Consider the following 144,179-nt stretch of genomic DNA (forward strand, 5'->3'; position numbering starts at 1 on the left):
CCTCCCAGTGAGGGGGCTCTTTCCCTGTAATTAAGAGTGTCAGGCAGGCATCTGTTCATCCCTATTGGCACAAACTGATCTGTTTTAACAAGTGGAGTTGTTCATAGCAATAATAACATGTGGCTGAAAACATGAGAGGACAGTATAGCACTTCCAGGTTCCATTAGCAGCATCACTAGCTGGTCATAGTAAGCAAAAGCCCTCATCTCACTTCTTATCTCTTGCCTCTTTTTTTTTTTTTTTTTTTTTTTTTTTGGTGCTTGGAACTGAACCCAAGGCTTCGTGCATGCTAAGCAAACTCTATCAGAACTACAGCCCCAGCCCCTTGCCTCTGCCTTATACTGAATAAATCATTGGACCTTCCCCAGAGTGCTCTGCAGCATGAATGCTAGGTTTGCACCTTTCTTGCTCTGTTTTGCTGGGATGTATTTGTTTAATAGTATGTGTTCTAACAATGGCAGATGGCCTCTTTATATTTAGAACTGCAAGGCCTCTTTGGTAGTTTAGGAACTGATTTTAGGCCCACACAATGACAGGAAATGGATTTCCTCCTGAAGACAGATATCATTACAGCCTATCACAAAGCTTCCTTTTCTGGACGTTCACAAAGGATGAGCCCTATTGGACACACATGGATGACTCAATGCTGGAGGGACCTGAGCCTTTGCAAAGAACTTGCTTTAACAACCTGGAATTAACTAAACGTTAGTCTTAAACTCTAAATTCTGACCATTGATATGATATTCAGGTGGCAAAAGAATGTGAACATTTTTAGAATTTTATTTCTCAAAGCTAATATTAAAAACAATCTCTCCAATTAAAATTTTATCATATCCTTGCTATTATCTTTCTTTTTATAACTTTTTGAAATCATTTTAGAATCACAGAAAATAGTACAGAAAATTCCCAGGCGGGGTGCTCTCAGTGATAACATTCCATATAACATTCATACAATGATCAAAACCAGGAAATTGATGTTGGCACAATACTAAGCTACAGATGTTATTTGAATTGCACTGGTTTTTATAGGCACTCATTTTTTTGTGTGTGTGGTGGTTGTGTATTTCTACAAAATTCTGTCATGTGTATAGATTTGTATAACCTCATCAGATTATTTCATTTTCAAATAAAGGAAATAATTTGTACTTAGTAACATTTTATAGTATGTAGAAAAGCATTGAAAATAGTAAAATATTATAGAATAACAGTAGAAATCAATCCATGTTTCCAACTCAAGACTTAATAAATGTCAATGTTGTGACACACATGCTTCAGAAATAGACAATTAAAATTTTCAATTTACAGCTATTGCCTAGCATGTACAAGACCCTGGGTTCAATCCCCAGCACCCCCTCCCCCAAAATATATAGCTAAAACCTTAGTTAATCTACTTTCCTTTCCCTCTTCCTTTTAAGCCAAGATAATTTCTTTACAAAGAAAAATTAAGCAAACAAACAAAACTCAACCTGTGATGATTCCTTAACAAAAAAGTTAAGTAGTTACTATAACCGCTATTCAGCTGTTTTTTTACGTATCAATATTTAAGTTACCTGGTAAGAAAAAATTATCAGTTTTTAAATGCATTATATATTTATCTTGCATAATATATAAATTATAGTATTTTAATTGCATATATATATATATATATATTTACATTTGTATCAATATATTGATACATTATACCTGGCACCTATATTATACATTTATTTTAAAATGCATAATATATATTTAAATAGATAATAAATAAATCCTTTAGTTTTTAAATGCATAATGTATTTTTAAATTAAATATATAAAAACTAAAGGATTTATTGAAAAATAAGGATTGCATTGGTCTTGTTCACCATAGTGCAGGAGGCATGGTAGATACTCTGTAAAGTTGGATTGGATTAACACATGAAAAGGCAAACATTTTCTGATTTGTAAATCTATATTACAGTGCAGCCTGAAGAAATGTAAGAAGCCATTTATACATATTCATTTTCACTTTTTTGACTTTTTCTGTAGATTGACCACTTTACTGAATGTTATAGAGACCATGGAATGGGAGTTTACAACAAATCTATGAATCAAAACTATCCTAAAAGCCAAGGATAAATTTTCCACTGAAATAAACCTCAGAATAAATCTGTCATCAAGCTGGAACTCACACTTCTGTCTTGGAGAAGCGTTGAAGGCAAATGAAGACCAGCAATGAAACACTACTTCAAAATAGTTCAAATCCTTTCCTTACAGTTCTCAAAAACTTGAATGGGTATCACAGACACAGGCCACAGAATTGCAAATAGAGATTCCTCCTTTTGCCTCTGTTCCCTCATTCTTACCACTGCCCCAGAACACATGCCCTCTCTTCCTCTTTGTTCCTGTGCTGGACTGACCGTCCCAAACCCACTCTTAGCAAGAAGGAGTTCTTTCTATTTTGAAGGAAGGAGGCTGGGAAATTGGGATAGGCCATTTCAAGGGCTCTATTTAGAAGACTGAGAGAAACAGCTGAGAAGAGTTGCATGCTAGTTTTTTAAAATAACAGCTTTTTTGGTTATATGTCACACACTATAAAATTCACCCTTTGAAGGTATACAAGTAAGAGGTTTTTGGTTTTTTAAGTATATTCTCTGACATGTGAACCATCACAACTATCTAATTTCAGGATATTTTCATCATACCCCAAAAAACTTCTGTACATTTCCCTTCTTTCCCTCCACTTCTTGCTCATAGCCACCACTAATTTGCTTTCTGTCTCATGGACTTACCTATTTTGGACATTTCATATGAATAAAATCATATAATATGTGGCATTTGGGAAAGGCTTCTTTCTCTTCCATTAGGGCTTTAAGTTCATTTGTGTTGTAGCATGCATCATTCCTTCATTTCTTTTTATGACAGAGTAATCTTACTTTGTATAGATATATCACATTTTGTTTCATCAATTGATGGACACTTGGGCTTTTTTTCTAATTTTTGGCTATTATGAATAATGCTGCTATGAATATCTTACACAGTTCTTTGTGTGGACACATAATTCCATTTCTCTTGGGCATATACCTGGCAGTGGAAATGCTGGACCATATGGTAATTTTTAACATTCTGAAGAACCATGACTCTTTTTTGTGTCTTTGCCTATAGAATGAAAGCCCAGTCCAATCTTCTGTAACCTATTAATACATTATGCCTGGCATCTAAAAATCCTCATTAAAACAAGAAAGATAAAAAAATTTTTAATTAGATGATTAGACATCATCTTGAACATTGTTCCAGGGGCTGTGCAAGGATTTCTTCAGCATCACACACATTTACTTCTGCATTGTGAGATTTAAGAGAGAAGCACTGCATGGTTTTAGTAAGATAAAGATCAATGCTGGGGCTGGGGCTGTAGCTCAGTGGTAAAGCGCTTGCCTGACATGTGTAAGGCACTGGGTTTGATCCTTAGCACAACATAAAAATAAATAAGATAAAGGCATTCTGTCCATCTATAACTACAAAAAAATACTTAAAAAAAAGATCAATGCTGTGTTGAAACTCACTATTACATAGTGTAGTTAGGGAGCCTGATATTTTGATTCAACTATCATTAAGCTTACTACATTTCAGAACAAACCATATTCTTACCTTGGTAATAAAGAAAAATGGAGGGAAGCAGGTAAGGGCAGAATTCCTCCAGATGAGAGCAGAAAGCACAGAAAGCACTTGGGCCTTTGGAAAAAAGCTTCAGGAAAAAATATTCCACTCTCCTCATATAGCAATCCTGCGAGAGGATCTCTCTGGACTCCGTCAGGGAGAACACTCCATCATACACCAAGCAGAGGAGCACCTGGTCTAGTCTGAATTCCTTTAGGATCTGCTCTTTGTATCTCACTAGTATTTCTGAGAGCCACTGTTTTCTCTTCTCCTTTTCTTTTTGTGTCCTTGTCTCACAATAATAAAACCAAGACTTAGCTCCTATCTCAAACATTTTGGCCTGTGTGGAGCTGGGGAAGTGTTTCCCTCCTGGCCCTTGCCACTATTTGGACTCTGCAGCCACACTGCCACCTGGAAGCAAAGTCACGCTGCCACCTGGAATTATTAGAGATCTGCAGGGAGAAAGAAGGCATCCGATTAAACCCAGGGAGAAATGCAGTGCTGACCGTCTTGGCTCAAGAGGATTGTGCTATATTAATTAACCCCCTGCAGTAGTAAACTTTGAAAGCTAAGCAAGAAACAAAGCTTAGCTAACTGCTGTTCAATTTCAATTCCTCCTTTCATCCCCAAATAATCATTTCTCTAGCACCCCATGATTATTTTCATCATTATGAATATACCATGCTCATAATCTATATTAAATGGCCACATCATAAGGTAGGAAGCTTATCAGGAACTATGCTGCTCATCTCTGCTCCCCACAACTGCTGTTTGGGGTTAGTAAAGTTACAGACAGCAAAAGAAAATTATCGCATTGTACTAGTGTCTTTTATTAAATCACCTACTGCATGTTATTTCTCAACTTAGCCCATTGAAAGGAAGGAGGAAAGGAAGGAAGGAAGGAAGGAAGGGAGGGAGGGAGGGAGGGAGGGAGGGAAAGACAGGGAAGGAAGGAAAGAAAGAAAGGGGTAAGTTTGAAAACTTCTAAATGATGACTTGGTTAAATATACAATTGCATAAATGATCCCTCTCCTCTGATCCAAGTCTGGTGTCCACTTAATGAAACCAGATTAGAAGAAGGGATTCCTGCTGACTCAGGGGAGTGCTGCCACAAACAATGGCTCACTGCAGATTGCATGGCTGTAATACGATTGCTCCAAGACAGCCTTCATGTGTATACTTGCCTGGATCTGCTCAGACACTGGAGTCACCTCAGGACCTCCCCTGGCCAGGTCTGCAGGTGTACTGTTCTATTCTCAGGTGCACTCTCTGCCCTGTTCCTCTGTACCTGCTGATGCAAGTGAGTCATGGCAGCAGGGTCCTTCCCCATTCATATCTTGTATGTCTTCTCTCTAAAAGTCACTAAGTGCACATATCAAGGAGTTGTTTAAAGGAACTCAAATGTTTTGATGTTTTTTTTCCAGTTAGGAAATTGGTGGGAAAAAAACAATCTGTGGTTATCATAATATTCCTGCCATGTTGGTTAATAGAAGAAAGTAGAGCTTTTTCTATAGCATCTGTCTGGAAGATTTACTTTTCAAGAAATCAAAATTCCCTGGAGTGCTCTGATAGTAGCACAAGAAAAATTTTCCTGGCTTTTCTTCCAGCCCTGTAAGTGACCTGAGAAAATAACCCAATATCTCTGTACTTCATTGCATTAACCATGTGGTTCTGATGCTTTAATGTTTTAGAGCCTTGCTGACTAGGAAAAGACTGCCCCTTCTAGAGTTAGCCAACAGCAAAGGATTTTCTGGAGAGCTGGTTTTTCATATGCAAACCAACCAACCCAGAACTGACACCACAACCACCTCTTTTCAGAGGGTCTGTGTGTAGCAGCAGGAGTATATGGGAATATCTGTACTTTCTGTTCAGGTTTGCTGTGAAGATAAAACAGCTCTAAAAAATAAAATCTACTTTTGGGGCTGAGGTTGTGGCTCAGTGGTAGGGTGCTTGCCTAGCACATGTGAGGTACTGAGTTTGATTCTCAGCACCATATAAAAAAATAAATAAATAAAGGTATTGTGTACATCTACAATTAAAACAAAAACTATTTTTAATTTTTTTTAAAAAATAAAAAATTCTACCTTTAAAGAAAAGAATAAAATGGTCTAGGAGACTACAAAATAGCAGTACTTTTCTTAGAAGTGTTGATAAGGGACTCACTATTCCCCTGACCTAATTATCTTGGGACTAGGGACACACCTACTTCCCCAGAGCCCATTGAGATGATCCAACTAGTCAGTCCTAAACTGCTTGCCCTACTTCACCTGTTCCTTCCCAGGAAAACCACAACACAGGCTCTTGCGCAAATTCTTCGCCTTCTGGCTCTGCCTCCTGACTGACCAGGTACTCCCTTTTCTTGGTAACTGAGTAATGAACTATCTTCCCAATGGCCATTGTCTGTTGATCTGTTGGCCCCACCACCCCTGAATAATAATAAAACCTGCCTTTACAAACACCCATCAAAAGTGCAAACCTCAGGCTGGGCTGTGACACTACTGTGATGCACTCTGAGCTTCTTTTTTTTTTAATTTTTTTTTTATTTTATTGTTGGTTGTTCAAAACATTACATAGTTCTTAATATACCATATTTCACAGATTGATTCAAGTGGGTTATGAACTCCCATTTTTACCCCGTATACAGATTGCTGTGTCACATCAGTTACATTTCCATTGATTTACAAATTGCCTTTCTAGTGACTGATGTATTCTGCTGTCTATCCCATTCTCCACTGTCCCCTCACCCCTCCCCTCCCCTCCCCTCCCCTTCTCTCTCTCCATCCCCTCTACTATAAATCGTTTCTTCCACTTATATAATTTTTCTCCTACTCCTCCTTTCCTCTTATATGTAATTGTGTATAACCCTGAGGCTCACCTTCCAATTCCATGCAATTTCCCTTAACTCTCACTTTCCCTCCCGCCTATCATCCCTGTTTAATGTAGAATAACACTCTGAGCTTCTTGAAGAACCAGGACATAGGCCATCAGAATCTTCCCTAAGTGGGTTCCTTACTGACACTTCTGAGAGAAATACTGCCATCTTGTGGTATTTTGTAATCTCTTAGAATATTTTTATTTTTATTTTATTTTTTACAGGCCATTTATAAACATCTATTTAACCAGGGATTTTTACAATTAAGTATTTTTTATTAATACCATCTGAGTTTAATACAGGCTACATCACTGGGATTCAATTTTGCATGAGTTAAAAAGGGTAAGATACAGTTTCTGTTATCTTAACAAAGTGACAATTCATGATTAAACTAGCTTTGGATAAAATAAATGTAACTCTCAAAGTGCTCTATAGTATCACTTTCATCACAACAAAGGACAACAGGAGGTTCTAAGAACTCCTTTGAGAGAAAGTTAGCACACTGTTTAGGCATTAACAGACATTACTCAATTCTAGTTAAGTAAAATCAATTTCTGTATTAAGATACATATTCCCAAATACACATGGTTAGCACTTTAACAAAACAATACTGAGTATTTCTCAGTTATCTGCCTTTCAGTTGTGGCAGCAGGGACACCAAATGGTGGTGATGTCCATAGACAGACTTTATTGGAAGAACTATATCACTCTCCTTTCTTAGAGTCCACAATATAGAAATTTTATATGGACTCCTGAAGACCATTTCAAGGCCAGGACCAGGTAATCGCACCTAGGAGTATCCCACTGAAATAAACGAAACATCAGAGTAATCAAAGACGTATAAAAACAATGAAAATTGTAAGAAATACTGAATTCGAGTTATCTTCATGAGGCTCATAAATGGTGTTAAAAGTTTCCAACCAATTATGTTGCTTTTAAGTGCCCCAAATTATCAATAAGAATCAAGCAAACACTGTCTATAGTATTTGTTAATTGTTTGTTTACCAATAAAAACTCTCCCTTAGCCCATGTATTCATGTTTTATAGTTCAGGAGCACAAACTTCTAAGGACCTCAATCCAAAGAAATTCTTTATATTCCAAAATCACTTTGCAACTCTGAAAGATACCAGCCCTCCTCATCTCCTCAAAATATTTCATGGAATAATAATTTCTGTGGAAATCTGCATATGCCTCCTTTCTTGGTTCAGCCACACCAAACTTATCAAGAGCTGCAACCCCCAGGGCAACCATGAATGTTCCTACAATATGAAACCGCAGCTGTTAGGCCAGAAGACCCCTCATCTGAGGTTTCATCAAAGCGCCGGAAGCCACAGCAGTTACTGTCCTCCACACCAATGTCCTTCCTGGTAGATGCAGAAATGGACCTCTTAGAACAATTTTAAGTTTTTTTTTAAGAGCTACTTTAGATTCCAAGCCAAGTTAAGCTGAAAGAATACAGACACTCTGAGAGTGCAGAGGCTTCCTATATCCCCCTGCTCCTGTGCATGGTACAGCATCCTCTACTGTCAACACCCTGCACCAGAGTGGCAGATTTGTGCAACGGATGACCTTACATTGTACACCATTATTAACCAAAGCCCATGGTTAATGTTAGGTTTCACTTTTGGTGAGTTATACATTCTATGCCTTTGTAAGGATACATAATGATATAAAGAATAATTTCACTGTCATAAAAATCTTCTGTTCTCTGCCTACTCATTCCCCTTTCCCCCCAATTTTGGCAAAGACTGATCTTTTTATTTTCTCCCTGTATTCATAATTTTATGAGAGGCCATTATAACTCCAAAGTTTTCTTTGGTTTTCTACTTTGTACTAGATGGGAGGTATGGAATTATGGTGGAATAATAGAGTCAATCCCCACCCCCCCACTCCAGCTAAGAGGTAGGGACAGAAAAAATACAAGCAGACAAATGGATAAAATAATTACAATATAACTGAAAGAGATGCTGAGAGAGAAGAGAGGCAAGGCTACTTTACAGGGAGCACAGAGATGACACATAAGCTAAAACCCCAGGATGAAGTTGGATAGTAAGAGTGATAGAAGATTTAAAAAGCAGAGACTTGGAATGTGTAAAATCTCAGAGCCAGGAAGGAGTAGGATTATCTGAGGATCTGAGAGCTCCAGGGACTAGTTCTTTGTAAAGGTCTCTGTATAATGCTAGAGAGGCCATGGGGAGTTCAGTTTTGCTGGCCTGATAGGTCCTGATAAGAAATTGGGATTTTACTCCATTTGCTGTAGAAAGTTTTTAAAGGCTTTACCGAGAGGAGTAACATTATCTCATCATGTTCTAAGAAGCTTACATTGAGGTTAATGTTTTACCCTTTGCTTTATCATTTATCCTCTCTTCTTCTACAATTTTTTTCCATATGGATATAAGTTACATACAACTTGACTAAATACTTTAGCTTGCTTTTATGAAAAATGGAGACACTCTGTTTTTTTAATACTTATCAATATCATGAATTTATATCAACACAATATTTTTATCTAATATACCATCCATTTTCCATTTTAGTTTGTTGGTCTAACTATGCTCTTTATAAAAGCATTTTGCCCCCTTCAGGATCCAATCTGGGGTCAAGTATTGCATTTAATTATCATAATTATTCAGTTGTTTTTTTTTACTCTGGAACATTTCTAGAGATCATATTTTATGATGTCAATGTTTTTGAAAAACATTTTCTCCCCTTCACTATTTAAACAATATGTACCTTATTTTGTGTTTGTGTGACATTTCTCTGGGATTAAATAGGGGTTATGTATTCTAGGAATGAATTCTGTATAATGGATTATGCCTTCTTTGCAATGTTACATCTGGAGACTCATGAAGCCTACCTGTTCCTTATAGATGATGTTAATTTTGATCTCTTGATCAAGGCATTGCCTGATTTCTTCATTGTGTGATTAATTTTTGATTTTTCTCTTGCACCTAATAAAGAGTCTGCAGGGAGATGTTTTAAAACCATGCAAATATCCTGCCACTTTTCAAAACTGGCCTTTAGGTTGAGCATGACTGTTGCCTGATTTAATCTTTACTCTGAAGTTGGCAAACTGATGATTTTCTAATGCTCTAATTCTACATTTATCTCTGCATTTCCAATTTTGTTCTGGGCATCAGTCTATAGTCTATAAGCTGAGCTTCTTGCTTCTTTCCTGTTTTTCTTTTATTTTCTATTTTCTGTCTTCTAGTTTCTTCTGATTTATGAATTCCCATATTTTTGGTGGTTTATGATTCATTGTCATACTAATTATTTTTGGTTTACAAGTAGTACCAGTTTGGCCAGTGGGAACATCTTCAAGGTCATTCCTGCGTTCTTGTGACATGTTCAGACCATTTTTGTGGGGAGCCCTTCCCTAATTTCCAGCAAGACAAGCTGTTCCAGGTTTATCTTGAATCTGTATCCCAGTCCTGGAGTGACCTTTCTCCCAGGAGCCCTGGTTCTTTTAATGGGTAAAGATCAAGACCTCAATGCTATGTGTCATCATTGCTACTGGGTATCTTTTCTTGACTCCTCTGGCATTAAAATTTAGTAAATATATTCACATGTATACAACGTGCGTGCATATACTTGCATTTGTGTGTGTGTGTGTGTGTATACAGAAGCATACTCACAAACATTTTATAAATCATAGGTTTACACAAATCCATCTCAGTCCAAACTATCCCCATAGGATTGTTTCTTTTCTACTCTCATTCCATATTTGCATCTTTCTTATGCAATGAGAATCATAGATCCCAGTATTGACACATTTCACTCACTCAATCTTAGAGCATATAAAAACTAGCTTCAGAATTTTTTTTCCAACATCACTACAATACAAAAACCTTCTGAAAAGAGTTCAGCATTTGTTTACAATCCATCTAAGATTGTGGATTATAATTAATCATTTTTTTCTCTATCTCCATCACCTTTAGTTTGGTTATAATGGTCATTTGAATTAAAATCAAGTTTGTTTAAGTTTGCTGTCTACTTAAACTTACTCTCTTTTCATGTCTATTGGTTTAGTTTTTGAATATGCAGAATATTTATATACCTTCAAAAGTCAAAGCTATACAAAAGGATACACCCAGAGAAATCCCTCAGAGGTCCTCACAGCTCATTTCCCCTCTCCTGACCCTTTGTAGGTAGCTATTATTGCTTGTTATTCTATTTCTTTTTGCAATGCAGTAGATAAATGCATTTCCCTTCCCTTAGTCCCTCAGAGATGAACATAATTGCTTTCTAATTTATTCTTCTATTCATTTTTGTAATGATAAGTAGATATTCACGTGCTTTCTTCTCTTTCTTACATAACATGTAACATACTATATATGTTCTTATCACTGCACAGTATTCCCTGGAAACCATCCCATATCAGTTTGTAGTGATCTTCCTAATTCTTTTTGACAACTGCAGAATGCTCCATTGTGTTTGCACCACAGGTAACTGAACCAGTATCCTATGCAGTATTTTATAATTACAGATAAACCTCCATTGAATTTTTGTGATATGTATTTTTATTCTTAGCAAGGTATCTTTGGAATAAATTTCTAAAAGTGGGATTGCTGCGTTGAAGGAAAAAGCTCTTCATAATGACCCTTCATATGGGTGGATTCAACCAACCTTGGACTGAAAATATCTAAAAAGAGTTGCATCTGTACTAAACATATACAGACTTTTTTTCTTGTCATTATTCCCTAAACAATATAATGTGATGACTATTTACATAGAATTTATGTTGTATTAGAAATGATGGGTAGATTGTATGCAAATACTATACCATTCTGTATAAGAGCTTAAGCATCCATGGGCTATCTGTGGTGGAAGGAGGTCCTGGAACACAAACCACCATGGATATTGAAGGACAACTGTATGTAGTTTCATTAGGGTGTTGCTATTGGTTTATCTTGATGTCCTTGTCCTAGATTGTTTATTGAAAATTTATTTTCATTCTCTTGTTTTTATCAATATAGGTGTTAGTTACAAATTTTTCTCTAGTCTACATATTCCATAGAATTGTAATCTTTTCATTATTATCATCTTAACTAAATTCTGTACTTTCTCTGTTTTTCCTTTCAACAGAGTTCTTTAATAGATGGTTTTTAAATTTCCACATGGAAGTTATGGAACCTCCTTCTGGGAGCTTCTTGGAATTCCAGTTAACTTAATCAGATTAGCTCAACTAACTCATTCCCTAGCTTCTTTTCCCAAACTGCTTCTGCTCCTAGAGTGACCTTTGTGTACCTTTCCACCTTTCTTATTTCACCCAATCTTTATTTTCTGAAGCATTGCTCTTTTTCTTAACTACACCAGTCCAAGCTAACTCTCTCATTTCAGAATTCTTATGGCATTTATCACCTATATCAAATCATCTGACATGTTCAATTACATTTTACTAAGGTATAAAGACATCATACACTCAGACTTCAGATTGTTTGGGAGATTGAATCCAAACTGTCATGCAGTAACTGTGTGACCTTGGTCAAATGACATAGTCTCTCTGTGCGTCAATTTTTCCAGCTACAAATGGATATGATAATAGTACTTCTTGAGGTGAGGATCTAAGAAGTTATTATCTACAAAGATCTTAGAATAGTGCCAAAATTCTGAGCTTTAAGAATAACAGTAGGGGCTAGGGTTGTGTCTTAGTGCAGAGCACTCACCTAGCACGGGCAAGGTCCTGGATTTGATTCTCAGCATCACATAAAAATAAATAACTGAATAAAAAATAAAGGTATTGTGTCCAACTACAACTAAAAAAAAATTAAAAAGAGAATAATAAAAATCAATTCATGGGGTTGTGGCTCAGCAGTGGAGTGCTCGCCTCCCACGTGCAAGGCCCTGGGTTCGATCCTCAGCACCACATAAAAATAAATAAATAAAATAAAGTTAAAAAAAATCAATTCATGTTCCTGCCATAGCAAGTTTCATGCTCATGGTTGTAAGGTATACAAAGGGTATGTGGCATTTCCCTAGGCTGGAGGAGCTAGCAATTTCATGCTGGTCAGATTTAAATTTTTGTAGAGATCTTCTATGTGCTCTCCTGGGGTGGCCTTTGCCCCTTACACATCCCTGGCATGAAGGTTAAGGTCGATTCTTATTGGCTACTTTGCAGAATCGGTTTCGAGATGCAAAGGATGGTGACTGCAAGAATTCCAGAGAAAAGAAAACCAGGGAAAAATCCATTGAAATGGGATATGTTGGCCTTGCCAAAGTATTGGAGGATTTGGTCAAGTGACCATAGCCTCTCTGTCTCAATTTCTCCAGCTATAAACAGAATCGTTTCAACATAAAAACCGGGATTACAGGTAGCACCTGGACATGACTCTGAAGGTTAGGGGAGTCCATTCAGTGGCCTCATCGCCACTGTCCAGGCCCAAGCGATAGGGCCCAACCCTGTAGGACCTCGACACTCGGCCCCGCCCCTCACCGCCCCGCCCCTCTCACCGCCCCGCCCCCGGCGGTGTGTCCGGCCTTGGCCCCGCCTCTCGACCCGCCTACGCGGCGTGCGGAGCTGCAGCCCCGCCCCGTGGCTTGCCCAGGACTGAGTCTCCCTGTTGCTCTCGCCGCAACCGCTAACTCCCCGCGGGGCGTGGGTCCTTGAAGGAGCCGGCGCCATGGCTGCTGAGGCCCTGGCGGCTGAGGCCGTGGCTTCGCGCCTGGAGAGGCAGGAGGAGGACATCCGCTGGCTGTGGACCGAGGTCCAGCGCCTGAGGGACGAGCAGCTGAACGCGCCCGATCGGTGCCAGGCGGAGGGGCCGTGCCTCACGCGGGAGGTGGCGCAGCTCCGGGCGGAGAACCGCGACCTGCGCCACAGGCTGTATCGCCTGCGGCTGTGCCTGGCGGAGGAATTGAGCCATCAGGCCAAGCTAGAGAGTGCGGCGCGGGCGGCGGCCGCGCACGGGGAGGCCGAGCGCGCGGCTGCGGGCGCGCAGGTAACAGGGAGGCCCGGACTCCGGGGGGCGGATTGTGGGCTGGCACTGCGGCGCCGCCTCCCCGGACCCGCGACCCGCGACCCGCGACCCGCGACAGTGCCCACTTAGCGGTCTTCAAATCTGGAAGCGCAGGTGCAGGCCGAGGGGTTGGGGGTGTGCTGCAGGGAGGGTGTGTCCACCATGGCGCGCTACCCAGCCGGCCCAGCTCCCTGAAGGGGTGCCCCCAGTCGGGGTGCCTGGGCCTAGCTCGTGGTCACGCAGCGTGTGCTCCTCCCGGGTGCCCTACCCAGTCCTCCTGCAGCGGCTCCAGAACCGCTAGATTTCCAGCAATCACCAAATTGACCCAATGGTTTAATTTCTCAGCTATTCTATTAAAGAGCCTGCCACACATATTTTCCTAATAGCTGAAATAGCATTTTCATTTGTATGAAAAAGGGCCATGGTGCTTAACATTCGTTATTCTTTCTTTGGGCATAAAGATCAAAACAGTTCTGTTCCCTCCGGTAGCAGGTGGTTTTGATTTTTTATTTTCTTGTTTTGGGAATCTATCTTGAGAGAATTGTATACTTAACATTGAATACAGTATTTTGGTATTTTAGCTCATAAAAGGACACATCATCTTCATGTAAAACAATAAACTTTGTTAGTTCTGAAGGCTTTCTCAAACTGTGAGATGTTCTTCCCGTTCTTTGCACCGTTCATGAAGATTTTGGGTACTCACAAGTTTAGCGGGAAATGTTGAAGAAAATATATTAAATGTGCTTATAGCAAGAAGAGCAGACTCAAGAAGGACTGAACTCTGGAAAATAACTTGCCCGTTATAGGTTGTAGGTAGTGGTTGGGAGAGCCCAGCTCTGAACCTTTAAGCATGGGCATTTGCAGTCCCCCTTCTTCCTCAGGTTTCAATGTGTTGTTCTTACTTGTCATTGGCATGAGTAGTTTGTAACTTATCTTTCAGCCTCCTTCTAGTCAAAGCCAAGAAAAGGACATTCAAAAGGAGAAATTGAAGGAACATGGACCTGACAGTGAGGTAACATTGCTATGGAAATAATATAAAATACCACTTGTAATTTAAAATATGTATAGGCAGATTTTTTATAAGAACATAATTATTAGTTAAATTATTATTTGAGATGTATTTAAGACTGTTGAGCCTTAGCTATGAGATGTTAAGGCACACTATATTTAAACGGCACTTAGTCTAAGTTGGAATAGTAGAGCTCTTACTTTGTATTGAGGAAATCAGCTATTCTGCTTTTTAAATATAAATCATTAAAACAACCAGACAATATTCATTGAGCATTAACAATTGATAGATGTAAAGGAGGAATACCTGGCCTCAAAGAGAATAATCTGGTTCACAAGTTGAGATAAACAGAGGAGAACCAACTAGAGAATGAAATGAGATGGTACATTTGTCCCCTCTGTATCCATGGGTTCTGCATTCACAAATTCAACAAACTGTGGATTGAAAATGTTTAGAAAAAAATTGTGTCTGTATTAAATATGTACAGACTTAATGGTCATTATTTCCTAATGTACAACCACTATTTATATGGTATTTATATTGATATGTGTATTTTAAGTAATCTGGAAAGGATTTAAGTATATAGGAGAATGTGTGTAGGTTATAATCAAATATATGTTATTTAAGAGACTTGAACATCCTCAGATTTTGGAATCCATAGGGCTCCTGGAATCAAATCCTAATGAATACTGAGGGATGGCTGTATATTAATGAGTGGTGTATTGTATGCCACTTCAAACATGTGCTGTGAATAGTGAAAAGGGAGAGGCTGGAAGGTGTAGGAGTTAAAGGTGGCTGGCTTAGAACTGGACTGTAGAGCTAAGGAATTCCATAAGTGGAAAGGAGTCTTCTGAAGGGGGAAGTAGAGAGACAAGAGAGTACATATGTATGCTGAGAAGGCAGTGTGGGGTGTGGAAATGATTTAGAGCTGAGCATCTAGCAATACCTGGACTGTGTTTGTTAATGTCTTTTTATTCTAATAATTTTCAGGTGAAACAACCAAATTTTATAAAAGAAAGGCTGGAACTTTTTGAAACCTTGAAGAAAGAACATCAGCTTTTGCATGCTATGTGTGAAACAAAGGAGAATGCAAGCAATGTGATAGCAGTAAGACTGGCTGATGGGAAAACAGTGGAAGGGGAAATTTGGAAAACAACACCATATCATGTGGCTGCTGAGATTAGGTAAAAAAAAATACATATCATATACCTAATATATAGAGAAATATAGATAGAAAAATAGTGTGGAGAAGATATTCAGTAGTAAGCAATTGTACCAGAGCCTGGTAGAATGTTTTTCTAGAGACTGCTAAAATATTTGTTTTCTTCATTCAGTTGAATAAATTAAATGTAATGAATTTTTTCCTATTGGCTTCTAAAAAGGTTACTTGATTAAGTTTATGAATATCAGAACACAATCTGTTCTTTTATAAAAGACCCAAATTTTAAAGTTATAAAAATATATAGTAGAGAAAAAAAATTTGTACTCCTTAACAGGCCACATCACACTGACTTTATTCATTACTCAAATGATTTCTCTGAATTTTTTATAGGTCCTTTAATTTTAGATTGAAGATGTACGTGTTAGAGCTGTTATTAGTCCTGGAATAGTTCTTGGTCTTTCTAGAAATTAGATACATTACTGAAGTTATACTGTTTTGGTTGATGTTAATTTCTAGCATTAAATACAATTATATGGAAACTATAACCCCAAATTTCCATGTTAGTACAATTTTATTATTCAAAAAACAAATCATACCAGGTGCAGTGGTGCATGCCTATAATCCCAGCGGTTCAGGAGGCTGAGCTAGGGGACTGTGAATTCAAAGCCAACCTTGGCAACTTAGCATGGCCCTAAGCAACTTAGCGAGACCCTGTCTTAAAATAAAATATATTTTTAAAAAAGGCTGGGGATGAAGTTCAGTGGTTAAGCGCCCTATGTTTAATCCCTAGTACCAAAACAAACAGTTTCAGCAGTTGAAATCCTCAGATTTCTTTTGAAAGCTATCTATGGCTAAGGTATTTCTGTTTCATCCTTTATCATGTACCTAAAGGCCCTTCTAACCCAATTCCATGTTTTCCAGGAGAGATGATGTGCTAGAGAAAAATGGATTTGAGGCAAAAATAATATATTTTCTCATGGGGAGTCAGGTTTCCCGTTAATGTGTTTCAGCAATTATCAAGTGTGGTGCCCAGACCAACAGAATTGTCATTATCAGGGAACTTGTTAGAACAGCAAATTTTCCAACCCCCTCTCAACCTCTTGATTCAGTCAGCTGTCTTATTTTTATGAGCCTCCAGTAGCTTCTGATGCAAGCTAAAGTTTAAGAACCACTGAATTAGGCTAAACTGTTGCAGCAGAGACCCCTAAAGACAGTGGCTTAAGTAAAGTGTTGGACTTTCTCATGTAACAGTCTGCAAATGACCAGGCAGATCTGGTGGACATCTCTGGCCCATGAAATCATTTATGCACCCAGGTTCCTTCTATCTTGGTGATATGCTGGGTCCTATCTGTGGGCCTGTGTACAAACAAGAAATGGGAGAGTGAAGAACAGTGATGCTTTGGAGTCAATTTCCCATAGTAGCATATTTCAGTTTCCACTTACATCCCATTAGCTCACATTTAGTCATATGACCACACCTAGCTATAATATAGAATGAAAATTAGTGCTGGCTAGCACGTGTCCCACTGAAATTCTTTTACCTTGGAAGAAAAAAAAAATGGTTTATAGGACAACAGGCAGTCTTTCCCAATCAATCCCTCCAACATCTAGATATCTGTGTGTGGTCTTCTTTCAACATCTGGCACTCACCCCTTTCCTAGGTGAGACGACAACTTCAGGCCCTGTAGCTCAAAGCTCACAATTTCTACATAATGTGCAGAATACCCACCCCGTCAGGCTGGCTACTGCATCCTAACAACAAATAATAACAGACAAATCTTCTTATACCATATGCATACAATAAACAAGAAAACCACAATTAAAATGTCTGTTTGGACAAAAAGGAGAAATACAGGAGGCATTGCTTTACAGAATTCTTCTGATTCTGCTCACAATTGTTATGCCCACAGTTAGTGCTGGACTCAGCCCATCTGGTCACCTTTTGGGCTGTGGAAGAAGCTTCCTCATCTACAAACCTGTGGGCCCTGATTTTGTTCTTTGGGAAGTTCACAGTTTTCTCTTTGCCCTTGTTTCCCACATCTGAATTGTGGGGAAGTTTGTCCCCTTGGGGTTGTCTAGTTTGCACAGCCTAGTTCTTACAGGTGCACTTTTGGGGCCTGAGAGTCCCTTTTAAGACCAGTCACTAGCATTTGTAACAGGGCTTGTAGCTGGGTTGGTAATAGAATTCCCTCAAACAGTTAACTGTAGTAAGCTTCGGGTCTGTTTGCTGCTAATCAGTTGACATGAAGAACATCTCATTTAAAGACTCCTTCTAGACAAGAAATTCCTTACCTTCAGTTTCTTGACTTTTGTACTTGGCTCATCCCTTTTTCCCTTAGTTGAATGGACTGAGCCTATGGAAACAACAGGCTTGTGGGAGGGCAGCAACCTTACTCTCTAATTCTTACAGTTCCACTGGTCCCTATTGTCTGTCTATATGGGGCCTTTGAGAAGGGCTGTCAGTTCCCCTTCTTCCTGCTGTTTGGGACAGAAGATTATCTTTCAATATTGTACAGCCCCATATTTTCTGGACTCTTAATCAATTTGAATTTTAGGTCAGAGAAGAGAACCTTCCTTGGTGAAGCCCTGTCCATTCCATCTGACATGCGAGTTTCTCATTCTAGTACTATCTTGGTAAAAGCAGCAGGAATTATCCAGTACCCTTTTATACCTATTTCCTCACATACTGTTGTAACACATGGTTTGCCTGCAAGTTCTTATCAAATATTTTGTAATGCCATATAAAGGTTGTTGGTTTTCCAATATCCTTTTATCCATTTCCTTGTAACCTACTGCCCCTCTGCCAAGCCAGTGCCACATGTTTTTTTTTTTAATTACTTGCAAGCCCTTATTTCTGTATTAGCTAAACCATAGGCTAAACTACTACAAGACATCAGAAAGAACTCAGTGGCTTAAATATAATCGAAGTCTCTTTTTCATAAGGCAGTCTGGAGGTGAGTGGTCCATGTTGGCAGGTCAGCACTTCTCCACAAAGTCATTTGGAGACCTAACTTACTTCCATCTGATTTCCATGGTCCAGAAGTAACAGCAGCCCGTGTGTTCCAGTCCACCGGAAGCAGAAAGGGTGGAGAAGTGCCCTCTTCTGTCTTAAGGCTGAGATGCAGAAGTGGTACATGTCAGTTCTGCTTGTATTCATTGGCCCTAGTCATGGTCTCATGGCTACATTTAGCTGCAAGGAAAGCTGGAAAAAGTGTACAATAATGGGACCAATGGATTTGAGGAAATTTTTTTAGTCTATCACAACTAGCAATATGAAAATAAAATTCTATTTCATTAGTAACAATATCTAACATTCATTACGTTAACATAAGTAATCTTTTAATTCTCAGTATAAATGTATGAGGAAGGCACCATAATTCCTATTTTATAGATGAGAACACTGAGACTTAGAGAAGCTGAGTAAATTGTCCAGAGTTTAAATCCAGGTTGGCCTCATGCCAGAGTGTGGGCTCCCAGCCACAAATGCAGTACTGCTGCCCAAGGTAATCTCAGAAATGCCAATTAAAACATGACATTGTAGAGAGGATATAATTTCATAGTATCTAACATTATGAAAGTAGAGACAAGGTACCAACTCTGATGGTAGGAAAATTTGGCAGTATATTCCAATATAAATCATTAAAAATGTGTTTCCCTTGACATAGTAATTTTACTTGGAGCACTTTTCCTGAGAAAATGCTTGGGTACTAAGATGTGTGTTCAGGAATTTTCATTGCAACTGACAAAACAATAGTAACAAAAAACCAAAACCCACAAAAAATTAACTAAAATGTTAGCTAATCTTAGTTTTTCTGCAACTGTTAATAGCATATTTTAGAAGTCTGTCTACTGTTATGGACAATGCTGTGATTTATTTTTAATCTTAAGAAGTAGGTTACAAAATAACATACATAATGATAATTTTAACTATTTTATATTGGTGTATATATGGAAAAGCATGGAAGGATAAAATCGAATAAAATATTAACTGGAATTTCTGGGTGGTGGGATTATATATATATTTTTTTCCTTTGTGCTGTTCTGTGCTTCCCAGGTTTCTTTTCCTAACTTTTTGTCAATATTCCAAACAGTAAGTGTTACTGAAAAGAGAAAGATCAATACCTTAGTAGAAAAAAGGCAGAGAAAATGGACAGTTCATCACAATTAAAATTAATCATCAAAGAAATCAAAACTTTCAACATCACATTGACAGATTTAAATTTTTTTCCAGGGTGCAAGGAAATACACTCAGATGACGTTTATCAGAAATCTGTTATGCCCGTTAACCTAGCATCCTCTTCTGTGAACTTATTCACAAAAGATTCAAAGATGCATGTGTATGGATGTCTATGTGGTGTGCTCTGTAAGAGCAAAACTGCAGGTGGCCTCAATGTTCAGATTTGGAGGTTTTGTTAATAAATATAATACTTCTAGGCTGCTTTGGAAGTCTAATGTGTGGCAGTGAAAAAGTGGGGTATAAAATTAGGGCTGCAACTGTTTTTATTTTTAAGAAGTGGAGAAGGGGCAGATACAGGAGAAAAACTAGCCAGTCATGTACCAAATGTTATAAGAGTTATTCCTGGGTGGCAATATGTACGGGGGTTTTAATTTTATTTTTTGTTTCCTAAGTTTTAAAAATAGTGAACATATATGACTTTTATACATAAAATAATTGTTATAAAGAGGTAGCTGTCCTGGTAGTTTACATTTGTAATTTCTATCCACTTTCCAAAAAAATTGAAATTATTTTAATCTTTTCTTCTAATAACTCATTATAGCATGTAATAAGGTTAATTCCCAAGTGCTTTTCTCTTACTAGTCAAGAACTGGCCGAAAACACAGTAGTTGCCAAGGTAAATGGTGAATTATGGGACCTGGACCGCCCATTAGAAGGAGATTCCTCTCTAGAGCTGCTGATGTTTGATAATGAGGAAGCTCAAGCTGTAAGTATTTTAACAACCATCCAAACAATCTTTGGGCATTTATGTTGTAAACTGCATTGGGGAAGAGACCAGGTATTCAAGTAAAGAATGATGAATATTTTGGCCTTTTAAGATTTAAAATTATAATATGGTGTTTAATAGATACTTAATAAATATTTGTATATATACAAATAGATATCACTTTTTTAAGGAGCCCATATTTACCATTTCTTAAAATAGTTGTTTTCCTAAGTTAGAATATTTTAGCTGTTAAATAATGTGTATTTGAAATGAATTTTAGGCTTGGGAGTGTAATTCAGTGGTAGAGTAGTTGTCTAGCATATATGAGGTCTTGAGTTGAGTCACCAGCATCAGAATATATGCAAAAACAAAAAGATCATGCCATTGTGATTGGCTGAAAATGAATTCTATTAAATTTACAAATTCATATATAGGGCTGGGGATATAGCTCAGTTGGTGGAGTGATTCCTTGCATGCATAAGGCTCTGGGTTCAATCCCCAGCACCACCAAAAGGGAAAAAAGTGCCAATTAAAAATTCATATATATTATAATTTAATATATGTGAGGAGTTTGGAAAAAATTATCAAAACTCAGGGGCTGGGATTATAGCTCAGTGGTAGAGTACTTGCTGAGCACGTGCATGGCACTGGGTTTGATCCTCAGCACCACATAAAAATAAATAAATAAAACAAAGGTATACACACACACACACACACACACACACACACACACACACATCTCCTCAGATATCCTCTGTTTGTTACTATAGTTTTCTATAAAATAAATACCAAATTTTTATGTAGGGTCTCTGATATACTTTAACTTTTGCAATCTCTTTTCAAGTATTTCATTATCTCCATTTAAAACCCAACCTATGGCTAACTTAGGTTATATTAATTGTTATGCCTAAACTAAATTTCTTAATCTGAACTATGAGAACTGTATTATAAATATATTTCTGCTTAAAATATGCAAACTATAACCAGTGAATAGTTAAATAGTACATTATTAAGGAAACCATTTTTTAAAAGTGATTCAGAAAGTACAAGTTTATGAACTGTCAACTATCATTTCTCTATCGCTAGACACTGTCTGTGTGGTGTCTCCATTTAGACACTGTACAAGAATCTTTTATTCAGTGCATTCACTGTGAAATTCTTGATTCTAACCCCAAGGTTTATTTTTTCCTTGTTTGCCCATCTCAGTGTACTACTGTACTACATACTCAGTTTTCTAAATCCAGAACCTTGGAGGTTATGTGTAATTATTTTCCTTGCTCACCTTTAGTCTTCAGCTTATGGGAAAGCCCAGTAGATTATACTGGAATCTGTCCATTCTCTCCATCTCCATTGCCACCACCTGGGAGTCTGTACTCATCCTGTTATACCACCATCCAAGAAATTGCCTACTTGATGTTTCTTCCCTTGAAATCCATTCCCATACAGCTATAAAACTATGTTTTAAAATGTTTATTGCCTATTTCTCTCCTAGTAGGCTGTATCTGTATGAGGGCAATGGCTAAATCTCTTTCTTTCACACTCATCTTCCCAACACTGAACACAATAAATATCAACAAATATCTCAGTGTGGACAGTGCCCCAAAGAGGAGATTTGGGCTTGGCACTCAGCCTGCTGTCCAGTAGCAACCACAAGAGGGTTGCTTAGCCCCAAAGGCTGGTCTCTGGGTCTGTTCGCAGAACATGTACCAACCTTTTGCTGAGGTCAGGATTATACGTAATTACTCAGTCAACTCTGTCAGCTCTGATTTATTTTATCAAACATCTTTCTAATTGAAATTTACTTTTCTGTTTAATAAAGGGAAGAAGGTACAGACAGAAGACTCAATTATCTTGCACCTTTGGCACTTATATTTTTATCTATTTATTTTTTTTTAGTTGTAGGTGGATACAATACCTTTATTTTATTTACTTATATGTGGTGCTGAGGATTGAACCCAGGGCCTCACACATGGTAGGTGAGTGCTCTACTGCTGAGCTACATCCCTAGCCGTGGCACCTATATTTATTTGGTGACTTGGTTTTAGTTTACCAGTAAACTATTTATTGATAAACTAATTCTTGATCCATAAACTAAGCTAATTTAGTTAATTTTAGTTAACTCATAAACAAATTCCTTGGGAATTTGAAACTAAATCAACTTGCTGAACTTTTAGGACTGATAACCAACCCCCTTTGGATTATGGTAAATTAACCCACATTTACACTGCTCACAGGTCTCGGGGAATCAGCAGGCATTTCTGGCAAGACCTTTTTCTTCCTGAGCTGTCCTTTAGACTTCCACAGACACAGGCTATTCAGCATGTAAAGATTGCTGTGGAGATACAGAATCTTGTTAACTTTAGTGATGTCCCAAACAGCCACTTGAGTTGTCTGCATCCAGCTCTAGAGAGGCTGCCTTGAAGAAAAAGGAAGGGAACTAGTACCTGGCACTCAACAGCTTTCTTATTCTGGGCCTCTTGAATTTCCATGTGGCCACTGTGCTGGATGATCCTAGTGCAAGGTCTCCTTCCCCACAGTTCTGTGCACAGAAGGAAATGATGTAGTAGTTGCATCGTAGCTGCAGTGCTCAGCAGAGTAGCTTTACACAACACCTGAGCACATGGCTCTTGTGGAATGCCAAGGAGGGTGCAGAAAATAGTCCTTGTAAGTGGACATTGAGGATTCTCTTTTTACATGTCTTGGCATTTATCCCCTTCAAATTTATCCACTTGCTTACTCATGCTGCTCTACCACTTATGTCCCATGATATAATTCAGATAGCTAATAGCTTCTCTGTACACAGGTATACTGGCACTCCAGTGCTCATATTCTTGGGGAGGCCATGGAAATTTACTATGGAGGCCACTTGTGCTACGGCCCACCCATCGAAAATGGATTTTATTATGACATGTTCATTGGAGACAGGTAACACTGCACAATACTCACATGTGTTTATATTTCGTTGTTTTATAATGGTTGCGTATTAGCTTAGTCATATATATTGCACCGTGTGGTGATAAATTGGTTAACCACTTGTGAAAATTATTTTTTAATGAGGTTAGATTCAAGGGTAACTTCTCATGTTTTCTCTCTTTTCCCCAGAACGACATGATAAGGACATCTAATCTGGGGCTTGCTAGAGTATGCTACTAATTAAGACAAAAATCAAATCACAAACTTAATTCCTAGAAAGCAGTTAATCAGTTCTCCATGGTAAGGGTGCTTCAGCCAGTCATCTCTCACATTTGAATGACAGATAGGAATGGCTCACACAGACCTCACATTCCATAGGTCTGTGCTTGAAATCATTAGCAACTGGCCCTGTCCTTGTCCACCTCCTGCTCTGTATTCCTCAGAGTTCTTAAGGGTACCAACAGCTGACAAAACTGAAACCTTGGATCCTTTCAGTTTCCCCCTACTCCTTACCACCACCTTACTATTGAGCGACTCAATCTAGTTGTGCCAGTTTTATCTCCTAAATAGTTTTTCTGTCCTCTCTTCTTGTTTCTTTCTCTACTTTGGGTGAGTACAGTACGTTTCAACTTTGTCTGTCACCCCCACACTGCTTACTGACCTCCGTAACTGAGCACATAGCAATCTGTAGCTTCTGTTTATAAACTTTGTCTTGTCTGAACAATTTTTACTCACAAGTATGAACTGTGTTTATCTACAATACCTCTCATCCCAAATGTGTGGGTTTTCTCCACACCAACAACTGATTTGCCAACTTCAGGACAGCAGCTGAGTGTTCAGCAATTCAGTGGAATCCTGACCCTACCCAGAGTTAGGCAAAACCCCAGGTTAAGGCTCAGTCTCACAAGGCTTCCCCCACTCGAGACACCAATTCCAAGTCCACACTGCCCATAATTTTGACTCACTGGCTATAAATTGAGTTTCCATGTCCCGCTCCTTGGGTTCACCAGTTTGCTAGAATGGCTCACATAACTGAGGATGGTACTTAAGTCTACTGGTTTATTGTAAAGGTTACTATACAGAATGTAGGTGAACAGCCAGTTAAAAGATGCACAGGGACAGTATGTAGCAAGGGGTGCTCTTTCACCTCCTAGCACCTTTTTGTGTTTGTCAGCTGGAAGCTCCTCTCCCCTTCCTGGAGGTTGGGAGTTAGGGCTAAAAGTTCCAACCCTCTATGCCCTGGTCTCCCTGGCATCAGCCCCATCTGAAGCTGCCTGGGGCCCTCAGTCATCTCATTCATACACAGAAGACACTCTTCTCACTCCAGAGATTCTGTTATATCACATCCATTGTCATCTCTTGTCACCAGCACTACAAGCTCATTTGTTCAACACGGTTTTTCTGACTGCCTGCTGTATGCTTGTGCTTGGTGCTGGTGATTCAGAAGTGAACCAGTCTGTCTGTCCTTGTAGAGCTGACAGTCAGGCTGGGAGAATACAGACATACACAGCCATTTACCATCAAGTGGTGATGAATATATGAAGAAAAAACAGGTATAAGGAGATGTGTGCCATGTAGGCAGGAAGTCAGGTCAGGGTAGAGTGTCACTGAAGCAGAGGCCAGAATGGAGAGAGGAAACAAGCCCAAGGAAACTTGGCAGGGCAGGCATTTGTGGACATCTGGGGGAAAACATTCCAGGCCTCTATGGGCATATAATGTGACTTGTTTGAGGAATGGCAAGGACGCTAGTAGGGTAGGAGGGAAGTGAATCCCCACCAGGAGCCAATGGAAGGAGGTCAGTCCTTGCATAGTGATAGTGCTTGGGACTGTACTTCACACACGTCTTCCTCCCAGGTTAGATCCCACTGCCACTGAGGGCAGGAATGTGGTGAGCCCTTAATACAACTCTTTAGAACAAAAATATAAAAGCATGGAGTCTGAGGAAGATGACACAGGAGCAGGACTCAAAGGAGCTCACCATCTGGCTGGGGAGTCTTCTAACAGACTGTTCTCATGTCAGGTCAAAGAAAAGCTGAAGGTAGTAGATTGCAGCATCAATTGATGCCTCAGCTTCCTTCTTAGAAATAAAGGTGTATCTGCTCTGTGGATGAATGTCTGACTCAAGTCCTGGTACAACAGATCACCAACTGAATTCAGAATGTGTATCAAATATTGATAAAAGCTCCAGGGCAGCAGAGAGGGGGAATTACTCGGGGTCTGAAAGATCTGTACTGATTCTTGGGAACTCTCCTTTTTAGAGCAGTGTCCAGCACTGAGTTGTCAGCCTTGGAGGACATATGTAAAACCATCATAAAAGAAAAGCAGCCTTTTGAAAGATTGGAAGTCAGCAAGGAAACGCTTCTGGACATGTTTAAGGTAACTTGGGGAAACTCAGAATAAAAATCTTTTACTAGGAATATTAACAGAAATTAACATAGGCTAGCATTTTCTCTCCCACCCCAAATACCTGGCTGAACTCACCAGATTTTTCCGCAGTCTGGGAACCTGTTATGAGGTTGTTCTGATCATTTGCTCTGCCTCTTTCCTCCTCATCTGTTTCCTAAAAAATTTCAGGCATACATAGGTAGGTAAAGGGCAGGTAAATACTCTTCATATGTGTGTTTGTAAAACTGATTAATTCTGAGTATCATTAATGCCTGATTACTGGGAATACTTATTCTATCTAATGGAATGAAGTGTCATCTGCTTTTAGAATTGAAAATAAATTGTTATCTGCTTCAAAAAAGAATTGACTATAAAGCCAATTAAGGGTATTAAACTAGGGCTGGGGTTCTGGATCAGCGGTAGAGTGCTCGCCTCGAATGTGTGAGACCCTGGATTCGATCCTCAGCACCACATAAAAATAAATAAGGGAAATAAAGGTATTGTGTCCAACTACAACTAAAAAATAAATATTAAAAAAGATTATTAAATTAAAGAAAAATTGACTACCAAATTCAACCGTGTTTGTAATCTCATACAAAATTGTGTTTTTTTCTTTTTGGGGGCAGTTTTTTGTTAACTTTCTTTTTAATCCTAGGTCTGGGGGTGGTACCAAGTTGTTGCCTAGCATAGGCCCTGAGTTCTATTCCTAGCACTACAAAAAGGAAAAAAAAAAAAGGTTGTAGCCTGTGTAAAACTTTTGAATAGTCTTTTTATATTTTTTTGACCAATTTACTTAAATATAATCCTTAATTTTATTTTTAAATCATATATATCAGAGAAAGTATATGTTTTGAAAGTATAGTATTATTATAGGCTTGCATTAGAAATGGATTTGCTTTTTTAAATTTGCATTTAATTTTTTTTGCATGGCAAAATATATAAAATGTAAAATTTACCATTTTAACCATTTTTCAGTATATAGTTCTTCAAGCACATTTACATTGTGTAAACATCACCACCATCCATCCACAGAGCTCTTTTCATTTTCTGAGACTCTCTACCTGTTGAACTCTAACTTTCCTCCCTGGGCCCCTGCAGGCACCATTCTACTTTCTGTCCCTGAGTTTATCTTTCTCTAGGAGCCTCATTTCTGGGGAAGCATGTCTCTGTCCTTTGGTGACTGGCTTGTTTCACTCAACATAACATCCTCAAGGTTGTCTGTGATGTAGCAGATGTCAGAATATTTTTCTTTTTTTGAGGTTGAATAGGTCCTTTTGTATGCGTATAGTAAATTTGTGGATTCTTAGGTTGCTTCTGCTTTTTGACTGTTTTTGTGAATAAAGCTGCTGTGAACATGGGTGTGCAAATTTCAGTGGGAGACACTGATTTCACCACTTTGGGGCATATACCCACAAATGGAATTGCTGGACCATATGGAAGTTCTGTTTTTAAGTATTTTGAGAACCTGTCATACCATTTTCCACAGGAGTACTGAGCCGTTTACAATGTACAGTGTTCCCGTTTTTCCATATTCTTGCCAACAATTGTTATTTTCTGTTGTGTGTGTGTGATATTGTTGTTGTTTATAAGAGCCTGTCTAATGGCTGTGAAGTGGTATTTCTTTGTGATTTTGATTTGCATTTCTCTAATGACAGTAATGTTGAACATCTTTTAATGTGTATCTTCTTTGGAGAACAAGTTCTTTGCCCATTGTTTTTTTTTTTTTTTTTTTTTATTGTCATCAAATTCTTTTTTTTTTTTTTTGAAGTTTCTAAATTTTTTTTTATTGGTTGTTCACAACATTACAAAGCTCTTGACATATCATATTTCATACATTAGATTGAAGTGGGTTATGAACCCCCAATTTTACCCCAAATGCAGATTGCAGAATCACGTCGGTTACACATCCACAATTTTACATAATGCCCTATTAGTAATTGTTGTATTCTGCTACCTTTCCTATCCCCTAGTATCCCCCTTCCCCTCCCCTCCCATCTTTTCTCTCTACCCCATCTACTGTAATTCATTTCTCTCCTTGTTTATTTTCCCATTCCCCTCACAACCTCTTATATGTAATTTTGTATAGCAATGAGGGTCTCCCTTCATTTCCATGCAATTTCCCTTTTCTCTCCCTTTCCCTCCCATCTCATGTCTCTGTTTAATGTTAATCTTTTCTTCCTGCTTTTCCTCCCTGCTCTGTTCATAGTTGCTCTCATTATATCAAAGAAGACATTTGGTATTTGTTTTTTAGGGATTGGCTAGCTTCACTAAGCATAATCTGCTCTAGTGCCATCCATTTCCCTGCAAATTCTATGATTTTGTCATTTTTTATTGCTGCATAGTACTCCATTGTGTATAGATGCCACATTTTTTTATCCATTCATCTATTGAAGGGCATCTGGGTTGGTTCCACAGTCTAGCTATTGTGAATTGTGCTGCTATGAACATCGATGTGGCAGTATCCCTGTAGCATGCTCTTTTAAGGTCTTCAGGGAATAGTCCGAGAAGGGCAATAGCAGGGTCAAATGGTGGTTCCATTCCCATCTTTCCCAGGAATCTCCAAACTGCTTTCCAAATTGGCCGCACCAATTTGCAGTCCCACCAGCAATGTACAAGTGTACCCTTTTCTCCACATCCTCGCCAGCACTTGTTGTTGTTTGACTTCATAGTGGCTGCCAATCTTACTGGAGTGAGATGGTATCTTAGTGTGGTTTTGATTTGCATTTCTCTGACTGCTAGAGATGGTGAGCATTTTTTCATGTACTTGTTGATTGATTGTATATCCTCCTCTGAGAAGTGTCTGTTCAGGTCCTTGGCCCATTTGTTGATTGGGTTATTTGTTATCTTATTGTCAAATTTTTTGAGTTCTTTGTATACTCTGGATATTAGGGCTCTATCTGAAGTGTGAGGAGTAAAGATTTGTTCCCAGGATGTAGGATCCCTATTTACCTCTCTTATTGTTTCTCTTGCTGAGAAAAAACTTTTTAGTTTAAGTCCCATTTGTTGATTCTTGTTATTAACCCTTGTGCTATGGGTGTCCTATTAAGGAATTTGGAGCCCGACCCCACAATATGTAGATCGGAGCCAACTTTTTCTTCTATCAGACGCAGAGTCTCTGATTTGATATCAAGCTCCTTGATCCATTTTGAGTTAACTTTTGTGCATGGCGAGAGAAAGGGATTCAGTTTCATTTTGTTGCATATGGATTTCCAGTTTTCCCAACACCATTTGTTGAAGATGCTATCCTTCCTCCATTGCATGCTTTTAGCCCCTTTATCAAATATAAGATAGTTGTAACTTTGTGGATTAGTCTCTGTGTCCTCTATTCTATACCATTGGTCCACCTGCCTGTTTTGGTACCAGTCCCATGCTGTTTTTGTCACTATTGCTCTGTAATATAGTTTGAAATCTGGTATTGTTATACCGCCTGATTCACACTTCCTGTTTAGAATTGCTTTTGCTATTCTGCGTCTTTTATTTTTCCATATGAATTTCATGATTGCTTTATCTATTTCTACAAGAAATGCCTTTGGGATTTTGATTGGCATTGCATTAAACCTATAGAGAACTTTTGGTAATATCGCCATTTTGATGATGTTAGTTCTGCCTATCCATGAACAGGGTACATTTTTCCATCTTCTAAGATCTTCTTCTACTTCTCTCTTTAGGGTTCTGTAGTTTTCATTGTATAAATCTTTCACCTCTTTTGTTAGGTTGATTCCCAAGTATTTTATTTTTTTTTGAGGATATTGTGAATGGAGTGTTTTTCCTCATTTCTGTTTCAGAAGTTTTGTCGCTGATATACAGAAATGCCTTTGATTTATGCGTGTTGATTTTATATCCTGCCACTTTGCTGAATTCATTTATTAGTTCTAGTAGTTTCTTTGTAGACCCTTTTGGGTCTGCTAGGTATAGAATCATGTCATCTGCAAATAGTGACAATTTAAGTTCTTCTTTTCCTATTTTTATGCCTTTAATTTCTTTCATCTGTCTAATTGCTCTGGCCAGTGTTTCGAGAACTATATTGAATAGAAGTGGTGATAGAGGGCATCCCTGTCTTGTTCCAGATTTTAGAGGGAATGCCTTTAACTTTTGTCCATTCAGAATGATGCTAGCCTGAGGCTTAGCATAGATAGCTTTTACAATGTCAAGGTAAGTTCCTGTTATCCCTAGTTTTTCTAATGTTTTGAACATAAAGGGATGCTGTACTTTGTCGAATGCTTTCTCTGCGTCTATCGAGATGATCATATGGTTCTTATCTTTAGGTCTATTGATGTGGTGAATAACATTTATTGATTTCCGTATATTGAACCATCCTTGCATCCCAGGGATGAATCCTACTTGATCATGGTGCACAATTTTTTTGATGTGTTTTTGTATTCGATTCGCCAAAATTTTATTGAGGATTTTTGCATCTAGGTTCATTAGAGATATTGGTCTGTAGTTTTCTTTCTTTGAAGTGTCTTTGTCTGGTTTCGGAATCAGGGTGATGTTGGCCTCATAGAATGAATTTGGAAGAGCTCCCTCTTTTTCTATTTCCTGAAATAACTTGAAAAGTATTGGTGTTAATTCTTCTTTAAAGGTTTTGTAAAACTCCACTGTATACCCATCCGGTCCTGGGCTTTTCTTGGTTGGTAGTCTTTTGATGGCTTCTTCAATTTCATCCATTGATATTGGTCTGTTCAAATTGTGTGTATCCTCCTGACTCAATCTGGGCAAATCATATGACTTAAGAAATTTATCGATGTCTTCACTATCTTCTATTTTATTGGAATATAGGTTTTCAAAATAATTTCTAATTGTCTTCTATATTTCTGTAGCATCTGTTGTGATATTGCCTTTTTCATCCCGTATGTTAGTAATTTGAGTTCTCTCTCTTCTTCTCTTCATTGGCATGGCTAAAGGTCTGTGGATCTTATTTATTTTTTCGAAGAACCAACTTTTAGTTTTGTTAATTTTTTCAATAGTTTCTTTTGTTTTAATTTCATTGATTTCCGCTCTGATTTTAATTATTTCTTGCCTTCTGCTACATTTGCTGTTGTTTTGCTCTTCCTTTTCTAGGGCTTTGAGATGAAGTGTGAGCTCATTTATTTGTTGGTTTTTTTCTTTTTTTGAGGAATGACCACCAGGCGATGAATTTTCCTCTTAAAACTGCTTTCATTGTGTCCCATAGATTCCGATATGTTGTGTCTGTATTTTCATTTATCTCTAAGAATTTTTTGATTTCCTCCTTTATGTCTTCTGTAACCCATTGATCATTCAGTAGCATATTGTTCATTTTCCATGTGATGTAGGATTTTTCCTTCCTTCTTTTATCATTGATTTCCAGTTTCATTCCATTATGATCAGATAAAATGCAAGGTATTATCTCTACCCCTTTATATTTACTGAGGGTTGCCCTATGGCATAATATATGGTCTATTTTTGAGAAGGATATATGTGCTGCTGAGAAAAAAGTATAGCCATTTGATGATGGTTGATATATACTATATATGTCAGTTAAGTCTAGGTTATTGATTGTGATATTGAGTTATATAGTTTCTTTATTCAACTTTTGTTTGGAGGATCTGTCCAGTGGTGAGAGAGGTGTGTTGAAGTCATCCATAATTATTGTGTTGTGGTCTATTTGATTCTTGAACTTGAGGAGAATTTGTTTTATGAATGTCGCAGCACCATTATTTGGTACATAAATATTGATAATTGTTATGTCTTGTTGGTGAATGGTTCCTTTTACTTCCATCCATGCTTGATTATTTATCCTTTTTTAAAAAAATTTAGTTTGTTTCTCCATGATTATCTTTCCCCTCGCCCTCTGTCTTTACCGAGGCACTTCCTACTGATGGTTTTGGTTATTGTTTTTCATTTCTTTCTCATGTAGTGTTTTGCTCAAAATGCTTTGCAATGCTGGTTTTCTGGCTGCAAATTCTTTTAACTTTTGTTTATCATGAAAGATTTTTATTTTATTGTCATACCTGAAGCTTAATTTTGCTGGATACAGAATTCTTGGTTGGCATCCATTGTCTTTCAGTGTTTGAAATACATTGTTCCATGACCTTCTTGCTTTCAGCGTCTGTTATGAAAAATCCGTTGTTAACCTTATTGGTTTAAGCCCTGAATGTAATCTGTCTCCTTTCTCTTGTAGCTTTTAATATTTTCTCTTTGTTCTGTTTATTGGATATCTTCATAACAATGTGTCTTGGCATTGGTCTACTGTGATTTTGTGTGCTCGGTGTCCTGTATGCATCTTCAATTTGTATATCTGTTTCCTTTTTTATTTCTGGAAAGTTTTCTGTAATTATTTCATTCAGCAGGTTACTCATTCCCTTGGTTTGAATCTCTGTACCTTCTTCTATCCCGATGACTCGTAAGTTTGGTTTTTTTATGTCATCCCATAACTCTTGGATGTTTTTCTCGTGATTTTTTACCAGCCTTTCTGAGTTGGCTAGACTCTTTTCAAGATGATATTTTTGTCTTCATTATCTGACGTTCTGGCTTCTACTTGCTCCACTCTGTTAGTGATACTCTCAATTGAGTTTTTAATTTGGTTTATCGTTTCCTTCATTTCTAGAATTATTGTTTGATTATTTTTTATAATCTCTATCTCCTGATAAAGGTGCTTAACTTCTTCTTTTATCTGTTTATGTAATTCATTCTCAATGTGTTCTTTCGCTGCTTGAATTTGCTGTCTTGTATCCTCTTTAAGGTTCCATTCCATCTGTCTAAGGTGTTCCTTGAGTTCTTTATATGACCATTTTTCTGATGACTCTAGGTCCTCCTGAATATTTAGGCTGTCCTGCATTTTTTGTACTCCTTTTCTTCCTTGCTTTTTGAAGCTGCTCATGTTACTTCTTGTTCTGTTTGACTGCTGAGTTACTGTTTACTACTATAAATTTATTAGATGCTTGGGAGGAAAGGTATTAGAAGGGAAGGGAAGAAGTCACTAAAGAGAATGAGAGTAAGCAGGTAGAATTCAAGGAAGGGGGAATAAGATAATTGAAAAGAAATGAAAAGACAAAAGAAGAAGAAAAAATAGGAAATAAAAAAAGAAAAAAAATTTCAAAAAAAATAAAAAAAATTAAAATTAAAATTAGAAGAAAAAATATTTTAAAAAAATTGTAAAAAAAAAATTTAAAAAAACAACAAGAAAGAAAAATGAAAATGAAAGAAAAACCCAAATAAAAAAAAGAGAAAAGAAAAAAAGAAAAAAAAACTAATAAATGCAGTCTTAGAGTTTGATTAACTTCTCTTCCAGTAGGTGGCGCTGTGCCCACCAGGCCATGTTTCTCCTGTCAATACGCGGGAACCAATCACTGTGCAGCAGCTCCTCCCAGACTGGGCGAGTCTCCAATCCTGAGTGCCTAGGGCCTCCTCTTGTGTCTAGTCACTTCCCACTTTTCCTCTAGCCAGGCCCCTCTCACCACAATACTGGCTACACGCCAGGTCTGCTGCTCCCAGGAGCCCTGTTTTCATTAACGACTGGGCACACTCTTCCAGTTTGCCATTCCCTCAGACCCTAAGTTTGTAGAGCTTGGGGCTGAGAATCCTCAGCGAATTTTACTTGCCCTCCGGTAGCCACTCCCCCGGTAGCTGGTGCAAGAGACCTCAGCTGTCAGCACTGGTGGGAGCGGTAGTTCTGCGCCGCGGGTCCCGCGCCACCTCTGATTCCCTGGGGCTGGCTGTCGTGCTCACGGGAGAGCTGGGAGGGGCCCTTATGGGAGAGCTGGGAGGGACCCTTAAGGTTTCCCCGATGTGTGGAGAGGGAAGGCTAGGGAATTACACACCTGTAGCCGCAGGTTTCAATGAAGTTATCTCCTCCGCCGCCGCAGTCTGATGACGTCAGTTCTCTGCCATGGTGGTGTCTCTTGCAAATGGCGACAGTTCGTTTCCCTTTGCCGGGCGACCAGTGCAACGCGTGGGTCCTTACTGTCTCTCCCAAGCCCTGTTTCAAACCTGTGACCACTACCTATGAAGGCCTATGAAGGCTGGGTAGGCATTTACCTCCATAGGATGAGAAGAGCTGACCAGTTGTTTCAGCCGGATGGATTCGTGCTGAGTCACAACTGTTTGTTTGCGGGAAGCAGGCGAACGGGAGCTTGAATTCAGCCGATCCGGGCTCAGAGTGTGTTCTGAGAGGCCCAGACTATTCTCCCCAGATCCACGTCAGCTCAGCATTGCCTAGTGATCCTGAGCAAACAGATTTAGGTTGTTTACGACTCCCTATGCCTGCACAGCTGAAGAGGTCAGAGACTTGATCTCTCTGCGCCCGCCGCCATGTTGGAATCCCTTCTGCCCATTGTTTTTTTATTTATTTATTTTTTTATAATTGTAGGTGAACAGAATGCCTTTATTTGTTTATTTTTATGTGGTGCTAAGGATCAAACCCAGTGCGTCACACATGCTAGGCAAACACTCTGCCACTGAGCTATAGCCTCAGCCCTCTTTGCCCATTTTTGAATGAGCTTGTTGGTTTGTTGTTGTTGTTGTTGGTTGTGGTGGTGGTTTTAAGACAAATTTGTTATGCTGCCCAGACTGGCCTCGAACTTCTAGGCTCAAGTGATCTTCTTGCCTCAGCCTCCTGAGCAGCTGAGACTATAGCACACCTCAGTCTTGTTTTTAGTTCCTTATGTATTATGAATATCACTCCCTTAACAGATACAGGATGTGCAGATATTTTCTTCTATTCTGTGGGTTGCCTTTTTCTTGGAGCTACTCAGGATCTAAATATATCAATGTTTGTGAAGGAAAATTATTTGGTTTGAACATGCAGGTATTAAACAGTTAAATCTTATAAATCTGGTCAGTTTGTTGTTCTTCTGACAACTCCTGTAAGAAGTTACTTAGTATAAGTACCTGGTGCTGTGATAATGGTGATAAAAGCAGAAAAAAAGGAAGAGGAAAAAATTACATTTTTTTAATGTAATGACATCATTGCTTACCATAAATTTTGTTTTTGTTTTTATACAAGTCATAATATAGCTGCATCCTCAATTTATTTATTCTATGTCGTTAAAACTGGATCTTCAAGAACAGTGTTGGCTAGTAGAAATATAATGGAATCTTCAAATCTGAGCCACATGTGTAAAGTGGAATCTCAGATTTTGTGGCAGCTATATTTTATAACTAAAACAAAGGTGAAATTAACTTCCAATACAATTTTATTTAACAGTATATTAAAAATATTGTTTCAGCTGGGTATGGTGGTACATGCTTGTAATCTCAGCAATTTGGGAGATTAAGGCAGGAAGATCACAAGTTCAGTTCCAACCTTGTCAGTTTAGTGAGAGCCTTTTTCAAAATTTTAAAATTTAAAGAAAAGGGCTGGGGATATAGCTCAGTGGTAGAACACCCTTGAGTTCAATTCCTAATACTATAAGGGAAAAAAAACATTTCAACATATAGTCAATATAAAAAATAATTAATGAACTATTTTACATTCTCCCCACCCCTACTATACCTCTGAGGTCCTGTGTGTTTTTCACTTACAGCACATATCATTTCACACTGGTCATATGTTAAGTGTCCATTAACCATGTGGGCACAGGCTTCCACCCTGGAAGTCTATGTATCTGCCATGATCTCTCTGTGTCCTTAGTGTCTCAGCACCTCAAAAGTAGTAGACGCTTTTTCGGTGTTACTTGAATTGATGCTTTTTTTTTTCTCTCATTTAACATTTTTTATGTAACAACGTGTAAATATGTTTTTCTTTGTAGTACAATAAATTTAAATGCCGAATTCTGAAGGAGAAGGTTGACACTCCAACTACCACAGTTTACAGGTTTGTGTGCATAAATTTCAAACACTGCTCAGTAGTAAACTTGAAGGTGTTAGCAGTAGAAGCAGAGTTTGTTTTCTGGGAAGTGTAAACTTGCACAGCTGATGTACTACTACAGTAAGGAACCCTCAAATTTTATTACCAAGGGTAAATTCTTATTTTATCCTTTGTACTTATCAGGATAGTAACTGAAACCAATTTTCATTTTTTGAATGTCAGCTGTAATAGGACCTTTCTCTTTAAGGGTAGGACTATGTCAGCCTGGTCCCTTACAGTTTTAGGAACTATTGGGAAAAGAGCTGTTTCCTCCTTCTGCATTCTTAGTAACATGGTAATGGGAGCCATCCAGACCATCTTCTCACATTGTGCCCCCTGTTGTCCAGAGTTCAGGTGTATTAGCCTTCCTTTGTGAGCAGGGTATTCACAATGGGACTAAAAGGGAACTTTGGGAAGTGACCAAGTCAGGGCTAAGAACTTAGTGTCAGTCCCAGGATCCCTCAGTTCTCATAGTTTAACAGGAGTCTCTTGAGCCCTTTATAATTTATCTGTCTTTCAAAGCTGCCCCATGGGTAGTTGCTGTTCCCCATTTTTGTGTGTTCCTGCTGTTTTGGTGCTGCTGGGATCATCATGGTCCCATCTTAGAAGACCTAGTACCTAGGTAATTACAATCACAAATCTCCTCCACCAGAGCATTATTTCCACAGTCAAGTACTTATCATTCTCTAAATCAGTTGTAGGATAAAATAAATCATATTCCTTTTGTGCAAAGCCATGCATAGAGCATCTCTTAAATTATAACATGCACTCCTTGCAATTGATGTAGTATGGGATACAATAAAAGCAGTCCTTAGCAGGAAGAGTAAAGCAGGTGGCATCACTATATCAGACCTTAAACTATACTACAGAGCAATAGTAACAAAAACAGCATGGTACTGGCACCAAAACAGACTGGTAGACCAATGGTACAGAATAGAGGACACAGAGACTAACCTAACCTACAAAATTACAATTATCTTATATTAGACAAAGGTGCCAAAAACATGCATTGGAGAAAAGATAACCTCTTCAACAAATGGTGCTGGGAAAACTGGAAATCCATATGCAACAAAATGAAATTAAACCCCTATCTCTCACCCTGCACAAAACTCAACTCAAAGTGGATCAAGGACCTAGAAATTAAACCAGAGACTATGCGTCTAATAGAAGAAAAAGTAGGCCCTAATCTCTATCATGTGGGATTAGGCCCCATATTCCTTAATAAGACTCCTATAGCACAAGAATTAAAACCAAGAATCAATAAATGGGATGGAATCAAACTAAAAAGTTTCTTCTCAGCAAAAGAAATAATCTGTGAGGTGAACAGAAAGCCTACATCCTGGGAGCAAATTTTACCCCTCACAATCAGATAGAGCACTAATCTGTAGGGTATATAAAGAACTCAAAAAGCTAAGCACCAAAAAAAACCAAATAACCCAATCAATAAACGTGTTTACCTTATTTTTGCCACTCTTCAATTACCTATAAGATTTTATTATTTATTATCTATCATTCAAATAAATATTAACACTAATATTTATTAGTGTTATTATTATTAATCATTCTTAACTTTAAGAATAAATGAAGATACAGAAAAGACAGGCTAAATTTTTAAATTCTGGCTTCTAATAATTGACAAGTTGCATTTTTTAGAACCTATTTAGATTTACATGGACACTTCTTGTGATTATTTAAAGATCAGGGTATCAAAAACTTTTGTGCTAATTTGGTATTCCTTCCTTTCCTCTGAACATGATTTTTTACAACTTCCACTTTAGAGGACAGTACTCAAAGTCTTGTTTTTAAAAAAATATATATTTTCATTTTTACAGCTTCATTCTATTTGTAAGACTATAAGTCACTTTTTGTCATTGTGATTTTTAATCTTTTAACCACTGGACTTTAAAATTGATTGGGATAGTTAAGACATTACTTTCTTTACTAAATTTTCTTCAGACTGGTTGATGTTAAGTGATTTTCCCTCTGACCTGTGACATTTATATTTTAATTCTGTTAATATTGCTGTACTTGAACAAAAGTGTTTACTTAAGATTTGTGAATCCTTGTTCATTATATGTTCAAGGGAATTCCTAGCTACAGCCCCTAGTGTCTGAATAATGATGTCATCTCTGACCCTAACTTTTGCCTGAAGTCTGCACTGTAAATCAGTGTTGTCATTTAATAAACCCAGAAATAATTAGGCATTTCATCATAAAACCAGAGAGCCTAAAAGAAATAAAGATCTTGACGTTTATTTTTTCTTTTGTTTGTTCTTTGTTTTTTGTTTTCTTTACTTTTATTTTCTTATCACATTTATGTTTTCATTTTTTGAGAAAAAGGAAAAAGAAGTTTTATTGCTTTGTTAGCAAAGGAGAAACACAGGGGACTTCTGTCCCAGAGGCTGTGATTCTGCCCATCAGCAGGAACAAGGAGGCTTTTCAAGAGGTGATTCAAAGGCTACATTCCATGTTGGTGTTATAATTCACTTGTTAATTTGGGAGATGGTCATTTGTGAGATCTTCTGGTGCCATTCCCAAAGCCTGGATTACTTCTTTCCTATGGTGGATGTGTTTTCAAGAACGGGTAAATCTGCCTAAAATAGGGAAGAAAGGTAATCCTGTTTCCCCTGAGATTAGGGAAGAGGAAAGATTAGAGAGGTGCAGGGAGAGAGGAAAAGAAAGAAACATGTGCATTTAAAAAATAATTTATAGTAGCAGAGCAGCATGGGCTAATTCAAAGCATAAAGTGGAACCATTGTTACACTTCCCCACTATCAATTTCTATATTCCATTTCTATGGAAAAATGGGCGATGACATGTCCCAAGGTGCTTCCTGCTGAGAGAGGATGAAGTTGGGGAAAGTAACCCAAAGTCCTTGTTCTCTATCAATTGGGACATAGACTGTTAAGGGTATTCAGTATCACACTAGTCCAGAGGTCCACAGTGGCAGATGGCAGGTGACTGGACAAGGCATACATAGGGCAGGAATTATGCTAAGACAATAATAAACTAGACAACAAAGCATTACTTTTTTGTACACAATTAGCATGAAAGCAATCAGTATTTCAGCTAGTCTCTGAAAACCAGGAAGACAGTAATTCATAATCATATAAGTGAAAAACAGATCGAGTTTATCCATGTAGAAACAGTTAGGAAACTTTGTAAGTCAATGAGATCAGGCTCAAATTAAGTCAGGGCAAACTTGCGACTCTAGTCCTTTGTGGTCATTTTTATTAGGCACTCCCTACAAGAACCCTTCCTTTATACCATCCAGCCTTACTTACTTTTGGTAGGGCTGACACAGGATACATCTTAAGTTACATTAAAAAAATATTGTTTTTCTTTTTAAATGTTCATGTAGGAATGTGCTTTGGCTATATTGTCCTGCCAGGTATTTAAGATCTAGTTGGTCAAAACCGACCTTGTTCCTATCTACTTCTAAGAGTCAGCTGAAATTCTTCAGAGTCACTCTTGGGCACGTGTGCAAAGCATCTTGGCTCTTTTAACTTTCCTCTACCACTGGTGCCATTGGCCAGGATGGGTCAGAGTCTTGCTTACCATATGTGGCTTCTTCTTTTTATAAAAAATTTTTATTTGTTTTAATTAGTTACACATGACAGTACAGTGACCATCAGGGATGTTTCCATCTCTAATAACCCTCCTCTTTTCAGAATGTATACTGGTTGGCTTCCTATTCTCTAAGGTCCTCTCAATCTCCCTGATTGGCAGATTGGGTGACTCAACAGAGTTTCAGGGCCCAGAGAGGGGTCCCATCATTCTTTGGGTCCTGGCTGACCTTAGAGGACAAGGACTAAAATATTGGCTACTATTTCCTTGGTCCTTTTACTTCCTTGACTTTGGTCTCCAAGTTTTCGATTTTAAACATCCAGCAGGCCAGTTTCACCAGTCTTAAAGTGGGAATAAATGTTATAACTTAAACATCTATAATTTTACAGTTACTCTTTTCATTTAATTGGGGTCAGTATTAGTTCTGTGAGTCACCATTGCATTCTATCGATCCTATAGGTAATGGCTTATTATGTCAGTTTAACTCAGGTTGTTTTATTGGAAGAATTACCTCTGCAAAACACTAACACAATAGTTCTATAGTTTACAAGGAAAACAACATGAAATTAGCAGAGAAAAAACATATTCCTTTTGTGTAATAGCTATGAACCAAGTAAAATGATTTTTAATCTTAAACTCTTACTTAGTTATATATTATATCCCCTGTTTATTTTGAGATCACAGTAATCTTTACAACAAAATTTTATCTTTTGAACATAACTCTAAATGAGCTCAAGTCTAGCCTATTTTGGAGCCATTCTAACATGGAGTTGGGTGGGAAGCAGAGCCTTATCTCAGGTAAGGGGTGGGGAGGTTTCTTGACAAATAACATGATACAATAATACATCTAAAACATGAATCAAAAAAGGCTAAGGGAGCTTTTAAATTTTTATGGGAAAAGTGGCAAAATGCTTTCATGTTTTACAACATTACTTTTAAATAGATTAGGCTTTCCTTATTACCTTCCAAAAATACATTTAAATTTCTATTCCAGAGTGAAAGTCACTCAAAATTGTATATATAACTTATTGACAACAGGTTACTTTATCCAGCTATAAAACATCAAATGACATGAATAAATACTAATCAAATTTGTTATTTCTATACAAACCCAAGACCATTGCTACAGATAATTTTACTTTGGAGAAGACCAACTTGGTAAAGTGTTCTCCCCTAAGATTTACATTTAACCAAGTTTAACTTTTAAAGTACAATTTAGAATAGAATCCAGAGTATATGGTAACAATGGTCCCAGGTCTTCCTGGATTAGCAGGACTAGCAACAATCAAAGGAAAGCCTTAAATCTCTTGTACATTTAGGAAACAGTGTTAATGATCAGAAAGGACTTAGTCAAAGCAAACAGATATAAGACAGGTCTTCAAATGACAGTGTGGCCCTTCTATATCAGATACCATGTATAAAAGAGAGGACTTACTGGTTATCTTGCTGATAAACTTACATAAACTTTCATTTTAAAAACTTTTATATAACACTTACACAAGTCTTAAACAGATATAGTTCTCAGATGCATATATATATATATATATATATATATATATATATATATATATACCAAGTCACATGTATTTAGGGTTTAACATTTATTTTTAAAGTAAAATATTAAGTTAATGTGTAAATAAATTTCAGATCATTTCAGTCCTGAAGATTAGTGTAGAGTAGGAAAATGTCTGATTTTATGTTAAAGGGAGATATTTGAGAGCTTTGGGTTGTGACAGTTGACAGTGGCATCTTTGGCTGGGTGAGCTGGTACACACTTATAATACCAGTAATTTTCAATGCAGAGGCAGAGAACTGGAAATTCAAAGTCAGCTTTAGCAATTGAGTAGACTCTCTCTCAGAATAGAATAGAATAGGCTAGGGATGTAGCTCAGTGGTAAAGTGCCCCTGGGTTTTCTCCCTAGGATGGGAATTGGAAGGAAGGAAGGAAGGAAGGAAGGGAGGGAAGAAGGAAGGAAGGAAGGAAGGAACGAACGAACATCTCTTGCACTTTCTTTCAGAAGTATTCTGTGGCTTTTATATTTGAGCAAAGTGTAGAGGTATGTCTCAGTGGTCTAACACTTGCCTTTCATTTACAAGGCCCTAGATTCTGTCCTTGGTATCACAGAAAAAAATAGATAAGAAAGAAGAAGGGAAGAAAACCACTGAATTTGAGCAAAAGAGGGCATACTGGGATCTGAGACTGGATGAGTTAGCTCTTTCCCTAAACCTAAATCAAAAATTGCTCTGAAACTTATAAGTAAGTAAAATCTTTCACTCAAGAAGATATAACTGGGGCTGGGGTTATAGCTTGCCTCACAAATGTGAGGCACTGGGTTCGATCTTTAGCACCACATAAAAATAAATAAGTTAAATAAAGATACTTTGTCCATCTACAACTAAAAATATTTTTTTAAAAGAAAAGCTAGAACTGTCTGGGTGCAGTGGTGTGCACCTGTAATCCCAGTGGCTTGGGAGGCTGAGTCAGGAGGATTGCAAGTTCAAAGCGAGTTAAAAGCCATCCTCAGCAAAAGTGAGGTACTAAGCAACCCTGAGACCCTGTCTCTAAATAAATAAAATACAAAATAGGGAAAATCCCATCATCATTCCTTATAAAAATAGAAAAAGCAATAATGAAATTCATTTGGAAAAATAAGAGATCCAGAATAGCCAAAGAATCCTTAGCAAGAAGAGTGAAGCAGGAGGCATCATAATACCAGACTTTAAACTATATTACAAAGCTATAGTAACAAAAACAGCATGATAATGGCACCAAAATAGACATGTAGACCAATGGTACAGGATAGATAGAAGAAACAGAGAAAAACCTATATAAATACAGTTATCTCATACTAGACAAAGGCACCAAAAACACATATTGGAGAAAAGAAGCCTCTTAAACAAATGGTGCTGGGAGAACTAGAATTCTATATGCAGCAAATGAAAATAAACCCCTATCTTTCACCATGCACAGACTCAACTCAAAGTGGATCAAGGACCTAGGAATTATTCCAGAGACCCTATGCCTAATAGAGGAAAAAGTAGACCCAAATCTTCATCATGTCTGATTAGGCCCCGACTTCCTTAGCAAGACTTCTGAAGTGCAAGAAATAAAATCAAAGAATTAATAAATGTGGTGGACTCGAACTAAAAGCTTCTTCTCAGCAAAAGAAACAAACAATGAGGTGAAAATAGAGCCTACGTTTGGGAACAAATTTTTGCCACATGCATGTCAGATAGAGCACTAATCTCTAGGATATATAAAGAACTCGAAAAACTTAACACCCCCCCCCCCCAAAAAAAAACAACCCAATCAGTAAATGGGCTAAGGAGCTGAACAGACACTTCTCAGAAGAAGATATACATTCAATCAACAAATATATGAAAAAAATGTTCAACATCTCTAGTAATAAAAGAAATGCAATCACAGCTACTCTAAGATTTCATCTCAAGCCAGTCAGAATGGAAGTTATTAAGAATACAGACAATAATAAATGTTGGTGAGGATGTGGGGAAAATGGCACACTCATACATTGTTGGTGGGACTGCAAATTGGTACAACCAATCTGGAAAGCTGTATGGAGATTCCTTAGAAAACTTGGAATGGAACCACCATTTGACCCAGCTTTCCTACTCTCGGGTCTACACCCAAAGGACTTAAAATCAGCATATTACAGTGACACAGCCACATCAATGTTTATAGCTCAATTCACAATAGCTAAACTGTGGAAGCAACCTAGATGCCCTTCAATAGATGAATGGATAAAGAAACTGTAGTATAAATACACAATGGAATATTACTCAGCATTAAAAGAGAATAAAATTATGGCATTTGCAGGTAAATGGATGGAGTTGGAGAATATCACGCTAAGTAAAGTAAGCCAATCCCCCAAAATCAAAGGCTGAATGTTCTCTCTGATAAGTGGATGCTGATCCATAATGGTGGGGAAGGCATGGGAAAAATGAAATAAGTGTGATTGGGCAAAGGGGAGAGGGGAGAAGAGAGGGGATGGGGGCAGGAAAGATGGTGGAATAAAATGGACATTATTACCCTAGGTACATGTATGACTGCACGTATGGTGCAACGCTACATCATGTACAACCAGAGAAATGAAAAGCTGTGCTGAAATTGTGTACAATGACTCAAACTGCATTCTGCTGTCATGTATACCTAATTAAAATTAATTAATTAATTAACAAAAAATAAAATAAATAAATACAAAATAGAGCTGGGGATACGGCTCAGTGGTTGAGTGCCCCTGAGTTCAATCCCTGGTACCAAAAAGAAAAAAAAAACAAAAGAGACAGAGAGAAAGAAAGAAAGAAGGAAGGAAGGAAGGAAGGGAGGAAGGAAGGAAGGAAGGAAAAGAAAAAGCTATAACTGTCTGAGCATGTCCTAAATGTTTCATTATAGGTGTGGTCCACTAATTGATCTTTGTAAAGGCCCCCATGTAAGACACACTGGAAAAATTAAAACCATAAAAATTTTCAAGGTAAGGATTGATTATTTTAATTTATAAACACAGCAAACTTAAGTTGAACTAGATAATAGATTTCACTCATATCTTTTCTAGCCTGAACATCACAATATTTTAAATATTTCATTCTTATTTGCCTAATATATTTTAGAATTTTGATAATTAGACCACTACATATAGCTTATTTATAATTTAACTTTATGTAAAGTATTCTAATGCATTTTTTAATATTATATTTTAAAATACTGTTAGAGTTGCAACACTAACTCCACAAGTTTCACAGTTGTGGATTTAATCAACTGCAGAATGAAAATATTTGGGAAAAAAATTGCTTCTATACTGAGCATGTACAGATTTTTTTTGTCATTATTTCCTAAATAATACAATCTAACAACAATTTGCATAGAATTTGCTTTGCTTCAAAGTATGCAGGAAGATGATTTAAAGTATACACATAGCTTTTATGCCAATTGTAAGCCAATTTTATTAGGGACTTGAGCATCCTTGGATTTCAGTATCCATGGGAGGTCCTGGAACCCCCTGCAGATACTGAGGGACAAACTGCACTGTGGTTTTCTTGAATCACCCAAAGTGAATAAGAATATTTGTCTGCATGTGAGAATAACATGCTGTAGGAAAAAGGAGAACCAGGGAATGTGATGGTGTGATATGGAATCAGAGGTGTGGGACTGACTCTGCAGTCCCAACCTTTCTGGGTCTTGTTTTCCTCACAGGTGAAATACAGGACTGCATGATAGCATTACCTTTTAAAGCTCTTAATCCCTGCGCTACATCAGTGAGGCCAAGATGCCCTTCCCTGGACCTCCTGTCTCTTCTGCTCCCCTCTTGGTGATTGCAGTTGCTGTTCAACTTTCCCACCATCCAGCTTCCTGTCACTTTGATTCCTAGAATCCAGAGCAGACTCTTTATGTCATTTACTGATTAGTGCTATCATTTGGGCTGGGATAGTTTAATTAGAATCAATTTCAGATTCTTCCCAATATTACAAAAAAAAATCTATAAGCATTGTGGATGTTATGGTGGAAAATTATGTACTATGTTAGAGTGATTTTATTTGTAACCAAATGTTTGATGTGTTTACCAAAATCTTATTTGGTGTTTATTTGGTGTTTAGAATTCCTCAACATACTGGGAGGGAAATCCTGAAATGGAAACGTTGCAGAGGATCTATGGGATATCCTTTCCTGATAACAAAATGATGAAAACCTGGGAAAAGTTCCAAGAGGAAGCCAAGAATCGTGATCATAGGAAAATTGGGAAGGTATGCCCCCCATCCTCATCAGTACTAAGACACAAATATTCCTTTGTTGCCTTGAGTTTACATCTCATAAAACTAAATTTAAAAAATTATATTTCGCTGTCCTATTTTCTGCCTTCTGTTTTGCTGGCATTCATTGCCTGCTGTTGAGTTTTTTCATATTAATACCCCAAATACCTTCTAACCTCTTTCCTCCCTGTATCTTTTATTAGATTTTAAAAATTATACTGTTCTCTTATTTTTATCATGAAATTATTTTTTAAAATTGTGTACACTCCATAGACTGCATTGTATTTAGGAGTCAAGGGCGGGTGTAGAAAGAAGGATGAGATTTGAAAGCAGGTAGACCTGGATTGTTAATCTCAGTCCTGCTACTTATTAGCTTTGTTGTGATGGGCAAGGTATTCACTTATGAAGGTCCCTGCCTGTCCTTGTCTGGGGTAACCTTGCAGGTTGATGTGAGGACAGATGCAGGGGTAGCTGAAAGCCATGAGAAAGAATGACCATCATCACTTGAAGCATACCACCTCTGGTGGAATGTTCTGGTCTTTTTTAAAGCCATGTTTTTCCATGTAAGATACGTGTTTAAGTGTAACCAAGTAAAAAATTATCATTAAGTGAGAAAGATGACAGAAAAGCCAAATTAAAGACTAAGTAATCATAAGAACGAATTGTCATTTTACATGTGGTATTATGGATGGTTAGGGATAAGTACTGAGAGTCTTTGGAATGCCTATTATTAGAATATGGGAAGATAACTGAGTATGATTTATTGTTAGCATATCATGTGTGTGTGATGAATATTATTTGACAAAAGATGAAATTTGAAATGCAATTATTATTTTAATCTAGGAACAGGAACTTTTCTTTTTTCACGATCTGAGTCCTGGAAGCTGTTTTTTCCTTCCCCGAGGAGCCTTCATTTATAATACACTTATGGATTTCATACGAGTAAGTTTAAATTTTTAAAATGTTTTATTCTTGTTCAACTACATTTTACATTGTACTATTTTCTCTCTTATTTAATTTACATTTTACTATTTTCTCTTATATTTAAATTATTTCCATTAATTTTATTTCAGTAATATTTATAAAATTTTTTTAACTTAAAAGAGGAATAATAGATTGTGTCTTCTAATAAAAATATGTAGCTGATTTTTGTTTTCTCTAAATGCTGTTTGATTTCATGGAATGTTGATCATATAAATCTGTAGAACTTTAAGATAAAGATTAGACCAGGTATGGATTTCCCTGTGAAAGAAGGAAGGGGAAAGTATTCCTCTCTGGCACAAAATGCTAAAGTGGAAAGCATTGCTTCTCAAAAGGTGGCCTCTGTTGGCCACTGGTGGTTTGACAGCCTTAGAGGAAAGGGTAAAAAAAAAAAATCTGTAAAATACCTACCTTATAATAACACAAGTTCATAGATTGGAAAGTCGTTAGTATTTGCATAATTAGGACTGTAGTGATTTTGTTCAGAGGTGATTCATGTGGTCTACTAGGATTATCCTTTCATTTTCACATGACTTATTTATCTTATGATGATACACTGCATAACAATGTTTGGATCAGTGACAGACTATGTGATGATGATTGTGTAAGATTATATTGCCCATAATATAATGGACAGTTATGGTGCAATAAGATTGTATTGTAGCTATCTTAGTTTGTTTCAGTGTCCTCTGTGATTTCCTTACAAAGAAATAGCATTTCTCAGACTGTAACCCTGTCATTAAATAACACAATTGTACCTAAAATTTTTAATTAATTCATTTCTTTTTTTATCTGGTTTGCTTTAGTATATTGAACATCTTTCTAAAATAAACTATGAGAAAGCCATTCTAATTCAATGGAAGAGATGCTGAAAGATTCAAGATTAACATCCATTATTAGCAATGTAAAATGAGGGGAAAGATCCGTGAATTGGGCTCGTAGAATTCTGCCTCCATGGGAGATGGAAGGGTCAAGCTGAAAGCCATCAATGGGAAAGATGAAGAAAGATGGGCTCTCAGGGCAGGGGTTTCTGGCTAGAAGCTGTTCCTTGCTCACTGGGTCAATTTTTTCTCCCAGCCCCCTCAGGCTGATTTCTAGGCTAAGATGGTGGAGATGGTGTTTGCTGTAGTCGAGAAAGAAAGTGGCGGGCTGAACCCAGGGGTAGTGCTGAAAAGCTTCCTGAGTCACGCTTGGCTCAGGCTTCTCCAGGGAAGTTGGACAGAGGGAAAGGAGGTGCTGGCACCAAGCGAGGGCTTGGTGCAGGGCTCTGGAAAGTTCGGAGGAACTGGAGGTCCAGGTGGCAGGACACACCTGGATAGCAATGAGAGAGAGTCTGCAATGCTCATATAGCAGTCCAAACCCTATCTTGCAAAAGCAGATGGAGTCCGACAAAGACTTGCCCTAACCTGTCTCCCATGTGGGACTGACCTAGCCCTATTAAGCCCTTGGTGGGCAGCGTGGGAGAGTGGGGATCAGGGTAGCCCCGTGTTGGACAGGACACTATGGGAGACAGACCCCATGTGGTTTCTGGCTCATCTCCATCCCTCAAAGCTTTTGGACATGCACACAGCTGGAGGAGATGTCACTGGCGGAGAACTATGGAAAGCTCCCTCTAGTGAGACTGGGCAGGGGTGGCAGGGTGGGGGTGGGGACTTAAGAAAGCAGCTGAGGAATGGAGGGATCGGGATTTCCAGAGACTTCAGAGATGATGCCTGGTCTGATAGGAACCGTGATTCAGTGCTCCGACTTGGGGCTAATTTGCCGAATGAGGTAGTTCCATCCTGACCTCTCTGGACAGGGTTGGTCAGGGAAGACAGAAAACAGGCCTTCCCAAGACCCACGGGGATGAAAAGTGGCCAAGAAAAGCCAGATTTGGGCTCCCAGAATGCAATGAGAAAAATAGAGAGAGGGCCGTAAAGGATTCTAGGTGCAGGCTGAGCTGACGGCGCCTTCTATCCATGATTCTGATCCTGACATTGGCTTGGAGGCAGAGACAGCCCTTCCCTGATCTTCCAAAGCCCCAGAGATAAAGGGACCAGCTGGAGGATGGGCTTTGGGGCATCCAAGGGCACAAGTATGTGACGGCCACCCCTATGGAACTCAGCAGGAACCACAAAGTTCCAGCCTCAGTTTGTTCTCAGAGCAACAAGCACGGCACAGGGTTTGGGGGGGCTTCAGTCTTGGAGACAAGGGTGGGGTTGCAGGTCTGTCTTCTTGGCCTGGGAATATTTGGGATTCCCCAGCTGAGCCATCCAGATCACCCTTCTGGAATTGCCAGCTCTCTCCTCTCTCCTCAGTGGACAGGAGAGTGGGTGGGAGGGCAGCTTCAACGAGCGGGAGCCACCACCCCCTCTCCACGGGACCCCCAGCCCCTCTCCTGGGCAGGACCCTTGGGGCTGCACAGGCGTGTCTAGATCTCATGTCCACGGGGCGAATGTTGCCCGTTTTGTGCTCTCTGACCCACAGCTCTCTGTCTTTGGCCGGGTCCACTTTTCGAAGCAGTTGGTCCACAGGCTCGACTGTGCTTTGGTTGAACATATCTGTCTCATGTGGCAGCTGTGTGTACTGACACAGATGTTGCCGGATCATCTCCACCCTCTCCACCTCCAGCCGCTCCAGCTCCAAAGTGGTGGTCACCATCTCTTCAAACCACTTGGACTGCGCCTGGTTGTAGAGGTCCACACAACGCATGAGGTCATCACCAGCCTGTGTGGACTTTCTCCGTGCCTTCTTGATGTCCTCCTCTGTCTTGTTGCTCAGCTTGATCTCCAGCTGCTGGGTCTTCATCTCCGGGTCTCTCTGCCGCTCTATGAGGGCTTTCTGGGCTTCTCCACCGATGCTTAGCGGCTGGCGAGCTGCTTGCGGAGGTCAGCGATATGGTGGTCACACTTTTTCATGTCTTTCTTGAAGTTCTCACGAAAGTTCATTAGGGGCTTCTCTACCTCGCTGTGAAGCTTGGCGGAGAACTTGAGATGAACCTCTGCTTCATCTGCCAGACTCTTCTTCACCTGGGCCCAGGCTTCTCCCAAGGAACCTTTCTCCTGTGCAGCCAAGGAGTTCTGAGAGAGCTTAGCCAGGTTCTTTGCATATTCTTCTTCAATCTTTATCCTCTCTCGGACGAATTCAGACATTTCTTTCTGCATTTGTTTGCCCTTCAGTTGCTTTTAGATCAGCAGTTCGAACCCAGCCACCATGCCATTGTCTTAGGGATCCTTCTTATCAGCCCAGAAGTAGTCACAGTAGCTCCACTCGGTTGGCTTTAACAGTTGCTGTTCAGGCACGGTGTCTGGGTGAGGGAATGTCACGCAATTTATCATCTTCTCTGTGGGGTCAACTTTATTTTCAAGATTAAATATTTTGTCTTCATTGCCTGAGGTTCTATCTTCCAAATGGTCTTGTCTGTGGGTGATACTTTCCATTGAACTTTTAAGTTGGTTTAGTGCTTCCTTCACTTCAATGATTTCTTTTTTATTTCTTTTCAGGTCCTCTAATATATCTTTATAGAAGTGATCTTTCATCTCCTGAAGCAATTCTGTTATTTTACTGCAAAACTCCTGTGCCTTCTCTCTTATATAATTCTTTAAGTCATAGAACATTTTTACTAAATACATCCTGAACTCCTTCTCTGACATTTTTTTGATGGATTCTCTTATGGGAGCAGCTTGGTTTGTTTGGAGCACTTTATTCCCTTGTTTTTTCATTTTGTTTGTGTGTCTTCCCATCTAGCCGTGTGGTTCTGAGGCAGGATAGTTTCTACTCTGTGGATTTGAAGTGTCCCTGAAGATTTCCAGAAACTCGCAGATCCAGGCTCTGGTTTCTGCACTTCCCACTGGATTGCTAGGCTCAGGCCGATGCAGACCTAGCTGCAAACTCACAGATCCAGGCTGTGGTTTCTGCAGGCTCTGCCACACTGTAGGACCCAGAAGACTCACCGACCGAGGGCGATGGATGAACTCTGGGAGAGAGAGGAAATTAATTCATTTCTATGTGCCTATCACTAATTTACCCCAAGACAGTCTCTTAAAAATGACAAAACCTCTTGCAGCATATTCTGTATGCCTCAGGTAGTTGCTCAGGAGTGTATGTTTGTTTTTCTGCAGATTTGGGCCTCTCCAGAATTAACTTGATGCTAAGATTCTTTTTGTTTTTAAACTTTCTAAACAGATTTTTTAATTTGTTTTAATTAGTTACACATGACAGCACAATGATCTTGACATATCAAACATTTGAATCAGATGGGATGTAATTTCTCATTTTTCTGAGTGTACAGGTTGCAGAATCACATTGGTCATGCAGTCACATATGTACCCACAGCAATAATAATGTCTGTTTTATTCTGATGTCCTTCCATTCCCCACTTCCCCTCCCCTCCCCTCCCATCACTTCTCTCTACCCAATCTAATGTGACCCACTTCTTCTTTTGTTTTTTCCCTCACATCATCATACCTGTATTCTGTATAACGAAGGGGGTCTCCTTCCCTCTTCCATGCAATTCCCATTCTCCCTCCTTTTCCCTCCCACCTCTGTTCCCTATCTAGAGGTAATTTTCTTCTCATGCTCTTCCTCCCTACCCCATTTTGAGTCACCTCATATTTTGAGTCACCTTATATCAGAGAAGACATTCAGCATTTGTTTTTTTGGGATCAGCTAACTTCACTTAGCATAATCTGCTCTAATGCCACCCATTTCCCTGCAAATGCCATGATCTTATTATTTTTTAGTGCTGAGTAATATTCCATTGTGTATAAATGCCACATTTTTTTATCCATTCATCCATTGAAGGGCATATAGGTTGGCTCCACAGTCTAGCTATTGTGAATTGTGCTGCTATAAACATTGGTGTGGCTGTGTCCCTGTAGCATACCATTTTTAGGTCTTTTGAGTATAGTCTGAGAAGAGGAATAGCTGGGTCAAATGGTGGTTCCATTCCCAGTTTTCCAAGGAATCTCCACACTGCTTTCCAAATTGGCTGCACCAAATTTGCAGTCCCACCAGCAATGTATGAGTGTACCTTTTTCCCCACATTCTCGCCAACACTTGTTATTTGACTTCATAATGGCTGCCATTCTTACTGGAGTGAGATGGTATCTTAGAGTAGTTTTAATTTGCATTTCTCTGATTGCTAGTAATGGTGAGCATTTTTTCATCTATTTGTTGATTGATTGTATGTCCTATTCTGAAAAGTGTCTGTTCATGTCCTTGGCCCATTTGTTGATTGGGTTATTTGTTTTTTTGTTGTTTAACTTTTTGAGTTCTTTGTATATCCTAGAGATTAGAGCTCTATCTGATGTGGGAGGGGTAAAAATATGTTCCCAGGCTGTAGGCTCCCTATTCACTTCACATATTATTTCTCTTGCTGAGAAAAAAAACTTTTTAGTTTGAATTCATCCCATTTGTTGATTCTTGGTTTTAATTCTTGTGCTATAGGCAACTTATTAAGGAACTTGGGGCCTAACCACACGTGATGGAGATTAGGGCCTACTTTTTCTTCTATTAGATGCAGAGTCTCTGGTTTAATTCCTAGATCCTCGATCCATTTTGAGTTAACTTTTGTGCATGGTGAGAGATAGGGATTCAGTTTCATTTTGTTGCATATGGATTTCCAGTTCTCCCAGCACCATTTGTTGAAGATGGTATCCTTTCTCCATTGCATGCTTTTAGAAACTTTGTCTAATATAAGGTAGTTGTAATTTTGTGGGTTGGTCTCTGTGTCCTCTATTCTGTACCATTGGTCTACCAGCCTGTTTTGGTGTCAATACCATGCTGTTTTTGTTACTATTGCTCTGTAGTATAGTTTAAGATCTGGTATAGCTATACCACCTATTTCACTCTTCCTGCTTAGAATTGCTTTAGCTATTCTGGGTCTCTTATTTTTCCAGATGAATTTCATAATTGCTTTTTCTATTTCTGTGAGGAATGCCATTGGGATTTTGATTGGAATCACATTGAATCTGTAGAGTGCTTTTGGTAATGTGGCCATTTTAATAATATTAATTCTGCCTATCCATGAGCATGGTATATCTTTACATCTTCTAAGGTCTTCTTCTATTTCTCTCTTTAGGGTTCTATAGTTTTCATTGTATAGATCTTTCACCTCTTTTTGTTGATTCCCAAGTATTTTATTTTTTTTTTTGAGGATATTGTGAATGGGGTAGTTGTCCTCATTTCCATTTCAGAGGATTTGTCACTGATATACAGGAATGCCTTTGATTTATGGGTGTTGATTTTATATCCTGCCACTTTGCTGAATTCATTTACTAGTTCTAGAAGTTTCTTGGTAGAACTTTTTGGATCTGCTAGGTATAGGATATATCATCAGCAAATAATGCTAGTTTAAATTCTTTTTTTTCCTATATTTATGCCTTTAATTTCTTTCATCTGTCTAATTGCTCTGGCTAGTATTTCAAGAACTATGTTGAATAGAAGTGGTGAGAGAGGGCATCCCTGTCTTGTTCCAGATTTTAGAGGGAATGCCTTCAATTTTTCTCCATTTAGAATGATGCTGGCCTGAGGCTTAGCATAGATAGCTTTTACAATGTCGAGGTAAGTTCCTGTTATCCCTAGTTTTTCTAGTGTTTTAAACATAAAGGGATGCTGTATTCTGTTGAATGCTTTTTCTGCGTCTATTGAGATGATCATATGGTTCTTATCTTTAAGTCTATTGATGTGGTGAATTACATTTATTGATTTCTGTATGTTGAACCAGCCTTACATCCCGGGGATGAAACCCACTTGATCATGGTGTATGATCTTTTTGATATGTTTTTGTATCTGATTTGCCAGAATATTATCGAGGATTTTTGCATCTATAGTCATTAGAAATATTGGTCTGAAATTTTCTTTCTTCAAAGTCTTTGTCTGGTTTTGGAATCAGGGTGATATTGGCCTTGTAGAATGAATTTGGAAGTACTCCCTCTTTTTCTATTTCCTGAAATAGTTTGAAGAGTATTGGTATTAGTTCTTCTTTAAAGGTCTTGTAAAACTCTGTAGTATATCTGTCCGGTCCTGGGCTTTTCTTGGATGGTAATCTTTTGATTGCTTCTTCTATTTCTTCACATGATATTGGTCTGTTTAAGTTGTGTATATCTTCCTGACTCAATCTGGGCATATCATATGACTTAAGGAATTTATCGATGCCTTCACTATCTTTGATTTTATTGGAGTATAAGGTTTCAAAATAATTTCTAATTATCTTTTGTATTTCTGTAGTGTGTGTTGTAATATTGCCTTTTTCATCTCGTATGCTAGTGATTTGGGTTCTCTCTCTTCTTCTCTTCATTAGCATGGCTAAGGGTCTGTCAATCTTATTTATTTTTTCAAAGAATCAACTTTTAGTTTTTTCAATTTTTTCTTTTATTTCAATTTCATTGATTTCAGCTCTGATTTTGGTTATTTCTTGCCTTCTACTGCATTTGCTGTTGTTTTGCTCTTCTTTTTCTAGGATTTTGAGATGTAGTGTGAGATCATTTATTTGTTGGTTCTTTCTTTTTTTGAGGAATGAACTCCATGCAATGAATTTTCCTCTTACTACTGCTTTCATAGTGTCGCCATAGATTTTGATATATTGTGTCTGTGTTTTCATTTATCTCTAAGAATTTTTAAATTTCCTCCTTGATGTCTTCTGTAACCCATTGTTCATTCAGTAGCATATTGTTCATTCTCCAAGTGATGTAGGAATTTTTCTTCCTTATTTTATCATTGATTTTCAATTTCATTCCATTATGATTGGATAAAATTCATAGTAATATCTCTAATCCTTTATATTTGCTAAGAGTTGCCCTATGGCATAATATATTGTCTATTTTTGAGAAGGGTCCATGAGCTGCTGAGAAAAAAGTGTATCCATTTGATTTTGGTTGATATATTCTATATATGTCAATTAAGTCTAAGTTATTAATTGTGTTATTGAGATCTATAATTTCTTTATTCAACTTTTGTTTGGAAGATCTGTCCAGTGGTGAGAGAGGTGTGTTAAAGTCACCCATAATTATTGTGTTGTGGTCTGTTTGTCTCTTGAACTTGAGAAGAGTTTGCTTGATGAACATAGTTGTACCATAGTTTGGGGCATATATATTAAAGATTATTATGTCTTGTTGGTGAATGGTTCCCTTTAGCAGTATGTAGTGTTCTTCTTTATCCCTTTTGATTAACTTTGGCTTGAAGTCTATTTTATTTGATATGAGAATGGACACCCCTGCTTGCTTCTGAGGTCCATGTGAGTGGTATGATTTATCCCAACTTTCACCCTCCGTCTGTGTATGTCTTTTCCTATCATATGAATCTCCGTAGGCAGCATATTAATGGATCTTTTTTTAAAATCCAGTCTACTAGCCTATGTCTTTTGATTGGTGAGTTTAAGCCTTTAACATTTAGGGTTACTATTGAGATATGGTTTGTACTTCCAGCCATGTTTTTTTTATTTTTGTTATTTAACTTGATTTGTTTTTCCTCTTTGATTAGTTTTTCTCCTTACTGTACTACTTCCCACTGTTGATTTTCATTGTTGTTTTTCATTTCCTCTTCATGTAATGTTTTGCCCAAGATGCTTTGGAGAGCCAGTTTTCTAGCTGCGAATTCTTTTAACTTTTGTTTATCATGGAAGGTTTTTATTTCATTGTCAAACCTGAAGCTTAATTTTGCTGGATACAAGATTCTTGGTTGGAACCCATTATCTTTCAGTGTTTGAAATACATTGTTCCAGGATCTTCTAGCTTTCAGTGTCTGTGATGAAAAATCAGCTGTTAACCTAATTGGTTTACCCCTAAATGTAATCTGCCTCCTTTCTCTTGTAGCTTTTAAAATTCTCTCCTTGTTCTGTATGTTGGACATTTTCATTATAGTGTGTCTTGGCATGGGTCTCTTGTGGTTTTGTACATTCGATATCCTGTAGGCTTCTAGGATTTGGATTTCCATTTCATTCTTCATGTCTGGAAAGTTTTCTAAAATTATTTCATTGAACAGATTGCTCATTCCTTTGGTTTGGACCTCTATTCCTTCCTCTATCCCAATAACTCTTAAATTTGGTCTTTTATGGTATCCCAGATTTCTTGGGTGTTCTGCTCGTGGTTTCTTGTCAGCTTTTCTGAGTTGTTTAGGCCCTTTTCGAGATGATATATTTTATCTTCGTTGTCTAATGTTCTGACTTTTAATTGGTCTACTCTACTGATGATACTCTAATTTGAGTTTTGAATTTGGTTTATAATTTCCTTCATTTCTAGGATTTCTGCTTTCTTTCTTTCTTTTTTGTATAACCTCTATCTCCCTGTAGAGTTGATCTTCTGCTTCTTGGATTTGTTTATGCAATTCATTGTCAAAGTTAACTTTCATTGTCTGCATTTGCTGTCCAATGTCTTCCTTAAGACTCCAGATCATCTGAACCATGTATATCCTGAAATATGACATTTCTTCTGCTGCAGATGTTACCTCTTCTAATGTTGACTTGTCCTGCATTGTTTATGGTCCTTTCTTTCCTTGTCTTTTCATATTACTCACATTTCTTTCCAGCTCTGTGTGACTGTTGTGTTAATATTTTTACCCCTATATCTTTATATTGCTCTTATATAGTTCCAAAATCCCTCTTTTGTAGATAAAAACAATGTTAACAGTTCCCAATATCAATAATACATCATCTGTGAGCAAGTTTTCATTATTAATACATTTATAGTTAGACTCTATGTCTACAGATGTTGGCTTCCATTATTATTTAGAATATAGTCATTAGTTTCATAAAAGGCATACTGTTTCTGGTGGCATATAGAGAACTGAGGGTCAGGCATAGGACATAATGTTAAGGGGGAGAGGAGTGAGGGTATGGGATTACTCTAACTTAGCAACTTTAGAGGTGAACTCTAATGAATAGACAGGGGTAATTTACAGAAGAATGTATAACTTCAAACTCTTTATCTGTATTTAGAAAATTACCCTATATATGAATAGTAAAAGATAGGAGGTTGAAAGTGGGATAGAGGGAGGAAGAAAAAGAAGAAGAAAAGAGAAACAATGAAAGAAAGAAAGAGAGGGAGAAAGAAAATTAGAAAAAATAAAGGGGGGGTGGGAGGTGGGGCCTATGCAATTCCTCTATATTATATTATTCTGGTGATTCAGTTCTTAAAGTCTAATTTCATGCAAAGTTCTTTGATTCACATATGTTGAGGTTGTGAGGATCAGAGGGGGAAGGGTAGAGATTTGATGAGAAGAGTGAGAAAAGAAAAGAAAGAAAAAAAAAAAGTCTCAGAACTCTGTTTTCTTTTCTTCCAGTAGGTGGAGTTGTCTATTCCTATTCTTGAGTCTCTGAGTTCAGGGTAGTGGAGGTAGCCATTGTGAGAGGGCTTGAGCTTCTAACTGGAGCCTCCCTACTCTTAGTCTCTGAGTTGGAGACGAGGTGCCTGTACAGTTGGTGTTCCTCGTTGATAGCTACATCCCCCAAAAACTTGTGAGAAAATTTTTAAGTTATCACATCTGGGGTGGGGGAGTTGGAAACCGGGTACCTGATCAGCCACAGAACCGTGCTGGTAGCCACGCCCACCGATAGATGGAGAGAAAGGTTTTCCAAGATGGATTCCCTCTGTTACCTACATAGGGTGTTTGGTGAGGTGGGGTTGCTGGGGTAACCTTGTGCTGTGTCCAGAGCTCGGTCTGGTGACCCGCAAGCAAAGCTTCTGTTCTGTGCCACCTTCTGTTTGTGCCAGCGAGTGCCGCACAAGGGCTGGGGCTTCAGTCTGCACCGCGCCAAGCTGATGCTAAGATTCTTATGAATGATATCTTAGCACCTCTTTTTAATCATCATCCTGTCTACTTCCCTCACATCTCTCCTATTCTCAATCCCTTTCCTGATCCTTGTCTTTTTTCTTCATTATCCATAACTCTCATTTGAAGGAGCCTTTCAAATTCAGTAACTTCCTGAGGAGAGGGCTCATGAAACGTGCTTGTTATTTGCTTCACTCATCTTGTTTTCCTTCCTTAGCTGTTGTGTTGTGCCCCTGAAGTCTGAGGCTGACCTCTGTGGACTCAGCATCACCCAAGCACTATACCTTCCAGCAGGGACTGGCCATTGCAAGGGAGGAGTAGGAGAATAGAGGGCAGGGAAATGAGACGTTTAAAGTATCACTGAAGATTATTAGATATTTTGGTGGGTGGTGATGACCAGTCACAGCTGCTGCTTTGGATGTGCTGTCTTTGCTGGAAAACCAACATAGTTGCTGGCATGTGGAACTCTCAAGATAGGAGTAGAATAAATGGAAAGTCTTAGCGGTGGCCTTAAAGGGTTCTCTTACCTTTTATAGATGCAAGACAGACATGGCTGATAATTCTGTGTGGGTTGCAGAATTGTGAAAGCATTTAAATACACAGCAAGTCTAAGGTAAGGGCACTGGTTGAGGAGGTCCCCGAGGCTTGGAATGAGAATTTTTAGCAGACACAGGCTGAGCACTCTGAATTCCCAGATATACTTATGTGAAAGACTTGGTTTTCCCATGTATAAAGAAACTTCCAGGCACCTCATCTGTCTTTTTTTTTCCTCTTGGTCTTGCTTCTTCCCACATTTAGTAATTCTTAAATTATAGGCCAGATATTATATATAAATAACTATAGAGAATGATGTTATCTCCTGTTGGAGCATTCACCCTCTGCCAGGATTTAAGAGTGATCACTCAGACCAATCAGAGAGATTGAACTGGCTTAGGACTGGGTTTCTATTTTAGTAAGAATTAGTCTGCTTCTGTTTCTTTCCTGTTTCCAGGACATAGTCCTCTGGATTTCCAGTTGACAGGCTGGTGTTTCTGTGTCTCTTTAACCCCAAAAGACTAGAGGAGAGTTAATTCTGCTATTCTAATGTGTTCTGTAACTGAATAACAGATTATTTCAATTCTCATCTGATTGCTACATCACTCTTTTCCAGTAATATGCCATCTGAATCAGATCTGAGTGTAGATGAGATTTCTCAGGAACAGTTGAGGCTCATCAGATGCAGTTCCTTGGGCTCCGGTCACCAAGTACTTTCCTCTCCATTTCGACTTGTGAACTACAGATACAGGTTATCTGCTGGTCACCTTTCCCTCCCTTTCTCTCCTGCATTAAAAAATGATAGAGGAAAAGGATGCAGTAGATAGTTTCATTCAAAGAGTGGTAAGGAGGGTGGGGAGGAGGCACATAGTAGTCACCAGTCTAGAAATTCTGATACCTACTAATGATCCTTCCTCCCACCTGAAGTTATTCCTATGCTGGCTTCTGTTACCATAGATCAACTTTACCAGGCCTTAACTTCATTTAAATGGAATCATGCAGTATTTGTTCTTGTGTTTCTGACATTTCTTTTGTTCAGCTTAATATCGGAGATTCATTCAAGTTGTCATAGTTGTAATCTTTTTTGTGTTTTTTTTAGATATTCCATTTTATAAATGTAATATACACAATGATTCATTTTCAGGTGTACATTTAGGTTGTTTCCAGTTTGTAGCTATTAGACATGAAGCTGTCATTAACATTCTTGTCTTTTGGTACACATAAGTTCTCACTTCTGTCAAATAAAAATTATACAGCAATTGTTTTGGACTAAGCTCTTGTACCAGGCCCCCACAGACCATACTAAAGAATCAAAAGGAGCCACTGAGCTGAAGTTCTAAGCTGAAACTATTCTGTTTATCTCACTTTCAGAGAAATCAGGATTATAGAGATAACATCAAAATTTCCAAAAAAGGCCAGTTTTAATTGGCATAATAATGAAATTTCCCTGTGCTTTAATATTTAAGAGAAGTAACCTGAAATAACTGAATGTTAACTTGTGAGTTAATTTCTATTCTGTCTCCCTGAACCCTCCTTACAAGGGAAATAACTTTGAAATGACCCGTTTTTGTTTTGTTTTTGCTTTTTTCAGTCTTTCTCTGTCCATAAAACCAACTTCCTTTGCTTTGGTCTTCAGAGCTCTTATTCTTTCATGGACTCAAGTATTGATTTGGTTTTAGAATAGAAAATAAAGCCAATTAAGATAATTAAACTAAAAAGTTTACATTTAATTGAGTATTTAAGAGTGTGAATTCAGAATCATATGGCAAATTTATGTTAACATTTGTAAGAAACTGCCAAACTCTTTTCCAAGGTGACTATTTTTTACATTCCTGCCATCAGTATATGAGGTTCCTTTTGTGAAACTTTCCACAGACACATCTTTTGAGTTTCCCAGAATCCACTTGACTCATTGCATGGTCTAGGAGTCATGGAGTGGAGAGGAAAGTGGCTCCTCTTGGAGAATGTCTGCTTCCTCTCCCCATGACCCTGGACTTAGTAGATTTCTTTGCAGATAATGTGAAGTCTCAGTGTATTTACCTGTGCAGAGAGGGTCCTGACCCAGGCACTCAGAGGGTTTAACTGAAGAAGGTGTAGTGAAGGAGATACTTACAAAGGTATGTGCCCAGTTAAGGTGACTTATAAGGGATGGACAGTAGAGCACCCTGGGGTCAAAACCAGCAGGAATCCCTCACCCTCTATCTCTAGTCCTGAAGAGGAGAGGAGAAGCAATAGTGGTACCAGAAATCAGAGAAAGCTGGACTCCATGGAGGAGAAGCCATGCAAAGGAAGCTGTAACCATAGAACATAGCCAGAACCAAAATCAACCCAAGGCAAGAAAACACTGGGGAAAGGGAATAAGAACCTGACCTCTCTCTTCTTCTGCCTTCAGAATTCTTTCAGAGCTTCTCATTGGTCAAATCTAGTTGGAAGTCAGAAGGCAAATATTAGTCAGAATTATCCAGAAGCCAAATATATTAGGATTCTCTAGAGAAATAGAACCAGAAGGATATAAAGAGAGGAAGAGACTTATTGTGAGGAACTGGCTAACATGATCACGGAAGCTGAGAAATCCCATTCTCTGCCACCTGCAAACTGGTGGTGTGATTCCAGTCTGAGTCTGAAGGCTCCTGAGTCAGGAGGCTGATGGTGTAAATTTGAGTCCAAGGGTCAGAGAGTCCACAGGCAGGCAGGAAGCAAAAACAGCAAAAGCCTCCTTCCTCCACAGTTTTGTTCTGTTAAGGTGCTTAACAGATTGAATGATGCCCATCCACATTTGGGAGGGTGATTTTAATAAGTCCACCAAATCAGAAGCTACTATAATCCAGGAAAACTCTCAGAAGCTGGGCAGAGTGGCACATGCCTGCAATCCCAGTGGCTCGGAAGGCTGAGACAGGAGGATTGTGAGTTCAAAGCCAGCCTCAGCAATGGTGAGGCATTAAGTAACTCAGTGAGACCCTGTCTCTAAATAAAATACAAAATATAGGGCTGGGGATGTGGCTCAGTGATCAAGTGCTCCTGAATTCAATCCCCAGTAGCAAACAAACAAACAAATAAAACTCTTGGAGAAATGCCCAGAAGCAGTTTTCAATCTGGGAGCACCAGGGTTCAGTCAAGCCAACACAGAATTAACAACCATCATAGCTGGAATGTCTGAGTCAGCCTGGGCAAGACAGACAGTGGCAAGTTGAGAATAACCAGCATGGGTATCTCTTGTGCCTCCCTGTACCCATTTTTGTGCCCTGTTTGAGTGAAAATATTTGTGTCTTTAGACAAAGTCCCATCAGCCATTGTATCATCATCATCATGTTGGCTTTGTCAGTTCTGTTTCACCCCAAATCTAAATTGTGTGTCTAGCCATCATTAGCGCTCTTCAGGTAAAAAAGCAAAGACAAGACATAATTAAATGCTACCACTGCAGCCTTAGCCTCTGTAGGTGGACATGGGCCTGAGATGAGAAATCAGAGCTTCCTCCTTCTGCCACCCCATCCATGTTCTCCATGTCCCACCGGCACTTCAGATGGCTAGTTTTAGTGGTAGGTATGTTAGTTTCCTAGAGTTTTAAACAAACAGTTTTAAATAACAGAAATTCATAGTCTCACTATTTAAGAGGCCAGAAGTGTAAAATCCAGATGTCCTCAGGGCCATGTTTCCTCCAAAACCTCTAGAGGATCCTTCTGTGCCTCTTCCTCACTGCATGAGGGTTGCCAGCCATCTGTAGTGTTCCTTGGCTTGTAGAAGCTGTCACTCCAGTCCTCCAGTTTCTTGTGGCCTTCTCCTGTTCTGTTTTCACATGTCTTCCCTCTGTGCATGACTGTCTCTGGTCCAAATTTCCCCTTTTTATAGGGATGCTAGACATATTGGATGAGGAGTCGTGCTAGGGACCTCATTTTGATTTGATTACCTCTGTAAAGACACTGTTCCCACATCCTGAAGTGCTGGGAGTTAGGACTTCATAATGTCTTTTGGGGCAGGATGCAATTCAAGCCATAATAGTGGATAGCCTAAATCTTCTCATATGATCTAAGTTCTTAGTAATTCTGTCTTTATAAAAGAGTTCCCCACTATTATTGTTGAATGTAGGAATAATTAAGGGTTTTGACTGAATCCCAGACACAGCTCTCCTTACTCCACTGTTTGATAGCAGCACAATCATCCCAATAGTCAGGATCGGTCATCTTCACAGAGTAGTAAGTAATTCTCTGCCTGTTAGTTCCTTAGCAGAGGGAACCCAGAATGAGCAAGGGACAGCCTAAACCCCCAACAGAAGTATGTCAAAGTTTACTGGTGCAAGCTTTCTCCTCTTGGTCACCAAGACACACATTATTTGAGAGATACCAAAGCTCCAGGGATGAAGAAAAGATCCTAAAAGTTTCCCAGAGACATAGGACTGGGTATCAGAATGTAATTAAAATTCTCAACAGAAAACTAAAAATCAGAAGACAAGCACTGTTGGTCAGTTTTTTGTCACTGTGGCCAGATTACCTGACAAGAACAACTTAGGAGGGAAAGTTTGCTTTGGCTCAGTCTCAGGGGTCTTTGTTCATAGATGGCTGACTCCATTGCTTTAGCCCTAAGCTGAGGCAGAACATCATGGTGGAAGAAAGCAGCTCAGTTTATAGGATCCAGAAAGCAGAGAGAAGGCAGGGGCGAAGAGGCCACAGGGAAGATGCATTCATCCAGGTACAACCCCAAGAACCGTCTCCTTCAGCCATACTAAGCTGGTCAGTCCATCCAAACCAGGATGGACTGATTAGATCACAGCTCTCTTAATCTAATCATTTCACCTCCAAACATTCCTTCATTAACACAGGAGCTTTTGGGGAACACCTCACATTCAAAGCCTTAAAACTGTGAAGCCAAGATATCTATATCCATCTGGACCAAGTTTGCTCCTGGGATTCTCCCACTGCCAGCCTAGTCACAGCTTTCCCAGGTCTTTTGAGGCAATTGTTACTTGTTTCCTACTTTCTAGTTTCTAAAGTAACCCAGCACTCATCTTCAATTCTCCTTTTCTGTCTTTGTAAATTAACACTTATATAAAAACTCTCTTTATAATTATTTTAATGGGGTTTTGGGAAGAAGCTGTTCATGTGGAATTGTTTTAGCTTTTGTAATGAGAACTTGCTTGAAAACTATTTTCTTTTTTTGAAATGACACTGATATAGGAGCTATTTAGGGGTTTCCAAGTGGCTAGGTATAAATAAAGCTTCAGTACCTTCAGTAACCCAAAACTATCACTGCGTTGTTTATAATTTTAAAATGTCTTTTTACAAATTTTAAATTCTGTTAACTTGCCAAAAGTATGGTGGTCAACACGTGTGCCAAATGTCCATTTGATTTACAAATGATTAGAATGTAATAAAAACAAAGATCATCACATTGATATCTTGACAAAGGCCGGGGAAAGAAAAGGTATCAATAAAATAAAAACTTTACTTGACAAACTCTCTTCTTCTGTTACCATGATTTAATGAAGGAAGCTGTTAATAGGGAGAGAAGTCAGCTTCTGACTTAGTGGATATTAGGTACTTAACATGTCAAAATTGAGAAATTAAAATTCTCAAATTCATTTCTGTCTAAAACTTAAATGGATCAAAACTGTAACATGACACTAAACATTCAGATTTATTAAACTGTATAATTTTTCCTACCTCTTAAGTTATAGGGGGAAAAAAGCCCCTGCTGTTTATCTAGAATGCAGAAGGGCTTTGAAGTTTTTAGTTATAGAAAGTTTCTATGGATATTGAATTTTAATTACTAATTTACAAAGAATTATAACATTTATATTATACACTATTTTGTACATAAGATAAATATGCTAGTGAAAATTTTACTGTGCATATGTAAATCTTTTTTTTTTTTTCATGATATAGAAAACACCACATCTAAAACTGAGCACATGTGAATCATGATCCTTAGTTTAAAAAGTTTGCTCATAGTGTTGTATGGCATGGAATTGTGATCTCTCCTAGCAGATTTTAACGTTAAACACTCTTATCTTAAAGGAGGAGTATCACAAACGAACCTTCACGGAAGTGCTCTCTCCCAACATGTACAACAGTAAACTCTGGGAAGCCTCGGGCCACTGGCAGCATTACAGTGAGAACATGTTCACCTTTGATATTGAAAAGGACACGTTTGCTCTCAAACCCATGAATTGTCCAGGGCACTGGTAAGTATTAAAAGTGGAGAAGATATGGCATAAGAGTGCACAGCACACTTCATCATAATTAGCTGTTACTATTATTTTGCTTTTTAGATTTAAATGGTTACTTTAATCTGAAGAATGATGGTTACTAATCATCTTTATCTAGTTATTTTTATTCTGGATAATGAAAGTATGTTTGATATTCAGCAGGCATGGAATGTTAACTGGAAACCATTTAGTTTTTGTGCTTCTCAGAGAACAGTATCAATTTTAAAAATTATATTTGTCCTCTTAATAGTAATATATTTCATATATACATATTTGCAAATAGTTCTATGTACTGTTTGGGTTATTTTAACAAAAACATTGAGGTCATAATAAATGGTTTTTTGAATTTCATTGATTGTAAGGTACTTTTTCCCTCCATATATCAACTTCTCTGAATTTGGGATGCATCTTATAATTGGTGGCATCTTAATATTTTGTCACAAAGTAAATCGTAGGTCACTCTATTTCCTAATAGTACCTAAAATAAAGGTATATCTTATACCCAATGTTGTTTTTGATTCTATGAGAGAATTATCATAAAGTAGGTTTATAAATTCAACCTTGAAGACAAGCAGATTTTACAGCTAGAAGTGAATAGACATAATTCTACACACACACACACACACACACACACACACACACAACTATTATGGTTTTGTCTTACCAACCTACATAGTTTCTAATAAATTAACCTTAGAAGCTAACTATTTAAACCAATATCAGAACATTAAAGAAAGCTCCTTGCCCCTTTTTAGTAAAGATTAAAAGAAATTTAACTTGAAGATGACAGCATGTTAAAATATATATAACTTTAATGTTATGAAAACTGGTATGTTAATAGTCTTCAGTCTCTCTTTTTAAACAGAATGTGAGTCTAAGCTAGTGTCCCATGCTCTCTAAAACATTTATATTAACACCTTCTTAACTTTGCCACCAGGTATTATTTAAACCTGTAGCCTGCAATTTTAATTCCAATTACAAATAAGGCTAAGTGATTATAGAGAAGGTATTTTGCATCTTCAGGCTTCAGAATAAGGAAGCCTGTAGCAATGGAATAAGGTATTCAGGAGTGCTTTCTGCAGAAGAGAATTCAACAGAGAACACTAGTTTGATGCTTCCTGAGCTTGGTGCTAGAAATGCAAAGGTGATTTATATAGTCCATTTCCTCATGGAGCTCACATGCATAGGGGGCAGGAACATATCTGTAGGCAATCACTTATTTAAAAAGACCAGTGCCATAACAGTTATATGTTTGAAGTGTTCTTGGAGCCTGAGAAGAGATGGACCAGTCCTATTTGGAGAAGTGTCCAGAGGGCTTCACTTAAGAAGTAGCCTTGGAAATGAATTATAAATGGCAAGTGGAGATTTACTGGGTGGATGAAGTCAGAATTTCTGTAAGACATAATGAGATTCTTTCTAGAATGCTGCAGTGATGTAAACTTAAGATTCAAAAATTCCTAGAAGAGGGCTAGAGGCTTAGCTCAGTGGTAGAGAGTGTGTTTAGCACATAGGAGGCCTTTCGTTAGATCCCCAGAACCTAAATAAATAAATAATCCATAGAAAAGCATTATAAAAGTATTTTTGGTTGTAGACAGGTACAATACCTTTATTTCATTTATTTATTTTTATATGGTACTGAGGGTCAAACCCAGTGCCAGGTAAATACTCTACTACTGAGTCACAAACCCAGCCTAGAAGAGCATTTTTAATATAGTGATCTAAGAACCAGAATAAGGAGTTTACAAATATTGAGGCTTAATTGTAATTTCTTAATATTCAGATAATAATTATTGTCTATGCTATGTAAAAACCGTGTTTCATGTATCTTTTCTAGTCTGATGTTTGCTCATCGTCCACGATCTTGGAGGGAAATGCCAATTAGATTTGCTGATTTTGGAGTTCTTCATAGAAATGAACTGTCAGGGACTTTAAGTGGCTTAACCCGGGTCAGGCGCTTCCAGCAGGATGATGCTCATATCTTCTGCACGGTGGAGCAGGTAAACAGTGACACAAGGTGAAGCATGACTATCAGGAATTCACATCTCCTACTGTTTCAGATTTGCTGTGAAATGAGATGTTTCATTTAGTCTGCAAGGACTCAACTCATTCAGTTCTGACATCCTGTCATTATCTAATTTACATCAATAGGTCAATAATTTCCTGACATGAGATTTATTATTTTTGTCCTTTGGCTTCCTTTACTTATTTTATTATCTCAAGTTCTACTAAGTGGACTATTTTAAAGATTTGCTGGAATTCAGGATGTTTTGTTTTTTAATATCGCCTAGAAATTCTTATCGAGTTTACATTTTTAGTTCAAATTAAAATTGTTGACAGAGAGTCACTGTCCAACACTTCAGGTCTAATTACTTATTTGACCTGACTGGCATTTATAGAACGTTAGCAGAATATACATTCTTTGAAGGTATACATGGAATATTCCCAAGATATTCTGGGCCATAAAACAAGTCTCAATAAATTTAAAGGAATTTAATTAAAACAATGTTCCATTGAACACAGTGGAATTACAGTAGAAATCAATAACAGAAAGCTATTTGTAAAACTTCTAAATATTTGGAAAGTAAATATCACACTTCAGAATAACTCATATATCAAGAAAAAAATCGAGAGAAATCAGAAAATATTATACACTGAATGAAAATGAGAACAACATCACAAATTAAAATGGTTTACACAGGGACATTTATAGCATTGTATACCTATATTATAAAAGGTTTCAAATCAGTCACCTCATTTTCTACTTAAGAAACCAGAAAAAGAAGAGCAAAATACACCTAATGGAAACCAAAGAAAGAAAGAAAATAATAAAGAACAGAGCAAGAAATTATTATGATGTGGATCTTAAATGCCCTCGAGAAACTCACATGTTGAAGGCTTAGCTCCCAGTTGATGGTGTATTGAAATCTGGTGGAATCTTTAGGAGGTAGAGCCTAGCTGGAGGAAGTCAGGTCATTAGGTGCATGCCCTTGTAGGAGAAAAGGGAATACTGGGACCCTGGCATCTCTCTTTCTTTCTTCCCTGCCCCTGGCTCTCCTTCCTGGCTGCTATGATGTGAGAAGCTTTGCTCTACCATGTGCTCCCTGCCATGATAGTCTGCCCCACCACAGGCCCAAAACAATGGAGCCAACTAACCTGTTTCCTTTTAAGATAATTATCTCAGGTATTTTATCATAGCAACAGAAAGCTAACACAGAAATTGCTGAAGGAACAGTCACTGGAATAGAAAAAAGAAAAATAATAGAGAATATTACTAAAAAGCAAAAGCTAATTTTTTTGAGAGGATAATGAAATTGATAAACTTTTAGTCAAATGTAGGGAAAAAAAGATAAGACACAAAATTTAAAAATTAGGAATGAGAAGTACCATCACTATGGATTTTGTACGTTAAAGGAATAGGGCACATTGTGAACAACTTTGTATCAACAAATTTGACAACCTAGATGAAATGGACATATGTTTGAAAAACATGCCAAGCTTCACTCAAGAAGAAATAAATGAGTGGCTCTTTGACCATTATGGAAATTAAATCAATAGTTTAAAACTTCTCAGAAAGAAAATTCCAGTCCTAGGTGGCTTCATTCGTTAATTCTACCAAAAAGTAAAGAAGATATAATACCCATTCTAGACAGATTCTGCTAGGAAATTGAAAATGCTTACCATCTCATTCTATGAGGTACCATTGCCCTGATGTACAACAAAGCAGAGCCAGTTAAAGAAAACTGTAGACCAATGTCATGAACATAATGTCAGAATTTCTAAATATGATTTTAGCACATTAAATCCAGTAATATTTTAAAGGACAATTTATCTTGACCAGGGAATGGAAGATTGATTTAACAATAGAAAATAAGCCACTGTTACTTAGTTTGTAATTAACAAAGTAAAATTCAACATTCATTTCTCATAAAAATGCTTAAGAAACTAGGAATGGAAGGGAACTTCCTCAGCCTGATAAAAGGCATCTGTGAAAAATTTATAGCTAATGTCATACTTAAAAGGTTTTTTTTTAAGTTTAAATGCTTTACCCCTAAGGTTAGGAACAAGATAAAAATGTCATCTCTCATTAGTTTTATTATTGATTATTAAACTGGACAATTTCTGTAAAGAAAAAAGGCAAAACAGAGAAATAAATATCCAGATTAGAAAGAAAGAATTGAAATTCTTTACTTGCAGATGACATGACCGTGTATGTCATGGATGACATCTACGAAAAACTTACTGTATTTACAAAAGAATTATGAGAACTAAGTTTTTAAAAATTGTAGTATGGAATATCAATATATAAAAATCAATTTTGTTTCTATATACTAGCAGTGAACTATTGGAAATTGAAAATAAAGAATAATAATTTATAATATCATCAAAAATATGATAAAATGTGGGGAAAATATTGCAAATATGTTGCTATGAACTTAGTTTTTCACCCCAAAATTCATATCTGAAGCCCTACCCCATCTCACCCCTGACATAGGATGGCATTTGGATATGGAGTTTGGGACATCAGTTAGGTTTATATGAGAGAACAAGGGTGGGGCTTTCATGATATGATAAATACTGCTATATGAAGAGATACAGGAGATCTTGCTGCCTCTCTCTCTATCCTCTCTGCCATGTGAGGACACAATAAGAAGGCAGCTGTCTGCAAGACAGGAAGAAAGCCCTCACCAGTAAACTGAATCTACCATCTCCTTGATCTTGGTTTTTAGCCTCCAGAATTGTGACAAATAAACTTCTGTTGTTTAAGCCATACAAACTATGGTTTGTTGTGGCAGTCCAAGCTGACTAGGATAAAAGCAGGTAAAGTTTCTACACTCACTTGAGTTGGTAAAATCATAGCATCAGTAGATTGTGATAGTTAAATAATACCTAGAGAAACCACTAAAGAAAACTATACATAGCCAGGTGGTGCACACCTGTAATCCCAGTGACTTGGGAGGCTGAGGTAGGAGGATCATAGGTTCAAGGCCAGCCTCAGCATATTAGTGAGACTTTCAGCAGTTTAGCAAAACCCTGTCTCAAAAAAGAACTGGGGATGTAGCTCATGCATTCAATCCCTAGTGCGAAAGAAAGGAGGGAAGGAGGGATAGAATTACCAGGATGAATCATAGCCTAAGCCATACAACAAACCTCGACAAATTTGAAATAATTGGAATCATAAAAGGTTTTTTCTAGCTACAGTGAAATTAAAGTAGAAATAAATAGAACAATAATGGGAAAATCTATAAGACCTATTGATCACTCTCCCTAAATATAGCATTACTTTCTGAATGGTTGCATTCATTCTTGAATTCTCAGCATTCAGCATAATGCTTAGTACAGGGGCAATTACTTTTTGTATTAGGATTCTTCAGAGAAAGGGAACCAATAGAATATATAGAGATATACAGAAGGGTATTTATTATGGCAATCAACTCACATGATTACAGAGGCCAGGAAGGCCCTATTACATACCATCTGTAAATGGGAGAACCAGGAAAACTGGTGGGTGATTCCTAGTTACCAATATGAGAACTGTGAATAGAGGTGTAACTGGTGTAATTCCCATAGTCCAAGGGCCAAAGAACCAGAAGTTCCTATGTTTGAGGATAGTAAAGGATGGATGTCCCAGTTTAAGAAGAGAGGGAGGTGGGCATAAGGGTAGGAAAGTCGGTGGAATGTGATGGTCATCATTACCCTAAGTACATGTAAGAAGACATGAAGGATGTGACTCTACTTTGTATACAACCAGAGATATGAAAAATTCTGCTCTATATGTGTAATATGAATTGTAATTTATTCTGTTGCCATATATAACAAATTAAAATTTTAAAAAATTAAAAATTAAAAAAAAAGAAAGGGGCGGGGAGAGAATTTAATTTGCCTTCTCTCTACCCTTTTGTTCTCTTGGGGCTCTCAACAGATTGTGTAGACATACATACTGTGAGGACAAATCTTTACCCAGAGTCTACTGATTCAAATACTAACCACTTCCAGATACACCCTTACAAACATAAGAAATAATGTTTTTCTAGCTACTCCTTATCCCAGTCAAGTTGACACATAAAACTAAAGGATAAATACCTCTTAAACCAATCCCCTGCATTCTGACTGCTCTTTCTGGGTTCAAGGCACTATCGTATCATTCCTGAACAACTTCACCAGCTTCCTGACTGACTTCTCTAGCCTTTCCAGTCAGTTTCCATACAGCAAAAGAACAGTTTGTTTCAGATTAGTCCCCTCAACCTTTCACTGGCTCCCCATTGTTGTCAGGGTAACACATCCAGACATGACCCTGGCTTTGTAGGTACTTTATTTTCTCTGGTCCCTGCATACTTCTAGCCTCATCATATACCACCCATCCCTGTCTGCTCTCCCTTGCATCGTATGAAGCTCCCTGACTGTCTGCTCCTCTGACCTTGACCTTCACCCTCAGTGTTTCCTCTGCTTGGACTGGGAACCCACTGGCCACACCCTACCTCTCTACAGAGAACTCTTGCCCAGCCTCTGGCCATAGTGTGGCCCTGACTTCCTCTGGGCAGCCCTCTTTACCTCCTGTTCTGGGTGTACCACTGCCTTTTCACAATGTGGTGCCCTTGTCTGCATCCTGCATATGCCTGACCCACAAATGAAGATGCAAGTCAGGAATGGATAGGCAACCAAAATAGTGTCATATGTACTCTATTAAAATCAGGCTTTATCTGATATGAAGAATTTTTTTAAATGTCCTAAATAAATTTAATTTGGTGTTCTATTTGAATATTTCATTTGCTCTGATTTCAGATTGAAGAAGAAATAAAGGGGTGTTTGCAGTTTTTACAATCAGTTTACTCAACATTTGGCTTCTCCTTTCAATTAAACCTGGCCACAAGGCCAGAAAACTACCTTGGAGAAATTGAGATGTGGGATGAAGCTGAAAAGGTAAGGAGAAAGGAAAAGCTCCCCTTTCATTTTTGTAGGTATGAAAAGCACTCAAGAAACTGCACTTCTCTAGAAATTTTAAAACGAGATGTCATGGGATCAACACGCAGGTTGTAGAATGTGTTTGTCCAGTTGCCTTCATGATGAAAACATTTGTTTAACACTTAAAAGTTTATGTCAGGTTTTCATTTGTACCCTTTTTTGGTGCCAGTCACAAATAACTGGCATACATTTTTTTAAGAAATCCTTCTATTTGCAGTATGTCTTGTTTTGTGTAGTTGATTTTAAAGCACTGCCTGTGGAGTTACCTTAGTCTGACTCAGAGTCTCAGAGATGTGGCCTCTGCCTGAGATGCATGCACATGGTGCTTGAGTCAGTCCCAGCCTGTAGAGCCCACTCTATGCCTGAACACACCCAGACTTAGACATCACATCTCAGCTTTGAAAAGCCAAGGTTAGGGTCAGCGCATGACGGGACACTCCCAGACCTCAGGAAGGACATCTCTGTCTCTCTCAAGACCATATTCTGACTGAAGTCCTGGGAGCATGCCACGACTTCATAACTCTAGCCACAGGCCCTGTGCACCACCTCTGCCTTGGTCTCCTCCAAAAGCACCTCACTCCCAGATGTCAGGCCTCATTCTTGGGCACCAGTATTTTGGGGTGATAACAAGAGTTTGGCTGTTATTTTGACAGCGTTCTGGTCAAGATCTTAGGAATGCTCAGTTTCTTCCTAGGAAAGCTGCATTCACAGGAATGCCAGGAGACTCAAAGTTCCCCTTTACTACAGACACCCACTCATCTTTAGTGTGGGACATCTTCATCACAAACTGTGAAGAGAGTGTGGAGAGGTAGTGGCTTAGGCTGAAGACCAAAGTGGAGCTTCATGCCCACACACTGCTGTAAATCATGGGATGCCCCCATCCCCAGACACATGCAGAAGTGGAGGAGAAGCTAAAGAGAAGTAGCAAGGCCTACCGTTCAGTTCTCTCACCCACCCACACAGCATGAAAGAGGAAGCCTTTTCATTTGTGGAGGAGCATCCATCTATAAGGTGAAACAGATCCTGGACTTTCACCAGGATGCAGAAGCTATCAGAAGGAACTTTCATTGGAAGGAGGACCCAAGCATCCTTTCTCTAAACTCTGGAATTCACTGGAATAGTTTAGTAAATTATCTCTTTTTCCCCCCAACTAAAATGTACATATGTGGGGGCTGGGGTTGTGGATCAGCGGCAGAGCGCTCATCTAGCACGTGCGAGGCCCTGGGTTTGATCCTCAGTACCACATAAAAATAAATAAAGGTATTGTGTCCAAGTACATCTTAAAAAATAAATATTTAAAAAAATGTATGCATGTATGTTGATAGAAGTGTCATCTTAATCATCTTTCTATAATCCCTATTGAATATAAAAGATGCTCAATAAATATATATTGAGCTAATGTAAAATATAAGATATATTGAATTCATTTTTATGAGGTATATGAAAAAAAAGAAAATATGCAATAAAATAGAAGTTTAAAATGTTTTCTTCTTTAAAAATAAAATAGCAACTGCAGAATAGCTTGATGGAATTTGGAAAACCATGGAAAATGAACCCAGGAGATGGAGCATTTTATGGCCCTAAAGTAAGTGGATCGTATGCATTAAAAAAAAGTAAAATTTAAAAGAAAAATTTCAACTGTCACTAAGCAAACATTGTTTAATTTATAGATTGATATAAAAATCAAGGATGCTATTGGCAGATACCACCAATGTGCTACAATTCAGCTGGACTTCCAACTGCCTATTAGATTTAATCTTACATATGTTAGGTGAGTGATTGAATATGACTAAATAAAGTAGTACTAATATCCTATTTGTCATTTGAGATGAATATACAAAAATAAACATTAGTGTATATCTAGTATATGCCAAATATTCAATATGTATTTGTTATAAACTATTTGGGGATTTTCTTAGTTCATTTTGTGTGGCTACAACAAAACTGGGTACTTTATAAAGAAAAGAGGTTTATTCAACTCATTATTCTGATATCTGGAAAGCCCAAACAGCATGGAACCAGCATCTGGCAAGGGCCCTCCTGACTACATCACAATGTGGCAGAGAAACGGAAAGGGAAATGGCTGCATATAGAAAGGGGCAAGTGTGTGGGGTAGCCTTATAACAACCTGCTCTCCTGAGAACTAACTTAGTCCTCTGAGAACTACATTAATCCTTTCTGAGGCTAATGACCCTATAACCTGATCTCCTCCCACTAGGCCTGACTTGTTAAAGATCCACCACATCAGTGGTAGAATGCTTGCTTAGCATGCACAAGGTCCTGAATTCCATCCCTGGACCAAGCTTCCAGCACATGACCTTTGGAGAACACATATACATCCAAACCAGAAGAGGGGTCAACTTTAATTTTCTGAGGACATGGTCTGGTAGGGGAAGAAAGATAAGTAAGCATAGGATTAGAGATCTGAACAAAGTACCATGAAAACATGGTCCAGGTGGTTAACTGTCCCTGAGGCATAGGGGGAAGACTTCACAAAGAGCTGGAGTGACGTGAGGATGAGATAGTTGCCAGAGAAAGCAGGGGAAAAGGCAAATTTTTCAAACCAATAACTTCTTGTTATTTCTTGACATACAGTGAAACTGTGTGTGTGTGTGTGTGTGTGTGTGTGTGTATAGATGCATGTGTACAGTTTGGCCAGTCTTAATGCACATATAGAGTGGTTTGACTTCACAGTTATGACTATATTATTCCAATAAATTTATTTGTGCTGACTATTTGCAGTCAAACTTCCTCCTGCCCCTAATCCTTGGCAACAATTAATATGTTCTCTGTCACTATAATTTTGCCTTTTCCAGGATGTCATATAAAAGGAATCATGCTATATTAACCTTAAGAGACTGTCTGTCTTCTTTCACATAGCATAATGCCTTATAGATTCATGGGTGTTTTTGCATGTTTGAATAGTTTGTTCCTGTTTACTGCTGACCAGCATACCATCACTGTATGGATGCAGCACAATTTGCTTGTTTAGTCATTCACTTAAAGGCATTGATTTGTTTGCATTTTGGGGGGATTATGAATAGAGCTGCTTCAGACATTAGTGGATAGATTTTTATGTGAATGAAAGTTTTATTTCTTTAGAGTAAATATGATAAGTGTATGTTAACTTTGTAAGAAATTGCTGAACTGTTTTCTGTAGTAACTTTATCATTTGATATTCTTGCCAGGAATGCATGTGAGTTATATATGTTTCAATTCCTTGAGAACACTTGGTATTGTCCGGGTTTGTTTATTTGTTTGTTTGTTTTTATGGTGCTAGGGACTGAGGGTCTTCCATGCTAGGCAAGCACTCTGCCTCTCAGTTATATCCCTACCCCTGTTTAAGATTCTCCTTAACAAATGCATAATAGTATTTCATTATGTTTTGATTTTGTATTTCTTCAGTTCTAACAAAATTAACATTTTTTATGTGCTTATTTCCCATTTATATGCTTTTTGGCTAAGGACCTGTTCGTGTCTTATCCTCATTTTAAAATTGGGGTTTTTGTTGTTTTATTACCTTTGAATTTTGAGAATTTATATCTTTAAATATTTTAGGTATAAATGTTTTGATCGTTATTTACAAATATTTTCCCTCCAAATTTGTAGCTTGCTTTTTTATTTTTACAGTATCTTTTCATTCATATTGAGTTTTCAGTTTGAATGAAGTTTAATTTATATTTTTTTTTCTTTTATGGATTGTGAGTTTTGGCATCATGTCTATGAACTCTTTGTCTAAGCACACAGGTCATGAAGATTTTCTCCTATGTTTTATCTCTAGTTTTAAGTTTCACATTTAGATCTAAGATATCTCTTGCATTTGTGTGTGCGTGTGTGTGAGTGTGTGAATGAGATGTAGAGTATAGATTAGGGTTCCTTGCATCTAGATTGTTTAGCATCATTAAAAAGAACATTTTTTGTCATTGATTTGCTTTTGCAAAGATCAGTTGGACATACTCTATTATCATGTATATCTAAAAAGACAAATTTTTTAAAATTAAAAATCAAAATCAGTTGGACAGCTGGGCACACACCTAAAATCCCAGCAATTTGGGAGGCTGAGGCTGGAGGATTCCATGTTCAAGGCCAGCTTTGGCAACTTAGTGAGATCTTGTCTCAAACTAAAATAGAAGGGGCTGGGGATATAGCTCAGTGGTAAAGTGCCCTGGGTTCAAACCCCTACGTTCCCCACCCCCACACAGAGACATATTTATGAGGATCTGTTTCTAGATCTTCAATCTGTTCTGCTGACCCACTGATTATACCTTTGTTAACACCATGTAGGTTTTTTAAAAAAATATTAATTTTTTTAGTTGGACACAATACCTTTATTCTATTCATTTATTTTTATGTGGTACTGAGGATCGAACCCAAGGCCCTGCGCATGCTAGGTGAGCGCTCTACTATGAGCCACAATCCCAGCCCCACCATGTAGCTTTATAGTAAAAAACTTACAATCAATAATGTGAATCCTTTATTTTCTTTTTCAGAATTATTTTGCTTTTAATAATTCTATTTAAAATCCTGGGAGGAATTTTGATTGGAATTGCATTTAGTTTGGGTCAGATGGACATCTGAACTCTGTTGCGATCCATGACCTTTTTATTTCTTTCCTCATCTTTTCCAGATTTTAGCATAGAAGTCCTTTGCAAATCTTCATAGATGTAGATATCAAATATCCAAGTATTTCACTTCTAAGGGATGATTCTAAGTGGTATTATAGTTTTAATTTTTATATACATGTGTTCATTGCTCATATGGGGGAAATGCAGCAGATTTTTGTAAGTTGACCATGTATGCTGAGACTTTGCTGAACTCACACTAATTCTAGGATATTAGAATTTTGTATTTTTGTAGAATTCTCAGGATTCTACATGATTGTGGACAATAATTCCAGGTATAAACAGGGACAGTTAATTTCTGTTTCTGATTTGTAATCCTTTTGTTGTCTTCTCTTGCCTGATTGCACTAGCTAAAACTAGTATTGCTTTGAGTAAGAGGATGAGAGTGGACACCATTGCCTTGTTTCTAGTCTTAGAAGGAGAGTATACAGTGTTTTATTCTTAATCATACTGTTAATGTGTAGGCTTTTTGTAGATACTTATCAAGTTAAAGAAGTTCCTTTGTATTTCTAATTTTTCAAGATTTTTTTTATCATGAATATGTGTTGAATTATTAGATTTGTTAAATTGTTTTTCTGTATAAATTCATATAGTCACGTGATTTTCCTTCTTTAGTCTATAATTATGGTAGATTTTGTTTATTCAGTATGTTGAACTAGCACTGCACTGCTGGGATAAAATCCACTTGGTCATTGTTTATGTATTAGTGGATTTGATCTTCTAATGGCTTGTTGAGAATGTTTGAATGTACGTTCATATAGGATATTTAATTTTCTTTGTCATACTGTCTTTGTACAAGTATCTGTGCATTCTGGCCTCATAAAATAAATTGGGAAGGTTATTCCATTTTGTTCTATTTTCTGGAAAAGCTTATGTAGAATTGATGTTATTTCTTTTTCAGATATTTGGTTAAATTAGCCATTGAAACTATTGCTATAGGTTTCCTTTTGGGAAAGAAGGAAAATTATTGACATGTTTAAAATTTAATAATTTTTGATAGAATATTTTCCTTTTAAGATGCTTAGAATAAATGAACAACCACTCCTCATACAAGGAGGACGTGGAGGAGAAACAAATCAGCCAGCCAGCCATTCAAGGTGTATGTGGACAGTGGAGAGAGGGAGAGCAGAAGTAGAGGCAGCAGCAGTCTGTGAACAGGTCAGAGATGACAATGGATGGAACCAGGTGATAGAGGTGAACAAAGAGGGTGTGTTTGGGGTGTGCTCTAGAGGAAGAACCAATGTGATTTATTCAGGCTTAGGAAGGAGAGAAAAGCATGGAGGTCATCACCATGATGGAATAGGGATTTATCCTATATTAGCAAGGGAGGTTTAACATGAGACTCAGCCTTGCAGGAAGGTGTCAAGTAAAACTTAGCATTCGTTCCTGTGTCATGGGCAGAAAGAAATTCCCTTCTTATAATAGGAACATTTATCAGAAAACAATAGTAACCCCTCAATATAGTTGAGAAGAAGGTGATTATGCCTACCATTTGTACCATTACTCAGAATTATTCTGAAAGTACAAATATTCAAAAAAAAAGGAGAGACTAAGTTGTTATTATTTGTAGATGTTAAAATGTTTAGAAATTGGCCAGGGATGCAGCTCAGCGGTATAGCACTTGCCTACAATTTGTGAGGCCCTGTGTTCAACCCCTACAACTGCCAAAAACAACCCAAAATTCTTGAAATCTGACAGAATCAAATGGAGAAAAATTGGAACTAATAATACAGTAAGTTATTATTAGTAAGCAGTAAGCACAAAGTACAAATTTCAATTTGCTTTCATATCCATTTAGTAATAACCTGCCTCAAAATGTAATGTAAAAAATATTTCAGAAACAACAAAATGCAAATTATCTAAGAATAAACTTAATTAGAAATAGAAATACATAATATTTACAAAGTATACACTATGACATTTTATCAAAAGTCAGTAAAGAATTGTTTAAATGAAGATTCACACAACATTCTTAGAATCAACATTGTAAAGATAATATCTTCTAGTTTATCTATGAATCTAATATGATTCTGTGAAAATCCATTGAGATTATTTGTGGGGAAGCTCGATATTCATTCTAATGTTTATTTGATAAAAGCAGAGTTGGTGTCACTGACTGCCTTAAGTCTACACTTGATGAATCATGGGACAGAAATTTCTGGTTACCAGGGTTTTATGAAGGAGCTATGCTGCTTTTCTTTCATTTCCTATAGAAAACAACATAATATATCATTCAGGAATATCTCATGCTGGTTTAAGTTTGTGAGATAAATGATTTCTACATATGTCTGCATAAGGCTGGATTGAAGCCATTCACTCACCCCATTCATTCATTCACTCAAAACTTTCTGAGGGATCTAGACAGGGAGTTTTGTTTGACGTTGATCTAAAGGTAATTTCCCTTAGCAGAAATTATTGATGGAGATGTTATCCAATATTACTTCATTTGAAGTAAAGCTAATTAATTAGTCTCTGTTTTTGTTTGGTTTGTGTATGTTTTAGTAGTACCTAGCTGGTACAATTATAGATAAAATTTTCTCATAAGAACCTATTATATTTGTTACAGTGAAGTAAAATTTATCTTTCTGAGAAATGTGCACATAGATCTCAGGGTGGTTACTTCATTTTGATTAAGAGTCATACTTTGTTTTTCTATTTTTTTTCTAAAGGGGAGTAGATCATTAAATGTAAGACATGTGTCATAAAGGTTTTAGGTCTATGAAAGGAATTTGACCAGTGGACTTCTAGAATAAATATTAAAAACAATTTGAAAAATTAGGTTTACTATGTGGGCACAATAGTGGCAGGAATGGGGTACATAGGATCAGATAAAACTGCCTGTGAATTTAAGAAAGAGAATATGGTAATTGATTGCATTACTCTCTGTACTTTTGTATGTGTTAAGTGTTGTCTAATAAAATTTGTTAAAAATAAATGAAACAAAGACAAAGCAATCTTTTGTTTTGAGGAAATAAAACAGCCACTGAAGATATAGTCAATGGAAAGATACCCAGAAACACTAATCTAAATCTATAGACAAAATTAAATATAAGGTAAGAATATAATAAAGTTATTACCTAATTTTAGAAAAATACTCAAATGTATAATTTTCATTTTTTAGTAAGGATGGGGATGATAAGAAGAGACCTGTGATCATTCACCGAGCAGTGTTGGGATCAGTGGAAAGAATGATAGCCATTCTTGCAGAAAACTATGGGGGGAAATGGTAAGTGACATGAAAGAGAAAAGCTAGATGTCTCTTATTTTTAAAAATCATGGCTAACAACATTAAATTGGTAGGAAAAATGGCAGCTCCCGCTTTTGTAATTAGCAGGTATGCAAAGAATAAATAAGAATTATTGTTCCTTTTGCCAGATCAGAAAACAGAAACAAAGAAAGCAAAAACAGAGTGACATAAAAATGCACTATTTTCCCTTTGGGGAACTCAGTCCTATTAAAGAGTTATCTTTTCACCTGTGTTAAGCCTGTCAAAGATCCAGTTACTGTCTGGAAAACACGTGTTCAGTTTCCCAGGGTACTGTCTCTTATCACACTGCCGTCTCTTGTTCAGCTTGTATTGCTTACCTTTGGATGTTCCTTGTGACCATTGTCTGGGAAGAAAACATGGAAACCTGATCCATAAATAGCTGAATAATACACTGGTATAAACCCAGAGAGAATGGCCACAGCATCACAGTCCAATCAAGGGATGACTTCGGAAAAGGAAAATGCTCTCCAATGCAGAATGTAGAATGGTACATCTTATGGTCCCCTCTGCCTGGAAGGAAAACTGGCCAGAGGTCTGAAGTTTTACATTGATGTAGGGCTCTGGGTACTGCTTTGGCCACAAGACCAGAGATATATAAATAATTAGATTGGAAAAATAAATGCCAGATAGATTTGGGGAAGAGGACTTATGGATGATTCCTCAGAATGGGCTATGAAAGTGGTATTGCCCACTGTAAGGTCCTCACTGTTGAAGAGAGTTTCAGCATTCTATACAAGAGGGCCCATTCAGTTATCATCAACTTCTTTTTGTCCCTCATAATTATTCATACCAAGAATAAAGTGGCCACTAGGTGATATGCATGAGCATATCATGGACAATAACATGGACATTCCCTCACCAAGTTCTATATTACTACATATCTTCTGGGGACACAATTTACCATTGGTAATGATATATCCTGATCCCACAGTATGGTACCATAACCCAGGGGGAGCAGCCAGCTGTCTTGTGGCAGTTTGATTACATTGGATCCCTTTCAGCATGTGCCAGTGCCAGAAAAGATAGCAAAGTTCACTTTCTTTTCATAGAAGACAGTTACTCTGAATTTTGCTTTGCTTTTCTTTCCTACCATGCTTTCTGCCAGCAGCTCTGTGAAGTAATTTATAGCCAAGAAGTAAGGCCTGAGCCAGTATTGTTGAATTCACTATCACTGCTCTCAGAAGTAGCCAGCTACACCTGGAGTTACAGCCCACATCCCGTGAAGTTGCATTCTACAACCTGTGAAAATGCGGCACACCAGCCATTTTTGGTTCCCATTCCATGTTTAAGAAACTGACTATTTGCTCATGTAGTTTGATTCTGCCTTCAGTATCTACAGCCCCCACCACTATTATTTCGAGGCATAATACCTGTAGCTTCCACTGTGGATACTGGGCACTGGATGCCAATGCTAGAGTCATTGTCACAGGTTCCTCAAAAGCCCTGTGACGGGCTATAGCCATAGCTCAGTGGTAGAGTGCTCGCCTAGCATGTATGAAGCACTGGGTTTAATTCTCAGCACCACATATAAATAAATAAAGGTCCATCAACAACTAAAAAAAATATATAATATATATATGAATATTACCTACTGGCCACTCTACTCATGATATGAGTAATTATATAATTATATATATGTATATATATATTATAGTCAGGGTGCTGTGTTTGTATATCTTCCACAAACTAGTTCCCACACATGCATTCTAGTGTTCATGTCAAGAGAGGGCAGGGAAGAAAATTTCTGAGCAGGAATCATAAGGTAGGAAATTTCCCCGAGTGTCTTCCAAAGGTACTGGGCAATTAGAGAGTCTGTGTATATCTGAGATATTTAATTTATGACCTTGGAGAAATATACTGTAGTGTCATGGAGCTTTTAAGCTATTAAAATTATACAGAAGCCAAAAATATAGGCAAGAATATAGATACTAAGTATGAGTTAATATGTATATATCTCTTTTATACCCAGTATTCTGTATTTTATCATATGTAATTATGTTTACAATATATATTATTTCATTTTTGCAATTTAAGAAAAATACATAAATACATACATTCATAAAGTACCATCTGGGAATAGTCCCAATTGTATTCCCTTCTACCTTCAAAATAATTTTGATGGTACCATACCGTAGGATCAGTATTTATCACTACTGAAGGCAAATTGTATCCCCAGAGGCCATGTAGTGATTTGGAACTTGGTGAAGGAATGTCCATGTTATTAATTTAAAATCCAGTTGAAATGATGGTGTCTTACATTAAAATGGTAGTGTGAAAGTGGCAAAACAAACAAACAAAAAAACCAACTAAAGATAACTAGTGGAATTAGGAGATGAAGTAGGAGACAGGAGGTGGTGCCAGTGTATGGTATGGGCTGTCCTCCTCACAGGGACCAAGATTTCTGACACCAGCTGACCTGTGAGGGAAATGTCTCCAAAAACTAAAAGTAAAAACGGTTAAAATGTGGCTCTCTGGAGAAAGTAAGACTGGGGACAGACTGAGGCCAGAGCACGTTATACACTCTTTTTCATCAAATGTTTAATTATGTCCATCATATGTTATTTTATTTCTACAGTTTATGAATGCAAGAACTGCCTGGGAATAATCCCCATTGCATACCCTTCCACCTACAAATTATGATGAAGAAATAGGCAAATGTCCACATCAAACATTGCTTTTACCTACCCCTCCATGTTTTTAAAAAAATATTACAGGGGCTGGGGATGTGGCTCAAGCGGTAGCGCGCTCGCCTGGCATGCGTGCGGCCCGGGTTCAATCCTCAGCACCACATACCAACAAAGATGTTGTGTCCACCGAGAACTAAAAAATAAATATTAAAAATTCTCTCTCTCTCTCTCTCTCTCTCTCTCTCTCTCTCTCTCTCTCTCTCCTCACTCTCTCTTTAAAAAAAAATATTACATTTTGACACAATCATTACAGAGAGCATAGTCTTTTCCCAGTTTCCACCCACCCCCATGGCAACACTTGCCAAATTTAAGTATCACAACCTAGGAAATAAGCATTGATATGATCTACCAACCTCATTTAGATTTCACCACTTTCACTTGTACTCATCTAAGAGAGTGTGTGTTTCTGTACACACACACACACACACGTGAGTGCTTAGTTCTATAAGGTTTTTATCACAGTGTCTGGATGGAATAACTGCTGCCAGTCAAGACTCACTTATAAGGACCCTCCTATTCTTATTATTCCCACCAATGCTCTATCTCACTCCTGTCCACCAATTTGGAAACCATGAATCTGTTCTGCATTTCCATAATGCTGTCAGTTTAAGATTGTCAAGTACGCGGAATCATATAGTATGCAACCTCTTCAGATCAGCTTTTTTTTTTTTAAGAGAGAGTGAGAGAGGAGAGAGAGAGAGAGAGAGAGAGAGAATTTTTTTAATATTTATTTTTTAGTTCTCAGCGGACACAACATCCTTGTTGGTATGTGGTGCCGAGGATCGAACCCGGGCCGCAAGCATGCCAGGCGAGCGTGCTACCACTTGAGCCACATCCCCAGCCCTGGATCAGCTTTTTTTAACTCAGTGGAATTCCTTTGAGATCCATCAGTGTTATGTCAAGTACCAACACTTGGTTCACTTTTACTTAATGATGTTCCATGGTGTGGAAGCACCACAATTTGACCATTCTCCTGCTGAAGGATATTTGGGGTATTTATGGCTTTTGGCTATTACAAATAAAGCGGCTATGTATGTTAGTGTGCAGGATTTATGTGAACATAAGTCTTCATATATTTAGGATAAATGCCCAGAAGCACAAGTATGTGATTAACCTTCCATCTGTGTTCCAACCCATTCTTCCTTCTCTTTTCCTATCAAAATTCCAGGTTTCTCCTTTTGTCTACTCTACTTCCTTTTAACTCTTAATGTGGTTTGGTTTGCTTCTATACCATTCCACTGAAATTGCTCTCTTGTAAAGCCATACTTTAAAAAAAAATCTTTGGTTATTTTTTAATCACAGAATAAGTGGTCATTTTGAAATGATTTTGAAAATGTATACTTTTCAGGCCTTTCTGGCTATCTCCTCGTCAGGTGATGGTCATCCCTGTGGGTTCAACTTGTGAAGAATATGCAGTTCAGGTAAAATTAGAGACATTTGAAGTACCTAATACTTTGCCATGTATTCTGTGTAGGTCATTGGCTTGAAGTGTCATTCCTGCTTTAAAATACTGTATAACTAACACATTAATTTAATAAGTTTTCAGTTATTGGAAGTAACACGGGTCATATCCATGTAGTTGAATCACAGTGTTTTTGAGAAACTAGTATTTCAAAACATAATTAAATTATTCTTTTCCATATGGCTCTATTAGAGAAGAATACCTTATTATCTGTTACTGCATAACAATTTCCCTAACACTGAGCAACTTAAAACAGCAAGTATTTATTATCTCAGCATCCTTGAGGTAGGAATCTGGGAGCAGCATGGCTAGTGCATTCTGGTGTGGTGTCTGATGAGGCTGCAGTCAGGCTGTCACAGGGCTACAGTCCTCCAGGCTTACTCATATAGACTTCAGCTCCTTACCATATTGACTTCTTCCAAGGCTGCCTGAATGTTCTCACAACATGGCAGCTTGAGTGATCTGGGGAGTGAGAGATGCAGTTCTTTATAACCCAGCCTCAGAAGTGTACTACCACCACTTCTGCCCTCCTCTGTGGGTAACAGACTGACTCTGATACAGGGTAGAGGGCTACACAGGGGTATGAATATCAGATGGGAATAATGAGGGCTGTCCTAGTGTCAGTCTGTCTACCAAAAATAATGTAATAATGAAAGTATTCCTTGTTCTTCCAGGTATCCAATGAATTTTTTGAAGAAGGATTTATGGCCGATGTTGATTTAGATGACAGTTGTACACTGAATAAGAAAATAAGAAATGCACAGTTGGCTCAATATAATTTTATTTTGGGTAACTTAAATTTGTTTATATTTTTTCAGTTTGTTTATATTTTTGCTTTAATTTTTTTAAAAAGGCAAAATAAGGACTATGGCATAACTACTTGATTATGACAGTTTGACTGTTTAATATCTATGTACAAAGAAGAGTCCTGGATTAGCTGTTGCTAGGTCCTCTGTTATTTGCTGGATGAAGACTTATAAAGTTCCACATGAATCCTGTTGTGTAGTATTATTAACAATAGTGAACATCTCAAATGAAAATGAAAGAAATTTGAAAATAACCTCTTCAGTAGAATTATTATCCTTATGTTTCAGCCATGTGACAGAACTGAAATATTTTCCCTTGCTTTGCTGGTTTATTAGAAATCATGGGAATTAAACAAATGAATGAGAAAGATTCCAAATTTTCAAAAGAAAAGAATTAAGGTGAAAAAAATACCTTGAGGAACATGAGTAATTGGATACAGAATCTAAAATTTTGGTTGTAAACCTGTATAATCAAGAGAAACTGATATTGACATGCCTGCAGGCATGGTATTGCTCTCTCTCATAAGCTGAAAGAATAGTAGAAAACACAATCAATATGCATAAAGTTGTCCTATCGACAGTTGTTTATTGATAATGTTTGACCCTGTGGTAGGTATTGTGTTGTTTAATCAGTCTCACTGTGGTGACAGAATCTCAAATTAGGTTAGACAAAGATTTATCAGAAGGGTACCCATGTCATGAAAAGTAGACCTAAATAGCCAAACCATTAGAAAAGTAACCAGGAGCCTCAGCCCTTACAAGGATTATCTCTCCCCATTTCTGTTTCCTGTTTTTGCACCAGTCATTTATGCTTCACTTGAGTATATAGTTTGTTGAAATTATCAGTGGATCAGTTTGTTCCTTTTGTGTGGCAAGAAACATGGCTGCAGATTCCTGCTGTCATCTCACAATATGGATTACTACTGAGAACAAGCTTTTTGCCCACATCCCAGAAAATTCTGGTTGGCCAGCATGGGTCTGTGTGCATCTTTTGACTTATCAAGTACCACCAGGTAGAGTCAGGGGATCTGTAAGATTTCCTGCTCTAAATCATGCCCCATGGCCACAATACTGTATTCTCAAGTGAGCAATAAAGAGATGTGATTAGAAGTCATTCCTTACCTCAAGACACTCAGCTAAAGCATGAACTTAATGACCATTAGATAGATAATTAGTGACTAATACTGAAGAAAAATTCAGTTAGACTCATAATACCACTGTTGACTTAATGGTTGATTTATTTCCCTTCCTTTCTACAGTGGTTGGAGAAAAAGAAAAGATAAATAATGCTGTAAATGTTCGAACAAGAGACAACAAAATTCATGGAGAGATTTCAGTAACTTCTGCCATTAATAAATTGAAGAATCTCAAGAAATCACGTACACTAAATGCTGAGGAAGACTTTTAAAGTGCTTTCCTTGTGCTTGCTTCTATGTAATCTATTTTGACCTTTGCAAATGCATTTTTCCTAACTAATTAACATGTTAGAACTTCTAAGAACTTTGGACCCACTGATGGATCCACTCATGGGATCAGTTGAAATGGGTCACAGTGAATAATTAGCATATATGTATAAAGTTAATTCATTAATGTGTTCTGAAGATGATAAGAAGAGAAGCTTGGGAAATTTCCAAGCAATCAATGACTTCAGAGACCTCAATGGTGAGATATTATTCATTGAAAGATGGAAACACTAGAAAATGAGATATATGAAGTTATTGCTAAGACTTGTGATTTTCAGCAGATAGGCTTCTAGGGATAGAGCTCAGTTGCAGAGCACTTGCTTAGAATTCAAAAGGACCTGGGTTCTATCCCCAGCACTAAGAAAAAAGGGGGGAAAAAGATGGGTTCCATTAAAAGTCCACAAAGCCTTTTTGACTTTGAGGGGAAATCTTATTTTCTTATGTCACAGGTATTTTTATGGCTGTTTTTAAGTTAACATTGAAACTTTATCTCATTTAAATGGAATCATTACTTAATTTGTTTTAACCGGCAACAATAAGTAAAGCAGATATTAATAAATATTGAATTACTGATAAAGGACTCATAAAATCAAAGAAATTCAGTGTTGTGGAATCTGTTATTTGCATTGTAGTTTAAGAGTTGCAGTTTTAATGCTTCTAATTAAAAATTGAGCTTTGTTCCTCTTTAGAAATAATGAATTCCCCAATAAAATGCATCACACAGTGTTTCCTTGTTTCGGCTTTGGGCTTATACCAGTAAGATGCTCACCTAGAGTTAAATTGCTTTTTTGTTGGGAATGACATTTTATTGATTTATAGACTCAAAATGATTTGTGATTTTTACTTCCTGAGGAATGTGAACTGTGAAATAGTTGGTAAACAAAGTGTCATATGTCAGGTCTGTGTAGTAGTAATATGTGTACCTTGTGATAAAAATTTTAAAGCATGTGCCAGGTGTTATTCTGTGTTCTTTTTTCTTCTTTCACTCATCAAAAGTGCAAGTGAAAGAGTGGGTGTAATACAGGGTGACAGTAATACAGCCCTGGAGAAGAGGCTACTCCACTGCTGGTTGCTCCCAAAATATTCAAATTGGTAGGAAAACAGGTTTTTTATTTAAAGCCAGCTTTGAAGGAAGTTAGAAGAAAATTTTATTTCACAATTCCATCTTGGGAGGCTCTGAGGACAAAGACAGCTTTTTAAAAAGAGAAGAGGCAGGCAAAGTGAGACAAAAATTAGGAAATACCCATATGCAGATTTAGTTAGCCTACGTTAGAGGGCAGGACAACGAACAATTTGGCCATGTGGGCTTCCTTGGTGTCTCTTAGACTAGGGGAGGTCAGCTCCTCAGCCTTTACTCTCTTAGCATGAGGAAGCTGCTCTCAGTTTTAGAGGGGCCAGAACTCGGCCTGTTTGATGGGCGGTCCGAAGACCCCAAAGTGAACGATCTTGTGGCGGGTAAAGAGGGGTGGAATAGAGAGGCACCTCAAGACGTCTGCTGTGCTGGGAACAAACATAGGTGGGTAAAGCGTTCGCTTCCTTACCCTAGGCTGGTCGCCTTCGGGGAGAGGCTGTGCTCGGACCCTCCTTTCGCGTGAAAAATCCCACATCGGGCTTTTTCCCAGTCGTACGGGAATTTTTCTCTAAATACGACGTATCCTTAAGGAGTTGGCTAGTAAGGCAGGGCAGTTATGAAATGTGGTCCCTGCACCTTCGCACAGTACCTAGCACACAGTAGCAACGTTTATCTCTAAGCGTAGGCATCCAACTACCTGAATATAGTGCCTAACTCCCCAAATTTCCGCTTCTACCTTCAGTCACTTCTGGGTGAATTTCGGTACTACGGCGATCCTTTCCCAGGCTACAGCAGTGGAAAGAGAAGGAGGCGGGGCACGCGTCTAGTCAGTGTGAGGGACGCTAGGGGATCGAGCATTTTCACCGGGTCAGGCGATTGCACTCCTCCAGGTGACCCTCCGCAGGTGCGGCGGCCGCGCAGAATAGCGCGGGACCACAGCTTCAGAGCGCCTGCGCCCCGGAATCCTTAGGCCGCGCCCGGACACGCCCCCATTAGGCGCGCGCTGGGAACCCCGCCCCCCGGCCCGGAAGTGCGCGTGCGCCGGCAAGATGGCAGCTGCGGCGGGACCGCTCCTGCGCCTCCGCCGCTTGTGTCGCGTGCTGCTCTTCCTCTCGCAGTTCTACATTCTATCTGGTGGTGGTGAGTTAAAGGTCGGGGGTCGCACCAGGGCGGGCTGGGAGTTTAGAGGGTCCCAGGAGCTGCTAGAAGCGTTGGGGCCGGGACCACAGAGGCTGCGTGCTGGGCGGCGGGCGGCGGGTAGCTGCAGTCTGGCGTGCCCTGGAGCCTGTGCTCAGCTACCTCGCTACCGAACCCTCCAGCTGAGAGGGAACTCTCCGTGGCTCCGCCGGGGAAACAGAAACTGAACTTGAAACCGCCTTTGTTAACCTGCAGACTCGAAACGGTGTAGACCCTATTGGTGATGCGCCCTTTCAGTTTTCTGTCTTCGGGAAGTTAGACCCTGAGGTTTTCAAGAGCAGTTATTGGCTTGGTGTAGTACTTGCGTGTTAACCACACAAACCAAGGTTTTCATATCCCGGGATAACGTGTTTCTCTAATTGTAGGATCCTTAAATTTAGAGCATTCGCAGCCGCTGGCTCAGGCAATAAAGGATGCGGGCCCAACACGTACATTCACAGTAGTTCCCAGGGCAGCAGGTACTAGACGTTTTCTATTCTAGTAAATGTGCCCTTTTATATATAGTAGTTTCTTTCTGTTTTTGATACAGTTTCTTTTAGTATACGAAGACACTTAATTTTTGACTGTGTATTGTGTCTTAGGTTATGTGAATTACGGGCAGATACACAGCCATTTTCAGTAGACAGTTTTGGTATTTGAATACCTTTTGACATTCCTACCTCATCTCTTTTCCAACCTCACGCTTCTCATTTCAGTCTTATTTGTGTTATTTTTCCACTTCCTCCATCCAAGTAACCTTTAACCAGTGCTTCTTTCCCTTCAGAAAATTCCTTCTATTTCTAGCACCCAGTTCCTGCTGGTGATTAAAAGGTCCCCCAATGGTGTATGAATTGGAAGCGGATGAGAGGAATTAATGGAGACATGAAGTCTTGAGTCTTATGGTGCTTTTGGGAACTTGAGGAAATTACCCATCTTGGGCCTTTGTTTCCTCTCCATTCAGGCTGTGAAGTTAGCCCAACTGCCTGAAAGCAGTTGTGGTTCTAAAGTGTCCAGACTCCAGCCATGTAGAAATAGGAACAATAGAAAAGAAAATTGTATTTTGTAGATTGACTGCTTAATACAGTGGTGTTTGGTAAATGGAAAGTAGTTTCATTCCTTTAGAGTTCCATTATACCAATGACTCAAAACTGGAAGAGGTATTTTAGGATTCTTATTTGAATGTGAAAGTTGATTGAATGTGATTTAAGATGCATTTTTTTTTTGAGAAAACGCAAGAATTCTTGGCTCTTTAACACATTTTTGAAAACCCCTCTTCTCATTAATACTAGTGACTTTTATGTTCTATTGACTGTTAAAAATGTGTTGCCCCATTGTTTGGATTGGGAAAAAAAGTTGCAGCTTGCTGAAAAAATTATTAAAATATGGAATTAATTTGAACCTTGTTATAAAAATATAAATATTATATTAGTAAATATGGCTTATTGAAATATCAGTGTGGAATAATGACAAAGTGTTTTCTAGAGTTGGTACACCAAAGGTGTCAGTGGCTTCATTTCCTATTCAGTAAATTTGAATGAAAAGAATTTTGGATTGGAAATGGAGAGATTTGAATTCTGGCTTCATTTGTACCATAGATTTCCTGAGATTTTTCCATAACTCCTACCTTGTCTAAGATTTAGTTTTTCATCTTGTAAATGGTAGATTTTTTGAGCTCCTAACTTGCACCTGACATTTTCTCTACATTATTTGTACATGAGCATCTTCAATTTTCATGGCCACTTGGGAGGCAGGACTGAAATACTTTTTACCAGTATGCTGCCCACCTGGTCATACAGCTGGTTGGTGGCAGAACCATACTTTAATTGTAGGTGTCTCTCTGACTCTGACTCCAACTTAGTGCTTTTTGCATTCCAGCGTAGTGTCTCATTGCTAATGTTTGTGTCTCTTCACCTTAGAAAAATTGTTTTCCTGTTATTCTGATCAGTGTCAAGAGAGAATAAGCCACTCTCTCACCTCTCACAGAAAGTACCGAAATCCCACCCTATATGATGAAGTGTCCAAGCAATGGTTTATGTAGCAGACTTCCTGCAGACTGTATAGACTGTGCTACAAATTTCTCCTGTGTCTATGGGAAGCCTGTCACTTTTGACTGTACAGTGAAACCTTCTGTTACATGTGTTGTAAGTACTGCAGCTTACCTATTCTAAATAAATGCATTGTAAATTCCCAAGTTAAAAAGTGTTGTTAGATTTGACTGTTGGAGGGAGATTCTGAAATTGTTTTTGTATTCTTTTATAACAGCCCTGTAAAGTACATAAATAGAAGTAAATTTTAAAATCCTGTATTCCTTTCCTTATCAAGTTGCTACTGTTCCAATTATGTTGGTAACTGACAAGCCAGTTGGTATTATATGAAAATGTGCAGGACAGAAATGTTGTTTTGTAAGACCTGGAGAAGGTCTCATTTTACTAGTGTATCTGAAGTGGGTGTAATTCCTGCAGATGGGTTCTGTGTTCTTGGTAGTGAGAACTGGTATAATATAGAGGCATGAAAATGTCTTTTTACATAGATGAGCTTGCAAAGGAGTCAGTTCTTTGTAATGAGAAGATGGATTCAGTAAATGCTGGGATGACTGCATACCTCTCTGGAAAAAAAAAAAAAATAAGTCCCTGTTTTGTCCAAAATAAATCCCAGATAGAAATATAGCTGAAAGAACGGTAAGAGTGTCCTTTTTTGAGGGTCACTGAGCTGCAAGTTTGGAGGAGGATCCAGGTTCCCTGATCCCAGCTTGGTGCTTCTGTAAGCATAGCACATTCCCTTGCTTCTGAGTTCCAGGTCTTCCCTCCCATCTCTAGTTGCAGTCTCCACCTCAGGGTTTTTCCTCCTGCTGTCATCTCTATGAGCACTTGGCATGGTCACCCAATAGGCAGCCCAGCTGAGAAGAACTACATGACACACAGCAATTCAGACATATATGCCATGTGATTGTTCTAAGCTGGAAAATGCTGGGAAAATTTGGAACTTGGAAGCAAGGCAGTGTGCTATGCTCACAGAAGCATCAGGCAGCTATCTGTGACTATGACCTTATAAAATAATTTATTTCTATACTTCTAAAATATATGTACTCTGTTAAGCATCCCTGAGTTCAATTGCTGGCACAAAAATAAATAAATAATTAAAATAAAAATTCATGTACTGATTATAAAATAAGTTAATTAGGCAAAAGTGGTAAAATAATCTTATCACCCTGAAGTAACTTTTGCTATTTTGATGTGAGTTTATGTAGGTTTTTCCCAACTTTGGTAGGTAATATATATTTGGGTGTATATTTTTATGATTATAAGATCATACAACATACATTTGTTTTGCATACATATTGTTTTTGTGTCTATTTTTCTCCCACTTACTGCTAGGTCCTAAATATACGTATTTTAGAAATTTTGTATTATATGACTATGTGGTCTTAATGACATGATGACAAACAACTGTATTATGATTGATTAATTCTATGTCCTTCTGTGTATAGGATCAAGACTTCAAATCCCAAAAGAGCTTTATCATCAACATGACTTGCAGATTTTGCTGGCAGCTTCCTGAAACAGATTATGAGTGCTCCAATTCCACCAGCTGCATGACAGTGTCCTGTCCTCGGCAACGTTACACTGCCAACTGTACGGTGCGGGATCACATCCATTGCTTGGGTAAGTCAGTCAGAGTTCAAGAAATTTCATAAACAAAGTATTTCTAAGTTCACCAGAAACTTGAAAATTTAATTATTTTATCATATACACCAGTGGTTTTTTAGTTGTGCCAATCCGCATTAGTAGACTTGATGGACTAAAAAAGAAATGTATGGAAAATGTGCAACTCTTTTTAAATACAAAATTGCACAAAACAAAAAATATCTCAGATCTAAAACATAGTAATTGATTTTCCCCTGATTAACAATGAACAGTTCTAATACATTGTAACCACCTGAATGTTCCCTTTGTCTACTTTGTCTTCCTTCTCCATAGAGGTAACACCTTTTGAATTTCATCATCCACTTCCCTTTTAAAATATTCTGTGGTTCTGTGTGTGTGTGTGTGTGTGTGTGTGTGTGTGTGTGTAATATAGTGTGACATGCTCTTTATTTTAGATTAGATGTATAAAATAACATAAGACTGTGGTCTTCTGGGACCTCTTTCCTCTCAACATTAGGGCTCTAATGGGACTTCTCTTATTATTTTTACACTGTCAGATTATAAATTATAAAATTGTATCAACAGTGGATCCAGTCTCCAAAGTATTGAATTTTTTGCTGTTTTTACCTATTGCAGCAACTCTTAAAATTTCTGTACCTATCTTCTGTTTGTATATTTGTAGTAGTGTGTCTGGCATATATTCTCCCTCAGGTCTTATTTTCTAGAGTGGTTTACATTCTGAAATTTACATTCCCATCAGTGGTAGCCCATAACTATTCTTGATGATCTAGATCTTCAGTATGTCTTATCTTTAGGTTTTGTCTAATATTAAAGATTTCTGGTATTATTTTATATTCTTGGTACTGTCCTTAGGTGACCCTAAAACTCTTTCCCAGATTTTGACTTTTTTCCTCCCCACTTTCCTTAGAGTATCTTTTGATTAATGGAATTTTGAAAATGTGATTAAATAATTAGTCTTATAGTTAATTACTTCTTTTTGTGGTTTCTTTTCCCACCCCAGGTTCATAATTTTCTATATTTATTTTCTTTTAAAAACTGGAAGTTTGGCCTTTCACAGTTAGTACTATAATCCATGAGAAATTGACTTTGGTAGATGTTAGGAGGCAGATTCACCTTTCTATGTCCTCCCTCATAGATAGCCAATTTTGCAGCTCATCTCTGTCACTCTCTATTATATGTCAAGTGTTTATATGTGGTGCTGGTTCTGGGCTGGCTCTTCCTGTTGTGTATATCTGTCTTCACCCAAAGTTTTGATATCTAGTAGAGTATTTCATATTCTTTAAGTTTTAACACCAACTTAACTGATTTAAATATTAAATCTGTGCTTATAGATGGTAAGGACTTTCTTTGTGTTATTAACTAGAGTAAAACTAATTATAAATAGAGGTGACCTTTTGATTCTAAATTATAAGGTATTAGTTATAATGACTTCTCTGAGAGTATTTTTGTACCCATTTTTTAATGTAGAGTGTTTTCCTTTTTCTTTTTGTAAGGTAATCGTACTTTTCCCAAAATGCTATACTGTAATTGGACTGGAGGTTATAAGTGGTCGACTGCTCTGGCTCTAAGGTAAGCTTTGGTATTAATAAGTTAAAAATACCATTTGGATTTCTTTGGGATCAATGCAATTTTTCAAACATTAGGCTTAGCCAGACACATCCTTTGCTAAGATCCTACCACTTCTGTTAGATAGCCTCTAGAAAACACAGGTGCAGATAGGTAAAAAGATCAGACAGTACTTTTGTAGAATTTAGCTGCAGGCATATTTAGATTTTAAGTCATTCTAGAAATGACTTAATTGAGTTGTTATTGTAGAGCATTAGGACTAATCAGGGTTCCCATCCTGAACTTATGTGAATCAGTAAAATGCATAGGCTAAAATATGAAGGTTTTGCAAGGTATATTTTTAAATCTTAAGTAACTTTGACCTTATAAAAAATAACATTATTTTATATAAGTTTATTATAATATAATATAATGAAAAGTGGAAAATAAAGAAAAACTAAATAATCTATAATTTTATCATCCAGATAATTACAGATCTATAACTCTTAAAATGTTTATATTTTAAACTTTTCATCAGGATTATATCAGTCTTCCCACTAAGGGGAAAGACAGGTGGGGCCCTGGTTAAATTTTTAATCAAGAAGTTATGCTATCTATCATGAAGTCTTGATGTTAGAGCCTGAGACCTGCGATATGTGACATAGGGCAGGATTTTTTAACCTTCTCCCTGTTGACATTTTGAGCCAAATAATTCTTTGTAGTAGAGCTGTCCTGTGCATAGTAAAAATGTTCAATAGTGTCCTTAGCCTATACCTACTACTAGTTGTCAGTCATACCCCATTCCCCCAGTGGGGACAATCAGAATGCCTCCAGGCCTGGCCAAATGTTCCCTAGAAGGCCAAATTGCCCATTTTTGAGAGACATTACATTAGGGTTTGTGCTGACCAGAGGTTTACTGGAAAGTAAAAGAGGAATCCAAGATAGGAAATTAGACATGACAAAATAAGATTTGACAGCTGGCCATACATAGTTTTTGTCAGTTAATTATTCAAATTAAACTAGCAATTGACTTTAAAAGAAAACTTTTTAATTTAAAGTAATTTTAGACTTATATAAAAGTCACAAAGATGGTAGAGAGTTTCTTGCACACCCCTCACCCAGTCTCAGCTGCATAGTTAACATCTTACATTTAAGGACTTAAAAATTGTTTCCTTCATAGAGTTTAACATAGTACTTTTTTTAAATCAATGTTTTATTTCCAGTTTTACGGCATCTTACTGAACACTTTGGCACATATTAAAAATGGATCTCATATTTTCTTTGCAAACAATTTACAATTTGCATTTTCAATGAGTTCAGGGTTAACATAGTACTTTTAAAATATTCTCTGTAAATGAGATATGCCCCAAAGTACAGTTGTCCCTCAGAAGCCTTGGGGTGTTGATTCCAGGGTCCACTTGGATACTCACATCCTTTATATAAAATAGCACAGTATTTGCATAGAACTATAGATATCCTTCCACGTGCTTAAATCATCTCTAGATGATTTATAATACCTGATACAATGTGAATGCTATAGTTTTTTTTAATGTTTTTCTTTAGTTTAGATGAACACAATGACTTTATTTATTTAATTTTATGTGGTGCTGAGGATTGAACCCAGTTCCTCACACATGCTAGGCGAGCATTCTACCACTGAGCCACAACCCCAGCCCTGAATGCTATGTTAATAGTTGTTATTCTATATTGTTTAGGTAATAAGGGCAAAAAGAAAAGTCTGTGCATTTTTAGTACAGATGCAGTTTTTTTCCCCCCAAATATTTTTGATCTGTGGTTGATTGACTACAAATGCAAAACCTCCTTTGGAAACACAGAGCCAGCAGTCTTCTGCAGTAGGGGAAGGGTGTAGGTTAACAATATCAAAACAGAGTTGGCTGAATGTGAATAATCATGAGAGCTGGTTCATGGAAACTGTTTTCTACTCTTTCCTTTCATTTGAGTTTTGAAATTTTTATAATAAATATTTTCCTGATATTGTTAGATCTTAAGATTTGAAGCACTTAAGAATCATTAATTCGTAATAAGAGTGACTGAAAAGCCGGGCATGTGGCTGGGGAGGCTGAGGCAGGCAGATTGTGAATTCAAAGCCAGCCTCAGCAAAAACAAGGTGCTAAACTCAGTGAGACCCTGTCTCTAAATAAAATACAAAATAGGGCTGGGGATGTGGCTCAGTGGTCGAGTGCCCCTGAGTTCAGTCCCCAGTACCAAAAAGAAAAAAAGTGACTGAAGAAAGTTAAGACAACTTTATCTGGTTTAGTTCATTGTGGTATATGTCTCAAGACTCCAGCTCAAGACTACATGTCAGAACACTTTCTGTCAGACTAATTTGATTAAAAAGCAGTGAGATTGATTATTTTTATTAAAAAGAAAAACGTATCTTTCACCATGGTTAAAAATTGTATGCTTCTTTATTCATTTTTTTCTTGGTGCTGGGGATTGAATCCTAGGCCCTGTACATGCTAAGCCATATGTGTTTATTTTTGATAAGCAGTCTTGCATTATTTGGTGTTGTGAATTTATGAAATGGTCATTTATGCTCTAACTAGGAGTTGTTATAATTTAAGACCTTTTCACAAATGTGACTTAGTGTGGATATTACACCATAGCTGGCTACATTTACGGATTTCAGCCTACTTTATTGTTGCAGCATCACACTAGGTGGGTTTGGAGCAGACCGCTTCTACCTGGGCCAGTGGCGTGAAGGCCTGGGCAAGCTCTTCAGCTTTGGTGGCCTGGGAATATGGACACTAATAGATGTCTTGCTAATTGGAGTTGGCTACGTGGGACCAGCAGATGGCTCTTTGTACATTTAGCTGTGGTTATGTGTTTCAGAGAGGAGCAGTCCTTAGGAAAAGGTCTGTTGGCCTATAGTAACTGATGTGTTGTGAGTTGTGTGTTTGTATGTTTTTAATGTACAGCATCTGTACTTTGCTTGCCTTGATAAAGGTAAAATAAAGAAGTTAAACACTGAACATGCTAACCTGGAATTTGTTTTTATTTACCTGAATTATTTTTTTTCTGTGAAAAAATATAAACTTAAACCCAGAAGAACAAATTCTGCAGTGATGGAAAGGCCATTTAATTCCATGAAGTTAGTTTTATTGTTGCTTGAGTCAATCTGTGGTTTTTATCTCCAACCTGAAGGTGATGTCTTGAAAAGCCATTCAGCTGTGAATGTAGAGAATGGGTGAGCTCTGATTCTGTTATCGAACTAAGGTTTTCTGTGTCTGCTTCAGTCATCTTTTGAGCTTTGCAGTATAGTCTGGTCTTTATAAAGTAAAATGTAGAACTTATGTGTTTAGTTGCCATGATTCAAATTTTGTTAATAAGGTAGAGGGTTGCAAATGTATTAAAATTAATAAAATTACACTTTAAGAAATATTGTACACCTGTTTTTATATTTAAATATCTTGAATAGTCATAACAACTTCCCTTTATTATTAAGAAGTAAAATGTTTATTTTTGCCACATTCCAGCAGTCTATTAATAAAGTGGAAGTGTTGGTAAATGTGATAAATGTTTTTGAATTATTGTTGTTCTCTCGTGAACCCTTTATTGGACAGAAAAGCAATTATTCAAAGTGGGTTCTACTCAAGGTTGCTTTTGAAACATTTAAATATTCTTAATATTCTTCTTTTCAAATTTAGGTGTCTGTGTGTATTGCTTTTTAAACATCTGCACATATTAATAGCCAGAAGACTTAACCATCATACCTGATCTAGAAGCTATAAAATATCTCTTGGGAGTATTTACATAAATATCATGAGATGGACTCTTATTTTTTTCTAGTTTATTTGCTAATTACAGGTTCCCTGAAAAGAGAATTAAATCATTTTGGTGGTAACTTGCCTTTGAAGAATGGGTGTCTTCTTGATTAGATATGTCTGGATTTCATCAAGAGCAGTTCCAGCTCTGGTCACTAGGTGGTGCTTCCCCCATTCTACTTCCAAAGCAGCCAATCATAAGTTGTTGTTTTTTTTTTTCTAGAAACTTGTCTGTGAGCATAGAGCAATAATTTGAGGCAATTGTTTTTTCACAGTTTGTGTGGACTTTTAAAGGGCAAATTAATACTTTTTTCTTATTTGTGAGACTCATGATTGAACTGGCATTTGCTTAGAAAATAACTTTTAAATAGCAAAAAGCAGCCCTTTGTTAACTATAATAAAATTATCCTCTTAATTATTTAGCTCCATGTAGAATAGAATCTCTTAACATTTCCCTGTTGAGCAACCACATGTGGTGGAGCCAGGGAGTGGGGTTAGTGGGAAGTTACTGGCTGTACACATTGCTCCTGGAAGAAATAAATAGCAGCTTCCTTGACAATTGGAGAAAAATATATATGTGTGTATGTATGTGTGTGTGTGTGTGTGTACTGGAGGATTGAACCCAAGGGCCCTCTACCACTGAGCTCTGTCCCTTTTTATTTTGAGACAAACTCTAAGTTACTGAGACTGGATTTTGAACTTGCAGTCCTCCTGCCTCAGCTTCCCAAGTCTCTGGGATTATAGGTATGTGCCACCACACCCAGCTGATAATTGACCATTTTTATAGTTTTTGGACCTGACTTAAATAACAAAGTTGCCTTGTTTAAAAGGTGAAAGCTCGAAGATTCAGAATCCATAAAAAGAAATATGAATGAACTTGTTCTCAAATCCTAAAAAGTTTACACAGGGGGCTGGCCTTTGGAACTTAAAGTGTATAAGCCAATCGGGGGTACCTTTATACCAAGGATTTGGTGGAGTCAAGTCTCTGAGGCAGAGAACTAGTAGGAAATATGAAGAAATTTACAAATACAGTTTAAACAATCTTATGAATGATGGAAGCAAGAATCTTGTTCTCTGCATTTAATCTTATGAATGATGAACAGCCCCTTAAAAAAAACTGCAGAATAAAATACACTTTCAAAGGACACCAATGAGGGTGAGTGTGAACTGTTAAAAATCCCATGGGCTGTACTGGCAGCAAAATGCCATGTTTGGCTCTGGCCTGGGGTTCTATTCCTCTGCTATCCATTGTTCTATTTCTATAGCAGTCCATTTGAGCTGCCATAACAAAACACCATGAATTGGATGGCTTCTACATAACAACTTTATTTCTCACGGAAATGGAGTCCAAGATCAAAGTGCTGGCAGATTTAATATCTGGTAAAGGCCCCTTTTCGCATAGCACGCCTTTCTGTGTCCTCACATGGTATTAGTGTGGAGGGTCTCTCTGGGGCCACTTTTATAAGGAAGGGCACTAATTCCTTCATGAGGGTTCCACTCTATGGCCTTATTATGTCCCTAAGGCCCCACCTCTAAATACTGTTGCCTTTGTGCAAGGGGGTTAAGATTTCATGAATTTTGGGAGGGAGCATAAAGAAACCTTAGAATGTGTTCTATGAGTTCTGACTAGGGAATATTAGGGAACCTGTTTACACGGGTTGGGGACCATATAAGTCAACCCTCTCTTGATGTTTCTCTAGATATTCAGGATTTATCACTGCAGCTTGCCATCTGTCATTATGTAGTCTTTATATCTTTACTTTGCTATGTCAGCATTCTTGCATATTACACCCAGTAATTCCTCACAGGAAGGTGCCATTTTATTTATTTCTATCATTCCCTTTGTCCTTAGTATAATGCCTTGCACACAGAGTCCTTTATATATTTGCTGAGTGTGTTAATGTCCCCAGTGTCTTGGAGGTTTTGAAATAATCATTTAAGAATTTCAAGGCACTTGATGTGGCTACAGCAACATAATATTCAGAAATTGGCTTTGGATAAATATTTGTCTATAGCACCATGTTGCTCCGATTTCTCCAAATGACCGAGGAGCCATTCTGCTTTATGGTGCTTATAAAAAGGTATTTTAAAAAGCTCGTATGCCTCAAGACTTAAAAATGTAAAAATATCTTCTCTAAGCTATACCATTATGTTTCACTGTGCTTTTTTTTAATACCTTATGCCAGAATTGCATTTATTTTTGGTGCATCATCAGCTAAGGAATTTGCAAGTGATTTTAATTCATCCCATGAGCAATGAGTGGAAAATGAGCTATGTCTGATGCAGCTTTTCAAATATGACATGAAGAGAGCTCCAAAATGAAGACAGATTTCCTTTACCCCTGCTCTTCAGCTTCCCCTCTGTCCATGCCATATCCAACAAAAGCACTTTTGATTAAGTATGAAGTGTCACAAGAATGTAGAGGGTAGGGGCTGCAGTTGTAGCTCAGTGGTAGTGCACTTGCCTAGCACGTGTGAGGCACTGGTTTTGATCCTCAGCACCACATAAAAAATAAATAAAAGTATTGTGTCCATCTATAAGAATAAAAACGAAAAGAATATAGAGGGTATGTAAGTTAAACTTTTTTTTTTTATTGTTTGTATCATTGTGTATGTATGTATGTGTGTTACTGAGGGAGGACCAAACCCAGGGCATCATGCCTGCTAGGCAAAGGCTCTACACTGAGCTGTGTCCTCTGGCTCTTAATTTTTTTAATTGTATATATTTATGATATACATGATGTTTTAATATAGGTAGTGAAATTATTCCTATATCTATGATTACACATAATTGCCTATTTTGTGGTAAGATCACTTAAAATCTACTCAGCAAATTTCCAGCATATAATACAATAATTATAGTCCTCATGCTATAAATTAATTGTTATTATTCGTGGTACTGAAGATTAAATCCAGGGCCTTGCTCATGCTAAGTAAGTGCTGTCATACACCCAGCCCCTGTAAGTTACTGTTACAATCTAGGGGACTTCGGTATGAATTCTGAGATTTGAAGTATTGAAATTATCTTTTATATTTTTATGCAAAACAAGTTTTTCTTGAGAGACTTGGACATAATTTATCAAGAGACTTCATGAGGGCAGGCAAGAGTCTTTTTCTCTGTTTAGTCCAGCTTGGACAGCCCTACTGAACACACAGTAGGTATACAGTGATGGTTGAATGAATAATGAGGAATTTCCAGGAGTAAGCCAAACACCTACAACTATTGCTAAGGACACTTTTTGAAAAGGTGGTAGAGGGCAGCTAGATCATGGCATCCCCTTTTCAAATAAAAACCAACGACAATCTAATAGAAACAAACACATTCTTCCCACAGAAAAACTGGCAAACAGAAACTCAGTCACAAATGAGCTAAAAGACAATTAAATGCCAAAAATGTCAAAGAGAAGTGGGAAAGGAAGAACAACTTATTGCTCAGGTATACAAAATTACTCCCTCAAATGGTCCTGGTGAATTAGCAAAATCCAGAGACTCTCACTAGCTAGACAAATTTACTGGCAGAAGGGGAATAATATTTTTATCTGTGCCCTGTCACTACTGGAGGAGGAGAGGGGCTAGTGAACAACTAGGATGGATGCCTTAATGCACAAGGAGGTTCCACACTGAACCAAAGAAAAGAATTGAAATCCAAGGTGAACCCCCACAGACCACAAAACCCACTCACTACCTAGGGGAAGAAAATCTTGGTTCAAGACAGTTTAAAAAACCTTAGTAAAGAAACCAGAGACCTCATATTCTAACAAAGATATAGTCTTAGTTGCTTCACTCTTTCACCCCAGCTATCAGACCACAGGACATTGAAGTGAACACAAAATAGAAGTTACAAAATGCTCAGGGAAGAAAATGAATTTATTGACATGAAGTTGTCCACATTACGTTGAACAAAATGAAGAGAGATGATCCACTTAACATTAACTAGAATGACAATAATAATAATAATAATAAAATAATAATAATAATAAAATAATAATAATAATAAAATAATAATAATAATAATAAAGACAATAACAAGGATTGGTGAAGATGTGGAGAAGTTGGAACATTCAGACATTACTGGCAGTCACCTGAGAAAACAGTCTGACACTTTTTTTTTTTTTTTTTTTTTTTTGGTACATGGAATTGAACCCAGGGATGCTTAACCACTCAGCCACCACATCCCCAGCCCTTTTAAAAAATATTTTAGAAACAGGGCCTAAGTTGTTTAGAGCCTTTCTAAATTGCTGAAGCTGGCTTTGAACTTGCGATCCTCTTTCCTTAGTTTTCAGAGCTGCTGGGATTATAGGTGTGTGCCATGACACCCTGCCAGCACTTCTTAAAAATGTCAGAGTTGCCATGTGATTCAGCAATTCTACTTGTAGGAGTGTGCCCAAGAGAAGTGAAACTACATGTACATACACTTAAAAACTTTTTTATAGATACATTATCCCTAATAGTAGAAAGTTGTAAACAACCCCAATGCCTTGATGCATAAAGCATAAACCAGATGTGGCATATCCATGCCATGGAATATTATCTCATCATAAAAAGGAATAAAGTACTGATACATGCTACAACATGGACAAACTTCAAAAATGCTCTACTGTCTAGTGTAGTGGCTGCACACCTGTAATCCTAGCAGCTCAGGAGGCTGAGGCAAGAGGATTACATGTTCAAAGCCAGCCTCACCAACTTTGCACGGCCCTATGTAACATAGCAAGGCCCCAAGTCATGTAGCAAGACATGTCTCAAAATAAAATACAGTGGTACATATACACAATAGAGTATTACACAGCCATAAAGAAATGAAATTATGGTATTTTCTGGTAAATGGATGGAACTGGAGACTATCATGCTAAGTGAAATAAGCCAATGCCCAAAAAACCAAAGGCCAAATGTTCTCTCTGATATGAGGATGCTGACTCACAGGGGGAGGGGTTCCCCCCATCCAACAGGTTGGAGTCACTGGAAGGGAGGGATGATGGGAATGGGGAAGGGTAGAATGAATCAGACATAACTTTCCTATGTTCACACATGAATACATGATCAGTGTAACTTCACACCATGTACAACCACAAAAAAGGAAAATTATACTCCAAGTATAATTTTATATATATATGATGTGTCAAAATATATTCTACTGTTACATGTAACTAAAAAGAACAAGTTTTAAAAATTGAAAAATAATATCTTGTAAAGTAGTCAGGTGATGCATTTACAAACAACATAACTATATTTATTATAATACAGTATAAGATTGCAGAATATTTGTATTATCCAAAATTTATGTTATGCAAAATACAATTATATTTTCTTTAAGAAAAAATAAGATACAAAAAAATGTACTAAGTGGAAAAAAAAGACAATTACACTTTGAACTAGTGAACTTTATGGTGTGTACATTTTTCAATGAAGCTATTATTAAAATTATTTATTCTAATTGGGTATACATGACAGCAGAATGAAGTTTGACTCATTGTGTGCAATTGCAGCACAGATTTTCATTTCTCTGTTTGTACATGATGTAGTGTCACACCATATGTGCATTCATACATGTACCTAGGGTAATGATATCCATCTCATTCCATCATCTTTCCTGCCCCCGTGCCCTCTCTTTTCCCCTTCCCTCCTCTTTGCCCAATCACAATTCCCTTTTTTCCTAAGACTTCACCCACATTATGGATCAGCATCCTCTTATCAGAGAGAAGAACATTTGGCCTTTAGTTTTTGGGGATTGGCTTACTTCACTTAGCATGATAGTCTCCAAATCCACCCATTGACCTGCAAACGCCATAATTTTATTCTTTTTTTTTTTTTTAAAGAGAGAGTGAGAGAGAGAGAGGGAGAGAGAGAGAGAATTTTTTTAATATTTATTTTTTAGTTCTCGGCGGACACAGCATCTTTGTATGTGGTGTTGAGGATCCAACCTGGGCCGCATGCATGCCAGGTGAGTGCGCTACCGCTTGAGCCACATCCCCAGCCCAATTTTATTCTTTTTTAATGCTGAGTAATATTCCATTGTGTATATATACCAAGTTTCTTTATCCATTCATCTATTGAAAGGCACCTAGGTTGCTTCCACAGTTTAGCTATTGTGAATTGAGCTGCTTTAAACATTGATGTGGCTGTGTCACTATAGTATGCTGATTTTAAGTTCTTTGGGTATAAACCAAGGAGTGGGATAGCTGGGTCCAATGGTGGTTCCATTCCAAGTTTTCTAAGGAATCTCCATACTGCTTTCCAAATTGGTTGTACCAATTTGCAGTCCCACCAACAATGTATGAGTGTGCCATTTCCCCCACATCCTCACCAACATTTATTATTGTTTGTATTCTTGATAACTGCCATTCTGACTGGCATAAGGTGAAATCTTAGAGTAGCTTTGATTTGCATTTCTCTAATTACTAGGGATGTTGAACATTTTTTCATTTATTTGTTGATCGAATGTATATCTTCTTCTGAGAAGTGTCTGTTCAGCTCCTTAGCCCATTTATTTATTGTGTTGTTTGGTTATTTTGGTGTTAAGTTTTTTGAGTTATTTTTGTATCCTAGAGATTAATGCTCTACCTGATGTGCGTGTGGCAAAAATTTGCTCCCAAAATGTAGGCTCTCTCTTCACCTTATTGATTGTTTCTTTTGCTGAAAAGAAGCTTTTTAGTTTGTATTCATCCCATTTATTAATTCTTGATTTTATTTCTTGTGCTTTAGGACTCTTGTTAAGGAAGTCAGGGTCTAATCAGAAATGATGAAGATTTGGGCCTACTTTTTCCTCTAATAGGCACAGGATCACTGGTCTATTTCCTAGGTCCTTGATCCACTTTGAGTTGAGTTTTGGGCATGGTGAGAGATAGGGGTTTAGTTCACTTTGCTGTATATGGATTTTTAGTTTTCCCAAATGAAGAGGCTACCTTATCTCCAATGTACATTTGTGGCACCTTTGTCTAGGATGAGATAACTGTATTTATGTGGGTTTGTCTCTGTGTCTTCTATTCTGTACCATTGGTCTACATGTCTATTTTGGTGTCAATACCATGCTGTTTTTGTTACTATAGCTTTATAGTGTAGTTTAAGTTCTGGTATTATGATGCTTCCTGCTTCACTCTTCTTGCTAAGGATTGCCTTGGCTATTCTGAGTCTCTTATTTTTCCAAATGATTTTCTGTGGGATGCCATCCTTGCACATGATTGAGTTACCTCCCCTACTGGGTGTGAGGAGCTCAGATACTTTTTTATGTGTTAGAGCTTTCCCCACCCTTCTTGGGTTCGAGGGCTTGTCTGTGTGGAGGCGTGCCTCACCACTGCCCTCAAAGATCCAATCATCTCACCTGACCTTGGAACACTGCCCCCCTTGACCTTCATTGGATGGGATTTTCCCCAGAATTTTTTGTTCCCCAATAAAAGCCCTCTCCCTGGCATGCTCTTTTTCTCTCTCGCTAGCCTCTTCAGTAAACCTTGCTACTTCCCTGGGTAGCTTGAGGCTAGGGATTCGAGGAGGTGTCCTGGAACTAGTTTAAAGGTAATTGGAGTCTGTGTCTTTAATTTAAACTCCCTTAGGATTTTCCCACATGGCCGAACGGTTCATACCGTCTGCACTGGCCACGGACTAAAATTTTCATTATTGTTTTTTCTATTTCTATAAGGAGTGACATTGGGATTTTAATTGGAATTACATTGAATCTTTATCGTGCTTTGGGTAATATGACCATTTTGACAATATTAATTCTGTCTATTCAAGAACAAGGGAGATCTTTGCATCTTCTAAGGTTTTCTTCAATTTCTTTAGTGTTCTGTAGTTTTCATTGTAGAGGTCTTTCACCTCTTTTGTTAAATTGATTCCCAAGTATTTTTTTAAAAAAATATTTATTTATTTGTAGATGAACACAAAGTATCTTTATTTATTTTTATGTGGTGCTGAGGATCGAACCCAGTGCCTCACACATGCTAGGTAAGCACTTCACCACTTAGCTACAGCCCCAGCCCCTCCCAAGTATTTTTTTAATTTTTGAGGTTATTGTGAATGGGGTAGTTTTCCTAATTTCTCTTTCAGAGGTTTCATCACTGATGTATAGAAATGAATTTGATTTATGGTATTGATTTTATATCCTGCTACTTTGCTGAATTCATTACTTAATTCTAGAAGTTTTCTAGGAGAGATTTTTGGATCCTCTCTATATAGGATTATGTTGTCAGCAAATAATGATATTTTGAGTTCTTTTTCTATTTGTATCCCTTTAATTTCTTTGCCTGTCAAATTGCTCTTCCTAGAGTTTCAAGGACTATGTTGAATAGAAGTGGTGAAAGAGGGCAACCCCATCTTGTTCCAATTCTTAGAGGGATATGCTTTCGATTTTTTTCCATTTAGAATGATGTTGGCCTTGGGTTTAGCATAGATAGCTTTTACAATGTTGAGTTATGTTCCTACTATCCCTAGTTTTTATAGTGTTTTGAACATGAAAGGGTGATGTATTTTGTCAGATGCTTTCTCTGCATCAATTGATATAATCATATGATTTTTATATTTACGTCTAGTGATGTGATGAATTACATTTATTGATTTCTGTATGTTGAACTAGCTTTGCATTCATGGAATTAACCTCACTTGATCATGGTGCCCTATTTTTAAAATGTTTTTGTATGCAATTTATCAGAATTTCATTGAGAATTTTTTGCATCTATGTTCATCAGGAAAATTGATCTGAAATTTTCTTTCCTTGTCGTGTCTCTGCCTGGTTTTGGTATCAGGATGATGCTACTTCATAGAATGAGTTTGGACGGGTTCCCTCCTTTTCTATTTTATGGAATAATTTGAGGAGTGTTGGTATTAATTCTTCTTTGTAGGTCTTACAGAGCTCAGCTATGAATCTGTCTGGTCCCAGGGTTTTCTTGGTTGGTAGGCTTTTGATGGTATTTTCTATTTCCTTGCTTGAAATTTATCTGTTTAAATTGTGTATGTCTACAGCATCCCTTTATGTTCAAAACTCTAGAAAAACTAGGGATAACAGGAACATACCTCAACATTGTAAAAGCAATCTATGCTAAGCCTCAGGCTAGCATCATTCTGAATGGAGAAAAATTGAAGGCATTCCCTCTAAAATCTGGAACAAGACAGGGATGCCCTCTCTCACCACTTCTGTTCAACATAGTTCTCGAAACACTGGCCAGAGCAATTAGACAGACGAAAGAAATTAAAGGCATAAAAATAGGAAAAGAAGAACTTAAATTATCACTATTTGCAGATGACATAATTCTATACCTAGCAGACCCAAAAGGGTCTACAAAGAAACTATTAGAGCTAATAAATGAATTTAGCAAAGTGGCAGGATATAAAATCAACACGCATAAATCAAAGGCATTCCTGTATATCAGCAACAAATCCTCTGAAATGGAAATGAGGAAAAACACTCCATTCACAATAACAAAAGAGGTGAAAGACTTATACAATGAAAACTACAGATCCCTAAAGAGAGAAATAGAAGAAGATCTTAGAAGATGGAAAAATATACCCTATTCATGGATAGGCAGAACTAACATCATCAAAATGGCGATATTACCAAAAGTTCTCTATAGGTTTAATGCAATGCCAATCAAAATCCCAACGGCATTTCTTGTAGAAATAGATAAAGCAATCATGAAATTCATATGGAAAAACAAAAGACCCAGAATAGCAAAAACAATGCTAAGCAGGAAGTGTGAATCAGGCGGTATAGCAATACCAAACTTCAAACTATACTACAGAGCAATAGTAAGAAAAACAGCATGGTACTGGTACCAAAACAGGCGGGTGGACCAAGGATACAGAGTAGAGGACGCAGAAACCAATCCACAAAACTACAACTATCTTATATTTGATAAAGGGGCTAAAAGCATGCAATGGAGGAAGGATAGCATCTTCAACAAATGGTGTTGGGAAAACTGGAAATCCATATGCATCAAAATGAAACTGAATCCCTTTCTCTCGCCATGCACAAAAGTTAACTCAAAATGGATCAAGGAGCTTGATATCAAATCAGAGACACAGCGTCTGATAGAAGAAAAAGTTGGCTACGATCTACATACTGTGGGGTCGGGCTCCAAATTCCTCAATAGGACACCCATAGCACAAGAGTTAATAACTAGAGTCAACAAATGGGACTTACTCAAACTAAAAAGTTTTTTCTCAGCAAAAGAAACAATAAGAGAGGTAAATAGGGAGCCTACATCCTGGGAACAAATCTTTACTCCTCACACTTCAGATAGAGCCCTAATATCCAGAGTATACAAAGAACTCAAAAAATTAGACAATAAGATAACAAATAACCCAATCAACAGATGGGCCAAGGACCTGAACAGACACTTCTCAGAGGAGGATATACAATCAATCAACAAGCACATGAAAAAATGCTCAGCATCTCTAGCAGTCAGAGAAATGCAAATCAAAACCACCCTAAGATACCATCTCACTCCAGTAAGATTGACAGCCATTAGGAAGTCAAACAACAACAAGCGCTGGCGAGGATGTGGGGAAAAGGGTACACTTGCTCATTGTTTGGTGGGACTGCAAATTGGTGCAGCCAATTTGGAAAGCAGTATGGAGATTTCTTGGAAAGCTGGGAATGGAACCACCATTTGACCCAGCTATTCCCCTTCTCGGTCTATTCCCTAAAGACCTAAAAAGAGCATGCTACAGGGACACTGCTACATCGATGTTCCTAGCAGCACAATTCACAATAGCAAGACTGTGGAACCAACCTAGATGCCCTTCAATAGATGAATGAATAAAAAAAAATGTGGCATCTATACACAATGGAGTATTACTCTGCATTAAAAAATGACAAAATCATAGAATTTGGAGGGAAATGGATGGCATTAGAGCAGATTATGCTAAGTGAAGCTAGCCAATCCCTAAAAATCAAATGCCAAATGTCTTCTTTGATATAAGGAGAGTAACTAAGAACAGAGTAGGGACGAAGAGCATGAGAAGAAGATTAACATTAAACAGGGATGAGAGGTGGGAGGGAAAGCGAGAGAGAAGGGAAATTGCATGGAAATGGAAGGAGACCCTCATGGTTATACAAAATTACATACAAGAGGAAGTGAGGGGAAAGGGAAAAATAATACAAGGGGGAGAAATGAATTACAGTAGAGGGGGTAGAGAGAGAAGAGGGGAGGGGAGGGGAGGGGAGGGGGGATAGTAGAGGATAGGAAAGGCAGCAGAATACAACAGACACTAGAATGGCAATGTGTAAATCAATGGAAGTGTAACTGATGTGATTCTGCAATCTGTATACGGGGTAAAAATGGGAGTTCATAACCCACTTGAATCAAAGTGTGAAATATTATATGTCAAGAACTATGTAATGTTTTGAACAACCAACAATAAAATAAATAAATAAATAAATAAATAAATAAATAAATAAATTGTGTATGTCCTCCTGGCTCAGTTTAGGTTGATTATATGGCTCTAGAAATTTGTCAGTGTCTTTGAGGTTTTCTATTTTACTGGAGTATAAATTTTCAAAATAGTTTCTACTTGTCTTCTGTATTTCAGTAATGTCTGTTGTGATATTTCCTTTTTCATTATGAATTTTAGAAATTTGAGTTTTCTCTCTCCTTTTTGTTAGGGTGGCTAAATGTTTATCAATTTTATTTTTTCATAAAACCAGCTTTTTGTTTTGTCAATTTTTATTTTGTGAATTGTTTCTTTTGTTTCAATTTCATTGATTTCTGATCTTATTTTAATTATTTCTTTTTTTAAAGAGAGAGAGAGAGAATTTTTAATATTTATTTTTAAGTTATCAGCGGACACAACATCTTTGTTGGTATGTGGTGACTGAGGATCGAACCTGGCAAGCCAGACAAGCGCTCTACTGCTTGAGCCACATCCCCAGCCCTTAATTATTTTAAGTCTCAATCATTGATTGTTTTATTGACTTATATAGTTTCTTTGTTTAGTTTATGTTTGGAAGATCTATCCAGCAGTGAGAGAGGTGTATTAATGTCACCCAGTGTTATTGTGTTGTGGTCTATTTGAGAAGGGTTTGTCTGATATATATATAGATGCCCCATTGTTTGGGGCATAGATATTTATGATATCTCTTGTAGATGTATCAATCCCGTAAGCAGTATGAAATGTTATTTTTTATTCCTTTTAACTAGCTTTGGTTTGAAGTCCACTTTATTTGATATAAGAATGGAAACCCCTGCTTGTTTACATGGTCCATATGAGTGGTATGTTTTTCCTGCCTTTCTCCTTCAATCTGTGGATGTCTTTTCCTGTGAGATGAGTCTCTTGAAGGCAGCATATTGTTGGGCCTTTTTTAATCCAATCTGGCAGTCTATGTCTTTTAATTGATGAGATTAGGCCATTCATATTCAGGGTTGTTATTAAAATACAATTTGTATTCCTGAACTTTTTGGTTTTTAACTTGACTTGGTTTCCCCTTTGATTGGCTTTTCCTTTTGTGTAGTTTCTCTCTTTGCTGATTTTTCATTGTTGTTTTTCATTTCGTCCTCCTGGGATATTTTGCTGATAATACTCTAGTGCAGGCTTTCTTTAGATTTGATGATGAAATAAAAACATTTCATGATAAACAAAAGTTAAAAGAATTTACATGAAAGGGTGATGTATTTTGTAGGCTCCCTCACCTACAGATGGCCACTGAATCTTGGGAAATGCTTTCTCTGCATCAATTGATATAATCATATGATTTTTATCTTTAAGTCTAGTGATGTGATGAATTACATTTATTAATTTCGGTATGTTGAACTGTAAATTCTTTTAACTGTAAATTCTTTTTAACTTTTGTTTATCATGAAATGTTTTTATTTTGTCATCAAATCTGAAGCTTAGTTTTGCTGGATATAAGATTCTTGGTTGGCATTCATTTTCTTTCAGAGCTTGGTTTATGTTGTTCCAGGATCTCCTGGTTTTGAGGATCTAGATTGAAAAATCTGCTATGATCCGAATTTGTCTCCCCCTATATTTGCTCTGATTCCTCTCTCTTGCAGCCTTTAAGATTCTATCCTTATTCTGTATGCTAGGCATTTTCATTATAATGTGCCTTGGTGTAGATCTGTTATAATTTTGTAAATTTTGTGTCCTATAAGCCTCTTGATTTTCCAGTTCATTCTTCATGTTTGGGAAATTTTCTGGTATTATTTCATTGAAGAGATTGTGCATTCCTTTGTTTCAACTCTCTGTGCCTTTCTCTTTCCAAATAAATCTTAGTTTTGGTCTTTTGATGCTGTCCCATAATTCTCGGATGTTCTGTTCATAGTTTCTTACCATCTTCACTGTGTGGTCAACTTTATTTTCAAAATTGTATGTTTTGTCTTCATTATCTGACATTCTTTCTTCCTAGCAATCTAGTCTGTTTGTGATGCTTTCTATTGAGTTTTTTATTTGGTTTATTGTTTCCTTCATTTCAAGGATTCTGATTATTTTTTCAGAATCTCTATTTCTTTCTTGAAGTAATCTTTTGCTACCTGTATTTGCTCTCTTATCTCTTATTGGAGTGATCAATTTTGCCTGTATTTGCTCTCTTATGTCATTCTTTATTTCTCAGATCATTTTAATTATGTACATTCTGAACTTCTCTGACATTTCATCACTGCCCTGTCCATGGATTCTATTATTGTAGTATCTTGGCTTGTTTGATGCACTTCCTTCCTTTGTTTTTTCATGTTGTCTATGTATTTTCCTTTCTTGCAGTGCAGTTCTAGGTATTAGTTTCTACCCTATAATCTTATAATGTCCCTGCAGATTACCTGTACCTCCCCTTGGTGTTGGTCTTCCAGTCCCCTGCCAGTGTCCCAAGGTGGATGCTACTGCAACTAAAGGTGGTGATGGCACTAGTAAAGGTAACTCAGGATAGCAGTGGGTGTGTCCCAAGATGGAAGCTACCACTTTCAGAGATGAGCCTGAAAAGATGGGTCTTACAATGGCTTTGGGCTACCTGTTTGGAGACGCAGTGCTGTAATAGAGTGGGCAGCTGCCTCAAGGCCCTGTCTGTTGTTCCAAGGTAGAGGCTACTATAGGGGGAGGGCTATGGTAATGGCTGCAATGTCCTAAGATGGAGGTGGGCTGGGGGAGTGATGCATTGATAAACAGGGATCCACAGTGTGGTCCTCCACTCTGCATGGCAGCAGTCCTGGGCCTGGGCTCTCACACACGTCAGTGGGGGTAGTCCTAGGCCTGAGCCTGGGCTCTATTGTGGATTGGCAGGGATGGTTCTGGGTCTGACCTGGGCCTAGGCTCCCTACAGTGAAGCTATTCTTGAAAAAACGAAGGGCCTCAACAACTGTATATACACAGCATAGCAAGAGGGATGAGAGAGCACAGAAGAACAGAAAGGGAAGAAGGAACATAATATGCAAAAGAAAGATGAAGAGCTCATCTCAAAGATAACATGGCTAAGACACAGATGGGAAGTCCTGGCAAAGCTTTTATGCTATAGAACATTTAAGTGCATTTCTTTGTTCAGCAAAAATACCAAGCCCCTACCACATCCCCTACCTTCCTAGGGCTGGAGATGGAGCAAGAAACAAGTTCTTCCTTTTGGGAGCATATATTCTAGTACAAAAATGTAGACCTGCAGATATTGCCTCCATTGAACCCTTCCATCATGGAGAGAACATTGATTTGTCCTCATTGGAATTGACACATGTTCTGGTTATTCATTGCTTCACACAAAATTCTTCTGATCAAAGAACTCAATTCACAGAAAAATGTGCCACAAAGTGTGAACTTATGCTGAGAAAGTGGGAAATGGCTCCCAAAATAAAGCCACACTATGATTTTAACCCCTAAATATAGAAATGCACTCAGAATACAAGCAATACTCCTTTATCCCTTAGAGTGGAGGTTTGGGGTCATTGATTTGAGATATCTCTTTCTTCTTTTGATGCTGGGGATCTCAAACCCAGGGGTTTGTAGATACTAGGAAAGTACTCTACCATGGAGCTACCTCCCCAGTCCTCTCATTTTCTAATATAATTTTTTTGTCTAATATAATTTTAATGCTATCAATTTTCCTCCAAGCTTTGGGGGCATCTCACAATTTCTGTTGTATTCAATTAAATACATTTTATAATTCCATTTTTAACTTCCTCTTTAACCCAAGGTTTTGTTTTTTTTTTAAGTATACCTTTAAAAATATTTCCAAATGCACAGGAGCTTTCAAGATATATTTTTGTAAAAACAGGGAGAGAATTAAATAACAGCAGATGGGATAGAGAGAGAAAATGAGAGGGAAGGGGAGAGGGGATAGTAGGGGATAGGAAAGGTAGCAGAATACAACAGTCATTAATATGGTATTATGTAAAAATGTGGATGTGTAACCGATGTGATTCTGCAACTTGTATTTGGGGTAAAAAAGGGGAGTTCATAACCCACTTGAATCAAATGTATGGAAGATGATATGTCAGGAGCTTTGTAATGTTTTGAACAACCAATAAAAAAATTCACTGTTAAATAAAGATATATTTTTGTAATTATTTTCCAGTTGAATTTCATTATGGTCAAAGAATAAAATTTTTATTATTTTAAATCTCAAATTACTTGGTTTACTTTATGGCTTTATCATGACATGACTGACATGATGTGTCAAGACAACATATGACAAATGTTATGCGTGCACTTGAAAAGAACATGTGTTCTAATGGTCCAGGTAATATGTTTTGCAAATTTCAATTAGTCAAGCTGGTTGATAGTATATTTGGAGGTTTCTATATCTTCGCCAATATGTCAATTTATTCTGTCAATTACTGGGTAGTGTTGCAGTTCCCAACTGTAGTGGTGAATTTGTGTATTTCTTTTTATAGTTCTATCGATTTTTGTTTATATATTTTGAAACTTTTATTGAAAATACACAATTGGAATTGTGATTTTGTTGTTATTGTGGTAAAACATATGTAACATAAAGCTTACCGTTTAACCATTTTTAGGCATATAGCTCAGTGTCATTAAGTACATTCACATTGTTGTGCAAATATCACCACCACTCCTCCTGGCTCCTTTTCTGCCTCTTCCACCTTCTCTTGAATCTCTGGTGCCTTTTTAATTGTTTCCCCCTGCTTTCTCTTTATTGCTCAAATTGGAAATTTCTATTGATCTGTTTTTGAGTTCACGGAATCTTTCCTGTATCATATCTAAAGTAGCACTGAGCCATTCTGTGAGTTTTAAATTTCAATTATTATATTTTTTGTTATATAACTTCACTTGATACCTTTTTATATCTTTATTTGCTGACATTTTCTATTTTTTACTTTTTTAAAGTGTGTTCATAATTGCTCACTGTAGTATTTTTATGATTGCTGCTGTAAAATCCTTAGAAGATAATTCTAATATCTGAGTCATTTCAATGTTGCCATCTTATAATTTGCCATTCAAGTTGTTGAATGAGAAATCTCCCGGTTTTTCATATGACAAATGATTTTTTTTTATTACCCCTTGGGCATTTTGGGTATTGTGCTATGAGACCTGTTTGACCTTTTTTATTATTCTTAAATTCTTTTTTCTGTTTAGGAATAGTGTGCAGGTCTGGGTACGGGTGCATCTCAGCTCCCCACTGACTTCACTTCATCCCCCTTATGACAGTGGCATGCAAGAAGGCAGATAGGTGTCACCTAGTGATGGGAGTCCTCACAGAAGGAGCTGCCATGAGGAGAGCTGCCTATTGAGGGAAAAATGTTGGGGAACATTGGGTGGCCGGACAGAGCCTTAGGAGAAGCTCCTGCTCAACCTTTCTTGAGTGACTATATTTTTGTGCTTCTGTAACCCTTAGACATCAACCTCCAGCTCCTTCAGCCTTTGAATGTAGACTTACACCAGAAGCTCCTGGTGGTCTTTCAAGCTTTCAGCCTTGGACTGAGACTGCATCACCTCTTGTTCTGAAGCTTCTGTCTTCTTGGACTGAGCAGCTACTGGTTTTCTTGGCTCCCCGCCTACAGATGGCCACTGTAGGACTATCCAGCCAATCAAATAAATCCCCTCTCATAATCATGTACATTCTATTGGTTCTGTTCCTCTGGAGAATGCTAATACCTATAATTTCTTACTCTACTCCATTCCTAATGTTCCCAGTTTCCTTCTATTGTTTCTGTTCTATCTGAAGAATTTCCACTAGCATTGTTTCTTCAGAGCAGGTTGGTCTGCTGATAACAAATTCTCTTAGATTTCTTTCATTCAAGAACACCTTTATTTCACTCTCATTCCTGAAACACTGTTTTGTTGGATATAGAGTTGTTGGTGACAGCTTTCTTCTCTTTCACCCCTTATCTTGGCTCCTCTGTATGTAATATTCTCTCTGTTCTCTGGCTGCCTTCAAGCTTTTCTCTTAGCCTTTAGCATTAGGCAGTTTGACTGTAGTGTGTGTAAATGTGTGGGGTTTTTTAAAAAAAATATTTTTAGCAGTAGATGGACCCAATATATTTTACTTATTTTTTATGTGATGCTAAGAATCAAACCTAGTGCCTCACACATGCTAGGCAAGTGCTCTACCACTGAGCCACAACCCCAGTCCAATGTATGAGTGTGATGTGGGTAGTGGGTACTGATATTGTTTCCTTCCTTTTATTTTTGGTATTTATTCTGCTCTGGGTCCTCTGAGATTCTGGAATCTGTAGTTTATCATTATCATTACTTTTTTGTCTTAAAATATTCTTCGGCACCATTCTCTTTATTCTCCTTCTGCAACTCCAATAATATGTATGTTTAGACCATATGATGATATCCTACAGTCTTTGAATGTTTTGTCATTTTTTTTCTCTTTGTGTTTCTATTTGGATAATTTCTGTTGACCCAGTTTCAAGTATTGTTTTAATTAATCCAAAGCTGTATTTACTCTACTCTTGTGCCTTTCAAAATAAGTTTTCATTTGTGATAGCATATATTTCTAGCATCCCTAGTATACTTTTTCTTATATTTTTAATCTCTCTCTTGGAAAATTCTCTGACTGTTCATGGTCATTGCCTCTCCTTTCCACTAGATGCATTAGTGTATGAATTATAGTATTTGAAATTCCAGTCTGGTTGTTCCAACTCTTTTTTGGGTCATCAAGTCTATTTCTGTCAATTGCTTTGTATCTAGATTGTTTTATTTTACCTTATTTAAATTGTAATTTTTAATTGAATTCCATTGTGTGTAGAAGAACACTGCAGTCAGAGGTAAATCGTATTTATACAGTAAGTTATTGTGCCTATTTGGAGTGGTGTTTAGTATGCAAGATTGAGTAAGTCCCTTTAGGGGTTGAGCTGGGTTTAGGTTTTGTTATTGCTTTTGTTACCTTCAGTGTAGCTAAATCTTTAAGTTTCTCTAAATAGGAGATCCTTCTACCTTGTGCTTAGGTTGGAGAAAGGGCTGTAAGATGTTTCTTCTCAGTGTTCATAATGTTCCCTTTCCTTTTAGCAGTTCCAGCATGCCTCGGCACAGAGTGGTTCTTCCCTCTCCTGCAGGGTAGAGTGTCTTTACTTGCTACTCAGTACTAGGCTCATGGTGAGAGGGCAGATTCTCTATTGGCCTGATTCACCCTCTTTCTTAGATCCTAAACCTCAATGTGGGGCTTTCTCAGCTCTCTTGCCTGGTGACAACTAAATTCTTCTGTATACCATGGTTGGTCTTGGACAGGTATTTCCTCCCCTCCTCTCATTGATAGCAGGCCTCTGCTTGATATAGGATTCTGGGCCCCAAATGGTTTCTTGCCTTTTCCCTGAAGTAAGAAGTTTTTGCTTCTGTGTCCCTCACAGTTGCAATGGATCTTTCTTGTGTCCTGGGGGCCAAAAGTTACTTATTCCTCTACCAGAGACAAATGGGTTTTGTTTTTATTCCTTTTTCAAAATCAATGGATTTTTCCTCTGTCCTGCAGGTGGGAGCATTTGATACCCCTATCTGGGTGTCTTAAGGTTTTTGCTGCAGGAAGGAAGGATGCAAATAAATGAATGTGACTTCGTACCTGCCCTCCAACAGTGACTGATCTTTTCCTGCACACCCACATGCCTGTGCAACTTAGAGAGGTCTCTCTAGTCTTCTGCCTGTTTCTGATATTTCTCTAGAGAGCACTCAATGATTCTGCAAGTGTGAACTCCCTGAAGTCTGGCTTCTCCTGGGATTCCAAACCTACATACTAACCCAGACTTGGCCTTTAATTACTTGCTAAAATGTAGATGATACCTTTTTACTTAAAAGTGGCCACATGTTTCCCCTGTGCTCTGCTCAAAGAGAGGTAGGTAGTGTGCCCCATGTTTCCTCAAAAGGCCTGCTCCCACCTTGGAATTCAACTTACTTGATTGCCTTACAACTTCAGATCTCTAGAAGACTAAATACAAATTATAACTTGGTACACTCTCCAGGTTTTTCTCATTGTTCTTTACAGACTTCATCCTAATGTGGGAGCAGGAATGAAATGTTTTACATCAAAAGCACTAACTCACCCTAATCTGTTTACAAATTAGATCTATCAAGAAAATTGTATAAAATTTTTCTTTCAATTGCATCTTTCTATTTTTATAAAATGATTTAAAAAGAGTTTTCCAGCTATGTTTAAAAGCTGTGAGTGATCTACTTTTCTTCTCATTTTGTAACCTAGTAACCAAGGTCATTAATGAGAGTCATTCTTAAACTTTGTTACTTTGAAAAAAAATTAAGATTCAACACATAATAAGAAGGTTATTTTTTTCCTCTTTCCTTTGGAAATTCTTGAATTTTCTCATTTCAAATTTATATAAGCTCTCTGTAACCAATTATGGCAGTATCTCCCATGGACTTTTAAGAGATCTTATGATAGGTTGCATTTTTCCTTTGTGCTAGATCTGTTCATCTGGGCTAGTTAGCTCTGGAGTGTGCACATAATGACAGACATTTTTGTGATTGCTTAATGTTCTGGTTTCTATGATTGTGTAACAAATGGCCTCAAATCTTAGTGGCTTAAAACAGTTCCTTATTTTCATAGATACTCTGGATCAGACATTTGGATGGGTGCAGCAGAAGGGTTTGTCTCTGCTCTCTGATTCCTGGGGCTGCAGTTGGAAGACTCAGATGCTGGGGCCAGAAGCATCTGAAGATTTTCAGTCATGTGCCTGGAGGTTCTTCTACAAGTGGGCCTCTGCATGTGGTCTCTCTCTCTGTGGGTCTGGTTTGTGTTTTGCTATGGTTTGGGTGTGGTTTGTCCAGTAAAGGTTCGTGTGTTGGAAGCTTGGTCCCTAGTGTGGTAATGTTAAAAATTGGTTAGACTTTCAAGGGGTAGTGCCTCATGGGAGGTGGTTAGGCCTTTGGGGGTGCTGTATTTGCAAGGGTTAATGTAGTTCTTATAGGATCCCGAGTTAGTTCTCACAAGAGTGAGTTGCTCAAAACAGTAAGCCTGATCCTCGGGTTGCTGTCTGATTTCCTGTCTCACCATGCTGTCTCCTTCTCACATGTGTTTCTACCACTGAGACACCATTCACCTTGAGGTCCCTGCCAGGGCCAAGCCTATGTCAACAGCATGCTCTTAGATTTCTAGAACTGTGAGCTAAATAAACCTCTTTCCTGTATAAAGTCTCCAGGCTCAGGCATTTCACTATGGTAACAAAAAATGGGCTAGTACAGGTTTCTGTACAGTGTGGTGGTTGGCTACATGGCATATCATAGTTTCCAATTTTAGAAAATACAATTTGCTACAAATAATCTTCAAAGTCTTTTAAGAAATGGGAGCAATGAGGAAGAAAAGAAGATGAGGGAAAGCTGACCATATGTACCCTTCCTTGGTATCCCTTCAGAACCCTTAGAACTTTCTAGTTTTGTTTTTCCCCATGACTAGGACATAATACTAATTTCTAGCTAGACTTTTGTTTGCAATATCAATAGGTGTCTCTGTTAAGAGTTCCTATTTAGTTGGTATTTTCAAGAATCTATAAACCTATGTCCTTTCTTGGGTCATCCCAATTAATTAGCTTTTGTCAAAGTTTTCTCCACCCAGCCCTTCCACAAGAGGGCTTGGTGAAAGGAAAGGCCTGGAGTGTATGTGCCCAGAAAAAGTACTTTTCATTATTGAACTTTGTCCTTTTTGACCTGGAATTTTAAAAATCCTTTAGGCAGATAATTTTAGAATCTTAATTGAGTTTAGGGGTCTCCTTATGTCAAGTAAAGAATGTAGGCCATCGGTCAGAATTTTCTTTTTCAATTTGTTTTAAGATAGCTTTCAAAATAATAATGCTGCCTCTGTCAAGAGTTATCAAAAGTGGAAGTGGTGTCTTCAAATTATTTTTAGTGAAATATAGTCATGGTATCCACAGGTACCATGTCTACAGATTCAACCAACTGCAGATAGAAAGTAGGATAAAAATTATGTCAGTACTAAACATGAGCAGTCCTTTTTGTTCTTGATATTATTCTATAAACAATACAGTATGACAACTATTTTCATTGTATTTACATTGTATTAGGTATTATATTCCCTAGAGATGATTTGAAGTGTGTGGGAGGATATGCACAGGTTATATTCAAATACTAAATCATTTTATGTAAGGGACTTGAGAATCTGTGGATTTGAGTATCTTAGTTGAAACCAACTAAGGAACAACGGTGATGCCATTTTCATGTTAGAATTGTTATATGAAAATATGGAGTAAGCTACTGTTTGGCCTGACAGGGACACTGACTTGGACCAAGACCATCCCATGAGAACTGCAGTGATTGGTAAGACAAGTGTCTCCAGAACCTGGCCCAGAGCAGCTGTCGTCAGGTTTGTGCCTGAGGTTCCTCCTATTACCTGTCTGATTGTCATGTTTATCTGTAAAAGGGCATCTGTAGAGAGAGGGAACCCCTTTTGCTCAAGGCAGGATGTGTTGGACTTCCCTCTCTGCCCTCTTTCTATAGGCATCTTACAGACAAACAACAGCCAGTTCACAGATGGACTTGATGAAATATTTGGAGCTCAAACTCAAATTTACCTCCAACAGATGATGACTCAAGTGGTCTCAGATCTGCACATTATTTCCAAGTCAGTGTCCCAGTCTATAGGAATAAGGGTCTTAGCTGTGCTATGGTGGAACCTTCACCTGTTAACAATTCACCAGTTCTATCAGGACCATTAGGAAAACATCTACTATGGTTCGAGTGTGTCTCCAAAAGTGCTGGAAACATAATCCCTGAAATAATGAGTTGATGGTGTTTGATGGTAGGGTCTTTGGGAGGTGACCAAGTTTAGCTGAGATCAGAGAAGGGTGATTCCCCATGATGGCATGATTGGCCTTATTAGAAGAGAAGAGAGATCTGAGCCAGCACACTTGCTCTGAGTCACCACGTGATGCTCTTTACTATGTTATGATGAAGCAAGAAGGCCCTCGCCAGATGCCAAGAAGATGCCAGGGCCATGCTTTTGGACTTCCCAACCTCCAGAACCATAAGCCAAGTGAATCTATTCTTTACAACTTACTTAGTCTGTGGTGGTCAGATGTATCAAGCAGGAAACAGATTGGGTCAACACTTTTCACCAAAGAGGATAGATTCTGTAGCTTCCTGCAGCAAGGGAGAAATTTCACTCCAGTACAGCTGAGCCCTTCCACGGCATTGACTTTCCACTAACTACAGGGAACTGTTGGATGTGGATGTAATAAGAGGTCTCCCAGAGAGCTCCCGTGGCACTGTCAACTGAGCACTGCCACAGCACAGTCAGGGACACCACTCCTGCTTCCCTGCCTCTGCTTGCTGTGCCTCAGAGGTACAGCACTTGTGCTGCCTCTGAGCCTCTAGTTTCAGATAGAATCCTCTTTGCTTAGACATCCTGCCCTGGGGTCACAGCTGCTTCCTCTAGGCATGAATGTCAGGGTTAATTGAATAACCCTGATTGCTCCTTTTCCCCTTTTGGTTTTCCACCTACATACAGGTTGAGCCTCCCTTATCTGAAAGTATGAAATACTCCAAAACCTTTTGAGTGTTAATATGGTGTTCAAAAGGTTTCAGATTTTGGAGGATTTCAGATTTTTGGATTAGGGGTGTTCAGCCAGCAAAGTGTTCAAATAAGCCAAACTCTGAAAAGCTCCAAAATCTGAAACACTTCTGGTCCCAAGCATTTCGTATAAAGAGGATTATCCTCCTTTTGATGGATTTACCTAGTATGGTTTCTGAGTTTTTGTTTTGTTTTCTTTTGGGCTGGACCAGATACATACAACTCCTTAAGAAGTCATCTGTATTCTTTTTCTTTCCTTCTTCTTTCCTCCGCCTTTCTGGCTGCAATAGGGATGCAGTAACTTTTGTCAGAATTACACACCAGGGAGGCAGAGAAGAAAGATAGATGGTCCCTGAGGACACAGTGGAACTTCCACTCTAGCTCTGACTTCTTTCCCATGAGAGACAAATTAAATACTTTCTTGTTTAAGTCATGTTCTGTTACTAGCAGCCAAATGCTGTTCCTATCTGACCTTGCCCTGTGGGGTTGGCCACAGCCTATAGTGGAGAAGAAGACAGCTGAAATGTGGCCACATAACAAAGGCAAATCTTAGAGGAAGTAAGTCAGTTTCTGATGGACTAGTCTTGAAAACATGTTGTAAGTAGAAAATGAAATTTGACATTTCAAAATTCTTTGCTCATCTATGACACTGATGATTGAGACTCCAGATTATGGGCAAGATCCAGAGGGCCAGCCGTGACCTTCCTCCTCTCACCTGCATCAGGAGGTAGTGATGTGAGAGACATGGTGGGAGGGTCGGTCTTGACTTTGGACTAGGAAGAAGGCTGTGAAGCAGAGAAGAAAGCTGGTGCTGTAGAGCTCTTCAGTACACCACTGTGATCTTTTACCACTGTGATCTTTAATGACGTTTCTTCATCTGTAAAATGGGGTATGATGAGCTCCTACCTCATGGGATTGATGTGGACACCAACTGAGACAATTGATACAGAGTAGCACAATGGGTGTTTTCATCTTCCTTTATGATATTTACAATTCTCTGTAATTTACAAACAAAAATTCACCAACTTCTGTGTCTTTACTGTTCTTAGGAGCTATGAGCTTGTCCCTATTCCCATGGCTTGCAGTGCCGTCCAGTGACCCAGAGTCATTGAAGGAAAATTAAATTGTGTTTTAAATACTTTGGTTAAGTGATAGTCACTGAGCACCAGTGTTTGGACCTCAGTTTTGTAGCTCCTGGTTCTTGGTTTAATCTAGACCCCTAAAGGGGAATGAGAGGCCGAGGACTGAGTCAGTGCTCCAGCATCTGGAGACAACAGCAGAAGCAGAGAACTGCTGGCCTTTCCACTGATAAGAAGGGAGGCCCAGCTGCTACAGACACCCAGCCCAGCATCAGGTTGGGCTCAGAGGTCAACAAGTGGGCAAGGACTCCAAGGGAGCAGCTGCCATCTGCGGTCCTCCCTGGAATACAGTAGGGTAAGAGCCAGTAACTCCAAGGGTCTAGATGGTCTGGAGGACTGTGGTGTGAAAACTCAGCAGCAGTTTGAAGATCCAGCACCACAATGCCCACCTGCATAACCCGACTTTCCAGGGTTATGAAGCCGTGGCACATCCCTGCTTTCCCGAGTCCCAGCACCAGCCTGCTCTCCATGCTTCTGCAAACCTAAACTAGATGGATTATATGTCAGCTGAAAAAGAGCATCTCAATTGATTATGGTCAGGTTCACCCTGGCCATTTTGTCATAATTGATCCTGTGGGCCTTTGTGAATCACTGTAGTCACACACTTGTGGCTGACCAGTAAGAGCACAAGCGAGGCCAAAAGATGTGGCAAACTGGAGCCATTTCTGTAGGGATCGAATGGACACACCCACTGTTGAAGTTTCCCTTGTTGTAATCATATGAAATGACCCAGCTTTCACAGAGAGGAACCAGAGTCGTTGAAGGAAAATTAAATTGTGTTTTGAATAGTTTGGTTAAGGATGAAAATGTTTCCAATCAAATGCTAATTTGTGAGTTAGAGTGATTACAGGGTAATCTAAGTTACCTGGAAAAATTAGATTTCACTGTTCCCTGCCAAGGATGAATTAATGGGATGTCACTGCAGTAAACTCACTCTTTTATCAAGATCTCCTTTATGATGTATAATCTGAGGGTGACAGACTCACAGCTGCCAGTCATTCATCCTGCAATTAACAGATTTGTCTGTGTTTCTACAAATCAGATGCAGGATAAGACTTGTCCTGTGACATAACTGTCACACACGTTCACCCACATGTACACACATGTGCTCGGGCACACATACATGCATGCATGTACTCTCTCTTTCACACATACATATGTACTCCCTTAGGTAGTAACATATTTCCTCTAATAGTGGCCAATTGAAGAGCACATATTATAAATGTGGTTCCTAAGACCTCATTTGCTGCTTAGTCAATGACAGTGGTGAAGAGTCATGAAGCAAGAAGAGGGCAGGAACAGTGGGGAGAATTGTGGGGATACCTGAGACCAGTTCCTTATGGAAGTGAGGTCCCAACATTTTCCCCTGAGGGGCTCAAATGTAGATGTTTACTTGTAACTCCAGTGTCATATGAGTGACAGAATCCCAATAGCTATTACATGGAGCATCTTCTGGGGCTGCTTTGTGCTACATAATTTAAAATGCTAAATGATTATGCCAGTTTGGATTCATGTGTGTTTAAAATCTGGCTTCCCATTGCCACATCTGCTGATGTCACCTGCCTTGAGGTCAGAACATTATCATGAGCAAACTAAATAGATGAGAAAGAGGGGCTCTGGGGAATTGTGTGTTCTGGTTAACACTTGTGGATATCCAGTCTTCTAAGAATGTGAGTACATTAATTTATCCATAAGTGCCATTTTATCCATTAGTGCCATTTTCAAATTTTTGTCCTGTGATCCCAGTCAAGATTCCAAGCTGAAAAACTCAGGCCCCCTGCTCTGTGAGCTGCAAACCCTGGTGTGAACTTGGGCAGATTCACCCTGAGCCCCAGCCTTGGCCTCCTGTTTTGCGAGGGGTATGTCCTCTGTGGGTGGGATCATCAATGGGTCCTCCCAGTGTCAAGGTGAGTTTACCTTCTACTCAGCCCTGGGGAGCTGGCACAGGGCCAGTCCCTTCTGTGTTCCTGGCCCTGAAGGCACTGAAGGCTGCCACTGTGTCCTGTCTGAGCTAAGTCACACCTGCTACCTTCACTGCTGCTTTGTAGCAGGGTGGAGCCTGTCTGCTTTCAGGGCATCTGGGACCAAGGGGGCCAGGATGTCCCTCCTGAGTTCTACTGACGACACAAGTCTCTGTGAGGGTCTGAGCTGGGGTGGAGGAAGAGCTGGGCTACCCCAGGCAGGATCTCCGAGTGGCAGGGAAGGCTGGCTGGAGGGAAAAGGGTTTTCCAGATATTGGAGTTTTAGGAGAACCCAAGCAGAGGAAATGCAATGTCCAAAGCATAACATTTAGAGGACTTAGGGCTGCTGATGGGGCTCTGGCCAAGAACCAAAGAGCCCTTCCCCTCCTGGACTTTATGCAGATGTTGTTTAGAATCTTGTGTCACTGGGGGCCACATTGTGGTCACTGGTATGGTTATACCCCTGATGGGGTGTGGGAGAGTGGCTGATGGGTTGAGTTCCCCAGGCAGAGGTTGCATCCCTTAACTGACACAAATGAACTCATGTCCTTGTCACCTAGCTCTTCCACGTGGGTATTCTGAGCAACGCGTTCCAGGCTGCTGCTGACACCCCCCGCCTACGTGCTGGATGTGCTTGTGTCATTGCCCCACACTTAAACTTTGGGCTTCAGCCTTTTCCCAGAAATGAGGCTGAGGACACCATAAACCTGTGAAAATTTCTAAAGTGCCCTTCCAGTTAGGTCATTACTGCTGTAACGATGAACGGCATTTCTCCAGTGAAAAACAAGTAGTTGTCCTATTGTCTGCGGGGTGTGGCGGAGACTGGAGATGGGACTCCCATTCTCTGCACCCAGAAAGCAATTTCCCCACAAAACTACAGAGCCTCTGCGAAGGTCCCCAAACTCAGATCAGGCTTCCCAGAACCGCCTCCACCGTGGCTGCCGCAGGCACATCTGGTTTTATTTAGTAGGCGCAGTATTGAGATATTTAAGATAAAACCTACATTACATTCTTCACCTCTGCTCCCCTCATTCGTCAGCATTTGTCTCTCTTTCCTGGACCTCGTAGCCTTCATCCTTCCACCTTTGATCCCCACATCCCTCATTTTTGTGGTCACCATGCCGGCATCCCTGCATTCCTAATGGCTGTGTTCCATGATTCTGTCATTCATGCCAGCATCTCTCATTCCTGTGTCCTTCACCCCACCCCTTGCCTTCTCTCTGCATTTCTCATCCCTGCATCTAACTTTTCATTCCTCCTCCCTGAGCCCCTGTTCCCTCCTCCCTGCATCCCATCATCCTTATTCACACTTCCCTGCACTGTCTATCCCTGTCTCTGCGATCTTCGTCCCTACATTTCTAATCTCGCATCCCTCCTCTCTGTATCCCTACAAGTCCTCCTCTTCTTCATCATCTTCCTCCCCTTCCTCTTTCTATTCTTTCTTTCTTCCTCTTCTTCCTCCACTCATTAGGCTGCTCTTAGCCCCTCAGAGAAAGTACAGCCATTATAATCCCCTCTGTCAGATGCTCAAAGCCAGCTCTTTCATGGGGATTTAGGGGATCTTCAGGGACCTCTCGCATTCTATGGCCATATAGAGACAGCTCATGTAACCTCCTCTCAGTGTCCCTCACCATGCAAGTAATTTCTGGAACAGAGTCTGTCAAAATGACCTGAACTCAGACAGCTTCAGCATGTCTCCTGTATCCTTCTCGAGAACAAGTAAGTTGCTGTCCTGCATCCCCGCTACCAGCCAGCTTCCCTCTTCCACACTGGGCAGGGTCCCGTCTGCCCTCACTGTCTCCAGGGCCCCACTGTGAGAAACCTGGGGCCCCTTTCACCACACTCTCTTCCTTGCCTGGTTGTTGGTGGGACCCTCCAAACCTCTTCCTCGGCTTGATGTGGGGCAGGAGTAGAGAGAGAGATGGGAAGTTAGCCCCCTTCTCAACTCCCCATTGTGGGCGAAAGAATGATGAATCCTACTGCTGTCAAACTGTCTCTAAAAATCTTAACAATAATTCCTCTCTCCTCAGTTCCATGATCAGACTCAGCCTTTTATCTTAAATTGGCATTGAGGGTTCTATTGACAAGTTTGCCTCAGCTGGGTACCCCCATTTGGATCCAGTCCTTATAGACCACCTGTTCTCACGTATGGTCCAGCATCCTTACAACGAGGAACACTGTCCTTAGTCAGCTTTTCATCACTATAAAGAAATGATCAAGATAGATAACTTTACAAAGATAAAAGTTTTATTTAGTTCACAGGTCTGGAGACTCAGGGTCATGGTGCCTCCATTGGATCAGTCCTCATGGCTAATGGCAAATGGTCAGTGGTGGTGGTAGGAGTGGTCACATCTAGAGCCAAGAAGCAGAGAGAGCTAGTGAGAACTTTTATAACAACCTTTTTATAAGAACTACCAAGGAGTCCCACAAGAGCTACCTCCTGAGGGCATGCTGGGAAGATTGAGGACCTCTTGCTATGCTCCATCTCCCAACAGTTCCTCCCTGCAGAACAATCCTTTAATCACAATAGATCTTGAGAAGCACAAACTGTATTCAAACCATAGCAGACACTGCTCTTTACCTCTTACTGTGGTGGCCTCTGCTAGGATACATGCCCCATATGCGTCTTCTTATGCACCATAAGCACCTTTCTGAGATCATTCTGAAATCTAACAAATCTTAGCAACACTCCCAAGAAGCTCACCAGTGTGTTCTGTTCTTTTTAATCACTGTGTGGGTTTTCATTGTTTCATGTTTTATTACCAGTTCCTTTCCAGTGGCCGTAATTTTGCCATCACAATGTGCTGGGATGAGAATCCTGTGCCTGCTCCTCTGTGAGAGTGTCCTGAGAGTGACTCCTTATTTTACTTGCACTTACCTGGCATCTACATGGATACCACCAGTCTGGGCTTGTGAATAGGTACCCATTGGTGGCCCTGTTCTTTTGCCTACTACCTGGCTCCCTCGGCTCCAGGAGAGTCCTGTGAAACTAATTTTGTCTTTATCAGGTTGGGTGAGGCCAATCTGTATTTGAGAAGGCCAAAAAAAGACCATTTAGGGAGAATGCAAAAGATGATAAACTGCAGTAGTCTCTGGTCCAAGTAAGTAAGTCAAAGTTACAGGTGGGGCCCTCCTCCTGGGAAAAGGGAAGGGTAATTAGCATATTGCACTGCCTTTAAGCAGCACTGCTCTGTTCTGCCCCCTATTTCAGCCATATCTGTGTGGAAATGGCCTTCTGACTCCCAACCCTGAGCAATTGCCAGGAGTGTGGAAAGGAAGGCAGAGCCCTGGGAAGATGCTATGTTGGGCCTGAGAGTCCAGAACACAGGTGAGCATGAGGGGACAAGTACCAGGTTGCTGAGGGCAGAGCATTTGTGGGACCTGTGGCACTGAGGCCCTTTTGCATGCACCAATGCATGGATGTTTCTGGAAATCTGCAGGGCATTCCCACAAGTACCCAGAATAAGTTCGTGCATTCCCTACCTGACACTGCATGATTGTCTCTCTGCACACTGTTGTAGGACTGTGGCCTAAGGTTGGGTGACAGTATGGAGGGCTGCTGCCTCCTCAGTGTCACATGCTCTATTGGGTTGTCTTCAAGCTGTATGTATGCCCGTATCCCAGTGTCCCCCTGGAATCCAGTGAAAAAGCCCTTTCGGTTCCTCTGCCTAGTCATCCCAGTTGTCTCCCTAGACCTAGTGGACTAAGCCTGACATATTTTTCCTGGCAGATACCTTAGTCCTTATGCAAGTAAGTAGAGCCAGCAGTACACATATGGCACCTTCCCATGGATTAGAAACAGGAAGTGCCAGGTGTAGTGTTCATGCTGCGGCCTTCCACTGGGTGCCATAGTACTTGGGTCCCAGCCAGCAGGCCGCCCCAGCCTCATGCAGACCAGCCTAGGCTTTCCTGCTCCCTACTCATGAGTGCCAAGGAGAGGAGCAAGGCTGCCCAGGCTGCCTGGGCACCTCCACCTAAGATTCAGTTCTTTTGAATAGCAGGCAGGGAGGAGGTGACCTGCATTTTTGCAAAGTCTGCCCTTGTACCATCCATGCTTGTGTGGCTTCTCAGCCTATTGGGCACTGGAGAAAGACTGGAAGGAGATGGGGACTGCTGGGTAACACAGGCATCCAGAGGGAGGTTCTGCTGCCTAGGAAATGCATCAGGTATGTTTGGCCTGGAGGTGAACACCTGCAGCGCCAGTCCCTTACAGTGATCCTTTGGGATCCAGACACCTGGATACCAGGAAGTACTTTTCCAGGGAGCAAGACATTGGAGCAGAGGTTACATCCTGGGCCAACGCTTGCAAACAGCAGCCTCCAGCCCAGCTGAGGAGATGAGGGTGGGAGCCAGGGAGACCTGGCAGAGTTGCCCACAGTAGTGATCACTTACCCTGAGCTTGTCCAACGTCAGTTCCTCCACTGACAAGGAACCTGAATGATCTGCCAAGGTGAGCAGCGTGTGTGAGCCAGGAGGAAAGCCTGAAGAACTAGACCAGCCACACCACCTAGTGTCCCCTCCCAGGCCCCAGTAACAGGTGCCAGCTAGAGAACCTCTGCTCACCAGGGCCTTTGCCCAGACCCTGGAGCCCTCTTGCCACCACTCAAGGCACTTAGGACAGTAGAGGAATCTCAAGTGTTTGCTGTCAGTGGAGGCGTCACCCCAGCTTTAGTTTGGAAGATCTGTGCCGGTGCCTGTTTCTGATCACAGGATGGGCAGGGAGTTTGCAGCACGGCAGGGAGTTCCAGCAGGGCTGGACATATTTGTTTTGGGGGTTGATTGGGTTGCAGGGCCCTGCCTTCTTCCCTTCTCTTCCCTTCTCTTCCCTTCCCTCTCTCCCTTCCCCCTTGCTCTTTTCTCTCTGTCCCTCCCTGTCTTCCTCCCTCCTCATCAAATGTTTGTCAAACACCTACTACGTGCCGGGCAGTGCGCCATGAGCAACAAGAATGAGCAAAAAGAGATACAGTCCTATGGGGGCCAGCGTAGGGGGTGTCAGATGGACACACACCAGTCACCAGAGAAGCTCTGGCATTGTTGGAACCAATCATCAGATCTCAGAGCTAGGAGAGGGGGAACTATTGGCAGATTCACGGGCCTCCACAGTGCTAGGAGGTAGCAGCCATTCATGAGGGTGGGGAGGAGTGGATGACCCCTCTAGCTGCACTAATGGAAAGTGAGAGTGGGGACAATCCAGGGTTGATGCTGAGGAGTGGCTGGCTTCAAGGAACACTGGAAAGTGAAAGCAGAGAGGGACGGGTGTTGGGTGGTGGGGTGGTGTCCAGGGAGCACTCAGGAGCAGCTGGGCTGGATGTATAGGCCAAGGGTCCTCTGCATCTCCTGGTGACTGCAGCCACAGGCACAGCCAGCCATAGAGAGGGAGAGAACAAGTTGAGAGCAGGGCCTGCGGTCAGTCCCCTACTCTGCCACCAGGGACATGAAGACCAGGAACACTCACTCTCCTGGTGGGCCGCATTTGCTGCCCACACACCTCTCTGGTCTTCCTGTCTCAAGGTCAGAATGTTCTGTCTGGGAAGGCACTGGCACTTGGTTAGATGTGTCTGGTCAGGCTCAGCCATGTTGAGTGTTGTGTACAGTTGCTGTGTGTGTGTGTGTATGATCAGCCCTCTGTATCTGCAGATTCTGTATCCATGAACTCAACCAACTACAGATCAAAAATGCAAAAAAAAAAAAAATTTTCATTGGTATTGAGTGTGTGCAGATTTTTTTCCTTGTCATTTTTCACTAAACAATACAGAATAATAACTATTCACATAGTATTTACTTGTGTTAGGTATTATGGGAAATCTAGAGATGGTTTAAAGTTGTGGGAGGGTGTATATAGGTCACAAATCAATTCTATACCTTATATGAGGGACTTGAGCATCAGCAAAGTCTGATATTTGCAGGAGGTCCAGGTACTAACTCCCACAGATATTGAGGGACAACAATATATATACATATGCCCTTTATATGTATGAGCACATATGTATACATATAACTATACATACATGTATGCACAAATGTACATATGCAAAAGATACATGTATGAATGTATTTATTTATTCACAATTTCATTCTTTCTTTTTCTTATGAATAACCTTCTGGTGAATATAACCTTAGTTTCATCCTTCTTTCAGCCACCTTTCATTAATGAGACCAAGAAAAGGTATGTGGGTCCCAGTGTGCTAAAGTGCCTGTGAATGACAGCCACATTCAGTATAAGCACAGGGGCCCGGCGGGGAGGACTGCTATTATAATTTGGATATGAGCTGTGCCCCAAAGCTCCTGTGTTAATGGAAAAATTCTCAGAGGTGAAATGACTGGATTGTGAGAGTTGTATCCTAATTAGTCCATCCTAGTTTGAATGGACTGACTGGGTGGTAACTATAGGTGGGTGGGGTGTGGCTGGAGGAGGTGGGTCACTAAGGGTGTGCCCTGGAAGGGTGCATCTTCCCTGTGGCTCCTTCCTTTCCCCTTTTCTGATTCCTGACTGCCACGTTTTTCTCTGCCACATCCTTCGGCCATGATGTTCTCACCTTGAGCCCAGAGCAATGAACTCAGTCAATAGAAGCCCAGGGGCACAGCATGGAGGGCTGCAGACCAGGCTCCTTGGACAGCAAGCCACCACTCCAGTCGGTGGAAGCTTTCTTAAACCAAGTCAGACTTTGGAAGTTCTTTGAGGGAGGAAAGGGAGACATGCAGGAGGGTCAGTGGTTGAAGCCTGGACCAAGAGGAAGCAGGGGCAGATACCCAGAAATGAGCTGAGGAGAGGGACAGGGAGGAGGACAGGGCAGGCCTGGTGGAGGTGACTGATGGGGATTTCAGAGGAAAGGGAGTCTCTTTGCCACAGCCCTGCATCATCCAGCCCCGTGTGTGTGTTCTTGGCTGCTACTTCAAGACCTTCACTTAGTGCCTGCTCCACCAAGATGCCCCTCACATTGACCCCCATGAACACCCTCTGGGCAGTGATGCTCTTCAAAGCCCAGTGCAGCTTTATTCCCTCAGTAGCTCCAGCCCCAGGCAGGCATCTGGCCAGGTCTTGCCCCAGGCTACCTGGCTCTGGTCTGAACCTGTCCCTTCCTTGGTGGAGAGCTCTCAGCTCTCCAGGCCAACTCTCCTAGAAGGCTGGGGCGGTGAGGTAGGGTGAGGGGGAGTGTTTTATCTGACAAGGGATTAGCTGCTCTGGGTTTTCTTTTAGAGATTATTTCATCCCTGGGAAAGTGGGAGAGTAAGATCAGATGACCTGCCTATGTTTTGTCTTCTCTGGGGGAAGGTTGAGCTATCTGAAGACAGATCCTGTGATCAGGACCCACAGCCAGTTCCCAGGGACAGGCTTTCCCAGCAGGGCTGTGGCAGTAAGCACCAGCTGACGCTGCCTTCAGCCACAGGACCTCATGCTGCAGTGGATCTGAAGGAAGACTCAGAGATGGCAGTCCTGCCCTCACTGTCAGGCCTGGAGAGGTGGGTGATTGGCCCAAGGACACTCTGCTGGCCCGTGTAGTGACTTTCAGACAACATGCCTGTCGTCAGTCCCTCATGGTCTTCTTCAGTGACTTCAAGTGAGAACCAAGCAACTGTCACCCGGACAACCATAGTTCATAGATGCACCAAGGATGGTAGTTCTGACCCTGCTGGAAAGGGACCTGGCCACAACTTTCACCCTCAGGGCCTGAGATGAAGGGTAGTTGAGGTCAGGATTGAAGACAGGGAAGTGGTAAGTGACGCCTGCAGCAAAAAAAAAGCCTGTGTCTCCTCCTGCTTCCTGCCCAAGTCCCACCTCAGCAGGCTACACCCAAGACTGCCTGGGCCCAGCAGAACCAGCCCTAGGCTGAAGAATGCTCAGCACTTTGACTTGTTGCTGAAAGCCCTTAATCCTGTTGGGCTGGAGTGGAGTTGTACCACTCAGCCAGGGTCAACTATTAAGTATTCTGGAATTTTGTGAGCTGGTTATTAAACACAAGATGTTACTAACAAGCAATTATATGAACTGGCACTTTAAACTATTTTATTAAAACTATTTTATTATCTCTGTCCAATTTTTTTTTACACTTTGCTATTATTTATGCTTTAGGGGTTATCTGCATCTATTGTATCAATACAACGGGGAGAGTAAATGGTGGTGGCTACCAGGCAACGCTTCCCATGACCACTTTCTATGATGTTGTGTTGGTAGCTTGACTTTGGCCATGGTAGCAGTATTTACACCATGGAAATCAGCCAACACTTCAAACTGGGGCTTTCATTATTTTGTTGTTGGTGGTGGTTTTCTAGACAATGATAGGAAAATGTTAATGCAGATTCAACCTAAAAGTAGGTCAGGTCTGGAATTATTCATAGCAGTCTGGAGACTAATCAGGAGCAAGACATCACACCATAGTTGAAAGGGGAAGTTTAATATGAAATTATTAACTCTAGTAAAAGAATAATTGTACAATAAAAAGAAACTGTGGCATTCTAGAGATTAAAGCCACTACCAAAGTAAAAACAAAGTCACCAGGGTATCAAACTTTGTTGGAGAGGGTGTGGTTCAACCCCAGGATGTCAGATAAGTAATCTAGTTTAACAATAACTAGATAACCAGAGGTAATCTGGAGCTGCTGGGCAAGCAGGGAGCAGATGATCAGCCATGGGAGACCAGGCCTGTGGGTAGCATGGGAGTGGGGAAGTTGTGGAGGAAGCTGCCCCTGGTGTGGCCCTCGGGCATTAAGCAGGCTGCAAGGTGGGTCTGGGGCTGATTTCTGGGTTGAGAAGTCTGTAGACAGTCATCACCAAGCAAAGTTTCAGGGATGGTATTTTGGGCCTGATAGTCCAAAAGACTCCACCAGATGTTCTCACTTCTGCATGGCTGACCCTCCCGCCAGCTTCTTTTAATGTTAAGAAAGCTTAACATTGCATTCAGTTCAAAGGAGAAATGGTTAAAGGGTTTTGTTTTTGTCCTAAAGCATATATTGAGGGATGCATTTGGAGTGGAGATGCAATAAATCGACAATGGGTAGTATTATTTTCCTGTGGCTACTATAACAAATTACCATGAAGTCTGTGGTTTAAAACAATCCACAGTTACTCTCTTACAATTCTGGAAGTCAGAAGCCCAAAAGCAGTTTCACTGGAAGGAAACAAGTGTCAGGAAGGCTCCAGGGAAAATTGGCTTGTTTTTTTTTTTCAGCTTCTAGAGCTGTGTTTCTTGGTTCATGGTCCCTTCCTATATCTTTAAAAGTAGCAGGTCAGCATCTCGGAATCTCTTTCTGCTTTGTCTTCATGTGGCCTTCTTCTCTGTATCAAGTATCTCTATGCCCCCTCTTATATGGACACTTACGATTGCATTTAGAGCTCACCCAGTTAACCCAGGATAATATCTTCAGCTCAGATCCTTAACTTAATTACATTTGTAAAGTCCCTTTTACCATATAATGTAATACTCACAGGTTTCATGGATTAGGACCTGGATATCTTTGAGGAACATTACTTAGACTACCACATTGACCCACCATTATATTGTAACTGGCCCAAAAAATTGAAATCATATTCTTCCAGTAATTGAAAACTCTGACTTGATTCAGTGAAATCACTGATGGATAAGTGAAGTGCCAACATTCATCTTCACTATCTCACTTCAGTCTTATTCATTTACATAAATGAAAACATCAATGAACTCTCATTTCTGAAGCACAGTCAGTTATCAGATGTAACCAAGGGTTGGCTGTGGATACAAGAATTTGGCAAAATTTAGCAAAAGCATTCTGTTGAACCAATTGGCTCTATGGAGTTTTAATAAAGCATAGTATACTTCATTATTATTTTGGGATATGCACATTTCTAATTTTAGCAAAATTTATAATTATATCTGTCTTGTCATTCCTCAGTAATATATGTAGTACATAATAATATATATTATTACATATATATGTGAAATGCTTACTTATGATCTATGCAATCCTTTCATATAGTTTAAATCATCTCTAGATTACTTATAGCACCTAATACAATGTAAATGCTTGATTGTCTAGAAAATAATAAGAAAAAATTCTGTTTATGTTCAGCATAGATGCAATTTTTTGCATTTTTGATTCACAATTGATTGAAGCCGTGGATGCAGAACTCAAGGACACAGAGGGCTGAGTATGTGTTTTTTTACACATGCACAAACATGCATGTGGGCGCACACACGCGCGCGCGCGCGCGCGCACACACACACACACACACACACACACACACTCACAGTCCCCTGGTTTGTTGGGCATTTATCAGCCCACTACTAGTTAAAGCTTAATACTTGTGGGAAGAAAGGAAGAGCCTGAGGCTCATGCAACAGAGCAGAGAGTTCTTTCCATGCCAGGATGGAGTTTGCAAGCCCCTGTTGTATAATGAGCCTATTACCCATGGTGGTCAGCTTCCCCCAGCAACAGAGGGTTAAATGAATCTAGGATGCCACCTTCAAGTATGACTGTGTTTCAAAGGAAACTGAGACCTTGAGTTTTCTAAAAGAGCCCGTAGTGAGTGGGACACTCTGTATTGCTACCATCTGTGGCTGGCTTCTGTGCCAAGTTACTACTTCCCCCAGTTTTGTACAGCACACTGGTGTTCAGCTACCTGCCTGACTTCCTGAACTGTGAGTCTGGCCTGTCTTTTCCTTCTTGGATACAGGATGACAGGTAATATCTCCCGAAAAAACAGCTGACAGAATCAATGGGAGCTAACCTGAGTTTAAGTGGGACTTGGGCTGCCAGCTCTGACTGTACCCTTCTGTTCTGAAAAACACCTAGACTCAATTGGATGCAGAGCTCGGTCAGCAGAGAAATGGTAAAAATTGTACGTAGGGAGAACTAGGTGTGTGGATGTTGGGAAAGATACTGTAGTGGGGAGAGGAAAAACACAGGGAGAGATGGGGGAGTTGCTGGGCAGGTAGAATGACTAAGGGGCTGGATAATGTGCAGAGGGCTGGACTCTGGCAGGAGGGATGAAGTGGGAAGGGCAGGCAGGCACAGAGGTGGGTGTGGACCCCCAAGCACACTTTTCTGATGATGTCTTCCTTTTCTCTGATGGGAAGCCAGGTTGCAATCATAGCCGCTTCCCAATGAGGGGAAGAAGATGAAACAAAATGACTCATGAAAGCTGATGTTCCCAGTCTGGTGCAGAGGAAGGCCTCAGTAAATACATTTCCATTTTTCTTGCCTCAACATTATAGTGATTCCATTTTGTAGACCCAACGTTCAAACCTGCACTCTGGCAAGTGGACTTCAGGGCCTAATGGGCATCACTGACCGAAAAGTCAGAATGGCTCAGAAGCATCTGGTCCCATAAACTTCCAAATGGCAAATGAGACAGATATCTAGCATCTATCTTACATGTGATACAATATGTGACATTTTCTTAAAATCTCTTGAAAGCAGATATCATAACACAAAGGAAAATGTTTTAAGAGCAAGCAGCGTCTTTCCACCTGCTTCTGTCCATGTGCTCTTTAGATTTGAAAGGATCGTTATTATTCTCTACCAAGACACCTCCCCACCCCCATGCTGGATTATAGAAGCAATGTTCCAAACAAATGCTCTTCATTTCATCTTCTGGGGGATTATATTTTTGAAATGTTAGTTATCCTTTCATTTTTTTTTTGATCCTGTAGATACATACGAATTTAGAAACTCTGAAAGAACACCTTAATTTATATTCTGTGAGTTATATGGGTGAGGGAAGAAGATGCTGTTCAGTATGTATTATATTTTTAGGTTTTTAAACTCTCCTTTTTTTTTTTGCAAATGTGACAGAATATAGTATTCACCAGCAACTGAGAATCACTGAGGCAGCAGTAATGATACTCTATGCTGGAGATTGTCTATTCTGGTGTGGGCAAGGTCAAACCATGTAGTCTGCTCCCTTAGAAGTCAGTTAGAAAGTTGTCACAGAGTGGCCCCCTTCCCAGAAATTTCAGTCTCAATTGGCTGAGCCCTTATGTAAGGCAGCTATCTGTCTGCTCCATGCTTCTGAGAGTTCTGAAGTCAGGACCCTGCCTTATGTACCTGTTTATACCTGAAGCCCATTGGATCCCTGTCTTCCCAGTGATGTGGTGGACATTGGTCACTACATGTGACAGTTAATTTTGTTTTTAACTTGACTGGATTGAAGAATGCTTCTGGGTGTGTCTGTAGAGTGTTTCCAGAGAAGATTGGCATGTGAGGAAGATGTACCCTCAAGGTGAGCAGCAGCATCCACTGGCCTGAGGGCCAAGATGTAACAGGAAAGTGGAAGAAGGGATATTCTCTCTCTCTCTCTCTCTCTCTCTCTCTCTCTCTCTCTCTCTCCTCCTTTCTTCCCCTCAGAGCAGGTGGGTGTTTTTTCTGCTGCCACCCTTGGACATCACACTCCAGTTTCTTCTGCCTTTAGACTCTTCCCAAGAGCACCAAGCTGGGTATGAAGCCTCTAACATGTGGGTCTTTAAGGGACATTTAATATCCAGACCATGTATCCCAATGTCCATACCGGAGATCTCAGGTATTTGGCTTGAACTGGGCTCTCAATATTGGTCTACCCAGTTCTGAGCTTTTGGCTTCTTAGAGTAAGCCTTGCCTCCATCTTTTCTGGGCTCTCAGCTCACAGATGACCCTTATGGAACTTCTCAGCCTCTGTGATCTCTTCTATAGGTATGGTATTGGTTCTATTTCTCTGCAGAACCCTGACTAATACACCAAAGATGCCCACAATCTTTTCACAAGTGTTCTTTTGATATTTTCACAGCCCCCTCCCCCACTTTATGAATCCTGCTTTCTAGACTAAATTCATTTCCTTCCCCAGCTTTGTGCCTGCCCATTAGACACCACGTGAGTTTGTGACTCAGAACAGAGCTTAAGGAGCACCAGATCAGGCAAGCATCTGCATAGAGAACGCCCATGCATTAAAGATGGCTGTCCCAGGGGTTAATGACAGTGGAAGTCTGATAGGATTCTGATGTGGTTGAGGTTAATGAGGCTGGCTCTGTGACACTGTACTTCTGGAGGCCCAGATCAGAGTCCTTTAGCCCTGACAGGATTGTGAGAGTTTTAGTACTCATCAACAAATCCTTTCCTGCCAGGCACAGTGGCGCACACCTGAAATCCCATCGGCTCAGGGGGCTGAGCAGGAGGATCGCAAGTTCAAAGCCAACCTCAGCAATGGGGCAAGGGACAAGGCACTAAGTAACTCAGTGAGACTCTGTCTCTAAATAAAATACAAAATAGGGCTGGGGAATGTGGCTCAGTGGGCGAGTGCCCCTGAGTTCAATCCCTGGTGCCAAATAAATAAATAAGTAAATAAATAAATAAATATAAATCCTTTCTTGCCAAAACCAAATTGTATGGATTCTTTAGGCTCTAATGAGACCCTAAGCTAGTAGAAGAAGTATCTAGGGCCTTAGAAAAATGGCCTTTACACAGACACATCATCATTTTAGGGTTCAAGGCTTATATAATTAAAAGATCCTTTCAAGAAAACAAATATAAAATCATTGTCTTCATCTTCTTTCCATGACTACAACAAATACCTGAGATAATCAACTTATGAAGAGTTGATTATCTAAGATCATCTAAGTTGGTTGATTTTGGTTCAGCTTCGGAGGTCCCAATCCATAGTCAACTGGCCCTGTTGATTCTGCGCAGCACATCACAGTGGGAATGTGTGCTGGAGCAGGACTACTCACCGCATGACCAGGGAGCAAGAGAGACTGGGGGCTGTCATCCCACAATCTCCTTCAAGGGCACCCCCTTAAAGAACTCCCACCAGACCCACCTCCTGAAGGCTCGACCACTTTCCAAGAGCACCAAGCTGGGAATGAAGCCTCGAACATGTGGGCCTTTTAGGGACACTTAATATCCAGACCATAGCAATTATGAGGGAAAGAACTATGTACAAAAGTGAGTAATTAGGGGCTGGGGCTGGGGCTCAGTGGCAGAGCGCTCGCCTAGCATGTGTGAGGCACTGGGTTCCATCCTCAGCACCACATAAAAATAAATAAAATAAAGGTATTTTGTCCATATACAACTATAAAAAAAATTTTAAAGGGAGTAATTAGTGAGAAAAAAAATCATAAGATATTACAAATTCTAAATCCCAAACTGTACAATATTCTGAAAAATAAAATAATTTTTAAAATTAATGTTTTAAAGGTAATGGTACCTCTTTTCTGTTTTTTGGTGATAACTTTGTGCTGTCATTTTCTACAGAGAGAACTGAAAGATGAATGATGAAACTTGATTAAATTGATTTTCTTATTGATAGTTTAGAAGTTTTTTTAGTGTCACAACTCGGTATTAGTGAATGTCACATAAGGTTTTAGATTACTTCGAATTTGGGGACACATTTATCAAGTTTCTGTCATATATAAGCTGTGAGATCTCAGAGCATTTCAAGACTCTTTGCAATGCCCAATGTGAAATATTCTTTGAACTGATGACATTCATTATACAATTAGTCATCAGTAGTTTTTGTCATAATGCCAGGTGAGTCAACACAGTGGGACATAAACAAATTTTTGGAAGTCATTCTGATACCTGATGACTTCCCATAATTTAACTAGACACAGAAGTGACTATTAATTGCTAAATATAACCCACTAAACCCAAAATTAAATGTATCCCCACCTTACTTCCTTGCAACAAATCCCCAAAATATTCACAGCCATTCAAAAATAATCGAATAAGAGGAAATGTAAGATAGAGAGGAAATCAGAGGAAACAGAATAGTCATAACTAATTATAACTTAAAATCCTTATTTTTGCAAATTTGATAAAATGTGTAACTGCATGAGCCCAATTAGGGTTCCTCCTAGGGTCTTAGAAGGGCCTGGGACAGTGAGGGTTCTGAAAGGGGAGAAGTTGGTAATGACTGACATCACTCTCATTGTACATTCCTCAAAAAAAAAAAATAGTAATAGCTGGCAATAATAATAAATAAAACAATTTAGTCTCAGATTTGTGTAAGAACCAAACCACAAAAAGTTGATCTGATTCTGAAATCCTTAGCAAATTGTCTTACGTTTCCATGGGCTCTGTGCCGTGGTGCTGCATCCTAACTGTACAGGAGAATTAGGAGAGCTTCTGTGCTGTAAATGGTCCTTGGAAGCAGAGTAATAAAATGTAATCATGGAGGTTTGCAAAATACTGAAAGGACAGCATCCTTGTGCTATGATAAATCAACTTTGGACCCCAAAATGAAGAAGAATTCACATTTAAACATGCATATTTCTCGGAAAGCTGGTATAAACATACCATCCTTATGTCTCTCACCAAATTCAGTGAAAAGCATGGAATGTTTTAACTAAAAACAAACAAACAAACAAACAAGGAGAAACCTATGGAAGGTGAAGAGAAGAAGAAAATTGGCCAAGGGCCTTGGGACAAGGCACAGCACAATGATGAGTTCCCTGGGTTCAATTTTCATCTCACATAGCCCATCTGTGGAGCTTAAGAAGCAGGCAACGTACAAACACCAATGGGTATAAACAAAATAAAGGCCCAACAAAAGCCTGTTCTCTCCAGCTGGTGGGTCAGGCAAGGGGAAGCCTAGAAGACAGAAAACTTTTAGTTAGTAAAATTGCCCAAATAAGAAGTTACTGTGCTCCAGCCAAGGAACACATGTAAAACTGTGACACTGCCTTCACCCCGCCCAGGCCATGTGGGTGAGCATAGATTTCCCCCCCCACCCCCCACCCCCCCAAGCTGCAATGCGAAGTGCTCGGCAGCCCTGCTGGCCAGGTCAGAGATGGTTGGTTGGGAGCTGATACTTTACTCCGGGCCAAGCAAGTTGTAGGCACCCACCAACCACACACAAACCTGTGGTGTCAGCAGAAGCCACGTGGGTAGCTAGGGTGAAGTTCTGCTGTCCCCTCCCCCAGCCAGGATCAGTAAGGAGCTGGACTTTCCACCACTGTCCAGCAGCTCCAAGGAGTCTGCCTGCTTCTTGGTGTCAATGGAGGCCAACTGGAGAATATGGACCTCATTCCCCACTTGGCAATAACAAGACAGTGATTTCTGTTCGCCTGCCAGAGTAATGTCACAGAAAGCCAACTAAAACAGGATGTTTAAATTAGATCCAGAGTCTCATCACATAATACCCAAAGTGTCTGGATTTCAACCGGAAACCACCAAGAATTTTCTTGGTGAAAACACCAATAACCTGGAAAACCTCAACTTGAATGAAAAAGATAATGAACAAAATGAAACAAAAAAAAAACATTGACCCAAATGAAAATTAAAATACAACATATCAACAGTTGTGAGTACAGCTAAGTAAGTGCCCAAAGGTAAATAAATAGTACTAAATGCTTATGTTAGAAAGATTGATAATGAGAAAATTAATAATCTAAAAGAAGCTAGAAAAAAAGAGCAAAATAAAGCCAAAGCATGTAAAGGGAAGAAATAATAAAGGTAAGCTCATTGAACATAGAAAAGAATAGAAAAAAAATGGATTAAACAAAAAGTTGGTTCTTTGAAAAGACCAATAAGATCTACTTTTTCAAAGTCTCAATTAATCAATAAAATTCACCCAAAAAGATCAATAAAATATAATATTGACAAAATTTTACTGTGACTTACAAAACAGAGAGAAGATACAAATCACCAATATCTGGAATCAAAGAATGAATATCATTATGTAATATGCAGATATCAAAATAAAAATAAAAGAATATTACTCTATGGTTGACAACTAAGATGAAATATGACAGTCCTTAAAAGTTTCATCTACCACAATATTAATAAGATGATTTGAATAGTCCTGTACTTCTAAGTAAATTGATTTTTAAAATAATTGATAAACTCTAGTTTTTAGAGTAGTTTTAGGTTCATTGAGCAGAAAACTCAAGAGTATTTTCATATAGGGAAGTTGTAACAGTTGAATAACTATATTAACACATCATTAACATTTGAAGTCCATAGTTTATATTAGACTCTTAATGTTGTACATTCTTTTTTTGAGCAGGGGGTATGGGGTATCGGGGTTTGAACTCAGGGACACTGGACCTCTGAGTCACATCCCTAGCCCTATTCTGTATTTTATTTAGAGACAGGGTCTCACTGAGCTGCTTAGCACCTCGCTTTTATTGAAGCTGGTTTTGAACTCATGGTTTTGAAGGCTGCCTCAGTCTTCCCAGCCACTGAGATTACAGGTGTGTGCCACCGTGCCTGGCTTCATAGTGTACATTCTTAATGTTGAACATTCTAAAGGTTTGGACACATGTATAATGAATGACAGATAGGCATCATGATACTATCATACAGAATAGATTCACTGCCCTAATAATCCTATGCTCCGGGCTGGGGTTGTGGCTCAGTGGTAGAGCACTTGCCTAGCATGTGCGAGGCCCTGGGTTTGATCCTCAGCACCACATAAAAAATAAAAAATAAAAACAAAATAAAGATTTTTTTTACTATCTCCATAGTTTTGTCTTTTCCAGAATGTATGTCGTATAGTTGGAATTACATAGCATATAGTTTTTCAGATTGACTTCTTTCACTTGGTAATATGCATTGAAGTTTCCTCCAGGTTTATCATGGCTTAATAGCCATGTTAGTAGCTGTGACCAAAATATCTGACAAGAACAACCTGGAGGAAATATCTATCTTAGCTTACAGTTTCAGAGGATTTAGTCCATGGTCAGTTGGTTCCATACAGAAAGATCATGGAAGGGTGTTGTAGAGGAAAAGCTGCTCACCTTATGGCAGCTGTGAAGCAGAGAGGGGAGTGGAATGGGGGCGGGGCTAAGGAGAATGGGCATGGCCCCAGTGACCTACTTCCTCCAACTAGGTCCCATCTCCCAGGAGTCCATTCAGCCATCAATGAATTAATCCACTGGTGAGGTCAGCCCTTATGGTCAATCCCTTCCCCAAAGCTCCACTTGTGAATCTTTGTTGCACTGGAGACCATGTGTTCAACATGACATTTTGGGGGACATTGCAAATCCAAACACTAACAATAAATAGCTCATTTCTTTTTGGTGCTAAATAATATTATATTGTATTACTGTACCACATTGTAGTTACTCACTTATCTGCCATAGGATCTCTTGATTACTTCTGTTTTTTAGCAATTATGAACTGCTAGGAGCCACAAGCATATATACGATGTATGGCACCTTTGGTTGTAAAGTGACGCCAGCTAGCCACTGAGATGATTATGTTAAAATTTACATTCATATGCAAACTGGACTCCCGCTGTTCACCTTGGCCTGCTACCGGACTCAAGTTACGGGACTTTACGGGACTGCTGGAGAGTTCCCATTGGTTGGGGAAGGATAGTAGGAGGGAATTCCGGAGGAGGTGGGAGGAGACGGGGGGGTTCCGGTCGGCGCGCGGTGCCGGTCGGACACCCTCGTGGGAGGACCGGTTTTTGACTTGCTGGCGCTGAGAGTGTTAGCGGCTTTTTCAAAATAAAGTTTTGTTCCTGCTTGATTGACTCGTGATTCTGTGCCCAGCCAAGACTGCGGCATTTGGCGGCCCGTACGGGGAACGCCTGAAGCTTAGAGGTGAGTAAATTGCTCGCCCCTGAGGGAAGGCGACAGGATGGATGACCTTCTCAGAAAACAATGTGTTCTTGTTTTGATTTATTTTGTTTTCATTTCGAGCTCCCTAGCCCTAGAATTTTCTCAGGCGAACTGGAAAAAATGGTTGGCTCAAGGTTTGAAGTTATTCAGCCCTGAGAAAGAGAAAATTGATACAACCATTGTCTGCTCCGTCTTTGTTTCATTCTGCTTCGGCTTTGTTTTATCCTACCTTATTGGGTTAGGTTATAGTAGATTAGAATCCAATAAAAAACAAACCGAAAAACTGTTAAGTAAATTGTTAGAGGTCCAGACTATGGTAGAAAAAACGTTAGGTCAAGCAAAAGAGAAGGTCTCTCAAGCTAGTCAGACAGAGGAGAATTTAAAGAAAGCAAGCTTAGAGGACAAGCAGCCATCAGGTGGAGAATTACAACAGGAGGTTGCTACCAACTCCGTTCTATCACCAGAGGGCGTAACTCAGCCAACAGCTCCATCTACCGCTGAGCGGCCCTCAACTACCGTAGTTGATGGACGGAATTCTGAGGCAGGACCCCAAAGATTAGCATGCCCTGTACTTGAGCAGGCAGGAGGGCAACGAATTCACCGTGCTTTAGATTTCAAAACAATAAAGCAATTAAAGGAGGCTGTAACGACCTATGGGCCGCAAGCTCCCTTCACAATAAGCATGGTTGAATCTGTTACCAACTTGGACATGACACCAGCAGATTGGGCTAACATGTGTCGATCTGTGCTAAACGGAGGACAATATTTGTTATGGAAGGTTGCCAATGAGGAATTTTGCATGGAGACAGCTAGGCGAAATGCAGAAGCTGGGTACCCTCAAAGAAATATGGACATGCTTTTGGGGAAGGGACCTTATGAGGGTCAAAGACAACAAATTGAATATGACCCTGGTGTGTACGCACAAATTGCTGTAGATGCAGTTAGGGCATGGAAAACTTTACAGGGGCATGGAGACTTACAAGGTCAATTATCTAAGGTAATACAAGGAACTAATGAACCTTATGCTGAATTTGTAGATAGACTTATTCAGTCAGCCTCTAGGATATTTGGAAATACAGAACAGGTAATGCCATTTATAAAACAACTGGCTTATGACCAAGCAAATCGTTGCTGCAGAGAGGTCATTAGACCATGGAGACATGAGGATTTAAACACATATATTAAATTATGTAGAGACATTAATGAACAGGGGCAAGTCTTAGCAGCAGTACAACAGGCTTTAGATGCCAGGCCAAGAACATGCTATAATTGTAATCAAACAGGACATTTTAAAAGGAGTTGCCCCATAAGAGGAGGGTTTAACAAAGCTGGATATCAAAGGAATAGAATACCAGGTATTTGCCCACGATGCCGTAGAGGGAGACATTGGGCTAATGAATGCCGTTCTCAAACCACCATAGAGGGTATTCCGTTATCAAAAAACGGACAAGGACCAAGTGTTTACCCACGATATCGTGGAGAAAGGTATCAAGCTCCATTGCCAAAAAACGGACTAGAGGGCCCAATGCCCCGGGGCCCCAAACCACAAATATATGGGGCAATGGAGGAACCCAACAGCCCCATCAAGGTAGTGCCCAGGACGCATTATCCATTAAATCCCTCATCAGACAAACTAGAGGGAGCGCAGGGCTGGACATCTGCGCCTCTGCCAGAGCAGTACTAACCCCAGAGATGGGAATTCAAATCATTCCCACAGGAGTAAAAGGACCTCTTCCCCAGGGAACAGTAGGCTTATTATTGGGACGCAGTTCTTCTACACTAAAAGGACTTATGATAAGTCCTGGGGTAATTGATCCCGATTATGAAGGTGAAATAAAAATTATAGCTAGTTCTCCAAGAGGTATATCAGTAATTTCACCAGGAGATAGAATAGCACAGTTATTAATAATACCCAGCCTGCATGATAAATTTTCCAGTTGTAATGTAGAAAGAGGTTCCAAGGGATTAGGCTCCACAGGTGTAGATTGGGCTATGCTGTCTTTAAATTTAGATTCTCGCCCAATGCTAAAATTAAAAATTCAAGGACATGACTTTAATGGGCTGCTGGACACAGGAGCTGACCTCAGCATCATATCTCGTCAAGAATGGCCAAAACATTGGCCATTACAACAAGCCACTCAAACGCTTCGAGGCCTAGGAGTGGCAACAAATCCCCATAGAAGTGCTATGGTATTAGATTGGAGGGATCCTGAAGGATGTGAAGGAACTATACAGCCCTATGTATTGGATCATCTTCCTGTAAATTTATGGGGACGAGATGTCCTAGATCAATTAGGATTGACATTAACAAATAACATCAATCCTAACGCGCCCACTACTAGGGCTAAACAAGGCTTTAGGAAAGAAAAAAGATTAAGAGAACAAGAACAAGGTATGACAGCACCTATTCAAATAGATCAAGAAATAAATAGACATGAATTGGGTTTTCAGAAAGGGCCACTGAGACAATCAAAATTACTTGGAAATCAGAAAGACCAGTGTGGGTTCCTCAGTGGCCCTTGACTAAAGAAAAGATACAAGTAGCCCATGACTTGGTCAGACAACAGTTAGCGGAAGGACATATACAACCTTCCGTATCCCCCTATAATACTCCCATTTTTGTCATTAAAAAGAAATCTGGTAAATGGAGATTATTACAAGATTTAAGAGCCATTAATAATGAGATGGTTATTATGGGACCTGCTCAATCAGGGATTCCTCAATTGTCTGCTTTACCAAAAACCTGGCATGTTTTAGTTATAGATATTAAAGATTGTTTCTTTTCAATTCCAATTCATCCCGAGGATAGTCCACATTTTGCATTTACTATCCCTGCACTGAATCATGAAGGTCCTGATCAGAGATATGAATGGAAAGTACTCCCTCAAGGGATGGCTAACAGCCCAACTATGTGTCAAATTTATGTTAATAAAGCAATCCAGCCACTTAGAAACCAAAATCCTGAACTACAAATATTTCACTATATGGATGATGTGTTACTGGCACATAAAGATAAAAACACATTACTAGAATGTTATGCCACACTTACAAATTTATTGAAAAATTATAATCTAGAGATAGCAATAGATAAAGTACAATTAAATCTTCCAATTAATTATTTAGGAGTTCTATTATCCTCAACCATGGTCCGTCCACCAAAAATTCAAATACGAGTAGATCAACTCAAATCACTTAATGACTTTCAAAAGTTATTGGGAGACATAAATTGGATAAGGCCTTATCTAGGCATACCAACAGGAGAGTTAGGACCTTTATTTGATATTCTAAAAGGTCCATCAGATCCAAATTCACCCCGCATGTTAACGCCTGAAGCAAGAAAAGTATTAAAAATCATTGAAACATATATGGAAAATATGCATTTGGATAGAATTGATATAAGTTTGCCTTTATTATTTATTGTACTACCAACAAAAAATATTCCTACAGGAGTATTTTGGCAAGAAGGTCCATTATTGTGGATACATTTATCTTATTCCCCTAACACTATTCTTACTAGATATCCTGAGGCTGTAGGACAATTAATACTCAAAGGAATAAAAGCAGCTAAGGGAGTGTTTGGGATTTCTCCCAATAAAATTATTACTCCATATACTATGGATCAAATTGATGAGTTAGCTAATGAGTTAAATACTTGGGCAATAATCCTGTGTAAAACTAGTGTTTCATTTGATAATCACTTACCATCTAATCCTTT

General features: G+C 39.0%; 2 protein-coding genes and 2 pseudogenes across 6 annotated transcripts; 2 read left to right on the plus strand and 2 right to left on the minus strand.

Moving 5' to 3' along the window:
• Nucleotides 1-7,534: 7,534 nt before the first annotated feature.
• LOC308648148 lies at nucleotides 7,535-13,109 on the minus strand (annotated as a pseudogene). Its single transcript has 2 exons — nucleotides 12,938-13,109; nucleotides 7,535-7,851 (listed from the first exon to the last, which is right to left on the minus strand). The product of its transcript is annotated as an uncharacterized misc_RNA (transcript).
• Nucleotides 13,006-85,668, plus strand: TARS3 (threonyl-tRNA synthetase 3). Its single transcript, XM_081291144.1, has 19 exons — nucleotides 13,006-13,425; nucleotides 14,384-14,455; nucleotides 15,443-15,636; nucleotides 20,434-20,557; nucleotides 23,361-23,482; nucleotides 25,729-25,846; nucleotides 35,566-35,630; nucleotides 43,641-43,719; nucleotides 44,840-44,986; nucleotides 45,836-45,934; nucleotides 63,262-63,428; nucleotides 65,287-65,449; nucleotides 70,233-70,370; nucleotides 71,920-71,997; nucleotides 72,083-72,183; nucleotides 78,156-78,260; nucleotides 82,338-82,410; nucleotides 83,126-83,240; nucleotides 84,517-85,668. Exons 1-19 carry the CDS (start codon nucleotides 13,108-13,110, stop codon nucleotides 84,663-84,665), a joined length of 2,427 nt encoding a protein of 808 aa, XP_081147270.1. The 5' UTR covers nucleotides 13,006-13,107; the 3' UTR covers nucleotides 84,666-85,668.
• On the minus strand, nucleotides 48,074-49,569 carry LOC308647327 (growth arrest-specific protein 7-like; annotated as a pseudogene). The gene has a single exon. The product of its transcript is annotated as a growth arrest-specific protein 7-like (transcript).
• Nucleotides 85,669-86,778: 1,110 nt separating the features above from the next.
• On the plus strand, nucleotides 86,779-116,467 carry TM2D3 (TM2 domain containing 3). Of its 3 annotated transcripts, none has more exons than XM_081291147.1 (6): nucleotides 86,780-86,932; nucleotides 87,355-87,447; nucleotides 88,952-89,109; nucleotides 90,456-90,630; nucleotides 92,127-92,202; nucleotides 115,881-116,467. In XM_081291147.1, the coding sequence occupies exons 1-6, from the start codon at nucleotides 86,842-86,844 to the stop codon at nucleotides 115,936-115,938; spliced, it is 651 nt and encodes a 216-aa protein (XP_081147273.1). In that variant the 5' UTR covers nucleotides 86,780-86,841; the 3' UTR covers nucleotides 115,939-116,467. The 3 variants fall into 3 exon arrangements, with proteins under 3 accessions (XP_081147272.1, XP_081147273.1, XP_081147271.1); XM_081291145.1 differs by lacking the exon at nucleotides 115,881-116,467 and adding an exon at nucleotides 94,847-95,167; XM_081291146.1 differs by lacking the exons at nucleotides 87,355-87,447; nucleotides 115,881-116,467 and adding an exon at nucleotides 94,847-95,167 and having other exon boundaries at nucleotides 86,779-86,932.
• Nucleotides 116,468-144,179: the final 27,712 nt, after the last annotated feature.

The sequence above is a fragment of the Spermophilus citellus genome (assembly GCF_964194105.1).
Source record: "Spermophilus citellus genome assembly, chromosome: 4".
In the NCBI taxonomy this organism is placed as follows: domain Eukaryota; kingdom Metazoa; phylum Chordata; class Mammalia; order Rodentia; family Sciuridae; genus Spermophilus; species Spermophilus citellus.

Coding starts and splice junctions, on each gene's coding strand:
- TARS3 (XM_081291144.1), top strand. CDS start 13,108: ATGGCTGCTGAGGCCCTGGCGGCTGAGGCCGTGGCTTCGCGCCTGGAG. Junction 15,637..20,433: donor CATGTGGCTGCTGAGATTAG/GTAAAAAAAAAT, acceptor TTCTCTTACTAG/TCAAGAACTGGCCGAAAACA. Junction 82,411..83,125: donor GTGAAGAATATGCAGTTCAG/GTAAAATTAGAG, acceptor TTGTTCTTCCAG/GTATCCAATGAATTTTTTGA.
- TM2D3 (XM_081291145.1), top strand. CDS start 86,842: ATGGCAGCTGCGGCGGGACCGCTCCTGCGCCTCCGCCGCTTGTGTCGC. Junction 87,448..88,951: donor AGTAGTTCCCAGGGCAGCAG/GTACTAGACGTT, acceptor CACCTCTCACAG/AAAGTACCGAAATCCCACCC. Junction 89,110..90,455: donor AACCTTCTGTTACATGTGTT/GTAAGTACTGCA, acceptor TTCTGTGTATAG/GATCAAGACTTCAAATCCCA.